This window comes from Vulpes vulpes, chromosome 7 (assembly GCF_048418805.1).
Source record: "Vulpes vulpes isolate BD-2025 chromosome 7, VulVul3, whole genome shotgun sequence".
Lineage (NCBI taxonomy): Eukaryota > Metazoa > Chordata > Mammalia > Carnivora > Canidae > Vulpes > Vulpes vulpes.
In genome coordinates this window covers 66,267,711-66,410,978 of record NC_132786.1, presented here as the reverse complement: position 1 = coordinate 66,410,978, position 143,268 = coordinate 66,267,711, and the positions used below count along the sequence as shown (strand labels likewise).

The 143,268-nt window shown below is 47.8% G+C and overlaps 2 protein-coding genes across 10 annotated transcripts; one reads left to right on the top strand and one right to left on the bottom strand.

The window, feature by feature from the left end:
* Positions 1-51,567: 51,567 nt before the first annotated feature.
* On the bottom strand, positions 51,568-56,690 carry JMJD4 (jumonji domain containing 4). 3 transcript variants are annotated; one of them, XM_072763995.1, is made up of 6 exons: positions 56,298-56,690; positions 55,974-56,139; positions 53,882-54,137; positions 53,445-53,621; positions 52,811-52,957; positions 51,568-51,987 (listed from the first exon to the last, which is right to left on the bottom strand). In XM_072763995.1, exons 1-6 carry the CDS (start codon positions 56,560-56,562, stop codon positions 51,685-51,687), a joined length of 1,314 nt encoding a protein of 437 aa, XP_072620096.1. In that variant the 5' UTR covers positions 56,563-56,690; the 3' UTR covers positions 51,568-51,684. The 3 variants fall into 3 exon arrangements, with proteins under 3 accessions (XP_072620096.1, XP_025843137.1, XP_025843139.1); XM_025987352.2 differs by having other exon boundaries at positions 53,445-53,712; positions 54,012-54,137; positions 56,298-56,661; XM_025987354.2 differs by lacking the exon at positions 53,882-54,137 and having other exon boundaries at positions 53,445-53,712; positions 56,298-56,661.
* SNAP47 (synaptosome associated protein 47) lies at positions 56,690-103,289 on the top strand. Of its 7 annotated transcripts, XR_012002621.1 has the most exons (8): positions 56,696-56,988; positions 63,526-64,062; positions 73,635-73,715; positions 85,097-85,587; positions 91,795-91,919; positions 98,190-99,371; positions 100,875-101,020; positions 102,341-103,289. XR_012002621.1 is itself a non-coding variant. In XM_072763996.1 (6 exons), exons 2-6 carry the CDS (start codon positions 63,578-63,580, stop codon positions 102,485-102,487), a joined length of 1,329 nt encoding a protein of 442 aa, XP_072620097.1. In that variant the 5' UTR covers positions 56,690-56,988; positions 63,526-63,577; the 3' UTR covers positions 102,488-103,289. The 7 variants fall into 7 exon arrangements, 2 of the variants coding, with proteins under 2 accessions (XP_072620097.1, XP_072620098.1); XR_012002624.1 differs by lacking the exon at positions 73,635-73,715; XR_012002623.1 differs by lacking the exon at positions 73,635-73,715 and having other exon boundaries at positions 99,671-101,020.
* Positions 103,290-143,268: the final 39,979 nt, after the last annotated feature.

The window sequence follows — 143,268 nt, the reverse complement described above, 5'->3', positions numbered from 1 at the left end:
TGGGGTCACACCTGAGCTGAAAATAGGCACCCAACCGCTAAGCTACCCAGGTGCCCCCAGTCTTCTTTTTCTTAGAGGCAAGTTGACAGCTTCCACCAAGAAACCCTTGTTTCTTGGAGTTATATACAGTGCATTTCCATTGGCCTCCACACCAACTGTTGACATAGAATCTAACTTCCTTATGTTAAAGTCATGTCAGAAGCTGCATGCAAGGAATGCTGGTTTCTCAGAGTGCAGTAGGCCGCATTTCCACTATCTTCCACAGGTACATTGATGTAAAGTCTAAGGAAGGGAGGAGACAACGTAGTGGAAAGCTACGTTCCAGGAACGATGGTTCCTTACAAGTCACTATATTGCAATTCCATGTGCCATCCATAACTGCAGAGCTAACTTTATCCTCATGTGGGAATAGGCTAGTGGCAAGTTGCTGGACTAGGACTGCTTGTGCTTCTGAATTCATTAGAGCATATTTCCATGCCAGTGCCTCACTTAGAATGAACTAGCTTCTAACTCCCATAGGTGAGAGGCCATTTGACAACTGCATTCAAGGAATGCTTCTTTCTGGGAGTTGAGCACAGGGCCTGTCCTTCGTTGCTCCATCCCTATTGTGAACATAGCTTCTAACTCCCTTATGTTAGAGGCTTTTCAGAAGCTGCCTGCAAGCAATACATGTTTCTTACTGAGTAGTAGGCCGCATTTCTTGTGAGCTTCCACCCTTGCTTTGGATCTGGCGGCAAGCCACAGACCGAGAATGCTTGGATCTGAGAGTTCAATAGAGAACCTTCCCAAAGCACCTCCTCAACTAGAGTGGAACTAGCTTCTATCTTCCATAGGTTTGAGGCTAGTTGAAAGCTGCGTTCAAGGAATGCTTCTTTCTGAATGTTGAGCACAGGGCCTCAGAGTTCCATACCTACTGCAGACATAGTTTCTAACTCTCCTATGTTAGAGGCTTTTCAAGAGCTGCCTGCAAGGAATGCTTGTGCAGTAGGCTTCACTTCCCATGAGCCTCCACTGGGGCTTTTGATCTAGATTTTAAGGAGGGTAGGTGAAAGGATAATTCAAAGCTGCTCTCCAAGAACACGGGTGGCTCACAGTGCACTATGTAGCATTTTCATGGGCCCTCCACTCCTGTGCAGCTAGTTTCCTCCTCCCAAGAGTGAGAGGCTACTCCCAAGCGGCAGGCCTAGAATGCTTGGGTCTCTAAATTCAGTACAGCACATTTCCATGGCGCCTCCTCACCTTGACTGGAGTTAGCTTCTGACTCCCCTAGGTGAGAGGCTAGTTGATAGCTGCTTTCATGCAATGCTACTTCTAAGTGGTAAGCACAGTGTCTTTACATTGTGTCACCACAACTAATGTTCAGAAAGTTTCTTAAACAGTATGTGTGAAAATAGTGGAAATCCCATACAAGAATGACTGATTCTCCGAGTTAAAGCAGATTCTTTCCATCGTGCCCCTTGTTAAGATGCTTCCTACATCCCTGATGTGAAAAGCTAGTTGAGGAGGTGGGCAAGATGGCGGAAGAGTAGGGTCCCCAAGTTACCTGTCCCCACCAACATACCTATATAACTTTCTAATCATCTTGAAAACCTACAAATTTGGCCTGAGATTTAAAGATAGAACAGCTGGAATGCTACAGTGAGAAGAGTTGGTGCTTCTATCAAGGTAGGAAAACAGAAAAAAAATAAAGAAATAAAAAAGCATCCAAAGGGGAGGGGGCCCCCGTGAGGAACTGGCTAAGGCCGCGCGGCAAGTGCCCCCAGCCAGGAAAGCCAAGTCCCTGAGAGCAGGAGCTTTACCAATATTCCCTGATGGAAAGGCGCTCGCAGGAAGCTCGTGATCCCAGGAGGGGCGGGGATGCACTCAGGCTCCCAGGAGCACTAACAGAGGAACTGCCTGCCAGGGAAGAGTGCACCACACACCGCCAGCGGAGCTCCCTAAAGTGATGCAGCGCATGCCCAGCAGGGCCTTGGGAACAGCTCCCATGGTGGCTCGGGCAGCCGCTCTGCAGGGAGGGGTCTGCGGGCCCCCAGGAGCACAATTCCAGCGTGCAGGTCCCAAAGCCCAGGGTGCTGGGGGACACAGCCCAAAAACCGGCACTCCCCCTGGGAGAGGCAGAGGCCGGGAGGACAGAGGAAAGCAAGGACGATCCTACTGCCCCCAGAGCATCCAGACCCCTGCAAACTGGGAACTGCAGTAGTTAGTGCAAGATATGACTCCAGAGCTGGAGAGCTGGCTGCTGCCACTGTTGATCCTACTCCTGGTGTCGCCTTGTACTTGGGACTGACAAGGGGCCTCACAGGAAAAACAGCTCACATTGAGCTCTGCACCTGGCAGAGGGATGGGGAGCTTCCCCAGATGAGCACATCTGGGAATCAGCACAGCAGACCCCTCCCCCAGAAAAGGAGCAAGAAGGACAGGGGAAAAGGAATTTATTGACAAAGAAGCATTGGAAAGTTCCAGGAGAACACGAGGGATACAGAGTATATAGAATCAGAGGATACTCCCCCTTGTTTTTTGTTTTGTTTGTTCCTCCCGCTTTTTTTATCTCTTTTTCTCCCTTTTCCAGTACAACTTGTTTTTGACCACTCTACACTGACCAAAATGACGAGAAGGAAAAACTCACCACAAGAGGAGGGGCAAGATGGCAGAAGAGTAGGGTCCCCAATTCACCTGTCCCCACCAAATTACCTGGATAACCTTCAAATCATCCTGAAAACCTACAAATTTGGCCTGAGATTTAAAGAGAGACCAGGTGGAATGCTACAGTGAGAAGAGTTCGTGCTTCGATCAAGGTAGGAAGACAGGAAAAAAGAAATAAAGAAACAACAGGCCTCCAAGGGGGAGGGACCATGCAAGGAGCCGGGCTAAGGCCGGGGCGAGTGTCCCCAGGACAGGAGAGCCCCGTCCCGGAGGAGCAGGAGCTGCACCAACCTTCCCGGGCGGAAAGGGGCCCTCAGGGAGCTGGAGCAGGACCCAGGAGGGCGGGGATGCCCTCGGGCTCCCTGGGACACTAACAGGCACCTGCGCCCCGGGAGAGTGCGCCGAGCTCCCTAAGGGCTGCAGCGCGCACGGCGGGACCCGGAGCAGCTCGGAGGGGCTCGGGCGGCGGCTCCGCGGAGGGGGCTGCGGGGGGAGGGCGAATCCAACAGCGCAGGCTCCGGAGCACAGGGCGCCGGGACACAGCTCAGGATCCGGCCTCCCCCCGGGACAGGCAGAGGCCGGGAGGGCCCAGGACAGCAAGGACGCTCCTGCCCCGAGCTGAGCAGATCAGCGACCCCGCCCCAGAGCCTCCAGGCCCTGCAGACCTACAGCTCTGTAGTTACTGTGAGAGCTGACTCCAGGGCTGCAGAGCTGGCCCCGCCACTGTGGTTGTTCCTCCCGGGGCCTCACGGGATAAACAACCCCCACTGAGCCCTGCAACAGGCAGGGGAAGAGCAGCTCCTCCAAGTGATAACATCTGAAAATCAGCACAACAGACCCCTCCCCCAGAGGACCAGCTAGACAGACAAGTTCCAGGGGAAGGCAAGGGACTTAAAGTATACAGAATCAGAAGATACTCTCCTGTGTTTTTATGTTTGTTTCTTTTTCTTTTTTTTTCTTTTTTTTTTTTTTTTTTTTTTTTGCTTTTTGATTTGTTTGCTTCCCCCAACCCCTTTTTTTCCTCTTTCTTTTTCTTTCTCTTTTTCTTCTCTATTCTTTCTTTTTTCTTCCTTTTCTCTTTTCTCTTTTTCTCTTTTCCTTCCTTCTTTCTCTCCTCTCTTTTTCTCCCTTTCCCAATACAACTTGCTTTTGGCCACTCTGCACTGAGCGAAATGACTAGAAGGAAAGCCTCACCTCAAAAGAAAGAATCAGAAACAGCCCTCTCTCCCCCAGAGTTACAAAATCTGGATTACAACCCAATTCAGAAGCACTATTATAAAGCTACTGGTGACTCTAGAAAAAAGCAAAAAGTACTCAAGAGACTTCATGACTGCATAATTTAGATCTCATCAGGCAGAAATTAAAAATCAATTGAATGAGATGCAATCCAAACTAGAAGTCCTAACGATGAGGGTTAACGAGGTGGAAGAAGGAGTGAGTGACATAGAAGACAAGTTGATGGTAAAGACGGAAACTGAGGAAAAAAGAGACAAACAAAAGACCATGAGGATAGATTAAGGGAAATAAACAACAGCCTAAGGAAAAAAAACCTTCATTTAATTGGGGTTCCCGAGGGCGCCGAAAGGGAAAGAGGGCCAGAATAGGTATTTGAACAAATCATAGCTGAACACTTTCCTAATCTGGGAAGGAAAACAGGCATTCAGATCCAAGAAATACAGAGATCCCCCAAAAAAATTAATAAAAACCATTCAACACCTCGACATTTAATAGTGAAGCTTGCAAATTCCAAAGATAAAGAGAAGATCTTTAAAGCAGCAAGAGAAAAGAAATCCCTGACTTTTATGGGGAAGAGTATTAGGGTAACAGCAGACCTCTCCACAGAGACCTGGCAGGCCAGAAAGGGCTGGCAGAGCATCACCTTAATTCCAAAACCAGAAAAACACCCCACCAAAAAGGAGAATTACAGACCAGTATCCCTGATGAACATGGATGTAAAAATTCTCAACAAGATACGAGCCAATAGGATCCAACAATACATTAAGAAAATTATTCACCATGACCAGGTAGGATTTATTCCTGACAAGGCTGGTTCAACACTCGTAAAACAATCAATGTGATTCATCATATCACCAAGAGAAAAACCAAAAACCATAAGATCCTCTCATTAGATGCAGAGAAAGCATTTGACAAAATACAGCATCCATTCCTGATCAAAACTCTTCAGAGTGTAGGGATAGAGGGAACATTCCTTGACATCTTAAAAGCCATCTACGAAAAGCCCACAGCAAATATCATTCTCAATGGGGAAGCACTGGGAGCCTTTCCCCTAAGATCAGGAACAAGACAGGGATGTCCACTCTCACCACTGCTATTCAACATAGTACTGGAAGTCCTCGCCTCAGCAATCAGACAACAAGAAGACATTAAAGGCATTCAAATTTGCAAAGAAGAAGTCAAACTCTCCTTCTTTGCCGATGACATGATACTCTACATAGAAAACCCAAAAGCCTCCACCCCAAGATTGCTAGAACTCATACAGCACTTTGGCAGTGTGGCAGGATACAAAATCAATGCCCAGAAATCAGTGGCATTTCTAGACACTAACAATGAGACTGAAGAAAGGGAAATTAAGGAGTCAATCCCATTTACAATTGCACCCAAAAGCATAAGATACCTAGGAATCAACGTAACCGAAGAGGGAAAGGATCTATACCCTAAAAACTACAGAACACTACTAAAAAAAATTGAGGAAGACACAAAGAGATGGAAAAATATTCCATGCTTATGGTTTGGAAGAATTAATATTGTGAAAATGTCAATGTTACCCAGTGCAATTTACGTTTAATGCAATCCCTATCAAAATAACATGGAATTTCTTCAGAGAGTTAGAACACATTATTTTAAGATTTGTGTGGAATCAGAAAAGACCCCGAATAGCCAGGGGAATTTTAAAAAAGAAAACCATATCTGGGGGCATCACAATGCCAGATTTCAGATTGTACTACAAAGCTGTGGTCATCAAGACAGTGTGGTACTGGCACAAAAACAGACCCATAGATCAATGGAACAGAATAGAGAACCCAGAAGTGGAGCCTCAACTTTATGGTCAACTAATACTCGATAAAGGAGGAAAGACTATCCATTGGGAGAAAGACAGTCTCTTCAATCAATGGTGCTGGGAAAATTGGACATCCACATGCAGAAGAATGAAACTAGACCACTCTCTTTCACCATACACACAGATAAACTCAAAATGGATGAAAGATCTAAATGTGAGACAAGAGTCCATCAAAATCCTAGAGGAGAAGACAGGCAACACCCTTTTTGAACTCGGCCACAGTAACTTTTTGCTAGATACATCCACGAAGGCAAAAGAAACAAAAGCAAAAATGAACTATTGGGACTTCATCAAGATAAGAAGCTTTTGCACAGCAAAGGATACAGTCAACAAAACTAGAAGACAACCTACTGAATGGGAGAAGATATTTGCAAATGACATATCAGATAAAGGGCTAGTTTCCAAGATCTATAAAGAACTTATTAAACTCAACAGCAAAGAAACAAACAATCCAATCATGAAATGGGCAAAAGACATGAAGAGAAATCTCACAGAGGAAGACATAGACATGGCCAACATGCACATGAGAAAATGCTCCACATCACTTGTCATCAGGGAAATACACATCCAAACCACAATGAGATACCACCTCACACCAGTGAGAATGGGGAAAATTAACAATGCAGGAAACCACAAATGTTGGAGAGGATGCGGAGAAAAGGGAACCCTCTTACACTGTTGGTGGGAATGTGAACTGGTGCAGCCACTCTGGAAAAGTGTGTGGAGGTTCCTCAAAGAGTTAAAAATAGACCTGCCCTACCACCCAGCAATTGCACTGTTGGGGATTTACCCCCAAAGATACAGATGCAATGAAACGCCAGGACACCTGCTCCCCGATGTTTCTAGCAACAATGTCCACAATAGCCAAACTGTGGAAGGAGCCTCAGTGTCCATCGAAAGATGAATGGATAAAGAAGATGTGGTTTATGTATACAATGGAATATTACTCAGCCATTAGAAATGACAAATACCCATCATTTGCTTCAATGTGGATGGAACTGGAGGGTATTATGCTGAGTGAAGTAAGTCATTCGGAGAAGGGCAAACATTATATGTTCTCATTCATTTGTGGAATATAAATAATAGTGAAAGGGAATAAAATGGAAGGGAGAAGTAATGTGTGGGAAATATCAGAAAGGGGGACAACATAAAGACTCGTAACTCTGGGAAACAAACTAGAGGTGTTGGAAGAGGAGGAGGGCGAGGGGTGGGGGTGAGTGGGTGATGGGCACTGAGTGGGGTCTTGCCGGGATGAGCACTGGGTGTTATTCTGTATGTTGGCAAACTGAACACCAATAAAAAATAAATTTGTTATTTAAAAAAATCTTTAAAAATTAAAAATTGAAAAATAATAAAAATAAAAATAAATAAGAAAGGACAAATACCCACCATTTGCTTCGACGTGGATGGAACTGGAGGGTATTATGCTGAGTGAAATTAATCAATCGGAGAAGAACAAAATTATATGGTCTCATTCATTTGGGGAATATAAAAAAATAGTGAAGGGAAATGAGAAAAAATAAGTGGGAAATGTCAGAAAGGGAGACAGAACATAAAGACTCCTAACTCTGGGAAACGAACTAGGGGTGGTGGAAGGGGAGGTGGGTGTGGGGTAGGCTGACTGGGTGTCAGGCACTGAGTTGGGCTCTTGACGGGATGAGTACTGGGTGTTATTCTGTATGTTGACAAATTGAACACCAATAAAAAATAAATTTATTATTTAAAAAAATAAAAATATACAAATATAAAAAAAATGAGTCTCTTGAGACAGTGAATAGATGTGTCTTGCTTTTTATCCAGTCTGAAACCCTACGTCTTTTGATGGGATCAAATACATTCCATTCACGTTCATAGTTACTATTTCAAGAGATATACTGGAGATCCCTGGGTGTCCCAGTGGTTTAGCGCCTGCCTTTGGCCTAGGTGTGATCCTGGAGTCCCTGGATCCAGTCCCACATCGGGCTCCCTGTCTGGAGCCTGCTTCTCCCTCCGCCCGTGTCTCTGCTTCTCTCCCTCTCTGTATCTTTCATGAACAAATAAATTAAAAAATTTTTTAAATGAAAGAGATGAATTTAGTGTCATTGTAATACCTATTCAGTCTCTGTTTTGTGGATTATTTCTTTGGGCTTTCTCTTTCTTTACAGGGCCCCCATTAACATTTCTTGCAGACCTGGTTTAGTGGTCACAGATTCTTTCAGTTTCTGCTTATCTTGGAAGCTCTTTATCTCTCCTATTATGAAAGAGAGCCTTGCTGGATAGAGTATTCTTAGCTGCATGTTTTTCTCATTTAGGACCCTGAATATATTGTGCTAGCACTTTCTGGCCTGCCAGGTCTCTTTGGAGAGGTCCACTGTTGATTTGGTATTTCTCCCCAGATAAGTTAGGTATCTCTTGTCTCTTGCTGCTTTAAGAATCTTCCCTTTATTTCTGGAATTTGCAACTTTCACTAATAAATGTCTAGGTGTTGAACTGTTTTTCTTGATTTGGGGGGAACCTCTCTATCTCCTGGATCTGAATCCCTGTTTTCCTCCCCAAATTAGGGAAGTTCTCAGCCACGATTTGTTCAAATATCTTTCCTGGCTGTCTGTCCCTTTTGGCATTTTCTGAGACCCCAATTATATGTAGATTCTTCCTTCTGGAGCTATTATTTATTACTCTTAACCTTTCCTCATTGTCTTTTAATTGTTTTTCTCTTTTTACACCAGCTTTCTTTTTTGCCATCAACTTGTCTCCTATGTCATTCACTCTTTCTTCCACCTCATTAACCCTCATCATTAGGACCTCCAGTTAGGATTGCATCTCATTTAATTGATTTTTAAGTTCGGCCCGATTAGATATAAATTCTGCATCATAAAGTCTCTTGAATCATTATTCTTGTCCAGAGCCACCAGGAGCTTTGTAATTGTGCTTTTGACCTGGCTTTCTGATGTCGAATTGTAATCCGTATCCTATAACTCTGTGGCAGAGAGTACTCTTTCTGATTCTTTATTTTGTGGTGAGTTCTTCCTTCTAGTCATTTTTCTCAGTTCAGAGTGGCTGTATGAGTGGGCTGAGTCAAGAATATCAACCATAACCTAAGTAAATTTCACACTAGATGATTCTGACGAGGTCAGAGACCAAAAATTGAAAACAAAATCAGAAAAAAAAATAAAACAAAAGGACCAATAAAGTGAAAAGCAAATTTTAAAACAAAGTAGTATAAAAGGCCAAGAATCCCAAGGAAGAATAGAATAGAAAAAAATGGAGAATAAAAAGGGGGGGGGGACTAGGAGATGGTGGTGGTGATGAAGTTGTAGTGAAGAGAGAATGTAATCTACCTGAGGGGTTCTAGAGGGTGATCATCTTGTTTCTGTGTATATTAAGTTCTTTATGTTAGACAACTCTTAATCCCAAATTTATATAAAACAGAAATACTTGTAGAAGGACCCAACATTGAACACCAAAACATAAATGAGATAAAAGAGGGGGGCAGAATGGGAAACAGCAATCTCACAGAATGATCCAGTATGGTATACCCTTTGTGCTGGGTGCATGCTGGTCATGATTTAGAAGGTATTAACTTCCACCATTGTAGAACAAAATGAAGCAGAGAAAACAAAAAACATAAAATAAAAAAATATGTATCTTGTATATCTCCCAATATTCAGATGAGTATGTTGAAGGGAATCTAAAAGTGGAAAATATATGTAGGACATGTAATTGTAGAAACAGGAAAGTCAAAATGGAAGAATCTTAAAAATGAAGAGGTGGTAAAATACTGTAGTTAAGGTGGGAAAAGAGAAAAAAATTGGAAATTTACAGTCTGATATAAAAATGAATTGTACTTCATTAGGTAAGAAGCTTTTGCACAGAAAAAGAAACAGTCAAAAAAACTAAAAGACAACCTACAGAATGAGAGAAGATATTTGCAAATGAACTATCAGATAAAGGACTAGTATCCAAGATCTATAAAGAATTTATTAAAATCAACAGCAAAGAGGCAGAGGCGGGGCAAGATGGAGGAAGAGTAGGGTCCCCAAGTCACCTGTCCCCACCAAATTACCTAGATAACCTTCAAATCATCCTGAAAATCTATGAATTCAGCCTGAGATTTAAAGAGACCAACTGGAATGCTGCAGTGAGAAGAGTTTGCGCTTCTATCAAGGTACGAAGACGGGGAAAAAGAAATAAAGACACAAAAGGCCTCCAAGGGGGAGGGGCCCCGCGAGGACCCAGGCGAAGGCCACGGCGAGTGTCCCCAGGACAGGAAAGCCCCATCCTGGAGAAGCATGGGTTTCACCAATCTTCCCGTGAGTTGGAGCAGGATCCCAGGAGGGGCGGGGATGCCCTCAGGTTCCCAGGGGCACTAACAAACACCTTCACCCCGGGGAGAGCCCGCAACACCCCGCAGCGGAGCTCCCTAAAGGGCTGCAACGCGAGCCTGGCTGGCCTCGGGAGCAGCTTGGAGGCGGCTTGGCAGCGGCTCAGCGCGGAAGGAGCTGCACAGCCCTGGGAGTTCTTCAGAGGCTCCATCAGAGGCTCTGTGCAGAAGGGGCTGCTTGGCCCTGGGAGCCGGAATCCAACAGCGAAAGCCCGGGAGCACACAGCACCAGGGACACAGCCCAGGATCCGGCACTCCCCCCGGGAAAGGCAGAAGCCAGGATAGCACAGGACAGCAAAGACACTCCTGCCCCAAGCTAAGCAGATCAGCGACCCCGCCCCAGGAACAACCAGGCCCCTGCAGACTGAGAGCTCCGTTGTTACTGCAGGAGCTGATTCCAGGGCTCCAGAGCTGGCCACCGCCACTGTTGTACTTCCTCTGGGGCCTCACAGGGTAAACAACCCCCACTGAGCCTCAGAGTGGCCTCACCGGATAAACAGCTTACACATCTTTCACTGAGCCCTGCATCAGGCAAGGGGCTGAGCAGCTCCCCCAAGTGCTAACACCTGAAAATCAGCCAAACAGGCCCCTCCCCCAAAAGACCAGCTAAAGGGACAGGGAAAAAAAATTATTGACCAAGCAGCACTGGAGATTTCCAGGGGAAGTCGAGGGATTTACACTATACAGAATCAGAGGATACTACCCATTATTTTTTGTTTTTTTTTTTACTTCTGTTTGCTTACCCTGCCCCTTTTTTCTTTTTTTCTCTTTATTTTCTTCTTTTTTTCTTTTTTCTTTTTTTTCTGTTTCTTTCCTTCTTTCTCCACTCTTTTTCTCCTTTACCCAATAGAACTTGTTTTTGGCCATCTGCACTGAGCAAAATGACTAGAAGGAAAACCTCACCTCAAAAGAATCAGAAACAGTCCTCTCTCCCACAGAGTTACAAAATCTGGATTACAATTCAATGTCAGAAAGCCAATTCAGAAGCACTATTAAAACGCTACTGGTGGCTCTAGAAAAAAGCATAAAGTACTCAAGAGACGTCATGACTGCAGAATTTAGATCTAATAAGGCAGAAATTGAAAATCAATTAAATGAGATGCAATTTAAACTACAGGTCCTAACGACAAGGGTTAATGAGGTAGAAAATGCGTGAGTGACATAGAAGACAAGTTGATGGCAAAGAGTGAAACTGAGGAAAAAAGAGACAAACAATTAAAAGCCCATGAGGATAGATTAAGGGAAATAAATGACAGCCTGAGGAAGGAAAACTTATGTTTAATTGGGGTTCCCAAGAGTGCCAAAAGGGACAGAGGTCCAGAATATGTATTGGAACAAATCATATCCAAAAACTTTCCTAATCAGGGAAGGGAAACAGGTATTCAGATCCAGGACAGAGAGCTCCCCCGCCCAAAATCAATAAAAACCGCTCAACAACTCAATATTTAATAGTTAAGCTTGCAAATTCCAAAGATAAAGAGAAGATCCTTAAAGCAGCAAGAGACGAGAAATCTCTAACTTTTATGGGGAGAAACATTAGGTTAACAGCAGACCTCTCCACATAGACCTGGCAGGCCAGAAAGGCTGGCAGGATATATTCAGGGTCCTAAATGAGAAGAACATGCAACCAAGAATACTTTATCCAGCAAGGCTCTCATTCAGAATGGAAGGAGAGATAAAGAGCTTCCAAGACAGGCAGGAACTGAAAGAATTGTGACCACCAAACCAGCTCTGCAAGATATTGAAGGGGGACTCTTATAATTCATCTTTAAGAGGAGTCCAATGGAGCAAACCACAAAAACAGGGACTGAATAGGTATCATGATGACACTAAACTCATATCTTTCAATAGTAACTCTGAGCATGAATGGGCTTAATGATCCCATCAACAGGCGCAGGGTTTCAGACTAGAAAAAAAAGCAGGACCCATCTATTTGCTGTCTACAAGTGACTCATTTTAGACAGAAGGACACCTACAGCCTGAAAATAAAAGGTTGGAGAACCATTTACCATTCAAAGGGTCCTCAAAAGAAAGCAGGGGTAGCCATCCTTATATCAGATAAACTAAAATTTACCCCGAAGACTGTAGTGAGAGATGAAGAGGGACACTATATCATACTTAAAGGATCTATACAACAAGAGGACTTAACAATCCTCAATAAATATGCCCCAAATGTGGGAGCTGCCAAATATATCAATTAATAACCAAAGTTAAGACATACTTAGATAATAATACACTTATCCTTGGTGACTTCCATCTACCGCTTTCTACACTCGATAGGTCTTCTAAGCACAACATCTCCAAAGAAACGAGAGCTTTAAATGATACACTGGACCAGATGGTTTTCACAGATGTATACAGAACTTTACATCCAAACTCAACTGAATACACATTCTTCTCAAGTGCACATGGAACTTTCTCCAGAATAGACCACATACTGGGTCACAAATCGGGTCTGAACCGAAACCAAATGAATGGGATCGTCCCCTACATATTCTCAGACCATAATGCCTTGAAATTAGAACTAAATCACAACAAGAAGTTTGGAAGGACTTCAAACACGTGGAGCTTAAGGACCATCCTGCTAAAGATGAAAGGGTCAACCAGGAAATTAAGGAAGAATTAAAAAGATTCATGGAAACTAATGAGAATGAAGGTACAACCATTCAAAATCTTTGGGATGCAGCAAAAGCAGTCCTGAGGGGGAAATACATCGCAATTCAAGCATCCATCCAAAAACTGGAAAGAACTCAAATACAAAAGCGAAACTTACACCTAAACGAGCTAGAGAAAAAAGAGCAAATAGATCCTACACCCAGCAGAAGAAGAGAGTTAATAAAGATTCGAGCAGAACTCAACGAAATCGAGACCAGAACTGTGGAAACAGATCAACAAAACCAGGAGTTGGTTCTTTGAAAGAATTAATAAGATAGATAAACCATTAGCCAGCCTTATGAAAAAGAAGAGAGAGAAGACTCAAATTAATAAAATCATGAATGAGAAAGGAGAGATCACACCCAACACCAAGGAAATAAAAACTATTTTAAAAACATATTATGAACAGCTATATGCCAATAAATTAGGCAATCTAGAAGAAATGAATGTATTTCTGGAAAGCCACAAACTACCAAAACTGGAACAGGAAGAAATAGAAAACCTGAACAGGCCAATAACCAGGGAGGAAATTGAAGCAGTCATCAAAAACCTCCCAAGACACAAAAGTCCAGGGCCAGATGGCTTCCCTGGGGAATTCTATCAAACGTTTAAAGAAGAAACCATACATATTCTACTAACGCTGTTCCAAAAGATAGAAAGAGATGGAGTATTTCCAAATTCGTTGTATGAGTACAGCATCACATTAATACCCAAACCAGACAAAGACCCCACCAAAAAGGAGAATTACAGACCAATATCCCTGATGAACATGGATGCAAAAATTCTCAACAAGATACTAGCCAATAGGATCCAACAGTACATTAAGAAAATTATTCACCATGACCAAGTAGGATTTATCCCCGGGACACAAGGCTGGTTCAACACTCGTAAAACAATCAATGTGATTCATCATATCACCAAGAGAAAAACCAAGAACCATATGATCCTCTCATTAGATACATAGAAAGCATTTGACAAAACACAGCATCCATTCCTGATCAGAGTGTAGGTATAGAGGGAACATTCCTCAACATCTTAAAAGCCATCTACGAAAAGCCCACAGCAAATATCATTCTCAATGGGGAAGCACTGGGAGCCTTTCCCCTAAGATCAGGAACAAGACAGGGATGTCCACACTCACCACTGCTATTCCACATAGTACTGGAAGTCCTAGCCTCAGCAATCAGACAACAAAAAGACATTAAAGGCATTCAAATTGGCAAAGAAGAAGTCAAACTCTCGCTCTTCACTGGTGACATGATACTCTACATAGAAAACCCAAAAGCCTCCACCCCAAGAATGCTAGGACTCATGCAGCAATTTGGTAGCGTGGTAGGATACAAAATCAATGCCCAGAAATCAGTGGCATTTCTAGACACTAACAATGAGACTGAAGAAACGGAAATTAAGGAGTCAATCCCATTTACAATTGCACCCAAAAGCATAAGATACCTAGGAATCAACGTAACCAAAGAGGGAAAGGATCTATACCCTAAAAACTATAGAACACCACTAAAAAAATTGAGGAAGACACAAACAGATGGAAAAATATTCCATGCTCATGGTTTGGACGAATTAATATTGTGAAAATGTCAATGTTACCCAGGGCAATTTACGTTTCATGCAATCCCTATCAAAATACCATGGACTTTCTTCAGAGAGTTAGGACAAATTATTTTAAGGTTTATGTGGAATCAGAAAAGACCCCGAATAGCCAGGGGAATTTTAAAAAAGAAAACCACATCTGGGGGCATCACAATGCCAGATTTCAGATTGTACTACAAAGCTGTGGTCATCAAGACAGTGTGATACTGGCACAAAAATAGACACATAGATCAATGGAACAGAATAGAGAACCCAGAATTTGACTCTGAACTCCGTGGTCAGCTAATATTTGATAAAGGAGGAAAGACTATCCATTGGGAGAAAGACAGTCTCTTCAATCAATGGTGCTGGGAAAATTGGACATCCACAAGCAGAAGAATGAAACTAGACCACTCTCTTTCACCATACACACAGATAAACTCAAAATGGATGAAAGATCTAAATGTGAGACAAGAGTCCATCAAAATCCTAGAGGAGAACACAGGCAACACCCTTTTTGAACTCAGCCACAGTAACTTCTTGCAAGAAGAAACAAAAGCAATAATGAACTATTGGGACTTCATCAAGATAAGAAGCTTTTGCACAGCAAAGGATACAGTCAACAAAACTAGAAGACAACCTACAGAATGGGAGAAGATATTTGCAAATGATGTATCAGATAAAGGGCTAGTTTCCAAGATCTATAAAGAACTTATTAAACTCAACAGCAAGGAAACAAACAATCCAATCATGAAATGGGCAAAAGACATGAAGAGAAATCTCACAGAGGAAGACATGGACATGGCCAACATGCACATGAGAAAATGCTCCGCATCACTTGCCATCAGGGAAATACAAATCAAAACCACAATGAGATACCACCTCACACCAGTGAGGATGGGGAAAATTAACAAGACAGGAAACCACAAATGTTGGAGAGGATGTGGAGAAAGGGGAACCCTCTTACACTGTTGGTGGGAATGTGAACTGGTGCAGCCACTCTGGAAAACTGTGTGGAGGTTCCTCAAAGAGTTAAAAATAGACCTGCCCTAGGACCCAGCAATTGCACGGCTGGGGATTTACCCCAAAGATACAGATGCAGTAAAACCCTGGGACACCTGCACCCCGATGTTTCTAGCAGCAATGTCCACAGTAGCCAAACTGTGGAAGGAGCCTCGGTGTCCATCGAAAGAGGAATGGATAAAGAAGATGGGGTTTATGTATACAATGGAATATTACTCAGCCATTAGAAACAACAAATACCCACCATTTGCTTCTACATGGATGGAACTGGAGTGTATTATGCTGAGTGAAAAAAGTCTTTCGGAGAAGGACAAACATTATTTGGTCTCATTCATCTGGGGAATATAAACAATAGTGAAAGGGAATAAAGGGGAAAGGAGAAAAAAATGATACATATAATTTAAACTTCCTGTTGTGAAAAGCTTTTCAGAGGGGCGTTCCAGGAAGGCCTATATCTCCTAGAGGTGGACAGCACCTTACATGACCCGTCCAAACTTACTAAGGAGCTGGGTTCAAAAACCACTCATTGAGAGTCCAGTGGATAGCTGACATTAAGATAAGCTTCTGCCTAGGGTCCAAGACAGCCAGTTTCATTGTATCTCAAGGCTAATGTGGCACTAGAACTTACCCCCCACCTGGGAGGGGCTAACTGAAAATTTCACTCAAGGAACGCTAGTTCCTTAGTGTTCAGGGAGTCACAGGGAATATGCACCTCCACACCAACTGAGGAGAGGTTGTGCTAACTCACACCAGTTACAGATTTGTGGTCAGCTACAGGCCAGGAAAGCTGCTTTCTCATTGAAGAGTACCTGGCCCCTGCCCTTGCCCCTCCCTCATGGAGGTTGGCCCTAGCTGCTAATCTCTCTCAGCTATGAGGGATGGCATGTTGAAAGATTCCCTCCAGAAGGGTCTGGTTCTCACACTGAAGCCCACAGCCTTGCCACTGCCCAGGCTTCTCTGTCTGCTGGGCTAGAGGTTCGACTTTCCTCAGAGAAGGCGCCAGTGGAGAGCTATAACTCTTTATCATGTTAGCATCACCAATTGGCCATGGGCTTTTAAGAGTTTCATTTCTGAGCGTCTCTCTCTCTGCCTTCTTTTCACCTGTGTGAATCCCTGATCCCACTTCACAGCGTCCACCCACCCTTGGATGGAAACTGTTCCCCGTGAATCCTACATCCTGTGCATTATGAAAGCTACTGATGAGATGCCCACAAGAGAGAAATCAAGCAAGTCATGTGACTCGGAAGGCTGGATGTCAAGTGGGTTGAAAGCATTGACTGAACATCAGAAACTTGAAAAGAAGAGTTTTCTTTCAAAGGAATTCTTCCTCAGTTGGCTAAACTATGTGCATTCCTGGTATTTCTTTCACCTGGAGGGCAACTGAGCAGAAGCCTGCTCAGCAAGAGAAAGGTCACAGGTGAAGACTTCACATTTGTTTTTCAAGAACACGTATTTCAGGGCATCTGGCTATGGCTCCATCGGTCAGAGGAGCATGTGCCTCCACACATGATCGGTGTGCCTCCTGAGTGCCAGCACCACATCAGATAGGTGTAGAAATGACCTTAACAAGCTAGACTGGTGGAGGATTAGGGACACTATGGCCCTCCGCTTTCATCTCTTCCGGGTCATTCAGGACTGATCCCAGGGAGTGGGATGGCTAGATCCTTCAGTAAGAGCCTGTGCAGCTTGCAAAGGCATCACCCCTATCCAGAGCGTTTCTTGAGACAGCAGCTGAGAGTGGGGCAGCACCCTGAAGGGAGGAAGGCCATGAAAGAGGTCAAATCCAAAGACGCTAGAAACGACAGCATCCCTGAGGTACCACCTTGACATCCACCCTCTCAGCGTCTGGGGCCTGACCCCAGGGATGACCTTTTTTAAAAAAAGATTTTATTTATTTATTTATTCATGAGAGACACAGAGAGAGAGGCAGAGAGAGAAGCAGGCTCCATGCAGGGAGCCTGATGCAGGACTCGATCCCAAGACTCCAGGATCATGCCCTGGGAAGGCAGGTGCTCAACCCCTGAGCCACCCAGGCGTCCCTGAGGAGGATGATCTTGATGTCACTCCTATGAAGATGGGGGTGGGGGGCAAGGAGCAGAGGAGTTTGTCCCTGACAAGCTTCACATGGCAGAGCCCTCCTGAGCAAACAAAGACCCCAAGGAGTGGCAAACCCTAAATGCTTGTCTATTGAGTTGAACAAGGAGAAGAGATATGGAAGGGCAACTCAACTATGTGGGGAGGCTAAAAGAACATAACGATTTTTTTTAATAACAAGATCTGTTTGTCCAGAATTCTCATTTTCATGCTCAATTTCCTGTCCTTGAAGATAAGAATGTCATTCACTCCCCTCCTGGCACTCCCCTCCAAGTCACCTTCCAGAGGCATGGGAGGGGGTGTGCTTCTTGGGAGGAAATGAGGAGAGTCAGCACACCCCCCCCAACACCTGCTGGAGGGAGGGGTGTGTTTTGTGTGTGTTTCTTTGCTGCTGCAGCTACTTTTTAAAAGTGTCTAACATTCAAAAAATTATTCTGGTTTCCTTTATATGCAAGTCTTATCTCAGATTTGACTTTTGAGAGGAGGAGGGAGGGTGGACCACATTTCCTTCGGCCATGGTGGAGAAGGATAAGATGGGTGCAGACCTGTACATATTTTATGTCATCAGGGTGAGCAGAGGATTCAGATTCAGCTCTTGTGGGATGGGATCTAATTTCTCCGTGAACAATCAGGCAAAATATCAAGCAAACAAAGGGCGAGTAAAGGTTAGAAGAACATGGACAAGATCAGCTATAGATTCTGGAGTCTCCAGAGCAATGATTGCATCAGAGTCATGTGAATGTCAAAGATTTCTGGGGACTATGTTTATGGGTGCCTTGGCATGTAGGTCCTCTTAAATTGACAGTACTACCATCCGGTCACTTTAGCATATTATCTCCAGCTCATGTGAGAAGTGTGGTCATGCAATTATAATATGGGCTTAATGGAGGATGGAATTGTGCCAGAGAAAGTGAGACAGCATCAAGTCATTGAGCCTAAGGCATGTCTAAGAGAGTGACTCTCTACAGTAGATTGAGGCAGAAGGAAGCCAGATGAATTATTGTTTTGTTGGTTGGGTATCTGTGGCAATGGGATGGGTGTGGGTGGCTCTTTGTTTTCTGGACGAGGTGAAAGAACTCTTCAAGTGGAAGTATTTGCACAAGGGGTCTGGCAGGAAGGGAGGGTGTGGGTCAGTCTATTCACCGAGAAAACAGGAAAATCTGGATTTTCTTTTTTTATTGGAGTTCAATTTGCCAACATATAGTATAACACCCAGTGTTCATCCCGTCAAGTGCCCCCCTCAGTGCCTGTCACCCCATCCCCCTGCCCACCTCCCCTTCCACTACCCCTTATTTGTTTCCCAGAGTTAGGAGTCTCTCATGTTCTGTCACCCTCTCTGATATTTCCCACTCATTATGCTGAGTGAAATAAGTCAGTCGGAGAAGGACAAACATTATATGGCTTCATTCATATGGGGAATATAAAAAATAGTGAAAGGCATTAAAGGGGAAAGGAGAGAAAATGAGTGGGAAAATCGGGCTTTTAAGTACTAGGCAATGGGAGGAGTTTAGGGTTGCTCTTCTCAGCAAATGGCAACTCAGCAGAAACAACAGAACATTCCCAGAATGAATTGAGTTGCAGGAGCCAGCTTGAGTTTGCCCCACCACCCTCAGTGCATGCATACATATAAACACAGACCCATATCTGGCCTACCATCCCCAAATCCATTGGAGGACTCAGGGGCCGGAGGGGATGGGGGTGATGGGTGGCTGAAGGGAGGTTCAGGGTGATCCATTCCAATGGACCTCATTCATTCATTCATTTCATTCAAATGCACAAGGCTTATCTTTGTGTATGGTGTAGTAGAATGGTCTAGTTTCGTTCTTCTGCACGTGGATGTCCAATTTTCCCAGCACCATTGATTGAAGAGCCTGTCTTTCTTCCAATGGATAGTCTTTCCTCCTTTATCAAATATTAGTTGACCATAAAGTTCAGAGTGAAATTCTGGGTTCTCTATTCTGTTCCATTGATCTATGGGTCTGTTTTTGTGCCAGTACCACACTGTCTTGATGACCACAGCTTTGTAGTACAACCTGAAATCTGGCATTGTGATGCCCCCAGCTCTGGCTTTCTTTTTCAATATTCCCCTGGCTATTCGGGGTCTTTTCTGATTCCACACAAATCTTAAGATGGTTTGTTCCAACTCTCTGAAGAAAGTCCATGCTATTTTGATAAGGATTGCATTAAACGTATAAATTGCCCTGGGTAACATTGACATGTTCACAATATTAATTCTTCCAATCCATGAACGTGGAATATTTTTCCATCTCTTTGTGTCTTCCTCAATTTCTTTCAGAAGTGTTTTGTAGTTGTTAGGGTATAGATCCTTTACCTCTTTGGTTAGGTTTATTCCTAGGTAGCTTATGCTTTGGGGCACAATTAAAAATGGGATTTACTCCTTAATTAAACTCAAAATGGATGAAAGATCTAAATGTGAGACAAGAATCCATAAAAATCCTAGAGGAGAACAAGGCAACGCCCTTTTTGAACTTGGCCACAGCAACTTCTTGCAAGATACATCTATGAGGGCAAGGGATTGTTGGGACTTAATCAAGATAAAATTCTTCTGCACAACAAAAGAAACAGTCCACAAAACTGAAAGAAAACCTACAGAATGGGAGAAGATATTTGCAAATGACCTATCAGATAAAGGGCTAGTATTCAAGATCTATAAAGAACTTATTAAACTCAACAGCAAAGAAACAAAGAATCCAATCCTGAAATGGGCAAAAGAAAAAAAGAAAAAAAAAAGAGGAAAAAAAAGAGAAGAAAAGAAAAAAGAAAGAAAAAAGTTGGGGGAAGCAAACACAAATCAAAAAAAAAGGGGGAGTATCCTCTGATTCTGTATACTGTAAATCCCTCCACTTCCCCTGGGACTTTCCAGTGTTGCTTGGTCAATAATTTGTTTTTCCCCTGTAGGTCTAGCTGTTCTTCTGGGGGAGGGGCCTGCTGTGCTGATTTTCAGGAGTTAGCACTTGTGGGAGCTGATCAGCCCCCTGCCTGGTGCAGGGCTCAATGAAAGATGTTTAAGCTGTTTATCAGGTGAGGCCACTGTGAGGCTCAGTGGGAGTTGTTTATCCTGTGAGGCTCCAGGAGGGAGGGGGTGTGGGGGTGACTGGGTGACGGGCACTGGGGGGGGGGCACTTGACTAGATGAGCACTGGGTGTTATTCTATGTTGGCAAACTGAACACCAATAAAAAACAAATTTATATAAAAAAAGAAATGGGCAAAAGACATGAAGAGAAATCTCACAGAGGAAGACATAGACATGGCCAACATGCACATGAGAAAATTCTCTGCATCACTGGCCATCAGGGAAATACAAATCAAAACCACAATGAGATACAACGTCACACCAGTGAAAATGGTGGAAAATTAACAAGACAGGAAACCACAAATGTTGGAGAGGATGCGGAGAAAGGGGAACCCTCCTGCACTGTTGGTGGGAATGTGAACTGGTGCAGCCACTCTGGAAAACTGTGTGGAGGTTCCTCAAAGAGTTAAAAATAGATCTGCCCTTCGACCCAGCAATTGCACTGCTGGGGATTTACCCCAAAGATACAGATGCAATGAAACGCCGGGACACCTGCACCCCGATGTTTCTAGCTGCAATGTCCACAATAGCCAAACTGTGGAAGGAGCCTCAGTGACCATCGAAAGATGAATGGATCAAGAAGATGTGGTTTATGTATACAATGGAATATTACTCTGCCTTTAGAAACGACAAATCCCCACCATTTGCTTCAACATGGATGGAACTGGAGGGTATTATGCTGAGTGAGATAAGTCAATCGGAGAAGGACAAACATTATATGTTCTCATTCATTTGGAGAATATAAAAAATAGTGAAAGGGAATAAAGGGGAAAGGAAAGAAAATGAGTGGGAAATATCAGAAAAGGAGACAGAACTTGAGAGACTCTTAACTCTGGGAAACGAACTAGGGGTGGTGGAAGGGGAGGTGGGTGGGGGGCTGGGGTGACTGGGTGACGGGCACTGAGGTTGGCACTTGTCGGGATGAGCACTGGATGTTATGCTATATGTTGGCAAATCGAACTCTAATAAAAAAATATACAAAAAATACCAAAGGCTGTCTGTTAAAGTCAGAGCCTGGGTCGTCTCTCCATTGGAAGGCTTTCTCCCCCAGCCCTGAGGCTGCAGCTTCCAAACTTCAGGGGAGGGGGGGAGGGGAAGGGATGGGAGAGGGATGGAATGGGAGGGGAGGGAGGAGGAGAGCAGGAAAGGGAAAGGGAAGGGGAAAGGATGTCTGAAGAACTCACATTGTCTGGGGGCAAAAGAGTCCCCTCCTGGTTTCCTGACCCAGGAAACCCCAATAAACCCTTTGGGAATCCTGGATGTGGAGGATGACATCTCACTCCAATGCCTTCCAGGGGTAGGTGTGCGTCTGGGAGGGTGTGGCATGGTGTGGCTTGCTGTGTCTGAGGGGGACTTAAACACATGATGGTGGTGTCTTTGGGTTGAAAGACCAAACACTGGCATGGAGTGATAAGGGAGAGGGACTACAGGAGGCCTGCCAGGGGACAGTTCTGACTCATCCACCCTTGGTGAGGGCCCAGCAAGCACACTCTTTCCTCTAAAGCAACGCCAACAGTTTACTGGTTCTCCATCGACCTGTTCCTCCCTCTTGCACCCACTTCCCAAGGTAAATCCTCAGTTTCATTTGACATAGTCACTGGCTGTTTCACAAGACACCTTCTGTCTTCTAAAAGGAGGAAGGAAGATGGACAAACATGAACAAGCCCAACAGATGGTACCTCCACATGGAGAGGTGGATGGTGGGGAGACCTCACCAGACAAATGGTGACTCTGAACCATGATCCCAGGGTTCTTGAAAAAATGAAATGGAAGGAGCACCTGGCCAGCTCAGTCAGAAGAGCACTCAACTCTGACCTCAGTGAGAAGAGCACTCAACTCTTGTCCCCAGTAAGGGTCGTGAGTTCAAGCCCTATATTGGGTCTAGAAATAATGAAAAATGAATGAATGAACTTTTAAAAAATTAAGTATGTATGGGGCACCTGGGTGCCTCAGCGGTTGAGTGTCTGCCTTCGGCTTGGGGCACCATCCCAGGGTCTTGGGATTGAGTCCCACGTCAGGTTCCCTGCAGGGAGCCTGCTTCTCCCTCTGCCCATGTCTCTGCGTCTATCTCTCTGTGTCTCTCATGAGTAAAGAAATAAAATTTTTAAATCATATAAAAATTTAAATTTAAAAAATGGAAAGATAATGTGGCAAGGAGGATGTGAATGTACCTAATACTGCTGAACTCTAGGCTTAGAAATAGCTAAAATGCTCCATTGTAGGTGATGTCTATTTTTAACCACAACTTAAAAACAAAACAAGACCCCTTTTCCTTGGCTCAGAGTAAGGGAGCTCCTGGGTCAGGTTGGAAGGGGTCCTGTCATCCGCAGTGTGCGAAACCAGGGTTCAGCAATCTGTAATATTTTCTTCCTCTCCAGGGAGACAGACGTGATCACTGATGTCATCCCTGTAGAAGCAAGGCAAGAAGGAAGAACTTCAACATTTCTTTTTTTTTCTTTTCTTTTTTTAATCTATAAATTTATTTTTTTATAAATTTATTTTTAATTGGTGTTCAATTTGCCAACATATAGAATAACACCCAGTGCTCATCCTGTCAAGTGCCCACTTCAGTGCCCGTCATCCAGTCACCCCCACCCCCACCCACCTCCCCTTCCACCACCCCTAGTTCGTTTCCCAGAGTTAGGAGTCTTTCATGTTCTGTCTCCCTTTCTGATATTTCCCACTCATTCTTCAGCATTTCGAAGTAACTTTTAGGGGCACCTCGGGGGCTAGGTCCCGTTAAGCATCTGACTCTTGCTTTCATGTGCCAGGAGGTGGCACTCTTGACTCACCTGGTCAGGCTGTGGGGAACTCTGGAAGAAAGGTATCAGGCCAAGATTTTCCAAGGGGCTTGATTGGCTCCAGAAAGTTGATCTGAGTTTCTTAAAGCTCTCTGATCCTATCTGAGTTTTGAACAAGAGTCACTAAAAACAGTCATCATTGTCCTTAACTCATTCGGTTCCATGTTGTTTCTTTTTGTTCTGTTTAAATATAGCTTTTTGTTAGTTCTGACAATTTCATACTTTAGTTTTATGATCTCAGGGTGACCAGAGACCAGTATTTGTCAAAAGCCCTTTTCGTGAATCTTCTTGAATCTGGACCATATTTTTGCAAGAGCATTAGAACAACACCTGTAAGTGACAGGGCAGTAAAAAAAATGGACGTGGTTAAAAACCCAATGAGAGTTCATTATAATGCAGTCGATAAGAAACGTTGATTATTGTTTGTAACACACAGTATTTTAACAATTCGAATGTCCAGTGATGACACTGTACCAGGACATGTTACAACTTTAGCAATTTCATTTAATTTTTGGAACAACAACAGCATTCACGCACCCAATATAACCAATATAACCTAACCCAATATAACCTAACCTAATATAATTTTTTGACAATGCTTCTCGTGGAACTTCACATAGCAGGTAAACTATGCTAATTAGTCAAGAAACTCTATTTAAGGTTTGAGTTTCTGGGAATCTATTGAAAATCGATTAACGAATGAATGAAAAAGCCACCAGCCAGCCAGCCAGCCAGCTAAACCAACCAACCAACATCTCAGAAGGTTTCAAGGCACATGCCTACAAAGGATCATGGATCCTTACAAAACTGAAAACTTCAGTATCTGTTTTGCCAAGGTAGCCCTAGAAGATTCTACAGGAGGTTATAGAGTTGTCACCAAAATATTACTCAGCCATTAGAAATGACAAATACCCACTATTTGCTTTGACGTGGATGGAACTGGAGGGTATTATGCTGAGTGAAATTAGTCAATCGGAAAAGGACAAACATTATATGTTCTCATTCATTTGGGGAATATAAAAAATAGTGAAAGGGAATAAAGGGAAAGGAGAGAAAATGAGTGAAAATATCAGTGAGGGTGACAAAACATGAGAGACACCTAACTCTGGGAAATGAACAAGGGGTAGTGGAGGGGGAAATGGGTGGGGGGTTGGGGTGACTGGGTGACGGGCACTGAGGAGGGCACTTGGCGGGATGAGCACTGGGTGTTATGCTATATGTTGGTAAATTGAACTCCAATAAAAAATTTTAAAAAACAAAATGTAGCTCCTTTAATATCGAGAAGTTTTCACTCTCTTACTTAGGTAAAGATTAGATAAAAACGAATATAAAAACCTTGTTGTTCCAGGCAGGTAAAGAAAAAAAGTCTTTTCTTCTCTGTTCACAATCTGTTATCAAGAGTAGACTAAGAATGCAAGAAAACTTTGGCGTTTTAACAGAGAGAAGAGGCAAATCTCAATGTTATACCAGTGTGCTTGTAAAACTCACTTCTTCCAGTCTCAGTCAGTCCTGACCATGCATATATAATTCCGTTTCAAAAAGTCTCCATCAGGGATGCGTGGCTTAGCGGTTAGGCGGCTGCCTTCAGCTCTGGTTGTGATCCCGGGATCCGGGATCAAGTCCCACCTGGGGCTCCTGCCAGGACCCTGCTTCTCCCTCTGCCTAGGTCTCTGCCTCTCTCTGTGTCTCTCATGAAGAATTTTTTTTTTAATCTTAAAAGAAAAAATAGGGACACCTGGTTGGCTCAGTGGTTGGGCCTCTGCCTTAGGCTCAGGGCTTGATCCCAGATTTCTGGGACCTAGTCCCACCTTGGGCTCCCTGCAAGGAGCCTGCTTCTCCCTCTGCCTATATCTCTGCCTTCTCTCTGTGTGTCTCATGAATAAATAAATTAAATCTAAAAAAAAAAAAATAGCCGGGCTCATTTCAGGACAAAATTATTTTCTTTTTCCTCAACAAAAATGTATTCTCATGCCTTGTACCTCTTCTACACGTCTCCTACCTTCTCACACAAGCAATTGTTTTCCATATTGTTTTCCAGCAGTCTCGATTCCATGTGGCAGACTTTTTGTATTTAATTGTACTTATTTACATTTTTTAGAGAGAGAGCACTTGTGTGAAGGGGGTAAGGGAGAAAGGGAGAGAGAGAGAATCTTTCTCTCTCTTTTTTTTTAAAGATTTTGTTTATTTACTCATGAGAGACAGAGAGAGAAAAAGCCAGAGACCTAGGCAGAAGCAGGCTCCCTGCAAGGAGCCGGATGCAGTAGTCGATCCCAAACCCCCTGATCATGCCCTGAGCCAAAGGCAGATGCTCAACAACTGAGCCACCCAGGCGTCCCCCATGTGGCACACTTTGAACCTCAGTCTCTGGTGAAAAGTGAAAAGTCAGTAGGAACGAATGGCGCACTGTCTATTGTCCCAGAATTCTTTACATTGGCAAATGTATGAACACATTTCATAGTTTTTAGAAACACTATGTGTGTGTGTGTGTGTGTGTGTGTGTGTGTGTGTGTGTTTATAATACAATTTTTAAGAAAGCATGAACCATGTTTACTAACACATCCAAGTATCTGCAGTTTCCTGAATAAGACAAAAGATAAAAAGGAAAAAAGGGTGGGGAGGAATGAAAACATAATGGAACAAAAAACCACCTTGCGTGTCTTAGTGATTCATGCTTTAGTATTTTACCTTATGTTGAAAAGACATAAGTATCCAATGAATTCAACCCAATTATCAATTAACCTAGCACGACTTCAAAGTTTCAGGTCACCAAAGATTTTGGAAGCTACTGTAAAGGTTTACCTATAAACCTGTTTTCAGGCAGCCCGGGTGGCTTAGAAGTTTAGCGCTGCCTTCAGCCCAGGGTGTGATCCTGAAGACCTGGGATCGAGTCCCACGTCTGGCTCCCTGCATGGAGCTTGCTTCTCCCTCTGCCTGCCTCTCTGTCTCTCATGTGAATAAAATGTTTTTAAAAAAATAAACCTTTTCTCTTTTATTTTACCTATTTTCTCTTAACAATGAAAAGTATACAAAACAGACAAAATCAACCATTTTAAGTAGTTTCTGTGGATAAATCACAACAGGTACAACTTAACTAATCCATTGAGTTAACAGCAAAGTTGAGTAGGGCCCTCCCTCAGGCCTGGACCCTCCAGCGTACCAGTCAGTCCGAGAGTTAACAAGGGTGTAAGTAGTTCTCATTTTCTTTTTTGTACCTGTTGTATAACAAGATAGCAAATGTGGTTTGCTGGTGATGGAAAGGTCTATTTCAATTACCACCATTCTAGGCTCACAAACTGTGATGGGAGTGCAGCACATCCTACCGCCCACCCCAAGGGCTTGTAAGGCAGACAGAACTGAAAATCAAGTGATTTTACAACTCGAGGGGGTGGGGGGAATGGGAGACAAAGCTGGTTATCTGTGTGATGTGTGACATTGATAGCTCCAAAGACACGTCTTTTTAAAATAAACCAACAACCTTGAATTGACTTGAAAGCCGGATATGTCGCCCCTGTGTCCACTAAAAAGTCAACTGATTTGTTCCCCACTCCCATTGTCAGGCTCTCATGAGAAAGTCTGAAGTGGGCAGTTTAAGTCCAGGGGAGCCCTCGGGCCCCATCCTGCCTGCTGATCTGCGAGGTACTCCAATGTGAACCTCAAAAGAAGGTGGCCCAATGGCCTGGGGTGATTTTTGCTCCTTGGTGGGGTTGGGGAGATGGGGAGGAGATGGCACTGGCGGCGCCTGGGATGGCAGAGAGGTTGACCACTCCAGCCAGGGGCATGGTGCAGGGGGAGAGGGAGGAGGATATGCCGAAGGAAGAGGGGGAGAAGCAGAGGTGGGGGCTGAGGTAGATTTAAAGTTTTGGGGTTTTTTTAAAGATTTATGTATTTGTTCATGAGAGACACAGAGAGAGGCAGAGACACAGGCAGAGGGAGAAGCAGGCTCGCCGCGGGGAGCCCAGTGCGGGACTTTAACCCAGGACCCCCGACATCACACCCTGAGCAGAAGGCAGATGCTCAGCCACTGAGCCACCCAGGGGTCCCTCTTCCCTTTTGTCTTATCCATCACTTTCTGCTCTTCCACCTCCACCTCCGCCTATTGCTTCATCTCAGTCTCCTGTCTTTTCCTCCTGTAATACAGGCTTCATCTGGGGTTGCCTTTCAACCCTCTGAAAGAAGTAGAGGAGCAGACAGTGGTTTGAACATCAGTTCTGCTGCTTGTGCTTGGGGAGGAGTGGATTTCAGATTTCTGGCATCTGCCTGGTCTGCTCTCCCCCTCTTCTGCATGATTTTGACTATTGGGAAGCAGTGGTTGAGTCAGGTGTGTAGAATTTTGGTCTATCCTTATGTCTCTGGACAACCTCTTGGGTCCTGTCCCAGGAGGCATCTTTCTGATGAGGTGACCTAGAAGTCCGAATGTAGGCAATTTCTTTTTTTCTTTTGTCTTTCTTAAAGATTTTTTTAATTTCTTTATTCATGAGAGACAAACAGAGAGAGAGAGAGAGAGTCAGAGACCTAGGCAGAGGGAGAAGCAGGCTCCATGCAAGGAGCCCGATGTAGGACTTGATCCTAGATCCCGGGATCACGCCTTGAGCTAAAGGCAGACGCTCAACCACTGAGCCACACAGGTGGAATTCAGACCAGGGAATTTCAGACCAGATCATAAGAACTTGTAAAACATTGGAGCTCGTCTTTAACTTTCTGAGCTGTACGGTGCTCAATTTTTACCCGCACCTGCCTTTCAACTCATGAGCTAGACAGTTCCTTTACAAACAGATTTTAGCAATAGCACCTGTATGTAGGCAGAGGAAACCTCTTCCACAGAGAACACATACACAGACATATAGACACGAACAAGATGCCAACAAACTCTATCCTTTGTATCAGTCCTGTTTGTGGAGAGGTCACGAAAGACCCGATGTTCCAATATCCCCCTTTTATGAAAACAGCTCCAGATGTCAGATAGCATGACCACGTCTACCGTGACCACGTGTTCTGATCAAATGAGAACAGGGCCAGTTTCCTGCAAAGATACCAAAAGCTGCAGAAACAAACCAAACAACCAAAGACCAGAGTATCTCCCCAAGGGAACCGAGCATCAGTTCCCCACCAAAAGTCAGGGCATTCGTGAGGGAACCATATGTCAGAGGCTAGTTGAAAGCTACATTCAAGGAATGCTTGTGTCTGAGAGTTAAGCACGGTGCATTTCCATTGCTTCCCCTCACCTACTGTTCAGATAGGTTCTTAATGAGTGAGAGGCTAGTGGAAATCGCAAACAAGGAAGAAACCATTCTCAGAGTTAAGAAAGGGCCTTTCCTTGCGCCTCCTGGTAAGATATTTCTTAGCTCCCCTATGAGAGAACCTAGTTGAAAGTTCTATTCAGAAAAAACTACTTTCTCAGACTTAAGTACAATTCACTTCTACTGCACCTGCGCCACCTACTGTCGAGAGGAGTCAGGCTCTGTTTAAATAGAGGCAAGTTGACAGGTGCCTTCAAGGAACCCTGTTATTTGGAGTTATGTACAGTGCATTTACATGTGCCTCCACGCTACCTGTTGACATAGATTCTAACTCCCTTATGTTAGAGCCTGCCTGCAAGGAACACTTGCTTCTCAGAGTGCAGGAGGCCGCATTTCCCGCGAGCCTCCACAGGTACAATTGATCTAGGTTCTAAGGCCAGGAGGTGAGAGGGTAGTACAGAGCTTCTCTCCAGGAACATGGGTTGCTCACAGTTCACTACATAGCATATCCATGGACCATCCACTCCTGTGCAGCTAACTTGTATCTGCCATGGATAGTGGCAAGCTGCAGGCCTGGAATGCTTGTGTCACACAGTTTAGCACAGCAGCTTTCCATGGCACCTTCTCACCTATAGTGGAGCTAGATTCTAACTCCCATAGGAGCGAGGCAAGTTGAAAGCTGCGTTCGAGCAGTGTTTCTTTCTGAGAGTTGAGCGCAGGGCCTGTCCCTCGCAGCCCCACACCTATTGTGGAATTAGCTTCTAACTCCCTTAAGTTAGAGGCTTGTCAGAATCTACCTGCAAGGAAAGCTTGTTTCTCAGAGTACAGTAGGCTGCATTTATTTTTTTTTATTGGAGTTCAATTTGCCAACATATAGCAAAACACCCAGTGTTCATCCCATCAAGTGCCCCCCTCAGTGCCCGTCATTCAGTCACCCCTACCCCCCACCCACCTCCCTTTCCACCACCCCCTTGTTCATTCCCCAGAGTTAGGAGTCTCTCATGTTCTCTCTCTAACCCTCTCTAATATTTCCCACTCATTTTTTCTCCTTTCCCATTTATTCCCTTTCACTATTTTTTATATTCCCCAAATGAATGAGACCATATAATGTCCTTCTGCGATTGACTTATTTCACTCAGCATAATACCCTCCAGTTCTATCCACGTTGAAGCAAATGGTGGGTATTTGTCGTTTCTAATGGCTGAGGAATATTCCATTGTATACATAGACCACATCTTCTTTATCTATTCGAATATCTTTCGATGGACACTGAGGCTCCTTCCACAGTTTGGCTATTGTGGACATTGCTGCTATAAACATCGGGGTGCAAGTGTCCCGGCATTTCACTGCATCTGTATCTTTGGGGTAAATCCCCAGCAGTGCAATTGCTGGGTCGGAGGGCAGGTCTATTTTTAACTCTTTGAGGAACCTCCACACAGTTTTCCAGAGTGGCTGCACCAGTTCACATTCCCACCAACAGTGCAGGAGGGTTCCCCTTCTTCGACATCCTTTCCAATATTTGTTGTTTTCTGCCTTGTTAATTTTCCCCATTCTCACTGGTGTGAGGTGGTATCTCCTTGTAGTTTTGATTTGTATTTCCCTGATGGCCAGTGATGCGGAGCATTTTCTCATGTGCTTGTTGGCCATGTCCATGTCTTCCTCTGTGAGATTTCTGTTCATGCCTTTTGCCCATTTCATGATTGGATTGTTTGTTTCTTTCCTGTTGAGTAGGCTGCATTTCCCGTGAGCCACCACATGTGGCTTTTGATTTGGGTTCTAAAGCCAGTAGGTGAGAGTGTAGTGAAAAACTGCTCCCCCAAAATGCTGCATGCTTACCATTCAGGACATAGGATTTCAATGGGCCCTCCACCCCTGTACAGCTAGGATGTTTCTCCCATGGGTAAGAGGCAAGTGGCAAGCTGCAAACCCATACGGATAGTGCCTCCAAGTTCAATACAATGCTTTCCAATGAACCTCCTCATCTAGAGTGGAGCTAGCTTCTAACTCCCATAGGAGTGAGACTAATTGAAAACTGACTTCAAGGTATACTTATTTCTGAGAGGGGTCTGTCTCTTGCAGCTCCACACCGTGTGTGGACTTAGCTTCTAAATTCCTTATGTTAGAAGCTTCTCAGAAGGAACGTAGGGAACGCTTGTTTCTCAGAGTGAGGTAGGCCACATTTCCATGAGCCACCACATGTACTTTTGATTTGGGTTCTAGGGTGGGTAGGTAACAGTCTGCAAAGTGGCTTCCAAGGAATACTGGGTGCTCACCGTTCACTACAAAGCATTTCCATGGGCCATCCACCCCTGCACAGTTAGTTTGTACCTCCCATGGGTGAGAGTAAAGTGGCAAGCTGCAGGCCCAGAAGGCCTGTGTCTCCAAGTTCAATACAGAGCTTACCATGGCACCTCCTCACCTAGGGTGCAGCTAGGTTCTAACTCCCATAGTGGTAAGGGAGCCCATTCCCTCTTCAAGCAATAAGTATTGCTTGAAGCATACTTATTTCTGGGAGTTGTGCAAGGACCTGTCACTCCTGACTCCACACTGCCTGTGGACTTAGCTAGGTAGGTGAGAGAGTAGTTGAAAGCTGCTCCCCCATAACTCTGGGGGCTCACTACTCAGTACATCGCATTTCCATGGGCCCTCTACCACAGTACAGCTACCTTGTACCTCATGTGTGAAAAGCCAGTGGCAAGATGCAGGCCTGGAAGACTGGTGACTCCGAGTTCAATACAGTATTTCCATGGCACCTCTACACTTAGGGTGGAGTTAGCTTTAACTCCCATAAGAACGAGGCTAGTTGAAAGCTTGGTTCATGACATATTTATTTCTGAGAATTGAGCACAGGGCTTGCCCCTTGTGGCTCCACACTGCCTGTGGCCTTAGCTTCTAACTCCCTTATGTTAGAGGCTTCTCAGAAGCTACCTGCATGGAACACTTAATTTCTCAGGTTCAGTAGGCCGCATTTCCTGTGATCCACCACATGAGCTTTTGATTTGGGTTCTAAGGCCAGTAGATGAGAGGGAAGTGCAAAGCTGACCCCCATAATGCTGGGTGCTCACTGTTAAATACACCGCATTTCCATGGGCCCTACATTCCTCTACAGCTAGCTTGTACATCCGGTGGGTGAGAGACAAGTAAAAAGCTGCAGGCCTGGAGGGCTTGTGTCTCTGAGTTCAATACAGCAATTTCCATGGCACCTCCTCACCTAGAGTGGTGTTTGCTTCTATCTCCCATAGGAGCGAGGCTAGCTAAAAGCTGGATTCATGACATATTTATTTCTGAGAGCTGAGCACAGGGCCTGTCCCTCGTGGTTCCACATTGCCAGTGGACTTAGCTTCTAACTACGTATCTTAGATGCTTATCAGAACCTGGGTGAGAGGAAAGTGGCAAGCTCCAGGCCCAAAGAAGTGTCTCCGAGTTCAATACAGGTCTTCCCTAGGGACTTCCTCACCCAGAGTGGAGTTAGCTGTGAACTCCCACAGGAGCGAGGCCAGTAGAGAGCTGGCTCATGACATAATTATTAATGAGATTGAAAAAAAATTATTAATGAGATTGAGCACAGAGCCTGTCACTCTCAGCTCCACACTGCCTGAGGAATTAGATTCTAAATCTCTTTATCTTAGATGCTTATCAGATGTTGGGTGAGAGGCAAGTGGCAAGCTAACGGCAAAGGAGACTTGTGTCTCCGAGTTCAAAACGCTTTCCTTTGCATCTCCTCGTGTAGAGTGGAGCTCAATCCTAACTCCCATAGAAGTGAGGCTAGTCTAGAAGTCAGTGGCATTACTATACACTAACAATGAGACTGAAGAAAGAGAAATTAAGGAGTCAATCCCATTTAAAATTGCACCCAAAAGCATAAGATGCCTAGGAATAGACCTAACCAAAGAGGTAAAGGATCTCTACCCTAAAAACTATAGAACACTTCTGAAAGAAATTGAGGAAGACACAAAGAGATGGAAAAATATTTCATGGTCATGGATTGGCAGAATTAATACTGTGAAAATGTCAATGTTACCCAGGGAAATTTACATGTTTAATGCAATCCCTATCAAAATACCATGGATGCTCCTCAGGGAGTTGTAAGAAATCATTTTAAGATTTGTGTGGAATCCAGGAGGCGGGGCAAGATGGCAGGAGAGTGGGGTCCCCAAGTCACCTGTCGGCACCAAATTACCTAGATAACCTTCAACTCATCCTGAAAATCTACGAATTCGGCCTGAGATTTGAAGAGAGACCAGCCGGAACGCTACAGTGAGAAGAGTTCGCGCTTCTATCAAGGTAGGAAGACGGGGAAAAAGAAATAAAGACACAAAAGGCCTCCAAGGGGGAGGGGCCCCGCGAGGAGCCGGGCTGAGGCCGGGGCGAGTGTCCCCAGGACAGGAGAGCCCCGTCCCGGAGGAGCAGGAGCTGCACCAACCTTCCCAGGAGGTGGAGCAGGACCCAGGAGGGCGGGGATGCCCTCGGGCTCCCTGGGACACTAACAGGCACCTGCCCCCGGGAGAGTGCGCCGAGCTCCCTAAGGGCTGCAGCGCGCACTGCGGGACCCGGAGCAGCTCAGAGGGGCTCGGGCGGCGGCTCCGCGGAGGGGGCTGCAGGCAGGAGCGCGAATCCAACAGCGCAGGCTCCGGAGCACAGGGCGCCGGGACACAGCCCAGGATCCGGCCTCCCCCAGGGACAGGCAGAGGCCGGGAGGGCCCAGGACAGCAAGGACACTCCTGCCTGGAACTGAGCAGATCAGCGGCCCTGCCCGGAGCCCCCAGGCCCTGCAGACGGAGAGCCCCGGAGCTACTGTGGGAGCTGACTCCAGGGCTGCAGAGCTGGCCCCGCCACTGGGGTTGTTCCTCCTGGGGCCTCGCGGGGTGAAGAACCCCCACTGAGCCCTGCACCAGGCAGGGGCAGAGCAGCTCCCCCAAGTGCTAACACCTGAAAATCAGCGCTGCAGGCCCCTCCCCCAGAAGGCCAGCGAGACGGACCAGTTCCAGAGGAAGTAAAGGGACTTACAGTATAAAGAATCAGAAGATACTCCCCCGTGTATTTTGTTTTTGTTTTTTTTTTCTTTTTGATTTCTGATTGCTTCCCCCACCCCCTTTTTTTCACCTTTCTTTCTTTTTCTTTCTCTTTTTCTTCTCTTTTTTTTTCTTCCGTTTTTCTTTTTTCTTTTTCTCTATTCTTTCCTTCTCTCTCTCTCTCTTTTTCTCCTTTTCCCAATACAACTTGTTTTTGGCCACTCTGCACTGAGCAAAATGACTAGAAGGAAAACCTCACCTCAAAAGAAAGAACCAGAAACAGTCCTCTCTCCCACAGAGTTACAAAATCTGGATTACAATTCAATGTCAGAAAGCCAATTCAGAAGCACTATTATAAAGCTACTGGTGGCTCTAGAAAAAAGCATAAAGAACTCAAGAGACTTCATGACTGCAGAATTTAGATCCAATCAGGCAGAAATTAAAAATCAATTGAATGAGATGCAATCCAAACTAGAAGTCCTAACGACGAGGGTTAACGAGGTGGAAGAACGAGTGAGTGACACAGAAGACAAGTTGATGGCAAAGAGGGAAACTGAGGAAAAAAGAGACAGACAATTAAAAGACCATGAAGATAGATTAAGGGAAATTAACGACAGCCTGAGGAAGAAAAACCTACATTTAATTGAAGTTCCCGAGGGCGCCAAAAGGGACAGAGGGCCAGAATATGCATTTGAACAAATCATAGCTGAAATCTTTCCTAATCTGGGAAGGGAAACAGGCATTCAGATCCAGGAAATAGAGAGATCCCCCCCCTAAAATCAATAAAAACCGTCCAACACCTCGACATCTAATAGTTAAGCTTGCAAATTCCAAAGATAAAGAGAAGATCCTTAAAGCAGCAAGAGACAAGAAATCCCTGACTTTTATGGGGAGGAATATTAGGGTAACAGCAGACCTCTCCACAGAGACCTGGCAGGCCAGAAAGGGCTGGCAGGATAAATTCAGGGTCCTAAATGAGAAGAACATGCAACCAAGAATATTTTATCCAGCAAGGCTCTCATTCAGAATAGGAGAGATAAAGAGCTTCCAAAAAAAAGGAAGAGGACCAAAAAAATCATTTACCTAAAAAAAAAAAATGTATTATAATTCTGTTTGTATGACTCTGACTTTCTGTGAAACGATAAATATTAAAATAGGGTGCTGGAAGTTCACAGCAGACTTTTGGGTTATTTTAGAGGATAACCCGTTTATTTTGTGGAGTTTACATGGTTTTATATGCATACTAATTGTAATAATAAACTATTATTAGAGACAGGCAGGAACTGAAAGAATATGTGACCTCCAAACCAGCTCTGCAAGAAATTTTAAGGGGGACTCTTAAAATTCCCCTTTAAGAAGAAGTTCAGTGGAACAATCCACAAAAACAAGGACTGAATAGATATCATGATGACACTAAAGTCATATCTCTCAATAGTAACTCTGAATGTGAACGGGCTTAATGACCCCATCAAAAGGCGCAGGGTTTCAGACTGGATAAAAAAGCAGGACTCATCTATTTGCTGTCTACAAGAGACTCATTTTAGACAGAAGGACACCTACAACCTGAAAATAAAAGGTTGGAGAACCATGTACCATTCTAATGGTCCTCAAAAGAAAGCAGGGGTAGCCATCTTTATATCAGATAAACTAAAATTTACCCCGAGGACTGTAGTGAGAGATGAAGAGGGACACTATATCATACGTAAAGGATCTATCCAACAAGAGGACTTAACAGTCCTCAATATATATGCCCCGAATGTGGGAGCTGCCAAATATTTAAACCAATTAATAACCAAAGTGAAGAAATACTTAGATAATAATACACTTATACTTGATGACTTCAATCTAGCTCTTTCTACCCTCGATAGGTCTTCTAAGCACAACATCTCCAAGGAAACGAGAGCTTTAAATGATACACTGGACCAGATGGATTTGACAGATATTTACAGAACTTTATATCCAAACTCAACTGAATACACATTCTTCTCAAGTGCACATGGAACTTTCTCCAGAATAGACCACATACTGGGTCACAAATCGGGTCTGAACCAAAACCAAAAGATTGGGACCGTCCCCTGCATATTCTCAGACCATAATGCCTTGGAATTAGAACTAAATCACAACAAGAAGTTTGGAAGGACCTCAAACACGTGGAGGTTAAGGACCATCCTGCTAAAAGATGAAAGGGTCAACCAGGAAATTAAGGAAGAATTAAAAAGTTCATGGAAACTAATGAGAATGAAGATACAACCGTTCAAAATCTTTGGGATGCAGCAAAAGCAGTCCTGAGGGGGAAATACATCGCAATTCAAGCATCCTTTCTCTGTATCTTTGTTTAATAAACTTGCATCCTTTCACTCACTCTCCATTGTCTAAGAGATTCATTCTTCGACTCCCTGAGACAAGAACCTAGCTCTCCCATATCACCGAGTCCACACACTGACTCTCGACCCATATTCTCTAGATACATCTCTTCCACTCCCCACTCCTTGAATCAGTAGCCTATTCTTTTACCTTTTGAAGTAAACATGTTTTTTCTGAATCTCAAAGCTAATCATTCCTGTAGGTAACCTGCTAGCTCTCTTAGTAAAAAGTGGAGGAGACAAAGCCTCGGTATCCGAGTCCGGTTTGAGTCCCAGTCCAAGTCTCAGTCCCCCTGTCCCCAATATTAAAATTCAGTGAGACTCCATGTCTTTCTTCCTATGGTCGCCTCTGACTATCCTGTCTCTGCAGCAAGTGGCACCCGAACAGGGACCTGCAATCAGAGTTCTGCATGGTGATACTCTGTAACTTGGGTCATGTGACAAGGCAGAGGACCTTGTTGAATGTTTTGGGCAGGGTAACAATGAGGCAGAATTGATCTAGTCTAACGCATTATGTTTCCCTTCTAAATTTTTGATTTAACAAGCTGGGGCACACATAGCCACTGAACATTTGCAGGAACTGGTCCAAGTTGCTAGCTCCAACTAGCATCTAGGGTCAGGAAGTTAGAAGCAATCTCAAAAGTATGTATAGGGCCAGTGGCCTACACTTAACTCTAAGAAACAAGTGTTACTAGATAAAGTCAGTGTCCCATACTTCACTCTGAGAAACAAGCATTTCTAGAATGGAGATCGTACCTCGCATGTAATGCAAGAATTTAGAAACTATCTTCTTACTTCCTTATATTTGATGCTAGTTGTGAACTGCATTCTAATAAAACTTGTTCCTCAGAGTTATGGGCCACTGGCCTTATGCTTTCACATACTTTTGAGATAGCTTCTAACTTCCTTACATTCAGTGCTAGTTGTAAGCTGTATTCTAGTAACACTCGTTTCCCAGAGTTCTGACCCAACCCAGCCCGAGAGCCTTGTCCTGAAACCCATGGGACTGATGACACATGAACTACACCACAAAGACCAGCCACCCACCAAGAAAGAAATGGTGCTAGTTCTGCTGGGGATTTACCCCAAAGATACAGATGCAATGAAACGCCCCGATGCGTGCACCCCGATGTTTCTAGCAGCAATGTCCACAGTAGCCAAACTGTGGAAGGAGCCTCGGTGACCATCGAAAGATGAATGGATAAAGAAGATGTGGTCTATGTATACAATGGAATATTACTCAGCCATTAGAAATGACTAATACCCACCATTTGCCTCAACGTGGATGGAATTGGAGGGTATTATGCTGAGTGAAATGAGTCAATCGGAGAAGGACAAACATTATATGATCTCATTCATTTGGGGAATATAAAAAATAGTGAAAGGGAATAAAGGTGAAAGGAGAAAAAATGTGTGGGAAATATCAGAAAGGGAGACAGAACATGGAATACTCCTAACTCTGGGAAACGAACTAGGGGTGGTGGATGAGGAGGTGGGCGGGGGATGGGGGTGACTGGGCACTGAGGTGGGCACTTGACGGGTTGAGCACTGGGTATTATTCTATATGTCAGCAAATTGAACACCAATAAAAAATAAATTTATAAAAAAAAAAGAAATGGTGCCAGTTTTGTGAGGGGCAGATAGTTAGAGCCCGAGAAATCTGAAGGACCTCTGAACCCTTCCCCAAATCCGGTGCCCCCCCTCCACCCACCAGCCATGCATCTGAGTCTCACACTAAGCCTTGCTTGCCCACAACTCAGGCCCCCACAGTTTGGCTATTGTGGACATTGCTGCTAGAAACATCGGGGTGCAGGTGACCTAGCATTTCATTGCATCTGTATCTTTGGGGTAAATCCCAAGCAGTGCAATTGATGGGTCATAGGGCAGATCTATTTTTAACTCTTTGAGGAACCTCCACACAGTTTTCCAGAGTGGCTGCACCAGTTCACATTCCCACCAACAGTGTAAGAGAGTTCCCTTTTCTCCGCATCCTCTCCAACATTTGTTGTTTCCTTCCTTGTTGATTTTCCCCATTCTCACTGATGTGGGGTGGTATCTCATTGTGGTTTTGATTTGTAGTTCCCTGATGCCCAGTGATGTGGAGCATTTCCTCATGTGCTTGTTGGCCATGTCTATGTCTTCTTCTGTGAGATTTCTCTTCATGTCTTTTGCCCATTTCATGATTGGATTGTTTGCTTCTTGGGTGTTGAGTTTAATAAGCTTTTTTGAGATCCTGGAAACTAGCCCTTCATCTGATACGTCATTTGCAAATATCTTCTCCCATTCTGTAGGTTGTCTTTTAATTTTGTTGACTGTTTCCTTTGCTGTGCAGAAGCTTCTTATCTTGATGAAGTCCCAATAATTCATTCTTGTTTTTGTTTCTTTTGCCTTCGTGGATGTACCTTGCAAGATGTTGCTGTGGCCAAGTTCAAAAACGGTGTTGCCTCTGTACTCCTCTAGTATTTTGATGGAATCTTGTCTCACATTTAGATCTTTCATCCATTTTGAGTTTATCTTTGCGTATGGTGTAAAAGAATGGTCTAGTTTCATTCTTCTGCATGTGGATGGACAACTTTCCCAGCACTATTTATTGAAGAGACTGTCTTTTTTCCAGTAGTCTTTCCTGCTTTGTCGAATATTAGTTGACCATAAAGTTGAGGGTCCACTTCTGGATTCTCTATTCTGTTCCATTGATCTATGTGTCTGTTTTGGTGCCCGTACCACACCGTCTTGATGACCACAGCTTTGTAGCACAACCTGAAATCTGGCATTGTGATGCCCCCAGCTATGGTTTTCTTTTTTAATATTCCCTAACTATACAGGGTCTTTTCTGATTCCATATAAATCTTTAGATGATTTGTTCCAACTCTCTGAAGAACGTCCATGGTATTTTGATAGGGATTGCATTAAACGAGTAAATTTCCCTGGGTAACATTGACATTTTCACAATATTAATTCTTCCAATACATGAGCATGGAATATTTTTCCATCTCTTTGTGTCTTCCTCAATTTCTTTCAGAAGTGTTCTGTAGTTTTTGGGTATAGATCCTTTACCTCTTTGGTTAGGTTTATTCCTAGGTATCTTATGCTTTTGGGTGCAATTGTAAATGGGATTGACTCCTTAATTTCTCTTTCTTTGGTCTCATTGTAAGTGTCTAGAAATGCCACTGACTTCTGGGCATTGATTTTGTATCCTGCCACACTGCCGAATTGCTATATGAGTTCTAGCAATCTTGGGGTGGAGTCTTTTGGGTTTTCTATGTACAGTATCATGTCATCTGTGAAGAGGGAGATTTTGACTTCTCCTTTGCCAATTTGTTTTTTTTCTCTGTTTTTTTTATTTTTTTATTTTATTTTTTTAAATAATAAATTTATTTTTTATTGGGGTTCAACTTGCCAACATACAGAATAACACCCAGTGCTCATCCTGTCAAGTGCCCACCTCAGTGCCTGGCACCCAGTCACCCCCACCCCCTGCCCTCCTCCCCTTCCACCACCCCTAGTTCATTTCCCAGAGTTCGGAGTCTTCCATGTTCTATCTCCCTTTCTGATATTTCTCACTTATTTTTTCTCCTTTCCCCTTTATTCCCTTTCACTATTATTTATATTCTCCAAATGAATGAGACCATATATTTGTCCTTCTCTGATTGACTTATTTCACTCAGCATAATACCCTCCAGTTCCATCCACATCAAAGCAAATGGTGGGTATTTGTCGTTTCTAATGGCTGAGTAATATTCCACTGTATACATAAACCACATCTTCTTGATCCATTCATCTTTCGATGGACACTGAGGCTCCTTCCACAGTTTGGCTATTATGGACATTGCTGCTAGAAACATCGGGGAGCAGGTGTCCCGGCCTTTCATTGCATCTGTATCTTTGCCAATTTGAATGCCTTTTGTTTCTTTTTGCTGCCTGATTGCTGAGGCTAGGACTTCTAGTACTATGTTGAATAGCAGTGGTGAGAGTGGACATATCTGTCTGGTTCCTGATCTTAGGGGAAAGGCTCCCAGTGTTTCCCCCATGGGCATGATATTTGTTGTGGGCTTTTCGTAGATGGCTTTTAAGATGCTAAGGAATGTTCTCTCTATCCCTACAGTCTGTAGAGTTTTGATCAGGAATGGATGCTGTGTTTTGTCAAATGCTATCTCTGCATCTATTGAGAGGATACTATGGTTATTGTTTTTTTCTCTTGCTGATATGATCAATCACATTGATTGCTTTAGGAGTGTTGAACTAGCCTTGCATCCTTGTGATAAATCCTATTGGTCATGGTAAATAATCTTCTTAATGTATTGTTGGATCCTATTGGCTAGTATCTTATTGAGAATTTTTGCACCCATGATCATCAGAGATATTGGTCTATAATTCTCCTTTTTGGTGGACCCATTTCTGGAAAAACACAAACTACCAAAACTGGAACAGGAAGAAATAGAAAACCTGAGCATACCAATAACCAGGGAGGAAATTAAAGCAGTCATCAAAAATCTCCCAAAACACAAAAGTCCAGGGCCAGATGGCTTCCCACGGGAATTCTATCAAACTTTTAAAGAGGAAACAATACCTTTCTACTAAAGCTGTTTGGAAAGATAAAAAGAGATGGAGTACTTCCAAACTCGTTCTATGAGGCCAGCATCACCTTAATTCCAAAACCCGGCATGAATCTTTTTAATTTTTCTCTAATATCCTGGTTGACCCAATCATTGTTTAGTAGGATGCTCTGTAACCTCCAAGTGTTTAGCCTCTTTCAAATTTCCTTCTGTGATTGAGTTCAAATTTCAAATCATTGTGGTCTGAGAATATGCAGGGAATGATCCCAATCTTTTGGCGTTGGTTGAGACCTGATTTGTGACCTCATATGTCATCTGTTCTGGAGAATGTTCCATGTGCTCTTGAGAATTATGTGTATTCTGTTTCTCTAGGATGGAATGTTTGTATATATCTCCGAAATCCCTCTGGTCCACCAGGTCATTCAAAGCCCTTATTTCCTTGTTGATCTTTTGCTTCGATCTGAGTGGAGTGTTGAAGTCTCCTACCCAGAGCAATATACACATTCAATGCAACTCCTATCAAAATACCATGGACATTTTTCACAGAGTTGGAATGACTGTCATCCCCCACAATATGATACATACCTCCTGGTTTCCAATCTGGGGCCAAGCCAAGAGCCCACATGGCACCTTTCTGAGAGTTACAGAAGGCCAGCCCAGCACCTCCTAGAAAATATTTCTAATAAAATACAAGTCTATCAGGACTACAGTGTGAAAAGTCCCCAAAGGTGTGCAGTGCATAGCCTAGATGGTAATAGTTAGCAATCCTAACAAGGGTTGACCCCCTCCCATCTCATTGTAACTTCCTCTGTGCCCTGCAGAACTCATGATCTGCCCTCAGGAAAAAAAAACCCTCAGGAGACAAACCTTTCATCTGAATGCTCCTTTCACCTTCTTGTTCAAATCTTGTCCAACCACAATGGAATGAAACTAGAAATCAGTCACAAGAAAAGGTGACATTCAAGAATATGTGGAGGTTTAACAACATGGTACTAAATAACCAATAGTCAAAGAAAAAATCAAAAGAAAATTTTAAACTATCTGAGACAAATGAAAAAGAGAACCTTCAAAAATTTATGGGATACAGCAGAAGTACTTCTCAGAAGGAAGTTCATAGAAATTCAGGCCTTCATCAATCCATGAGAAATCTCTTGAGTAAACAACCTAATTTTCCATGGCAAAGAAATAGAAAGAAATACAAGCAAAGGAGAACAGTACAGTAGAAATAATGAAATAACAAAAAGGAATGTGAAAATAAATCCAATGGAGACTAAAAAGACAATAGAAAAGATGAGTGAAAACAACAGCTGCTTTTTTTTTTTAGAAAGATAAACCAAACAAAAAAAAAAAAAGAAAGATAAACAAAATCAACAAACTTTAATCTAGACCAATGAAGAAAGAGAGAGGGCTCAAATGAATCAGAAAAGAAAGAGGAGCCATTACAACAAATACCACGAAGCTACAAAGGATCATTAAGAGACTACTATGGACAGTTATATGTCAACACATTGGATAACATAGAAGAAATGGTAAGTTCTGAACAGCAACATAGAAAGATTGAATCCTGAAGGAAAAGAAATCTGAAAAGACTGATTACTAGTAAATGATCTAATAATGAAAAATCTCCCAACAAAAAAGTGTCCAAGGCCAGACAATTTCATTGACGTGTTCAACCAGACAGTAAAAGGAGAATTAACACCAACCCTTCTCAAACTCTTTATAAAATAGGAGAGGAAGACAAACCTCCAAACTCATTTTATGAAGCTGGCATTACCCTACTACCAAAACAGGACAGGACACTACAAGAAAAGAAACTCATAGGCCAATATCCTTCATGAGCATAGATGCAGAAATACTCAACAAAATATCAGCAAACAGAATATGTCAAGAGAATCAAACAACATGATCAAGTAGGCTTTATTCCAGGGTTGCAAGGATGACTCAACATCTGCACATCAACCATTGGGACAAACCACCTTAATAAAATAAAAGATAAAAATCATTATGATTTTTACAATAGGTGCAGAAAGAACATTTGACAAGATTCAACATACACTCATCATACAAACCCAAAACAATCTGGGGTATACAGGGAATGTACCTCGCCACAACAAAGGCCATATATGAAAATCACACAGTTGATATCATATGCCAAGAATGAAACACTGAAAAGTCTTCCACTGGAGGTGGGCACTTGACGGGATGAGCGCTGGGTGTTATTCTATATGTTGACAAATTGAACACCAATAAAAAATAAATTTATTAAAAAAAAAAAAGAAAAGTCTTCCACTAAGATCAAGAACAAGACAAAGGGGCCTCCTGGGTGGCTCAGTCAGTCAAGCATCTGCCTTCAGCTCAGGTCATGATCCCAGGGTCCTGGGATCGAGCCCAGCATTGGGCCTCCTACACAGTGGCAAGTCTGCTTCTCCCTCTCCTCCCCATTCATGCTCCCTCTCACTATCTCTTTCTTTGTCTCTCAAGTAAATAAATAAATAATCTTTAAAAAAGAACAAGACAGGGCATCCCGGGTGGCTCAGCGGTTTAGCACCACCATCAGCCCACGGCATGATCCTGGAGACCCAGGATGGAGTTCCACATTGGGCTCCTTGCATGGAGCCTGCTTCTCCCTCTGCCTGTATCTCTGCCTCTCATTCTCTCTGTGTCTCTCATGAATAAATAAATAAAATCTTTAAAAAAAAAAAAAGAACAGGACAAAGATGCCCACCCTCACCACTTTAATTCAGCATAGTATTTAGGGGCGCCGGGGTGGTTCAGTGGTTAAGCACCTGCCTATGGCATTGATGTAATCCCAGGGTCCTGGGATCAAGTCCTGCATCAGGTTTCCTGCGAGGAGCCTGCTTCTACCTCTGCTTATGTCTCGGCCTTTCTCTGTGTCTCTCACAAATAAATAAATTTTTAAAAAATCTTAATTCAACATAATATTTAAAGTCCTAGCCAAAGCATTTAGACAAAGGAAGAAAGGAAGGAAGGAAGGAAGGAAGGAAGGAAGGAAGGAAGGAAGGAAGGAAGGAAGGAAGGAATGACATCCAAATAGGAAAAGAAAACTGTCACTATTTGCATATGACGTGATACTATATATAAAAAAAAAAACCTTAAAACGTCCACCAAAAAACTTAGAATTTATAAACAAATTCAGTAGAGCTGCAAGATACAAAGTCAATATATAGAGCCCTGTTGCATTTCTATATACTCATGACAAACTTTCACAAAGAGAAATTAAGGAAGCAATGCCATTTACAATTGCACCAAGAAAAAAAATCTAGGAATAAAACTAAGAGTGTGAAAGACCTGGTACACTGAAAACATGGTGGGGAAAAAAGGGAAATATTTGTGTATGTGGGGGGCGGTTGATAAGGTAAACATACATTATGCTCAATAACTGGAAGAGTTAATGTTAACATGGTCATAGTACCCAAAGCAACTGCAGATGTGATGAAAATATCTGAATTCCAATGGCATTATTCAAAGAAAGAGAAGTCAGCCCAAAAATTTGTATGGAATTGCAAAAGACTGCAAATAGCCAAAGCAATCTGGAAAAAGAAAGCTGGAGTCACCACACTACTGGATTTTAGGTTAGATTATAAAGCTGTAGGCATGGAAACAGTATGGTATAAAAACAGACACATGGGTCGATGGAACAGAATACAAAACTCAGAAACTAACCCACACATAAGTGGTCTTAACTTACAACACAGGAGCAGAAAATATACAAGGGGTAAGGACTGTCTCTTCAGTTAATCATACAGAGAAAACTGGAAACTAAATGCAGAAGAATGAAACTGGATCACTTTATTACACTGTACACAAAAATTGTAAATGAATGAACAACTTGGACATAAGAATCCATATACCTCTGAGAAGAAAACAGACAGCAAGTTTCTTGACATTGGTTTTGGTGAAGAGTCTTTTTTTCAAAAAATTTTTCATTTATTTATTCATGAGACACGAGAGAGAGACAGAGACATGGCAGAGGGAGAAGCAGGCTCCATGCAGGGAGCCCAACGTGGGACTCGATACCGGGTCTCCAGGATCAGGCCCTGGGCTGAAGGCGGCGTTAAACCACTGAACCACCCGGGCTGCCCCAAGTAAAGAATCTTTAGATCAGACATCAAAAGCAAAGGCAACAACAAAAAAATAAACAAGACCACATCAAACTACAATCTTCTGCACAGCAAAGGAAGCCATGAAAAAATTAAAAGACAACCTACCTAATGAGAGAGAATGACTGCAAATCGTATGTCTGAGAAGAGGCTAATATCCAAAACATACAAAACAGTCATATAAATCAAAACAAAACAAAACAAAAAAAACCTCTGTATAAAAAATGGACAGGGTGCCTGGGGGCTCAGCGATTAAGCATCTGCCTTTGGCTCAGGGAGTGACCCCGGGGTCCTGGGATCGAGTCCCACATCAGGCTCCCCACAGGGAGCCTGCTTCTTCCTTAGCCTGTGTCTGCTTCTTTCTCTGTGTCTGTCATGAATAAATAAATAAAATATTTTTAATGGACAGAATATGTGAATAGATACTTTCCAAAAATGGCATCCAGGAGGCTAATAGGCACATAAAAAGTTGTTCAACATCACTAATCATCATCAGGGAAATGTAGGTCAAAACCATAGTCAGGTATCACCTCACAACTGTTGGAATGGTAATCGTCACAGAGACACACAACAGGTGTGGTCAAGGATGTGTAGACAGGGAACCCTGGGCAATGTTGGTGGGAAGGTAAATGGGTGCAGCCACTGTGACAAATGATATGGAGGTTCTTGGAAAAAAATAAAATACAACTACAACATGACCCAATAATTCCTTTACTGAGTATTTGGAGAATACAGAAACACTACTTCAAAAAGATAGATACACTTGCAGGTTTCCTGCAGCATTATTCACAATAAGCAACTCATAGAAACATAGACCTTGAAGGCCTTATGCTAGGTAAATCAGATGCAAAGAGACAAATACCAGGTGATCCCATGTATATATCAAATGGGGGGAAAAATACTGAACCCATCGATACTGAGAACAGATTGGTAGTTGCCAGATTTGGGGATGAAGGGAAATGGGTGAAGGTCATCAAAGGTGCAATGTTTGAGTGATAAAATCCATAACTTATGGAATCTTCTGTGCAGCACGGAGACTAAAGCTAATTCTGTGTGTTGGGGTACAGCTTCCCCTGCTATTTGAAAGTGCAGTGTTCCTATGAAATATTTTGTAAGCAGACATGATCTAAATAAGCAATTACCATTAATTTATACAGAAAAATTAGTGAACATGCTAAGACCCCCCAAAAATTACTTCTCTTTGGCTTATTTTACTTTTTTTTAATTTAAATTCAATTTGCCAACATATAGTATAACACCCAGTGCTCATCCCATCATGTGCCCTCCTCAGTGCCCGTCACCCAGTTACCCCCAACCCCCTGCCCACCTCCCCTTCCACTACCCCTCTGTTTGCTTCCTAGAGTCTGGAGTCTCTCATGGTTTGTCACCCTCTCTAATTTTTCCCAGCCATTTTCTCTCCTTTCGCTTATAATGTCTTTCACTATTTCTTATATTCCACATATGAGTGAAATCATATGATTGTCCTTCTCCAATTGATTGACTTCACTCAGCATAATGCCCTCCAGTTTCATCCACATCAAAGCAAATAATGGGTATTCATCCTTTCTGATGGCTAATATTCCGTTGTATATATAGACCACATCTTCTTTATCCATTCATCTGTCGAAGGACATCATGGATCCTCCCATACTTTGGCTATTGTGGACACTGCTGCTATAAACACTAGGGTGCAGGTGTCTCGGCATTTCACTACATCTACATCTTTGGGGTAAATCTCCAGTAGTGCAATTGCTGGGTCATAGGGTAGCTCTATTTCTAAGTTCTTGAGGAACCTCCATACTATTTTCCAGAGTGGCTGCACCAGTTTGCATTATCTTCAACAGTTGAATGTATGTATGTGGCTATTTTTTAGGATCTTCTACATATAAGATCTTGTCATCTATAAATAGACAGTTTTACCTTCTGCTTTCCAATTTGGGTGGTTTTCTGTTTCTTGCCTACTTGCTCTGTCCAGACCTTCCAGTGAAATATTGAGTAGGAGTCATGAAAGTGTGTGTTTTTGCCTTGTTCCTGATCTTAGGGTGAAAGCTTTGTCTGCTGAGCATGATGCTACCTGTAGGTTTTTCATACATGTCCTCTATCATGTTGAGAACATTCCCTTTAATGTCTACTTTATTGAGTTCTCTTATCGTGAAAGAATGTTGGGTTTTATACAATACTTTTTCTGCAGCAGTGGAGATGATGGTGTGAATTTTTTTTCCCCTTCATTCTACTAATCTGGTATAGGTTGCTCTTCATAGGTGGAACCCTTTAATCTCTGGGATAAAACCCACTTCGTCATGATGTACAAATCTTTTAAGTTGCTGCTGGATTATGTCTGCTATTATTTATTGCGGGGGGGGGGTCTGCATGTACAGCATAGGGGATATTGGTCTGTAGTTTTCTTGTGAGGTCTTTAGTTTTGGTATGAGTGTGGTGTTAGCCTTGCAGAAATTAGAAGAGTTCCCTCCCCTTCTATTTGCTGGATGAGAAGAATTGGTGTTAATTTTTCTCTAAATGTTTAATAAGATTCAACTGTAGAATGTTCTGTAGTTTGTGTCCTTCTAGGAATTTGTGAAATTCATCTAGATTATCCGATTTAATTGTTCATAGTCTCTTATAATAAACTCTTTTACTTCTGTAGGGTTGGAAGTGTTGTTGTAACTTTGTTTCTGGTTTTGAGTCCTGTCTAAATTTCTCTTAGTCAATCTAGCTAAAAATTTGAGAATTTTTTTCATTTCTTCAGAAAAACAACTTTTGCTGATTTTCTTTACTGCTTTTCTGTTCTCAATTACATTACTCTCTGCTCTAACATTTTTTTTAATGTTTACTTTGCTTTTTTTCTAGCTCACAAAGTGAATCTTCTAACTGACCCCTGGCAATGCCAGCCTCAGGATCACTGTCTCTAGGTTATGGCTGACCAGGTAGCTGAACACTCACAGACTAGAGTGGCCCAGGTCACCACGACTCCGGTCTCATTGCTGAATCTCTTCTATGGCTGGGCATCTTCTACACCTGACCATCGAGAGGCCAGCCTGGAACCCTGTGAACCACCTGCTGCCCTAGGTAACTTCTGCTCTCTGGGAGTCTGAGGACTAGCTGACCCTGGCCAAGGAGCACCGCTAATGGGCATAGGGCCCTGCCTGCAACCAGGCATTCCCCTCACCCCTTTACAGGTATGGGTCACTGCCACTGCAGAGCACTCACTCTCACACACTGGGTCTGATTATTATAGTTCTCTCCTCATGTCTACAACATCTGCCCATGACCCTCCCAAGGGTCCTGGCTCTGCTTCCCACTGCTCCAGCCTTTCTCAGAGTAGATGGAATCTCAGGTTCCACCCTCAAGGCCAATGGTGAATGAGAGTCCTGCCCCCCCTTCCACACCCCACCACTCCCTGAGGGCAGGAGAGAACCCCTTCACATACCTCACTCTTTGCCAGGTGAGAGGGGCAGCTGAGTCCCACTCATATCCTCTGGTAATGCTGCAAATGCCAGGCACTAGGGGATTTGAGACCACAGGGGATGGGGTCAGTGGGAAGGGACAATATCAGAAGAGGTGAGAGGGTAATTGAATTTTTGTACAGCAGGTTAAAAATAAGTAATATTTATTTGGACAATGTTGGTCATAAATAGCAAAAGCCACACTTGAATACTCTTTCTACTATAGCTGGGAGTTGTGATTTTGTTCTTTCACTTCCCGCATTTAAATGAAACAGACTCCTCCTTCAATAGGAAGTCTTGCAGGGTCATTAGTCTTTTTTAGGTGAGAGAAGCAAGGGGGACCAGCCACATTTCTCTGGCTTCTCTGAGAAACACCCAGATCCCCCTTGCTTGGGGGACATGTCAGTATTGGGACCCCGGATGAGAGCAGAGATGGCCCCACAGAATCATGGCATTTAGAGATTGAAGGTCCTTTCACATGCAGGCAACCACTATAATTTGGGAGCCCTTAAAAATAGAGACTGCCAGGACCATTTTCCTATCCCAGGACAGTAGCTGCATTGCTACAATTTGGAGGAAGAGGGAACATACTCTCCTTCTCTTGCTGAGATTTCTTCTGACCACCAATTGAGAAATTATAGTTTTCAAGGTCCAACTCTGGAACTTTATCAGCCCCAAGTGGGGAAAATCATACAAAAACAAAAACGAAACAGGTGAGAATGCACAATGTGGAAAGGACAAGGCCAGAGGAAGGTTATCAGTGAATGGGCTAAGGGCAGGCAGGACTTTGCCTCTGCAAACCCTCCCCAAGGGCCCTTACCTAGATGTAAATCCTCCTGGGGTTCTTTCTCTGACCTCAGAATTCCTTTTCCCTGGCTGGCTTCTCATATAGGAGAAAGATTTGTGATGCAGAGTTTAGAGCTACAGCTGCATCCCATTCCATAAGCTTTCCTGCTTCCTGTACACAAGGACCTGCAGCATCCCTGCAATGCCTTGCACAACTGCTTACCACAGAGATGGCCCCCACCCCCACCCCCTGGGTCCACTATGGTCACTCCTCTCTGGCTGAGGCCTGATGCTATGTCTGGTTACATCATGGGGGTGAGGAGGCTGAAAGATGCGGCCTGACCGGAGATGGGTACCAGCTGAAGCGACGACCCTGGGGCAGCCCTGAGCTGACCAGAGTGCCCTCTCATGGCCTTTCCCAGGATGAGCTGAAGGGCTACATACACCAGGCCAGCGAGGGAACCACCAGTGTGCTCATCACATATTGCCAACATCATCCCCTGAATACGCAGCCTACAGAGTTAAGAGCTGGGCGAATGAGGGGTTAGGCCCTCCTGCCAATGGCTGCGAGTGTTACCGGAACACAGCACGGCTCACACCCACCAGGCTCAGTGACTGCAGGCTGTGGAATGCAGGTGCGTGTGCAATAGGTGGACATAAGATAGAGCAACATGGAGCAAGCACCCATGGAACCACACGTGGCAGTTCTTGGTGGCATAGTGGGCTGGATGGTATAGAAGGGACATGCGAGGAACACTGACAAATTGTGTGTGCAGCGGTCAGAGGCTTGCACAGTGAGTGTACAGCACCATCTAATGGCACACCACAAGTCAACAACCTGGTCCGCCAGGGTCCAGTGTGTAGTGTGCAGTGAGACATGGTCTGATGGCACAAAGTGGGCGTGCTCAAACCAAAAGCCTGAAAGTGAGCACAGGGGGGAGGCATGCTGGGGAACGGGGGACACACAGGCTTGGATTGTTGTATGTAAAAGGTCACTGGATGACAAACAATGGCCATGCAAACCATGCAGCTGACTGGAGAGTAGCATGAGCACCCACCTTTGAGTGACACACGGCGAGTGCAGAAGCGACTATATGGCAGTGGGACTGCCAGTGGTGGAGGCTGACGGGACAGAACATGTGAGCAAGGGGTGAACATGAGCCACACACAGGCACATGTCCAGACACAACTGTCTGGGGCAAGTGCAAAGAGCAGGGCGGCCTTGGGACTGTCCATGGCTGCTGTGCAAGGAGTGGTTGCTGGGTGTCGAGGCAGCATGGAGCAGAGCGGCACACCTGCCGAGTTCCAGCACGCGCTGGGAGTGACCGTCAGTCAGCTCTACACACCTGCTTGGCCAGGCCAGTGCTATGCCAGTCACTCAAATGCCAGTCTCCATGCAGCCGTGACCCCATCCTTCAGAGGTGGTTAGCTCTGAACTCCACACAGCTTGATAAAGCAGATTCCCCTCTACACTTTGGGTGGGCCTCATCCGATCAGTGGGGGGCCTTCGGGCAAGGGCAGAGGTCTCCCAAGGAAGCAATTCTGCTTCCAGACCACAACGCACAGATGCTGCCTGGGTTTCCAGGCTTTGGGCCAAGACCACGACATCCATTCTCCCCTGGGTCCTTAGCCTGCGGCCTGCCTCACAGATCTCACTCACCAGACCCCACTCTCTCACTCTAGATATATCTTGGGGGTACCATGTCTCTGAAGAGCCCTACTACTGTCACTGTTGAGTGGCACATGGGTGTGCGAGGAGTGGAAGCTGAATGCTGCAGGTAAGTATGCCCTTCAAAAACTGGACCAGAGTGCAATGGTGCCTTTTCTCCTAGCAGAGGAAGCTGGGTAGGGCCAATGTGTGCAGAGTGGTTTTGAACTTGCTGGTCACCTAACATGGCCAGTCCATGTGAAGGGTGGGAGGGGGCCTGCAGGGGGCCTTGAACACCTTGGGCAAGATCCTGGCCTTCGCTGGGTCCCCAGCCACAAGGGTGGACTCAGAGCCAGATTGACAAAGGCAGTACTGTCACACGCAAGAGGGAGATGGCATCCCTGGTGCCAGCAGACCCCAAGTGGCAACTGAAAATGACAGACCCATGATGCCCGGGGACCCGCCTGAGGGACGAGGTACGAAGCCTGGCCTGGTGCCCTGACCAAATAGACCTCTTTGGCTTAGGGCCCTGGGCAGGGGGCAAGGGGGCAGGGGAGGCACAGGCCAGTAGAGGGAAGACAGGCTCTACATAAATAGTGGTTCTTCTAGGATACAGACAGAGGCCCTGGTCTAGGGGTTGCTCTGGGCCCAAGTCTACACCCTACACGGAGGAGCTTGCTCCAGGGGAAGATGTAGGCAAGCACAGATGTGGTCCCACTGCAGAGTGGGCCCTGCCCGGCAGGCCAGCTGCCTCACCCCGCCATGGATGGGAAGCCTACTGGCTCGGATGCTGGCCTCTGCTCAGAGAAGGCTGGGGGCATCAACTATCCCAGCCACATGCCGCCCCCATTCCTGAGTCCCCAGCACACTCCAGGCCTCTGTGCTGCAAATCTCATTTGGCATTACCTTCCACCCCCCTCACTGGATCCAAGGCACTCTGGCTGAGCCTCATGAAGACAAGAAGCGGAATCTTCTGCACAGGCATCACAGTCCCAGGGATGCCAAAAGACAGGCAGGATAGTACTAGACCTTTAAGAGACGCTTGAGACAACAATGGTTCAGCAGGAAGGTGACATGTCCGAGCCCACACAGAAGCACTGAGCTTTATTTCTCGAAGTGACACTAGAACAGACTGCCTGCCTCCCAGGCTGGTGCCTCAGGGTCCCGCCTGATCCAGGCTGCATTCGCTAAAGAGAGGCGGTGGTGACCATGACCTCTTCCAGCTGCTGCAAGAGCTCCTCTGGCTGCAGAGAGAACATGCTAGTGTCCAGTCTCTGGAAGTCGGGGTGGGCCACCACAGATGCCAGCACCTCTGCAATCCGACTGACATCAAAAGCAGCCTGCTGGGGGCCCAGCCGAGTGTCCTGACTGTCCTCCACTTCACCATGGCCCATCCCTTTGGCCAAGAGGAGGAGCCTCCTTTCAGCGATGATCTTGAGGAAGTGGTAAAATTCTTCAAAATTGATCCCAGAGCAGGATCGCATGATGACCTGGCCAGAGGAGAGCAGAGCATGAGCAAGTATCTGCTGACTATGGGTAGGGCCCAGACTGCAAACCATCTTAAGAGTGGTCCATCCCACCTGCACCCCGATGTTTCTAGCAGCAATGTCCACAATAGCCAAACTGTGGAAGGAGCCTCGGTGTCCATCGAAAGATGAATGGATAAAGAAGATGTGGTCTATGTATACAATGGAATATTCCTCAGCCATTAGAAACGACAAATACCCACCATTTGCTTCGACGTGGATGGAACTGGAGGGTATTATGCTGAGTGAAGTAAGTCAACCGGAGAAGGACAAACATTATATGGTCTCATTCATTTGGGGAATATAAATAATAGTGAAAGGGAATATAAGAGAAGGGAGAAGAAATGTGTGGGAAATATCAGGAAGGGAGACAGAAAATAAAGACTCCTAACTCTGGGAAATGAACTAGGGGTGATGGAAGGGGGGGGGTGACTGGGCGGCGGGCACTGAGGGGGGCACTTGACGGGATGAGCACTGGGTGTTATTCTGTATGTTGGTAAATTGAACACCAATAAAAAATAAATTTATTATTAAAAAAATCTGATATAACCACAGTAAATGTACAAAACCAATAAATTAATGGTGATATAATAATAAAAAAAAAAAGAGTGGTCCATCCCTGATGGTGGGGACAGCCCTGGTCCTGCTGAGCTTCCCCCCACTCCCATTGCAGCCCTGATCCTGCTGAGCCTCCCCCTACCCCCCGCCCAAGCCCTGGTCCTGCTGAGCCTCCCCCTCTCCCCCCTCCTCCACTGCAGCTCTGGAGAGCCCCTCCAGGCTATCCTACCTGGCAGTGTTGGTGCCAGTCCGGCATCGTGTCCCTCCACTCACTGACCTCCTGCTGCACAGCACGGAGCTCTTGCTGCAGGAAGTGCCACATATTGGCCAAGTTACAACCGTTGACCCAGTTGTGGTTGATGGAAATAGTGTCATCCTGTAAAAGGTGGGGTATGGGTGTCCCCATAAGTCCATACCAGACCATGCCCACCACTGTCCAGAGGTCCTTCCGACTGTCTCCCAGTGGATGCTAGCATGAAGAGGGGGCTGGTGTCTCCTGAGTCCATAGCTGACCCAAAGCAGGGATCCCAGGGGGCTGGTAACTACCCACTGCTGCCCAGGAAGAAATATTGAAGGGAGTGGAAGAAACAGAGGCTGGGACGGGGGCCCTTGCCCATAGCCTGTCCGTCCCATACCCAGGCTCTCCTAGAGGGTAGCTTGTCTGCTGTGGGATCAGGAGGGGTGGGCCTGGCCCTCTCTCTGGAAAGGCATCTGAGATGTGCCAAGGGTGAGGAGGGCTGCCGGGCAGGCCAAGGGGCAGATGACACTCTGGGGTGGGGGTCAGACCAGTGGGGCCCCAAGGCATCTCCCTGACCTGTCTGGGCCACGCTGCAGTCACATGCAGTGGGGTGTGCCCACCCTACCAGGTTGTGGACTTGGTGGTGCCACCCGCTGGGCACAAAGACCATCTCGCCCGCCTCCTGCGTGACCTCCAGGGGTGGGCTGCAGTGCTCGCGCATGGGGTACAGCTGGCTGTCAAGGAGCGCAGGGGAGGTCACATCGTAGGGCAGGCCACCGTGGCAATCCCGCAGGGCTTCTTCCTGCCCCGGAGGGAAGAAGAACCACTTTTTCCTCCCACAAATGTTGACAGACCAGCTGAAGGAGCGGAAGATGTCGGCATGGAACGGTGACCTGTGTGAAACCTCCTGTTGGTGCCTCTTGGCTCAGAGGCGATCTGGTTCTTCAGCATAGGCTGGCCACAGACATGGGCCCCAGGGTCCTACCTCCCCCACTTGAGAACACAAGGGCTCTAAGCAGAGCCCCCAGGGGCAGTGAGTAAGGAGGCTGGGGACTGGAATACCTGGCAGCCTATTCCACGGACTGGGCATCTTAGAGAGGCTCTCCCGGAGTCGACGGGGTAGGGGAGGGTGTGGGGGAGAGGCAGGCAGGGACAAGGCACAGGAAGGAGGGTGGCAGCGCACAAATGGTACCAGGTGCCGGCAGGCCCCATGTAGATGAAGCGGTAGTCATCCACGTCCAGGGTGTCCCAGTACTCATTGAGCCAGTCAGATGAGAAGTACATGGGCAGGGTGAACACATCCTCTGCCAAGGAGTCCCTGGACGGAGTGACACAAGGCTCTGGCAGGAGTGCTCCCCTCCCCACACTTGTGCCCCCAACACACGGGAGAGCAAGTTTCAGAGCGAGTGAATGACCCTGAGTGCCTTCTGGAGCCGGTGCCTGCACTAAGGCTGAGGGGGGCCATCTCAGACCACAGCCACCACAGCCCATGACCCCACCTAAGCCCCACCCGAAGAATGAACCACAGTCATAAACACATGAGCCAGCTTTGCCGGTGCTGTGACGCAGCTTGGGTGACCCATGCAGGCAGCACCCCATAACCCAATTATTCCAGACCACTCTTGCAACATTCCCAGGATTTCAGCCTCTGGTTGAGCTGGGGCTTTAAGTGCCTCATCTGCATTTTGCTGTTTTCCAGAGCCTGCGGCCTCATCTATACTCTCACCCCGCCAGTGACCTCGAGTCTTATCAAGTGGATGCATGACCCGTGGCCCAGGCAGTACGGCCCATGTCCATCCATCGAGGTCCCTCTCCCCTACCCCTGAACTCCCCACTCCTCTGGTCCAAGAGCCTGATCCCCACAACCAAACCAATGGGCCTCCAGACACAGACACAGGAGCTCATCAGCCCAAGGGAGAGCATAGCTCTCCCAGTGACACGTTGGAACAGGCTCTGGAGTAGCTCACACATCCTCACGGCCAGAGGTCATGACAGGGGAGATCCCCAAAACACCATGCCTATCTCTCTGTTCCATGCCTTGGTCACACTTCTGTGACCTTATCCTTCAAAACTCCCAGAGCCACATCTGCCTGCCTGACTCAGCCTTCCTCTGCTGTGTATTCTAGGGTTTCCAGAGGAAAATACAGGATACTCAATCAAAACTGACCTTCAAATAAACAGTGGATAAGTTTCAAGGACAACCATGTCCCATGCAAAACCTAAAAGACAGTTACACACAAATACCCACTTCTTGCTTATTGGAAACCCAAAACCACCATGCAGGAGCATCTGGGACTAGGAGTCCTATGTGTGCTAGAATAGGAGTCCCTGAGGGCCAAGACCACTGTCCCTTGGCCAGCTCTCCATGCCAAACATGCAGCGTGGCAGGGAGCATCTGTGAGGTGCACTCTTGGATGGATCCAGAGAATCATAAGGAAGTGAACCCAGACTCCCTTTAGCATTCTGAGCCTTAGTTTCCACATCAGAAAAATAAATATTCAATTGTTGGCTCATTTATACAACACGAATTGAGCGTTTACTGTGTGTCCTGTGCCAGCTGGCTGGGGTGACCAGCACAGCCCTGGGTAGGGGAAAGGGCACAAAACCCAAGGACCCCCTCTGAGAGCAGGAATGCAGCCAATGGGTGGGGCTGCATGAGGGTGTGACATGTGTCCCAGAGCCCCCATCATGGGACCCCCTGGCGCGGGAGCAGGGTGAGCAGGTGGGGACCAAGCACAGAAGGAACGCTTCCTTAAAGTCAGTGAGTCACTGTTCACTGATGGAGAGTCTCCCCAGGCTAGGTACCGCCTTGCTGAAACAGTGGCTGAAAGAACCTGAGTATGCAAAGCAACGCTGTGCAGGGCTGGCGGCAGCCAGGGTGTGAGAACCGGCCTAAGCTGAGCGGACAAGCGCAGCACCCGACAAGAAGGGTGCCGCTGCCACCGCCAATCGGAGGCCTGGGGTGGCCAGCACAAGTCTGGCACACAGGCCGGGAGAGGGGGTCCCCTCGGCCCACCCGGGCTCCCAGCTGGGGGCCCTGCGATCAGAGAACTTCCCTGGACGCCGAAGGAGCCAGGACTGCACACCTCCCGGGGGGCAAGCTGGGCGCATCCAAGGCTCAGTGTGAGGTACAGAAGCAGCATCCGGCCTTTACCTGCACAGGTGCCAGTCCTTGAGGTAGAGGCAGCCGCGCGGAGAGGAGTAGCCCCCCTGGATGTAGTCCTTCCAATAGCTGATGTAGTCGCGGAGGAGCATCTGCTCCTTGGGGTTGGAGTTGTACTCCCGCAGCCCGCAGTTGGCCACGGGGACCACCACTTCTCCTGCCGCCAGGGGGAAGGCCAGAGGGTAAGGCCCACTGCCCGGGGAGGTCTGAACCCTACGGACGCACCCCCACCCTCACCCCGCCCCTCCCGAACTTCCCTGAGCGGCCGCGCACCGACGCCCCCCGCCCGCCAAGCATCCTCGGCTCCGCCCCTACCATACTTCCGGAGCAGGTGCTCGAAGTCGGGCTTCCCCGCGGCGGTCACCCAGTGCCTGCGGCTGCCCCAGCCCTCGGTGAACGCGCTGGAGAAGACGCACGGCACGTTGGGCAGCAGGTAGCGCTTGAAGAAGTCGGCGTAGGAGAAGGAGTCAGGCCTCTCGATGAAGTCCACGCGGCCCGGGGACGCGCCCACCCCGCCTGCTGGGCGCCCCCGGAGGCCTCGGAAGTGGCTCTCGGCGAACACGCGTGTCTCCCGGTCCATCCTGCGCGGGGCGGGCACGGCGAGGGCCCCGGCTTCCGGGAACCCGCGACCCAGCGAGGGGCCTGGGCCGGGACCCCGCCTCCCGGCTCCGCCCACCGGGCGGGGAAAGGAAGTACTTGCTAAAACTACTTCCGGAGTAGGCGCTAGTGCGGAGACCGGAAGCTCACAGCCGCGGGGCCAGCCGGAGCGAAAGCCGAGCGGCACAGGAGCTCGGATCCCGCGGTCGGCCCAGCGCGGCGGAGCAGAACCAAGACACCGCGGCCCCAGTTCCGGCCGGAGCAGGAATCCCGGCGCGGCGGGCCCTGGGCGCACGCGCACAGCAGCCCGCGGACCTCTTTCTGCTCAGGCGCGAGAGCCGACCGCAGCCTTCCGTCCGGCAGCGTCGGACCCGAGTCTCGCCGTCTTCGCACCTCTGCGGTGATTCAGGTCAGCGGCTCCCGGAGTCTGTGGCTGGGCCTGTGCCGGGTCCTCCCCTCCGGGCCGTCCCTTTTGTCCGTCCTGCCTGCCGCTGCTGCCTCGGGGAGAGCCCCTTCTGCTGCCAGCGCGCCCAGGCTGGGGGAGCTAGTGGGTCTGCGCGGGGCTGACAGCGGGGGCCCGGGGGGAGGGCAAAGGGCGGGGCTTGGGCGGGCTGCCGAGGCGGGGGTGGGCGGGGCGGGGAGGCGGGGGGGGGGCTGGAGGGGGAGCGGTGGGGCTGGAGGGGGAGCGGGGGTGCCGGTGTGGGGGGTGGGCGGGGCGGGGGGGCTGGAGAGGGGGCGGGGGGTGCCGGTGTGGGGGTGGGCGGGGCGGGGGGGCTGGAGAGGGGGCGGGGGGGTGCCGGTGTGGGGGTGGGCGGGGCGGGGGGGCTGGAGGGGGTGCCGGGGGGGGCTGGAGGGGCAGCGGGGGGGCTGGAGAGGGTGCGGGGGTGCCGGTGTGGGGGGTGGGCGGAGCGGGAGGGCTGGAGGGGGTGCGGGGGGGGGGGCTGGAGGGGCAGCGGGGGGGCTGGAGAGGGGGCGGGGGTGCCGGTGTGGGGGTGGGCGGGGCGGGGGGGCTGGAGAGGGGGCGGGGAGTGCCGGTGTGGGGGGGGGCGGGGCGGGGGGGCTGGAGGGGGTGCCGTAGGGGGGGCTGGAGGGGCAGCGGGGGGGCTGGAGAGGGTGCGGGGGTGCCGGTGTGGGGGGTGGGCGGGGCGGGGAGGCTGGAGGGGGGGCGGGGGGGGCCGGAGGGGGTGCAGAGGAGGTTTTGGGGGGCTTGGAGGCCAGAATACGGTGGAATACGGAGTATCTGAGGGGATGCTGGGGAGCCAGAGGGATGGTAAGGACCCAGAAGGGATGTGGGGGGACCCAAGGGGATGCTGGGGACTTGGAAGAAATGTTTGCGATCTAAGGAGATGATGAGTGGCTGGTGGGGAATAGAGGCCTGAAAGGCGAGTTTGGGGGAGCAAAGGTGAGGATCTGAGGCTGCACTCCAGCAGGATTGGAATTGGGGGGGCATGGGTGGGGGTGTCCAGCAAGGGTCTGAGCATGTAAGAGAAAGTGTCCTGGGAACACAACCTAACCCCGTTGGAAGGGAAGGAAAGAAGGCAGGCTGCTTACTGTGAGGGCTCTGCAGATGATAGGCACGTAGAGAGTGGGCAGGCCTTCACACATCTCACACCTGGTAAAGCACTCAGGTCCTTGAGGGAAAAGCAGATGCATGCACCTGTGTCATCTTGCACCTGGTGAGACATTCCTGACTCAGTTCTGTAGGAATGTGTTACAGCTCTGAGGTGGCAGTTGGTGACTGTGCCTTGTGAAATATGGATGTGGGCTTACATCATTCCTGAACAGAGGGACCCTCTGAGTGAAAGGGGGGCAGAGGACGCCCCTTTATTAGACGAGGAAGATACCACTGTGTTTACCTTTGCAGGTGTGATAAGGAATGCCTGGGGGTGTTGGGACTCTGAGCTTTGCAGGGCTTGAGTGGTTCTCTTGCCCCTGAATAACAGGGTGGACCACGAGTAGGGAGAGGCAGAGAGGAGGGAGGGACCAGGAGAATGAGTTTGGGAGCGTCTGACATCAGGGTGAAGAGGGTCCACGGTGGGAGCTGAGAATGCCAGACAGGGGGGCAGTGGAGCTGCAGGAAAGGCTGCTTCCCAGGCAGAATTCCTCAGGGACCAGCAGGTGCCCATCTAGGAGAACACGACAGCAGTGTGTGGGGAGAGTCCTCCCTAGATGGGAGGATACAGTTGTCCTCCCAGGCATTTGTGCATTCGTTCATCTTTTCCACTTCCTTCTCCCCCCATCATACACACCCCCTCCCGCCTATTTCTTATGTATGGAATCATGTATGTACGCTTTTGCTGTTTTTAATCTTTTTTTAAAAAAAATTGAGCCGATACTGTCCACATCTTACCGTGGATTGACTAGATCTTCCTTAATTATTGGGTTTCATTTGTGCTGAATGCAGATCACCAGGAGGCAGTTAGGAAGAGCTTGGGAAGCAGAGTGTTTATAACTGTCTGAAGATTTAGAAAATGTGGTTTAAAGTTTGCCTCTTGGGAGAAACACGGAATTCAGATAGGTGTCTCCTGGGAAGAATCCTGGATTCTGGCTCCTGAGGCTTGGTCTTTGAGACTAAGTTACCTCAGAAACAGGAGGCTTTGAGCCACCAGGTCCACTTGCTCCCCAGAATGGTGGAGGCAGCCAAGCCAGGGTAGGAAATGAGACCCCCGTGTTTCGTGCTGTGTCCACACGGTGGCCCTCTGGTGCTAGACGTGTCACCAGCACTGCACAGATGGGGCTGTGGCTCTCAAAGGCACCTGGAAAGCAGCCCTGGCATTGCCTGGGAACTATGAGAAATGCACATTTTCCGGGCCCCACTCGGACCTATGGAGGCAGAAGGGGGCTTGCACAGTCAGCCCTCAGCGGGAAGGAAGACTGCTCCTTCTCTCCAAGGAGTGAGGAGGTTGGTGTGTGTCATGTGACTCGGTCACAGTGTGGCCCTGAAACACCCCAGCAGCACACTGGCACCTCCCGGGTTGTAAGTGGGAGCTTCTGGGGAGCAGGAGATGGAGGTAATGGAAACCGTGGCTGCCGGCACCAGGAGACACTGCTGCCACTGTTCTGCCTCCAGACCTCCTTGTGTTCAGAAGTCCTTGGAACTTGTGTAAAATGTCGCTGGTTCTGTTACTTTAGAAACTGACTAAAAATAGGGTGTTTATTTGATGCTGAGTCTCACCCAGGGCACAGGCTGGTGCAAGCGCTAGGAGACATCCGTGTACAACAGTATGTGGTTCAAAATGCCGGATGCCGCACACTCCATCCACGTGCCGGTTCGTGTCTCCCCATGAGCATCCCTCAGAGTCCTGCACCAAGATCTTCCCATCCTACTTCAGCTCCATCCCCTAGTTCAGGCCCTAGGTCAGTGCAGGTCGATGTGGGTTCCAGGTTATAATAGGCAAGGACCGAACAAGGCCTCCAGGAATACACCATGGATCAAAGACCCAGGTCAGCACGCTTAAGGAAGAAAGCCATCCACGGTGAACACAGTCAGTGTTTCCGTGTGATGTCACTAGGTGGTTCAGTCAGTGCGTGTTTACCGGGTGCCCGTGGTGTGCTGGCATTGTGCCCAAGGCACCGTCCTCCTGATATTTGCCTTCTCCAGCATGTACACTGAGCCTGTCACCATGTAGGAACATGCCCAGGCTCCTGGAGGTTGTGGCAAGTGCTGCGTGGTCAGTGAAGGATCTGCTATGGGAGTGAGGGGAGCTTCCCTGGAGCTGGCCATGGGGGAGGGTGGGAGACCAGAGAAGGAGCCCGCTGTCTCCAGAAGGGCAGCTGTGTCGGACAGGGGTTAGAACACATGTGGGCATTGCATTTGGCCACCTGCAGGCCTGGGGAGGCCTGGGCAGAGCAGCATCAGTAAGCAGTGGGGAGCAGCCTGTCCGGGGATGGGAGGCCTGGTGGTGGGAGCCGCAGTGGGTGTCTCTTGGAGGAGCGGTAGCCAGAGAGGGCTGTGGCGGGGGGGGGAGGGTGGCGGCGCTGGTCTCTTCTAAGATGGAGACCTTAAAGCATCTGTACAAACTGATGAGAGGGTCAGGACAAGGAGGGCAAATGTGCGGCTGTGAATTCACTATTTTGTGAACAAGGATGGCCACACATAGCCCTCTGTCTCTGCGCTGTCCCTGGCCGCTTCCACTGTCCAGCAGCAGAGCTGCGCCCTGGCAGCAGGGCCCATATGCCCATAACACCTAAGATACCGTCTGGCCTTTGGAAAAATAGTGTGCCCTAGTGTCGGAAGAATGGAGAAGTTGATGTTGCTGGAAGGGGTTGTGATCAAGGGCACAGGACCAGGCGCGGCCTCGTACGCAGGGGGGCCCTGTTTCCCGCAGTGGGTAGTGGGGAACAGAGGGCAGGCAAGGGCAGGCAGGACATCTGGGGACAGGTGTGGCAGGTGAGTCTGCAGCTCAGGGAGAGGGAGGGTGTGGGAATGTTGTTCTTGCTTTGGCTCTCCACTTCATCCTTGTTTACTCCATCTGTTGAGGAAGACGCCATGGAAATGTGTGGGAGGTGGAGTGCTGTCCACAGCTTTCTCCTGTTGCTTTTTCCTGGAATCCATAGTGAGAAGTGTTTCATTTCTCCTCCTCTTTGAATCCTAGCGCATTTTAGAGCTGATGTTGTCCTTGCCTTTTCGGTTTTTAGTGGTGGGTAAACAGGCCCAGAGGGCGAAGTGACTTTCCACAATGGTAACATATGTGGTAGACTGGGGTCCTCGGACCCTGCTGTGCTCCAAAGTGCCCCCAGGGGCACAGACTCTTGGAGATAGGGACTCAGCCTCCATGCTGCAGCAGGCCCCCAACCACCCGATGCCCCAACTCTCTCTGCGGGTTGGAGACTTGTGTGGGGGTCAGGTGGCTGAATGGCAGGAGGCTCCCTTCAGCCGGGAAAACTGGGGTCAGGCCATCTTCAGGTGGTGGGGCCCAGGCGTCCAGCCTCCGACCTTGGTCTTGGACTGAGAAACACCCAAAACTGAATAGTCGTCCCTGGTTTTGACAGTCTGAATGACTGCCTGTGGCCTGGTGGCCCAATAGCACTGGCAGGTTTCATGCGAGGGACCTTGCAGGTCTGTGCTGTCAGAGGCCCCGGGCTGGCAGCACTCTGTAGTCTGGATTTGCTTCAATGTCAGGTGGGGGGAGAAGTCTGACCAAGACACGTTTGCTTTCCAGTTCCCTCTGTCCAGTGAGAGACATGGTCACAGCAGAAAGGCAGCCACACTGCCCCAGATGGTAGACTTGCACACCGTCCCAGCATGGCCAGAAGACTCCTGTGAGAGCCCACAGGTCATGCCCTGTAGGAAGGTGACTCGGTATTCCATTCCGAAGGTCTGGTGTGTGGGTTTGTGGACTCTTCGCAGAGGCCCCTAAGCTCACACTGTGAGCTGTGAGCTTGCCATCTACTAGGCGCATCGGTAGTGTTGCGATGCATTGCCGACTCTCTAGTCTCTTGGATTCTGTATAATGAAGAAGCTCCATACCATGCAAGCTCTTTTGTGTTTTGCCTAGCTTTTCTTGTTTGATGCCGTCACTAGAGGTCTCGGTCTTTAAAAGTATAACTCTGTGGACAAATTCATAGGGTTTCAGTAGATGCTGAGCTCCAGGAGCCAGGGATGATGTCAGAGTCAAGTCCTGCCTGCAAGCTGCCCCACGTGGCATGTGGGGCCTGGCACCTGTGGCCACGATTCAGAGACTCCCTGAGGCTCTGGCCATGCTGCAAAGGCCCACATTTCTCAGTATTGTAAAAGATAACATCAGCGATTCATTCTCTCATTTTTGTAAGTAGGTTGTGCCATAACGGCATGTATGCAGCAGGGGATGTGGGAGAGTGGAAGACAGGCCCCAGTATAGGTGGCCCTCTGCCCACATGTGAGGTGTACAAGGCATTTCCAAGCCTAGTTGTAGCCAATTCCACACCCTGTACTTGTGGTTTGACCTTGTACGAGGTCCTCTTCCTTTCCTAGCTTTGTTGGCTCATCTGGTGAGTGAGAGGGACAGACATAGTGTTCTATAACGATTGTCTTACTCCGTCATTCCTGGGTTTCCATATTTCGTTAACAAATGAAAACTGTAGGAATGCTTGGGTGGTTTAGCGGTTGAGCATCTGCCTTCAGCCCAGGGTGTGATCCCGGAGTCTCAGGATCGAGTCCCACATCAGGCTCCCTGCATGAAGCCTGCTTCTCCCTCTACCTCTCTCTGTGTCTCTCATGAATAAATAAATAAAATCTTTAAAAAAAGTGCAAACTAAAAAAAAAAAAAAGTGCAAACTAAAAAAAAAAAAAGTGCAAACTAAAAAAAAAAAAAAGTGCAAACTAGATGTGGATGGTATATGTTCACTATGTACAACTGTATAAAACTGTAGGTAGAGCTAGATAATTACATAGAACTTTATGGAATTCGTGGGCCATGCAAGAAGGGAAAAGCCTTTGTGTAGACTTTCCCTTCATTATTTCCTTTATGATAAAGATTTCAAGAGGAGAATGTTAGTGTAGGAATGTGTGAGGAGGGACTTCCAGGTAGTTCAACAGTTGGGCGTTGGGCGTCTGCCTTTGGCTCAGGCGTGATCTCCGAGTCCCAGGATCGAGTCCCATGTTGGGCTCTCTGCATGGAGCCTGCTTCTCCCTCTGCCTATGTCTCTGCCTCTTTCTCCCTGTGTCTCTCATGAATAAATAAATCTTAAAAAAAAAAAAAAAAAGGAATGTGTGAGGAGTGTGTATTGGTGAGATTGTCACAGCCAAAACAGTGTTCTTGTGAAGGATCCTGGGGTTGCAATGGCATCGGGCTGTGGGCCCTGGTTTGGGTGAGGTGGGCTTCCGTCCTGCATGTCTGGGTGGTGGGAGTCCCCAGTGTGCTCAGCAGCCCAAGCACAGCCTTGCCGCCACTGTCCTAGTAGGCCAGGCCAACTGTGCTGACGCTCATTAGACTCCCCCACCCACTAACTTGTCCCTCTCCTCCAGAGACGGAGTGGCCGTGACGCCGAGCCGTGGGGCAGACCACCCTGGGAGCCAGATGAGCAGAGAGATCTGCGTGCACTCTTGGCCTTGTTCCTACTACTTAGAACCAGAGAAGCGATGGGTTCCTGGAAAGCTTTCATTAACTTCTCGCTCCCTGAGATTTATGACTGATAAAACCGGGGAGACCTTGGTCAGCTTCCCGCTGTCTAGTGTGGTTGAGATAAAGAAGGAAGCTTCTCACTTTGTCTTCAGTTCCATCACCATCCTGGAGAACAGCGGCCTCAAGCACTGGTTCAGCTCCTTGCAGCCCAGTCGGAATGCAGTCTTCAGCATCATTGAGCATTTCTGGAGAGAGTTGCTGCTGTCTCCACCGGAGGCAGCGCTCCCCGTGACCAAGGGGAAGCAGCTGACAGGTCTGATGGCCTGTTCTCAGAAGCGCCTAGAAGAGACAGCCCGAGTCCTCCACCATCAGGGCGAACAGCTGGACAGCATCACCAGAGGCCTGGACAAGATGGAATCGGACCTGGACATGGCTGACAGGTACAGGGAGTGTCTCAGACATACGGGTCATGCTGTGCATGGTTACACCGATTAGGCGTTGGTGGGGGGCACACTGTGTGCCAGGTGCAGAGCTTCAGTTTTATGTGATTAAGGAAGATTACCTCATTTAATCATGTGGGGGAAATGGGCCCAGAGGCTGGTGATTTTTTCAGTGTCATGCATATTAAGTTTGTTATTTTGCGTGGCCATGTAGCCTCAAGGTTTGAGCTGACTCACTTTGGCTCCAGGAGCTGCCACTTTTGCTCCACACCAGCCACTCCCAATCTTCTACCTCGGAGACCCCCACTCTTTTGGGGGGAATTGGGGTTAGGGACCCCAAGGAGCTTTTGTTTTTGTGTATCATGTGTGCCAATGTTCCTGTATTTTTTGAAAACTAAGAAACTAAGAAAAGATTATTTGTTTGTCTAAGAAATGCAATGATGAACCCATGATCTAGTTATAGAAATAACTGTCAATGAAAAATAGCATTTATAAAGTAGATGTGTTAGTGGGAAGGTAGCACCTTTAAGATTTCTACACATCCCTTTACAGAAGGGCTTCATAGAAGACTGCCAAGTCCCCCTGCCTGTGTCTACAGTCTGCCTGCCATGTTATCCTATGTCCTGGGGCCTCTGGGCTCTCCATGTGCCCAAGGGAGAGAGCGCGTGAAAAGCCAGGCAGTACCATGGTGCTTAACCTAAGGAGGGGTGCTTGTGGTGGATGAAGTGGGAGGTCATGAGACCTCTGTGAGCTTTCCTCCTGGGAACACAGTTGGGCAGTTTCTGCCTTTTATGCCACCCTTGGGGTCCTGGGACCAAGTTGTGGGCAGGAGTGATGTGAGTCACTTCCACGCCTGGTCCCTGAAAGCCTGCCACCCAATCTCCAGTGTTGTCTTCCCCTCACCTGGAAGTGGCACACAGAGAATCCTCCCCTGGACTCGGGGGCCCGGGGCAAAGTACACAGACATGAGTTGGATGGAGTTTGGGTTGCCAGGCGGCATCCCAGAGCAGATCTGACCCCAGCCCTCCACAGAGGTTCTACATCAGCATTGAAATAACAGAAATTCAGGTTTCGGTAATGACGTTAATAAGAATTAAAGGAAGGGTACACAGTATCGGCTAGAGGACAGTGAATAAGCATTTTCACACACTGCTATTGGGAATGTCTGTTGGTGTAATCCTTTCGGAGAACAATCTGGCAAATTAGAAATGTTCTCTTAACAAAGAACAGGGGAAGATGAACCTGAGAATAGGAGAAAATGCTTATAACATCGCCCCTATTCCCACCAAGGGATTCACACCCAACCAGGTGAAGAACTCATATGACAAAATGGGAATAAGCCAATTCGACAGAAAAATGGGCAGTGGCTGTTGATTGGAGAGTAAGATAAGCGTCTGTCGGTGTCCCAGGCAGGTAGAAGTAGAAGGCTTTAGGTAATGTGCGGGGCCCCATGGCTGCATCCAAAGCTGCTGGCATCCGTCTTCCAAGCCAGTAGGGGTGGAGTGTGCACAGGGAGGCCAGGGCACATGCTCTTGTCTTGAAGCAAATGACGCAGGCCCATGACAGGGAGGCTGGCACCCCTGATAGATGAAACAACACTGACGGCCAGTCAGCGTGTGGGTCAGGACAAGAAGTCTCCTGTTGCTGTCATGGATGTGACTTGGCTCGGCCACTGGCAGGACCTAGCCAGGACAAGGATGTGCAGACCCTGTGACCAAACCCACTGTGTGGACGGGCTCTGATGGTCATGAACAGCTGTGGAGGCTGCTCCTCAAGGGGCTGGGCAGGTAAGTGGTCCCTACTGACTGTGATGCAGTACACGGATTTTGTCAGGCTGACTGCTTCATGTCACATCCACACAGACCCACCTGGATCCCCCCGAAAGCAACATGAATAAAACAAAATCAAGTGCGTACTACAGAGCACCACTTATAGGAGCTTTTAAATAGGCAAAGTAGCAGTATAGGAAAATGTAAGGAGCACCCAAGTGTGAAAGCCCAAGCTGGAGGGGTGTGCGCGGCCACCACGGACAGCTTCCGCAGACCAGCTGATGGACCCCTGAGGGGGGGATCTCCTGCTGGCACAGGTCCTCAAGTGGGTCCCTGTGAGCCTTTGGGTTTGTCTGTGACGTGAGGCTCTTCCCCTCAGTGGTCAACTGTGTTCCTTCTGGAACTCCCATTGTCTGGTTATCAGGCGTCCTGTACTGAGCTTCTCATAGCATTCTCATTTTTCTCTCTCCATGTATTTTTCTTGTTTCTAAGGTTTTAATCTTCCTGCTACCCTTCCATTTTTGTGATATTTTTGATTTCTAAGATTGATTTATTTTTTTTTTAATTTTTTATATTAAGATTGTATTTATTTATTCATGAGAGACACAAAAAGAGAGGCAGAGACACAGGCAGAGGGAGAAGCAGGCTCCATGCAGGGAGCCCAATGTGGGCCTCGACCCCAGGACTCCAGGATCAGGCCCTGGGCTGAAGGCAGGCGCTAAACCGCTGAGCCACCCAGGGATCCCCAAAGATTTTTTTTAATCTTCCTTTTAGTAGCAGCTATTGTTTCTCTCTGGGTTGCTGTCCTCTTACCTCTCAGAGTTTGCTGGAAAACCTCCTACAGGGAGGGCCAGGGGTGTACCTCCCATTTCCGTGCTCTCAGCTCACCACACCTGCTTCAGCAGAGCAGGAAGTGGTGGCCAGATGGTAGTGGGGCCCAGCAGCACGGGGTTCATGAGGTCGGCAATCTCACCAAGCTCTCCTTAAATGAACTTTGAGTCTGCTGGGTTGTGAGCCCCAACTTCATGCCAGCTTTTGGAGGTCCCTGATCTTTTTCCCCATAGGGGGTTTGCACTGCAGCCTGGCTTATTTCTTGGCTTGTGCCACTGCGGCCTTACAGCTTACTTTCTTGGTTTTGCAAAGTCTGCCTGGTTTCCAAGTTCTAAAATTTTGTTGCTCCTATCTCTTCTCTTTGTCCCCAGGGAAAATATGTGTTTACTTTACCATCTCTGATCGCGTGGTTTATACCACGAAGCACGTGTGTGTCTTTGTCATGGCTCCTGGCACAGAGTGCCTAAGGCCCTTGGGGTTTCCCCAAGTGAGGAGAGCAATGGAGGTGTCCTGGTGCTCATAAGGAGCCCCTGAGGGAGTGTGGAGGAGGTGACCTTGGGTGGCCCCTCAGGATGGAGGCAGGTGGCCAGGGGACCCAACCCTGGGAGCAGAGGGTTGGACACTTCAGTCCCCTCCCCTGCCCCGACCTCTGGGAGGGGAGAGGGGGTCAGTCACCAATGCCCAGTGATGTAATCAATCACACCTATGTCATGAGGCCCCATGAAAACCTGGGAGGATGGGCTTGGAGAGCTTGGGGCTTGTGAGCACATAGAGACTTGGAAAGAGTGACCTGCCCCGGGGCTGGCCCCAGATCACAGCCTTGGATAATAAGCTGATAACATGGGACGTTTCTCTGAGATCTGAGCCACTCAAGCAAGTTCAGAGACCCAAGGAGGAGCCGTGGGAGCCTCTGGTCTGTAGCCGGGGGGTCAGTGGGGGCAACCCCTGGACTTGCAGCTGGTGTCTCGAGGAAGAGGGGGAACCTGTGGTGTCTGGTGCCGTCCCCAGATGGGCAGGTGGTCAGGAGTGAGTGAAGGGCTTCCTGTAGGGATAAAACCACACACAATTGGAATTGGTCATTTTTAGCCAGTCTTCTGTTTTTCAAAACAGCATATCCTAGAGTATCTTTCTCAGTAGACCAATGTATACTTATTTGGAATAGTATCTGTGCTCAGTTCCTACTGCTATGTTTTGAGGATTAGCTCTGGGCTGTGTTCTCTTTAAGTTATTGCAGTTGTTCAGAGGAGCACTGGCGCCCTGCAGATGCAGCGGGTAAAATGCCGTCCTCACACTTGGGCAATGGCCCTGCACCCTAGTGGTTGGGAGCCTGGATGCAGGTCAGTGCGCACCTGCTTCCACCTGAGTGTGCTGAGCTGGGGCTCTGCCGCTTGCCGAGCTGTGAAGGAGCAGGAGCACAGCAAAGCCCTCCATGAACTGCAGGTCCCACCGTGTTCATCAGAGCTCACCATGAAACAGAAGTGGCAGGGTGCATGTTGGGTGTCTGCAGGGGTCATGGGGCTGGTGGCTCCAGACTCCGAGTTGGGTAAAACAGACATATGGCTTCATCTGTCCAATAGATCAAGCTTTGGCCAAGTGGTCTCTTTTGATTTACCATTTGGCTGCTTTCTATACCTGGATCCATGCTTTAATGGGAAATTAGGAAGAGTAATACAAGGCTGCTCTCATATTTGCTGTGACAACCCCCAAACCCCTGCTGTTTGCTTAGGGTTCCCACTGGGAAATGAGGGTAACTGCTAACTAACCTGAAGTATCGGAGCCATTAGTCTTACGTGTTGTGTTGCTTTTCCTGAGAATTTAAATGGTGACCCAGAGAAGCTCCCGTTGAATTGAAGAGAATCAGACCCTTCTACCCCCGATGGCTGCCCTACCACTTCCCTGTGGGGTCGGACACCTCAAGTGCCTAGGAGAGCCCGCTGTCTCAGAAGGGCCACCCCTTCACATCTCACTCCATCCTGGTGTCCTTGGGGCCAGCAGCACCTGATGGGGCTGGAAGCGTGGCCTCCCCTGACCCTCCCGCAGAGCCAGCACCTTCAGCCCCTGCTGCCATGGCTTCCATTCTCATGGCTGAGATCTGTTATTCTCCTCTTAGGATTCTTCCCCACCCCAACTCCTCCCCACCCCATCCCTCCCCTGCCTCCCGGCAGCCCAGCCAGTAACCAGGTCACAGCACTCCATCTGAAAACCTCTGTGCTCTCCCTCCCCACAGTCCCAGGTTGGAAACACAGGGTGTCCTCGGTGCTCTTCAGGAAGAGGAATCCTCCCTGTCTCCCCATACCTCCTCTCTGCTCTCCCTCCTCCTCCTCTCTCTCTCCCTCCTCTTCTCTCACCTTTCTCCTCTCTCTCCCCCCCTCCTCCACTCTCTCCCTCTTCTTTCTCTCTCCCTCCTCCTTTCTTTCTCCTCCTCTCTCCCTCTTCCTCTCACCTTCTACTCTTTATCTCCCTCCTCCTCTCTCCCTCCTCCTCTTTCTCCCACTCCTTCTCTCTCCCCCCTCTCTCCACACGTGTGTGTGCATGCGTGTCTTATATGTGCATGCTATGTATGTTTGCTGTATAGAGTATATGTCTCTGGAGGACCCTGATAAATATGGAATCTGGTACTAGGTCTAAAGGGTGTTTTCTGAACATATTCTATAGTTTCTGGGATTTCTAACCTGAATAGATTTAAAGGTGCTGCTGACTCTTATTTCCAGTGGCGTCATTACTGCATGGCCTTTGGCTCTAGACATGCCTGAATGCCACCATGGGACACCCTACTCACATACTTTAAAAGGTAAGGTTCTGAGTGACCATTTCTCTATAGTAACGAGACTTGCTCACTGCTCCTAACTCCCCTGCATGAAGTAGGAGAGGGAACGGATGAGTTCAGGGTGCCCCATAAATGTCTTAACCATTTCTGTCTCTACTCTGAAAGAAACCCTGAGCTCCTGTTTGCAGGGCCAGGATCTCTGAACATGAGATCTAGAGTGTCATCTTTGAGCGCATGGATCACATGCAGGAGGCATGCAGCCCTGTGGAAGTACCACATGATGCTCCCAGTTAACACAGACAGAAGTCTGCAGGACTTGTGTGGGAATAGCTATCACAGGAGGGGGTAGCAGGGAACAGGACTGAACAGGGGACAGGACCAAACGAATGGGAGAGATGCTGGATTTGGTACTACAGCACCTGGGGTCGGAGAGGGTTCTGGCCAGTGGGTGACATGCACACTGAAGGGTGGCCTACACTGCGTGAACTTTGGAATGGTAGCCTGGACTTACCACATTAGACGCACTCGCCCACCTGGTGTAGTCCAGAGGACACATTTTCCTCCAGGACTGTGAGAAATGCATTTGTGAAGGGCCCCAGTGTCCTTGAGGTTCTGGGTGGCTCCTTTCTTGTCTGTAGGCCAGAAGGGACGGTGGGTCTACAGCAGGGATAACAAGATTCTGAGGTGGCAGGGCCAGGTGGTGGCCCTTGGTCACTGAAGACAAGTGGGGATGGTCACCATCATGCACAAGAGCCAAAGCAGCGATCACAGTAGTCTGACTCCCAGAGACCTGTGGCATTTAAGCAGGATGGCTGTGCATTGGGGAGCAGGACTCAGTTTTTTTGAGACTACTGGATGCTGAAACTGCTGCTGATTGTAACATACCATTCAGAGTAGGGGCTTCTGGGGGGGGGGGGGGCGGTCAAGAGATCAGTGGAGTTTTAGCTCAGGTCTGCCTCACAGTGGGCCCAGTAGGCCCTGAACCCACTCCAGGGCTATTTTCCTGGTACTGGAGCACATAATTAGAATATACACACTCAGCAGCTAGCAGAACCCCACGCTGGTTCCCTGACCGGGGCAGCAAGGGCTATTCTGGTGGCAGAGGCCAAGTGGAAGCCTCCAGACTACCTAGAAGAGTAAACCATTCTTGGAGGGATTTAAGAGATCGGCACCCCATCAAGAACCTGAAGGGTGCATGAATAGTGAGCCCTAGTTCATCTCCATCAGCTCACTTATTCGACTTTGCAGAAAAAGACAGATCTTGGGGAAAAACAGTGGACTGTCCTAAACTTAACCATCTGGTACTTTAACTGTAATTGCTGTTCCAAATGCCTGAGCCAACCAACACCTTCTCTGGAGCCTGATAATGCCGCAGTTGGTCTGGCAAATGTTCTCTTTCTGTGCTGTTTGTCAGGACAGCTAAGTCAGATTACTTTCAGCCGCACATCTAGCAGGACGTCTGCGTCATCCCACATCAGAGATGTTTCAGCTCTCCAGCCCTGTGTCACAGTGTATGTCCCGGAGCCCTTGACTGGCTTTCACTGCACAGGATAGCGTGCTAGTCCATAACATGGCTTACACCATGCAGAATGGATCAAGTAAGAATTAGCAGCTACTCTAGATGCATTGGAAAGATGTTTGCATGTCAGAGGGTAGGAAAGAAACCTGACAAATTAGGGACTTCCCTTCTCATTGAGATTTCTGGGGATCCAGTGGAGTGAGCAGGGCTTGCTGAAATATCTCCTCTAGGTGAAGAAAGAGTTTTTGCACCTGGCTTTTCAGTTGGAGCACCTGAGTGGCTCAGTTAGTTAAGTGGCCGACTCTTGGTTTCAATGCAGGTCACCATCTCAGGGTCATGAGAATGAGCCCCATATTGGACTCCACACCCAGTGGGAAGTCTGCTTGAGATTCTCTCCCTTCTCCCTTCCCCCTCTGCCCCTCCACCCATCACGCATGCTTGCACACACAGGTGCACATGTGCTCTCTCTCTCTCTCTTTCTCAAATAAATAAAATCTAACAGAGAGAGAGAGAAAGACACAGTACCTAGTGAGCCCCTTAGCATTTTGGAAGCAACATACTCTTCATTTGGGTGTGATACTCCAGCCAGTTTACAAAGTGACTTGAAACCTTTGAGTGGGGCCCAGAACAAGAAGGCTCTGCAGCAGGTCCAGGTTGCCACTTGGGCCACATGATCCAATAGCACTCGAAGTGTCTGCAGTAGACAGGGGTGCCCTTTGGAGCCTTTGGCAGACCTTTGTAGGGAGTCACAGTGCATGCGTGTGGGATTTTGGAGCAAAGTCCTACCATCTTCTATGGATGACTGTTTTTGTTTGGTTGGTTGGTTGGTTGGTTTTGTTTTTGTTTTGTTTTGTTTTGTTTTGTTTTGTTTTGTTTTGTTTTGTTTTGTTTTTGAGAAACCGCTCTTGACCTGCTACTGGGCCTTTGTAGAGACTGAATGCTTGACCATGGACCACCAGTTATTATGCAATCTGAGCTTTTCTTCGTGAAGTGAATATTGTGTGACCCACCAAGCTATAAAGTGGGGCATGCACAGTGACACTCCATCATCAAATGACAGTGGGATATGGGAGATAAGGCTCAAGCAGGCTCTGAAAGCACAGGCTAGGTCACATGACAGGTCAGCTCAAATGCCATGGCCCCCACTCCTGCTGCACTGCATTCTCTGAGCCTGCCCCTATGGTGCATTTCCTACATGGGGAGTGCCCCCCATAGCCAGTTCTGAGGAGGAAGATAGTGGAGCCTGGTACAGATGGTTTTGTGCAATATGGAGGCATCACCCAGAAGTCCACAGTGGTGAAGGGAAATCCTTTCAGGGGGCAGAACTTCAAGCTATGCACCTGGAAAATCATTGTGTTGGGTGAGTAGTCTTGTGTACACAGTCTTCTGACCCACTCTCAGCCTCATGAGGATGGGTCTTAGGGCTGGAACACACAGTCTGTGCCAGCTTATCCCCTAGTAGGGAAATCACTTTCCCTGTTACAAGCTCAGCCAGTACTCTTTTGTCACACAAGCATACATGTCAGTGGCTCTCAGGCACACCCGCAGCTTTCCGTATTTCAGACTGTGGAGTGGGGGGGGGGCGTGCTTGAACTTGAACTGCAGCATTACAGGGATATGTATAAGCCAGTTGCCCTGTGTCGGCTGCCGGGGGACCTGCTGGCCATGAGAGACCACTGCCTAATATTGGAACTGATTTCGTTCTGTCTCTTCTCTACGTAAGTAAAGCTGGGTTAGGTATTACCCCATCCAGTGATTGACCACGTTGTGTTCTGTGGTAAATGCAGTACCAAGATGCTATGGGCAGAAGTGTTTACAGTCCTCTCCTAAGACTGGTGACCACTATGTGGTACTTTGCTCAGCCATTTCCTTGGAAGGAGGAATGGCCAGAGGTCAACTGCATACTGCTTGGCTGTGGCCAGTGGTTTGGCTGGATGTTTGGGGAATGGAGGAAACACAATTAGAAACTTCACGACAAGGAGGTCTAGGGTAGAAGTATGTGGATACACTTCTCTAGTGGGACAAGAGGCAAAGATGTAACCTGTGTGAATGCTCCACCAGTCTCTTCAGCAGAGGAGGACTGTGATAACCATGTGGATAAGATGACCTGTTCTCTGGGTACCAGTCAGCCTATTTCCCCAGCATCTCCTAACCCAATGGGCCCATGAGCAAAGTGGCCATGGTAACAGGGATGGAAGTTATGAGGGGGCTCAGCAATGTGGATTTCAACTCACCAAGGCCAGCCTGGCCACAGCCACTGCTGCACGCCTAATCTGGAGACCCCAGTGTTGAGTCTCCAGTATGGCTCCATTCTCCAGGCTGGTGAGCCAGCTCCTTGGGGGCTGCTTGATTACATTGGACCACTTATTGTGACTCTCCTGAATGTGACAGGTCACTTTTCTCTTCCTGCTTTCAAAACTCTTTTTTTGTCTTTGAGTTTCAACACTTTATAATGTATCTCAGTGTAGATCTTTTAAGTTTATCCTCCTGGGTGTTTGGTGAGCTTCTTGAATGTGTACGTTCATACCTTTCATCAGATTTGGGAAGTTTTCAGCCCAATGTTTCCTCGGATTACTTTTCTGCCCCTTTCTTGTCTATCTGGGATTCCTATAATACATTTGTGGATGCTTGATAGTGTCCCACAGATTGTTTAAGCTGTATTCATTTTTCTTTTTCTTTCTGTCAGACTGGGTAATTTCAAAGATATTACCTTCAAATTTGCTGATTCTCTGTTCTCCCTGCCCACATCTGCTGTTGAATCCCTCTGGTGAGTTTTTCATTTCAGTTATTGTATTTTTCAGCTCTAGAATTTGTTTGGTTTCTTTTCATAATTTCTGTCTTTTTACTGATATTCTTGTTTTGTTCAGACATTTTTTTTATTCCTTTCAGTTATTTGTTATAGTTTCCTTTAGCTCATTGAATATATTTAAGATTTTGGTGTAACATCTTTGACAAATAATCAAAATATTAGAGTTTCCTCAGAAATGGTAATGGGCCTTGTGAATGGCCATACTTCTTTCTTTGTATGTTTTGTAATTTTTTTTTTTGGAAACTATACATTCTGTTATGGTTGTGGTAACTCTGTTATGGACTATTTGTTTCCTTGATACTCATATACTGAAGTCACCCCTCATTGTGATGGTGTAAGGAAGCAGAGCCTTTAGGAGGTGATTAGGTTTAGATGAGGTCATGAGAGTGGAGCCCCCACAATGGGATAAGGGGAAGAGGCTAGAGACCTTTCTTTGCCATGTGAGGACATGGGAAGGCAGCCATCTCCAAGCCAGGGAGAGAGCTCTCCCACAAAACCACATCTGCTGGCACCCTAATATTAAGCTTCCCAGTCTCTATAACTGAGTAATCAGTCTGTTGCTCAGGCCATGCAGTTTGTTTTTTGTTTTTTTTTTAAGATTTTATTTATTCATGAGAGACAGAGAGAGTGGCAGAGACACAGGCAGAGGGAGAAGCAGGCTCTGTGCAGGGAGCCCGATGAAGGACGCAATCCCAGGACTCCGGGATCACAGCCTGAGCTGAAGGCAGACAATCAACCACTGAGCCACCCAGGTGCCCCAGTTTGTGGTATTTTTGTTATAGCAGCCCAAGCTGACTGATTGACTCTGGAAACCTAATTCTCCTACTCCTTGGGGATTGGTGGTCTTTGCTTATTGAGGATTGGGGCTGACCTTTGTGTCTTTTCCAAACTATTTTTGCAAACCATGTCTTCTTTGTTGTGTGTGATCATTGAAGTTTCTCTTGCCTTGTCTCTCCGTTCAGCTAGTGAACTGAAAAAAATCTTAGATATCTGGCTCCTGTCAAGGGAAAAGGAAATATGTTTTGTCTTTGAGTTCCCTCTGGCAGGAAAGCCGCTTCAGTTCATGATGTTTGAAACCTCTGTGTTGGCCTCTCCATGATAAAAAGCAGCAAAAGGGCCCCATAGAACTTCTAGAAAACAAATTTGTTTACATATATTAAAATTCTGATTGTATGCTTCCTACTTCTTGGTATTCTATATCTTTCTTTAAATGAAATGAAGACAAGTTGGTTTTGATGTCAGGAGTTTGCTGGAATCTAGTTGTTGAGGTAAGTAGTTTGGTTGTGTTTTCACTGGCATCTATGAGTATGGCCTCAGTGCTCAGATGTTGGAAAATGGCACTGTGGAATGACAGTTGACTCTTCACAGTTGAGCCTAATGTAGCTCAGCACTTTGACAATGTTTTCCGTTGTCTTCCTGCTGTATGCTATTGCTAAGTCGTGTAGGATTGTGGCTGTTTTTTCCTCCCTATCCTAGATATTCTGAAGTTTTATTCTGATGTGTCTTAGATTTTTTAAAATAGCCTTCTAATTTACATACCATATGATTTGCTCATTGTATGTGAACAATTCAGTGATTTTTCTTCAATTTACAGAGTTGTGTCGATATCACTATAGTCCAATTTAAGACATTTCTGTCACTCCCACAGGTTGCCTCAAGCCCTTTGGCAGTCATTCTCTTCTCACCCTGCCCAGGTCACCACTGATCTACTCTTTCTGTGTAGTCTTCTCTTTTTTAGGGAGTTAACATACATACCATGTTTTTTGGGGTTCATGCTTGTAGGATATAAGGATATACTTAAGAAGTACTTTGTTACTTCATATTTCTTCTTCTTCCTTCTTTCTTCTTTCTTTTGTTTTTAGGTAGGCTCCATGCCCAAAATGGGCTTGAATTCACAACCCTGAGATCAAAGAGTCACATGTTCTACTGACTGAATCAGCCAGGTGCCTTGTTGCTTTGTATTTCTGACTAATATTCTGTTGTATTATCTATTAATATATCACATTTTGTTTATCCATTACCGGTTTTGATGGATGTTTTGTTGTTTCTGTTTTGCTGCTATTATGAATAGTGCTGCTATGGACACTTGTGTACAAGTGTTCGTATGAACATTTGTTTTCATTTCCCTTGGGAGGGAAATTGCTGGGTCTCTAACATTTTGAGAAACTGACCAATTGTTTTCCAAAGTGGCTGCACCATTTTATGTCTCTGCCAGTATTGGGAAGGCTCCAGTTTCTCCACAACCTCATCAACACTTATTATCACCAGCCTTTTTTATTATAACTCTTCTAGTGGGTGCAAGGTGGCATCTCACTGGGGTATTGATTTTCATTTTCTTAATGATAATGAGCATCTTTTCATGTGCTTTTTTTCCATATGTTTTCAGATTATTTGAGTGTTTTTTTATGTTGTCGTGTTTTTATTATGGAGTTGGTAAGAATTCCTTATATATTCTGGATAGAAGTCTCTTTATGGTATATATGATTTGAAAGTATTTGCTCCCTTTCTGTGGATTGTTGTTTTACCTTTTTTTTTTTTTTTAAATTCATGGGAGACAGAGAGAGAGGCAGAGACACAGGCTGAGGGAAAAGCAGGCTCCATTCTGGAAGCCTGGCATGGGACTCCATCCCAGATCTCCAGGATCACACCCTGGACTGAAGGCGGCACTAAACCGCTGAGCCACCTGGGCTGCCCCTTTTTTGTTGTTGTTGTTTTTAAGATTTATTTATTTTAGTCTTGGGAGGGGGAGAGACAGAGGGAGAAAGAGAGAGAATCTCAAGCAGACCCCTGCTGAGCACAGAGCCTGATAGGAGGCTCAATCTCACAACCCTGAGATCATGACCTGAGCTGAAATCAAGAGTCAGATATTTAACTAACTATGCCACCCAGGTGCCTTCATTTTACTTTCTTGAAGGTATTTTTTGAAGCAGAGAACTTTAATTTTTTTTTCTCCAAGGAATCAAACACAATTTATTTTAAAACTAAATAGAACAGATTGAATAAAAGAAGTTTTGTCTTAAACTTTCCAAGTAGATATTTTCTTTTTTTTTTTTTTAAGATTTTACTTATTTATTCATGATAGACACAGGCCAAGGGAAAAGCAGGCTCTGTGTGGGGAGCCCTGTGTGGGACTCGATCCTAGGACCCCGGCATCAGGACCTGAGCCAAAGGCCACTGAGCCACCCAGGCATCCCCCAAATAGATATTTTCTCCTCAGGCTTCATGTTATCAACTTTAAGTCCTATCAGTGACCTTCATAATATTCACAAAGGATGTGCAGATTGTGTCATTTGGTTGAAGAGTTGAGTTTGGAAATAACAATCTTTACACTTTTTGTGCTTTAGCTTTTTTTTTTTTTTTAAGTAATATCTATGCCAAACATGGGATTTGAACTCAAGACCCCAGGATCAAGAGTTACATGCTCTGCAGACTGAGCCATCCAGGTGCCCCACTTTGTACTTTAGAACAGTTCTCAAAACATGTTATAATGCCCCCAGCTCATGACTGTTCAATTAATTTTTTCTTCTTAAAATAACTTACAGCAAGAGAATCATTTATACATATTCAGAAACAGAATTCATCCATTTTGTTCTGTGTTCATGGTGGGAAAAACTTGTCCAACCCAACAGATGTAGCAAAGTCTGTTTCCTATTTTGGCTTCTCTGTTTTAATGACCAGAGAAAATCCTTTGTTGTTATTTTTGGTTTCAACATGCTAGTACCAAATATCCTTTTCTTTTTCTTTTTTTTTTTTTTAAGATTGTATTCATTTATTCATAAGACACACACACACACACACAGAGAGAGAGAGAAAGAGAAAGAGAGGCAGACACACCGGCAGAGGGAGAAGCAGGCTGCATGCAGGGAGCACATGGGACTCGATCCCAGGACTCCAGGATCAAGCCCTGAGCGGAAGGCAGACGCTTTAACTGCTTAGCCCCCCAGGCATCTCAACATTGATCTTTTCCATTCAAAAAATCAGCATTTCAGAGCTTTGCAGTTTCCCACCTTCAGACACTGCCAAGGGGACTTCCCTCCCTGGAGCATACCATGGGACCAGGGCAGAAAACTGTGGCATTCTTGTGCCCAGGCTCTCTTCGTGGCTGCGTCCTCAGCTCCTCCTTGGGATGCTGGGACACCAGGGCCTGACTGCCTGCACCTCCTGTGCCTGTAGCCCTGCTCTGGCTGCCTGATGAGATCCACTGTATCTGTTTTTCTTTCGTCACTTGCCTTTGATGTCCTACATGATTCATTGCCTAGTCCAAAGTCACAGAGGTTTACTTTTTTTTAGCCTTTCTGTTTAGGTCTGTGATCCACTTGGAGTTCATAGCATGAGAAATGGGTCCAACTTCTTTTCTTTGTGTGTAGAGATCCAGTGGTCTCAGCAATATCTCACTGTTTATCCCATTGAATTGTCTTGTCATCCTTGTTGGAGACCAGTTGACCCTACATGTAAAGGTTTGTTTCTGGACTGAGTTCTATCAGTAATCCAGGTGTGTGACCTTATGGCAGTACCACACCATCTTTATTTCTGTAGCTTCATAGTAAGCTTTGCACTCAGGTAGTGGGAACTCCACCAACTTTATTCTTTTTCAAAATTGTTTTGGCTATTCTGGGTCCCTTGCATTTCTGTATGAATTTTAGGATCAACTAGCTAGTTTCTGCACAAGAGCTAGCTGGGATTTTGATAGAAATTGGATAGAATCTGGAGCAGTTTTGCCATCCTAGCAATGTAATTATTAGTGTATAAAAACACTTAAATCTGCTATTTTATTTTTTGTTACTTATTCCCTCTGTTCATTTCTTTTCTCCCCCCTGCCTCCTGTAGGTTATCTGAATATTATTTCAGATTGCATTGTGACTTACCTACACTGTTTTGAATGTTATCTCCTTACATAGATTCTTCATCTTATTGCTCTCAGTATTACATTATATATGCATAATTGGTCCCAGTGTGCTGGTGGTTGGCATTTTACCAGATTGAGGACTATGTAGAAACCTAACCTGTCTTTATGTCTTTATGTCGCTTTACCCTGCCTGATTCATAGAAAGGATGTATAAGCTAATTATCTCTTGACTTCATTTGCCTACTTGAGAACCACATCAGTGTTGTAATTTTCACTTCAAATGCCATACATATTTTAGCCAGCTCAAGAGAAAAAAAAAGTATATTTTATTTCCCTATATTTTTACTCTGTTTTTCTACCCTCCTTCCTGATGTTCCAGGATTCCTGCCCTCAGCGATTCCTTTCTGATTCATCCATTTCTTTGAGACATTCTTTTAGGGCAGACCTACTAGCAGCAGTTTCTTTGTGGGTTTTCTTCTTCTGAGAATAATTAAATTTCCTCTTTATTCTTGAAGAAAAGTTTCACTCAATATGGAATTTTGAAGTGACAGTTCTTTTCTTGGAGCACTGAAAACCATTGTGCCACTTCTTTCCAGCCTCCATGGTTTCTGACAAGCATGTTGTCATTGGAATTGGTTTCCTCCTGTAGGTGAGTCTCTCCTACTGCTGTCAAGATTTTTTGTCTATTTAACATCAGTTCACAGTAATTTTTTTGATTTTATGCTATGTGGGTCTAATGAGGTTTTATTTTTTTGAATCTATGGGCTTATATTTTTTTGCTTGATTTGGGAAATGGTCAGATTTGTTTGAGCTGTTTTCTGGCCCTACCCTCTCTCTCTCTCCTCCAGCTGGAGTACTGGTGATACGAATGTTCAGTTTTGGGTTTGTTGTCATTGTTTTTAGTATTTTTCTCTCTGTTGTTCACATGGGTAATTTCTATTCTTTGATCTTTAATTTCATGGATTCTTTTATCATCTCATGCAGCAGTTTATATCTACCCATTTTTTTATATCAGTTATTATATTTCTAAGTTCAAAAATTCCCAGGTACTTTATTGTTTCTCCTGTTTCTCTGCTAAGACTTTCTGGTTCTTAATCTATTTCCAGCATGTCCATAATAGCTTATGGAAATACTTTTATGACAGTGCTTTAGAATCTTTGTCTAGTAAGTCCATCGTTTCATCCTAGTTTTGGCATTTGCTTACGTTTTTAATTTCAGTAGAGATTTTCCTGGTTCTTGGCATTGTAAGTAATTCTTCATTGTATCTTGGACATTTTGGGTATTAAGACTCTGGATATTATTTTTCTGTTTTTGCAGAGCTTTCCCTGACATGGCATCCCAGGAGTAAGAAGCTGATTCCTCTTGGGGTGCCTGGGTGACTCCATCCATTAAGTGTCCAACTCTTGATCTTGGCTCAGGTTGTGATCACAGGCTTGTGAGATCAAGTCCCACATTCGGCTCCATGGTGAGTGTGGAGCCTGCTTGAGATTCTCTCCCTCCCTCCCCCACTGTCTGTCTTTCTCTCTTAAAAAAAAAAAAATGATTCCTCTTACTGCCATGTGAGGGTCAGAGCCCTCATTTCCCCATTTGGCCCTTGTTCATGCCTTGGGGTAGGTACAGACACCTGTTGCTGCTGGCTGGGAGTGGGATTTTTTTGCTTCCTCACCACCGTGCCCTAGCTGGGAGAATTAGGAAGGTCTTGTTACCATCCCCCTCTACAGACTGGTAAGGTTTCCCTTGTTGCCCCTGGCCTTTCATGTGGTGTTCTCTACCACCATCCCACTTAGGGGAAGGAACCCTAGTGCAACCAGGTAATGGTGGTTGTCGAGGTGGCTCAGGTACCTTTTCTGACACTGTTCCTGTTAGGGGAAGGCATCCATGCCCTTTTTTTTTGCATTGAAGTTTAGTTGACAATGTTCCATTAATTTCAGATGTATGTTGTAGTGATTTGGCAAGTTTATACTTAATGCTACGCTCACCACACATGTAACTCCCATCTGTCACCAGAGACACTAGTACAATACCATTGACCATATTCCCTATGCTGTGCCTTTCGTCCCTATGACTTATTCATTCCATAACTGGAAGCCGGTAATACCCCATCCCCTTCATCCATTTTGCCCCTTCCCCAGGCCCTATCCCCTTCAGCAGCCAACAGTTCTCTGTATTTACAGGTCTGTTTCTGCTTTTTTGTTTGTTTTATTTATTTGCTTATTCTACATATAAGTGAAGTCATGTAGTGTTTGTCTTTCTTATTTCACTCAGCATAATACACTCTAGCTCCATCCACATTGTTACAAATGGCAAGGTTTCGTTCTTTATTGTGACTAAGTAATATTTGTGTGTGTGTGTGTGTGAGAGAGAGAGAGAGAGAGCGCTTCATTATTCATTCATGTATGGAGACCCTTGGGTTGTTTGGCTACATAGTTTGGCTACAGTAAACATAGGGGTGCATATATCTTTATCGCTAGTGTTTTTATTTTCTTTAGGTAAATACCCAGTAGTGGAATTATTGGATCATATGGCAATTCTATTTTTAATTTTTGAGGACCCTCCATACTGTTTTCCAGAGTGCCTGCACCAGTTTGCCCACCAACAGTATAAGAGGGTTCCCCTTTCGACACATTCTCACCAACACCTGTTGTTTCCTGTTGTTAATCTTAGCCATTCTGACAGGTATGAGGTTATATCTTTTTTTTATATAATAAATTTATTTTTTATTGGTGTTTAATTTGCCAACATACAGAATAACACCCAGTGCTCATCCTGTCAAGTGTCCCCCTCAGTGCCCGTCACCCATTCACCCCCACCCCCCGCCCTCCTCCCCTTCCACCACCCCTAGTTCATTTCCCAGAGTTAGGAGTGTTGTGGTTTTGATTTGTATTTCCCTGATGGTGAGTGATGTTTAGATCTTTTCATGTCTCTTGGCCACATGGATGTCTTCTTTGGAAAAATGCCTATTCAGATCCTCTGCCCATTTTTTAATTCGATTGCTTGTTTGTTTTGGTGATTAATTGTATAAGTTCTTTATATATTTTGGATATTAATCCCTTATCAGATGTATCATTTGCAAATATCTTTTTCCATTCAGTAGGTTGGCTTTTTGTTTTGTCAGTGATGATTTCCTTTGCTGTGCATAAGCTTTTTTTTTTTTTAAGATTTTATGAGAGAGAGAGAGACAGAAACATAGACAGAGGGAGAAGCAGGCTCCGTGTGAGGAGCCCGATGTGGGACTCAGTCCAAGGACCCGAGGATCACGACCTGAGTCAAAGGCAGACGTTCAACTGCCGAGCCACCCAAGTGCCCGGTATAGAAGATTTTTATTTTGATATAGTCCCAACAGTTTGTTTTCACTTTTGTTTCCATTGCCTAAAGAGACAGTTCCGTATGTTACTAAGGCTAAAGTCCAGGCAATTACTATATACGTTTTCTTCTAGGAGCTTTATGGATTCAAGTCCCATATTTAAGCCATTAATCTATTTTGAGCTTATTTTTGTGTGTGGTGTAAGAAAAGGTCCTGTTTCATTCTTTTGCATGTGGCTGTCTAGTTTTACCAACACCATTGTTGAAAAGACTGTCCTTTCCCTTTTGTATATTCTTGCCTCTTTTGTCATAGATTGACCATGAAAGTGTGGGTGTGCTTCTGGGCTTTCAATTCTTTTCCTTTGATCTGTGTCTGTTTTTGTGCCAGTACTGTACTGTTTTGATAACTACAGCTTTGTAGTATATCCTGAAATCTGGGATTATGATACCTCCAGCTTTGTTCTTATTTCTCAAGATCACTTTGGCTAGTTGAGGTTTTTTGTGGTTCCATACAAATTTTATAATTACTTTTTCTAGCTCTGTGAAAAATGCATTTGGTATTTTGAAAGGGATTTCATTAAATCTGTAGATTGTGTTAGGTAGTATGGACATTTTAACAATATTAATCCTTCCAATCCATGAGCATAGTATTTATTTCCATATGTTTGTGTCATGTTTAGTTTATCAGTGTCTGATAGGTTTCAGAGTACAAGTGTTTCACTTCCTTGGTTAAATTTAACCCTAAGGTATTTATTATTTTTGGTACATTCATAAATGGGATTTTGCCAAATTTCTCTTGCTGCCACATTGTTATGAGTATTCATATTCTTTTTCCTTTTTTTACAATTTGATTTATTTATTTAACTGAGAGACAGCATGAGCACAAGCAGGGGGAAGCAGAGGGCAGAGGAAGAAGCAGACTCCCCACTGAGCAGAGAGCCAAGTGCAGGGCTTGATCCCAGGACCTTAGGATCATGTCCTAAGCCAAAAGCAGGCGCTTAACCAACTGAACCACCAGCTACCCTGTGTATTCATATTCTTAAACTACTTCTTGCTTCAGTTTTAGAAGGTTGGGTTTTTTAAATATGTTGTCTACTTACTGTTGTCCCAATCATTAGTGTAAAGCTGGGTATGATATTCCCTAGAAGCCTTTCGAGGGCTAAAGTATCTATGGTGAAGCCTCTGTTTTTATTCCTAATATTGATAATATGGATTTTCTTTGTTTTTTTTCTTGATCATTTCTTGTAAGGGTTTAATTATTTTAATTACTTTGAAGAGGGGCACCTGGGTGACTCAGTGATTGAGCATCTACCTTTGGCTCAGGGCATTATACTGGGGTCCTGGGATCAAGTCCCACATCGGGCTCCCCGCAGGGAGCCTGCTTCTCCCTTTACCTGTGTCTTGCTTCTCTCTGTGAGTCTCTCATGAATAAATAAAATCTTTTTTTTTTTTTTTTTTTTTTTTAAGATTTTACTTATTTATGCATGAGAGACACAGAGACACAGGAGAGGGAGAAGCAGGCTCCATGCAGGGAGCGCGACATGGGACTTGATCCCTGGTCTTCAGGACCAGGCCCTGGGCCAAAGGTGGCGCTAAACCGCTAAACCTCTGAGCCACCGAGGCTGCCCTCATGAATAAATAAAATCTTAAAAAAATAATAAAATTACTTCAAATAACCAACTTTTGGCTTTGTTCATTTTTTCTTTTTTCAATTTCATTGATTTCTGCTTTTGCTTCTTCTTTGGGTTTAATTTATAACTTTTTGCAACAGAAGCTTAAGTCACTTATTTTAAACCTAAGTAAAGTTTTCAAATGCGTGCGTTGAGAGCGATAAATTTTACTCATGACTGCTCCATTTGCATCCAGCCATTTCCTGCGTATTATTTGGTTTCATTCATTTCAGATATTTTCTGATTCCCTTTATTTAGAATTGTGCTTAATCTCCAAATATTTGAGGATTTTCTGCTAATCTTCTGTTATTAATTTCATTTCTTTGGGGACAGAGGGTACGCTCTATAGGATTTCAATACTTAAAATTTATTGAGATGTGTTATAGTCTTTTTCTTAATCTTCTGAGTACACTTTAAAAGGGTGTACATTCAGCAGTTGGGTGATGTTTCAATAAATATCGGTCAGGCTGAGTGGATTAAATAGTGTTTATATTCTTATTAATCATTTTTGTCTTCTTGTTGTGTTAATTATGGAGAGAAACATATTAAAATCTACAACTGTGATTATCTATTTCTCCTTTTAGTTTTGTTAATTTTTGCTTAATGAATTTTGAAATTTTGTTAGATATGTTTTAGAATTGTAATTTTTTTTCAAATTGACTCTATTACTATTATACATAGTCTGTCTTTATTCCTGATAACACCCCTTATCTTAGAGTTTACTTTTGGCACGATCTATCTTTTTTCCAATCCATTTGCTTTTGATGTGTCTGTGTCCTTATATTTCAGTGTCTCTTGTGAACAAGATATAGCTATAGTTTGTTGGTTTATGTCTTTAATCCAAGATGACAATATGCCTTTAAATTAGAGGAGTTAGTCTATTTATGTTTAGTATAATTACTAATATGGCTGAGTCTAACTCTACCATCTTGATATTTATTTTTTGTTTATACCATTTGGTCCTTGTTCCTTTACTTTTCCTTTCCTGCTTCCATTTTTTTCAGCACAAGGTAGATCTCTTGGTGTTATTTGCAGTTATTTTATAGTGTTGCCATCCACTGTGGTAGCCACTAGCCACATGTAGTTAAGTTTAAAATCAGTCCCTCATTATATCAGCCACACTCCAGGGACCCAGTAGCCACATGTGCTTGTTACCACATTGGACAGGACAGATTCCTACAGAAAGTTCCATCAGACAGCTCCCTGCAGACTGAGGTCAGGATTTCTTTTGAGTCAGAATTAGCTAGGGTCCAGGGTGAAAAGGGCAACATTTCTAGTCAGAAGATGTGTGTTTCTGTTGTGTGTTTACTGTTGATGGCTTTGTAGTCTGTAAGCCTAAGAGATCTGCTCTTAGCCTCAGTTTTCTTTTCTAAAACATGCAGGTAGTAATTCCTGCTCTTTGCTTCATGGAGTGCTTGTGGAAAAGAACACTATAAAATGGTTAGCTGCTTTATGAAGCCTAAGGCAGTTTTGAAGAAAATATTCAAACTCACTTGACTGTGTTTTGTTTGGTCTTTTAGGTTGCTGACGGAGCTGGAGTCCCCTTCTTGGTGGCCATTTAGTTCCAAGCTTTGGAAGATGCCAGCAGAAACAAACCCCAAGGAAAGCACCTCAATGGCTAGTCCCAAAGTTCTTGGAAAAGAAGGGGTAGTGGTCCGAATTCCTGCTGTTATCTCCCAGGGGAATGCATCTCATGTTAAAGCAGGAAGTCTCACCATCCTTGTGTCTGGGTTGGAAATCCATGACTCCTGTTCTTTGCTCATGCACAGATTCGAAAGAGAAGATATAGATGACATTAAGGTTCACACGCCTTATGAAATTAGCATCCGACAGCGGTTCATTGGGAGGCCAGACATAGCTTATCGCCTGATATCTGCCAAGATGTCAGAGGCTATCCCCATTTTGGAGGTGCAGTTCAGCAAGAAGATGGAGCTGTTAGAAGACGCCTTGACCCCCAGAAGTGCCAGATCGTCTTCCCCAATAGAGAAGGGCTGCTCAGTCTGGCAGGCGGGTAAGTGAGCATTGGCATTTGGAGTGTGCCTCCTTCTCCAAACTTGGAGTCAGAACGTAGCATGCCTGGGGTACACTGTTCACTTGTGTCACTTGGAGCAGCTGCTGATTCCTCTGCAGCAGTGACTGTCCATGTGTTTGTGAATGAAAACAACGTAGTACTTGCCATCTCAGAGTGTGTAAATCCCAGAGCTCAGGTTTATCACCCACTGAGTGCTATGTGGGTTTCCCCGGAGGGCAGGAGGGCTTGATGGCCCTTTCAGATCAGAGGCAGGCTCCAAGTTAGGCATTTCCCCCTTTCCTCTGTGTGACCCGCCTGCCCTGGTAGGCATCCAGTCCCTCCACCCCTGACCTCAGCCTCAATCAGGGTCATCTCAGCCTGCCTTCTGGGTACCTGTTTAAGAAATCAGAATCTCTGAGAACTGCAGCATAGTTTCTGTAGGTTTGCAGGCCTCCCCTAGTGGGGAGTGTGTGGCATTGGGCGTGGCCCTGGAGGTTGAGAGAGTCCCAGGTCCAAGCCCCAGCCTTGCCTGGGGCAGCCTGGGGTCATCTGACTTATCAGTTTGCCATCCAGATGGTGTCAGGTAGCATCTCGCTGGTGCCTTTATTTTCATGTCTATCATTGATTGTGATGTGGAACATCTGACGCTCCTTATTTGCTTTCTGGCTTCACACATTTTTCTCTGTGTATTGTGTGGCTTTTTTTTTGTTGTTGTTGTTTTCTACTGTGCTGTTTATTTTTTGTGATTTGTAGGAGCTCCTCACATGTAGGTTTGCATCCCTTCTTGGCTCTAGAGGCTACCAGTACCTCTGCCAGACTGTCATTCTCCGTTACAAAAATCCTTAATTTTGCTATGGTCTAATCTAGCATGTTTCCCATTAAGTTTGTTTTAGAGCCCAGCTAAAGAAATCCCAAAGTGATAAAATACCATATTTCCTAATGCTAGCATTATAGGTGACCTATGTCTGCATTATAATGATTTTTCTAACAGCCTAGTAGTTTCTTCTTATTAACTTTGATTGCTGGACATCTGTTACAGTTAGAGAAGTGTTTGTTACGGTTCTGGTTTCTTTTTGCTCTGAAGTGATTGATTTCAGCACTAATATGTAACCTGTTTCCCTAACACATGAACATTTGTAAATGGCTTCAAGTTTCAAAAGAAATATACCTGAAGATAGATCTGGTCCCATAAGCACCAAAATGTAAAAACTTCATTTAAAAACTTATTTCCTTAGCATTTCCAGATTTTTCTTTGGCCCCTCTCTCAAGGCAGGACTGAGAAGGGTGGGCAATGCCACAAGCCTAAGACTCTGAGCAGGTCAGGCCGTTGGCCACCCCTTGCCCCCACACTGCTGTTTTCCTGTGGGAGGAAGAGACTCAGGGCCGCTGGGTCCCAATGCAGAGTGCCTCCAGCCACTGCTTCTGCTGCTGCTGAACCAGAACTCCCTGCGCCAGGCGTAGTGCCAGGCACCCACAGTCCCTGTTCTCATGGAGCTCCGCCTGGTGGTTTCAGAGAAGGGACATGGCACAGAATGTCCCGTGTAGGGGGCAGCTGTGAGCACACGTGGCACAGAGTGTGGCACTGTGCAGGGGAGAAGAGGCTTGCTGGGCCCTGACCCCACGTGTCCAGGTGCAGACAGGGCTGGAGGGGAAAAGGAGGTGCATGCCAGGGCCTCTGCGGCCGTCGTCTGGCTGCAGGAAGCTAGGTGAGTACAGACTCCGCAGGGCCCGCCCTCAGGAAGGGTACAGGCCAAGGCTGCTGACCACAGGCCGAATGTCTTCTTCCTCAGGGAAGCCACAGACAGTTTCCCTCACCTAAAGTCAGCTGGGGCTGGGCCTCCACCACCTCTGCAGACACCTTCCCAGCAACACCTAGATTCGGGGTGGCTCGCATGACGGGGTGTGTGGCCTCGCCTGTCACAGTCAGGGACTGTGTGTGTGGAATGAGTGGAACCACAACCAGTGGGTTTTCATCCTGCACTCAGCCCACTTCAGCCTCTGGATGGGTTCCCGCAGGAGGTCAGCGTCTGCACGGAGCAAGAGGGGCCATCCTCCCGTGGTGAGGCCACCCCATCCCAAGGAGTTTATGCAGAGGGGAGCTGGGGAAGAGGCCAGCATGTGGGCTTGTGAGCAGCACCATGTCTGGCTTGCTGGGACCTCTGCAGGAGGCCTGGGCAGCCCTCTCTGTCGCCTCTGATGGTGTTTGCCAGCACCTGTGTTTTCACTGTCCCAGGGTGGAAAGTACAGAAGCAGTGGAGGTGGAAACCATGACTTGACATGTCAGAAATGTACTCCTCTTCTCCAGGAGCAGTGTTGGTAGAACGTGTGACCAGCAGGTGGCAGCGTCACCACAGCACCCATGTTTGCCTGGAGTCCCTGTCTGGAAGAACTTTCCAGACACCTCCACAGTCATGTGAAGTGCCGGTGGCCCAGCCAGCAGCCAGCCACAGCAGTCTCCTGGGCTTCAGGGGTGGGGAATGACACAGGGGGCTGCTTCTACCCTGGGGCGAGGCCATGCAGAGTCCATGTGTGTTCACACAGCATCTTTAAAGGACTCTTTACGTCCTGGAGTATTTCAGACATGAGGACGAGCTAGGAGGCTGGTACAGACCCCGATATTCGCCTGCCTTGCCATTCTCCTCGTCACAGCTCACACGCATGTGTGCATACAGCATCACTCTGTGAAGTCTCAGTTCTGTCCAGGTTCTCTCGCACTCACTGTCCAGAACCCCATCTGGAACCCTCGTGCTGGGGGGCGTCTCCCTGGGCCCCCTGGCCCTGACGGTCTTGACGGCCTGTAGGAGTGCTGCCGAGGTTTCCTAGCATGTCTCCCAGTTGTGCTTCACCCGTGTTTTCTCAGGGTCCTGGGGTAATGGGTTCAGGAAGATGACTTCAGAGCATAGCCCACGCGTGGCCTATTATGTTTTTGGTACTTATTTTTGTCTCTGTTGTTTGCTGACTGCCATATTCTGAGAGAAGCCTTCTCTGGCCACCTGATTAAGAGACCTCCAGTTACCTGCCCTACACTTGCCCTCGGCACTGCTGCCCTCTGGTTGGCTGTTGTGCTTTCACACTGGGGCATGTGCTCTGTCCTCACCAGACACAAGTTGTCTCTTCATGACCACGTCTCCAGCACCCAGAAGAGGCCCAGGCATCCAGGGGCACACGTCTGTGAGACAGTAATACATGTCTGGGGCACTGATATCCAGTGCAGGACTACTCATTGAAGACTTGGGCTTCAGGCAGTGGAGTTCAGTGCCAGGACGTGGCACCACACTGACCACAGGCAGCCCCCCCCCCCCGCATGGTCACTAGGACACAGGCACCACACCGACCACTAGCAGACCTCCATTGGGTACTTAGAAATGGGCACCCCTTGACCCCAGCCGACCCCCTGGGAGCTGTGTGGCTCTCACACACTTGATCTCTTTCCAGGAGCCCCAGGTCCACGCTGTGCACTGTGTAGGTCTGAACATTTGCCAGTAAGTGACTTTGGCTGTAGGCAGTTGGGATTGCTTACTCGCTCTCCGTTTCAGCTCTCTGCTGTGTGAAGGGCGTCGGCATTTTGTGATGTTTGTAGGGCTTCCCACCCCAGTTGTGTATGCTTCTGGGGCTGTCCCTGTGTAGAGTAGGTGTTTCCTTCCCTGTGTCACTGATGAGGCTTTTGGGTCCCAGGGACAAGGAGGAAAATCTGCCCGTGGCCAGATGGGCTCAGAGGGGTTCTTCTGTTCCTGGGGCAGGGCCGGTGGTTCTTGCTCTGAATCCCCAGTGAGGCCAGGATCTGAGGCCAGGGTCTGCGTCTGTACGTCAGGGGGCTGGAGTCCGCAGCTGCCCATACCAGCCCAGCTGTCGTTCCTGGAAAGTGAAATCATCCCTAAGTTCCCTTGAAGCTGGAACAATTTGTGCTGATTTTGTTTAACTGTGGTAAGTAATGACTTTAGAGGCAGAACCATTGTATACTGAAGTAAATTCTTTTTCGAAGATATTTCAAGGCATTGAAGTAACTGAGCCAGTGGGTCAAGGCTCAACCAGAGCACCCAGAGTGCCGAGCTCTGTGCTAGGCGTATCCTGCTGACCCTGCAACATGTCATAACCGACACCCCTGACTTAGTGTGTTCCGTAATGAGAAATTCGCTATTTTGGCTTTTGTTTAACATTTAAAAAATGTCAGCATGTCCCTCCAGAACATAGGGGTATTGGAATGGAAACCAGAGCAGTGCTGAAGGAGCACAAGCGTGGGCGCTGGCGTCAGAGAAGCTGTGGGGTGCAACACGTTGATACCAAAGCTGTGCAAGCTAAATGATGCCAGGACATGTGAGCTGCTGCTGATGGAATGGCAGAGTGGAGGACATCTGTGTATGTATGTGATGTATTCGGGGGGGCGGTGCAGAGTGGGCAGAGCCAGTTGGCTGGGGACAGCGTGCCAGGGTGGCCAGAACAGGAGTCCACGAGACAGTGGAGTGGAGTGGACACCAAGGAAGGAGGAGGTTCTGGGCTGAGTGAGGAGACCACTGTTTGTCATCACATCAGCACCAATGACTTGCTAACGTGTGCATGGATTGGCCTGTAAGACTAATAATAGCTGGTGGCACATGTTTGCTATTCCTGCCGTCATACCTTCCAGCTAGCTCTGACGGCTTCTACTGCAGGCGGAACTTTTGCGGTACTTTTCCTTATGTAACGTTTTAGTTGTGACACTTTAGATCATGTAAGGCCAAACAGTTGCATGCTGTGGAAAGTTCCTTACTAATTAAATCCCTTAGAAGCTGGAATAGGATGGGACTTTGGAGATTTTAGAACACAGGTTGTGAGATCAGTTTGATTGGTTGCAATCAGCTTTTATTGCTTTTGAAGAATGAACGAGAAAAGCAGACATCTGTGTGCGTGGTATACAGTAAGGGCTTTGGTAAGACAGGTAGGCCTCCTGGATGCAGCTGCAGGTGTGGCGGGTCTCCATGGGGTGCAGTCCTCACAGGCGCTCTGCGTGGGTGCCCGCCCACTGCTTCCTGAATGCTCTCCTCTGCAGGACCTTGAGAAGCCTCTCTCGTCCCCACAGCAGCCTGCGTTTATCCTGGGTGAGGCCACGCTCCCTTTGCTTAGCCAGGCACCCCTTGGGGAGTATCACTTCGTAAGGATTACTTCGAGGACTGAGAAGAGAGGGTATTTCTGTATGTGTTGGAGGTGGCTGGTCTGTGCCCCAGAAGGAGGGGCTTGTGCAGTTGGTATATGCTGGGGATGGCTAGCTGGGCCCCTTCCCTTCCTGACAGTGCATTCATCAGGCTGCTCTGCTCAAAGGAGCCTCTGCTCACCGCCTCCAGGGTCCCCACGTCCAGGATCCTGTCGGCCCTTCTGTGCCTCCTGTTCCACAGAAGCAGAGACGCGTTCCGAGGAGTTGGTGCTGGCATCCAAACAGCGGATTCTCATCCAAATGCTGTCTGCTTTCCAGCATCCTGATACATGAACGTGACCATGCTGTGTATCCGAGGGCCCTTGTAATATGGGGAAGAACAGGCAGTAGACCTAACTGATGCCCTTCCCTGGACCCTGTGGTGCCAGGGTTTGGTGGATGTCAGCTCTCTAAATAAAGGACGGTGGCATGCAGTGGGGGGCATGCAGGGCCTCTTGAGTATCACTGCATCTCCAGGCTGCCCTTCTGCTCTTCCAGGAGCCTGCCCAGGTGCGGGTGCTGGGAACACCCCTGAGCAGGGCCCAGCCACATTTAGCACTCTGACTCACCCCCCCACCCCCACCCCAAAGTGGCCACACCACCAGCTTTGCTTGGCCGAGCCAGCCGGCCATTTCCTGTGCTCTGGGGAGCCGCAGCGCTCTGTGGGCTGACGAGATGGTGCCGCAGTTTCCAGGACCATGTTTTATGTGCGTTTCACCAGGTTCCGCAAGTGGCCTGTTGGATACTCTCCATGTGTAGCCCTTTCCTGAGAGACCAAATACACAGCCAGACCTGGGACATTGTCAGTGGTGCACTCTCTAACCAGAGCCGGGTAAGGAGGCAGCTTGGGTCAGGGTCCCAGTGAGCCCAGGCAGCCCCCAGCCCAGCTCCACACAGCAGAGCTCAGGAAGATGGACCCACCACAGCTGCCAGCCCAGAGAGCTGATGGTCTTAAACATCACTCCCTGTGAGGTTCTGAATGTTCGTGCGTTGTTCGCACCTCCTAAAAGATGTCACTGCTGTTTGACTTTCCATTCCAGCGTCTGGACTGATGGACCGTGCCATGCCCCACGAGCCCTGCTCAGGGAGCCAGGAGGGCCCGTCACTTCAGCTGCAGAGGAGCGAGCCGCTCATCTCTGAGGGGGACGCCCAGGAACTGAGACAGGTAATGTGCACTCCCGGCACCACGTGGTCCCTGCATGTGACATGCTTCTTCTGCCTGCCCATAGCTCCTCTCTGGGTGATGCTGGCCTCTCTTCTGCAGGGGCCTGTCACTGTGCCCCCCAGCTCTGTCTGTTCCTGTAGCTGGAGAAAGGAAAGAGCGGTGCCCATTCTGAGTCCCTGTGTTCCGTGGCACACAGACACTCCGTGCGCACAGCCCCCCTGCTGGCTGCTCTGCCTGTTGTACATGTACATGTGCAAGTATACATGTGGGCTGTGTGTGTGCAGGATATGCAGGTTCATGTGGGCTTTCTGTGCATATACATGTGTGCATATGTGTGGTACATGTACTCGTGTGTACATGTGTGTGCTGTCCGTGTGGTGCCCTGTATGTGTTTTATGTATTGTGCATGAGATGTACATGTACTGTGTATGTGCTATGAGACCCATCTGTGTGTTGTGACTTATAAGTGCATTTTATGTACATGTGTGCTCTGTGTACATGTACTGTGTGTTCATGTGTACTATGATACCATCCATGTATACACGTGTGTGCTATTGGTGTGCTTATCTATGTCTTCATGTGTGCGTGTATTCTGCATGTATCTGTGTCTGCTGGTGTGTGAATGTACTGGGTGTCCCAGTGTGTGCATGTACTATGTGTATGTATGTTGTATGTGCCATGTGTGCATGTTTTTCTCTCTGTGTGTGTGTTGTGTCTATGTGCCATGTGTGCATGTACTGTGTGTGTTTATGTGTGTGTGCCGTGTGTGTACTGTGTTTGTCTGAACATGTCTGTGTGCAGATCCTGTGCATGTTTGTGTGCTGTGTATGCATGTGTCTCTGCATGCCTGCATCTGTGTCTTGTGCATGTGTGTGCTGTGTGTACATGTCTGTGCATCTGTGTGCACGTCCTATGTGTTTGTGTGCGGTGTTTGCATGTCTGCATTTCTGTGTGTGCCTGTCCTGTGCATGTGTCTGTGTGCTGTGTGTGCATGTCTGTGTGTGTGCATGTCTGCATGTGCACATCCTGTGCATGTGTCTGTGTGTGCGTGTGTCTGTGTGTGTCTGTACATGTCACCATGTGCATGACTCCACAGGTGCACATACAACTGAGAGTACTCACTCATCCCAATTGCTCTCAAGGGCTTGACACCAGATTCTTGCCACTTTTTGTCCAGGAAGTAGAAATTTAAACAACATTTGCTAGAAATACTTTTAAATTGTCTTCCTGTGTTATTGCTGGACAGTACAGTGTTTTTTCCTTTTCCTTTTTGAGTAGTTTTGAAGCAGATACCGAGTGTCACCTTGTCCATCAGCATCTCAGTGCACTTCTTTAGAACATAAAAGCTGTTAAAAGCCCTCACGCTGTGCTGCACTAGCCTTGGTTTGTCAGAATCCAAGGTCTCATTCAGGGAGATGTGCTTGTTGGTTTGTGAGAGAGAGAGTGAGTGTGTGTGTGTGTTCAGCTCACAACCATATGAGGCCTGTTCCAGCTGCTCAGCAAAGCGCCTCTCACTACACAGCTTCCCTCTGTCCTTTCCGTTAGCTTCACAGTCTTTTTGTAGCAAAAACTCAGTTGTTTCTCTGTGGAGATTTTGGTTTGCTTCTTCCTGACTCAGTTTCCCTGGTTCATAGCTCGAAGTTTAGTCATATCCAGGCTCTGGTTTAAAGAGGTTGTGTCATCCCTGGCACCACACACTTCCACCAGGGCACATAGGAAGACCATTTGTCTTTCAAACCTGTTTTTAAAGAAAAAGGCTTACTGACATGTCAGCCTAGGCATAGCCTCCTTTAAACTTGGCCATTTCCTTTCTGGAAAAAAAGTGCTCATCTTTGCTATGGGATATTTTAAATATGCATGATTTGTCACTCTTTCCCTGGGTCTAACTTAGTCACTTTGAGTAATGACCACGGAAATGCTGCTTTCTAGCTGTGACCAGCAAATGCTGCAGGTTACTGACTGAGGTTTTTGATGCACACATTGACTCCAGAATATGGCTTCAGGACTTGAGAAACCCCCATCCCATAAGGAAACACTCCCATTCTCTTGTGAATGGATGCGAGCCCACACACCTCAGGCTGCTGGCATCTGAGACCCTTCTCCCACCCTCGTGTGAAGCTGTCCTGCCACTGTGTCAAGACCAAGACAGGCACACAGCTTTTTGATGGGAAATGTAGGAATTTTATGTTAATTCTGGTGATGGCCATGTAGTGTGAGAAGGCCCTTCCAGTTTCACACCAGCAGCCTCTGCCCTAGAAGCCAAGAAGGTAGAGGTCATGATGAAGATGCCAGCAGCCGGGAATGGAATGAGCTTCCTCACCCACCTTCCACGTGAGACCATGTCTGTGGGGTTGGTCCTGAGCATCATCAGCGGCTTAGTGAGCCCTGTGGTGTCCGTGCTAGGAACAGCAGCTGCTGTGCTGAGTCAGGACTTTGGCCACAGGGTGGGGACGTGGTGACCCCTGAGTGCTGAGACTGGGGAGAGCCGCTGCGGAAGAGCAGGGCTTCACACCAGCCACCGGTCCTCCTCCCTGCAGGCACCCTGGGTCCACCAGAGAACGTTTTCTGGAGGTAAAACACATGTTTCCTATTTAGAGAAGTCTTAGCTGCGTAGCTGAAGCCCCAGCATAAGTAGGAATGAGGTAAATTTCTGGGGAAAACAGAAATGCGAGAAGCACTCCTCCCGTTCAGCTGTGGTTTCTGTGGCAGATGCGATTACCGTCCTTACGTGGAAATGGGTCTCGGTGACTTAGCCCGCAGTGGATGCTGAGAGATGCGGCTGGTGTGGTTTCCCCAGGACAGAAGGGTTCTGCACCCTATGCCAACTACCACCGCACGTGGGCCCCGGAGCAGCCCTCACTGTGGCGTCCACTGTCCATGGGGAGGGCCTGTGGTGGCAGCAGCCAGGCCAGGAAGCAGATTCACTGGGATAGGTTTGGCAGAGCGCCCTGAACCGTGGCTCCCATCTGAGGTGCTGACCTCTCCTCGCTCGAGCTGCTGCTTGTTTGTTACCAGATCTGTGTCCACTGCCTGGTCCATGCAGTTTGAGGTTCCGTCAGTCACCCTGCTCCCCAGACTGTCCATCCTGACCTTTCCCCCCTCTCCCCACCCAAGACCAGGATGAATAGTGAGCACTGCCAAGGGGCTCCCCTTAGGGGCTGCTGACCTTTTCCATAGTGGGGGTGTGGCGTGCGGACTGGGATGCAGGTCATGGTTCCCACAGTGGGGGTGCCCCGTGTGGGCTGGGGTGCAGGTCACATTTCCCACAGCAGGGGGGTGCAGCATGTGGACTGGGGCGCAGGTCACGGTTCCCACAGTGGGGGTGCCCCGTGTGGACTGGGGTGCAGGTCACGGTTCCCACAGTGGGGGTACCCCGTGTGGACAGGGGTGCAGGTCACGGTTCCCACAGTGGGGGTGCCCCGTGTGGACTGGGGCGCAGGTCACGGTTCCCACAGTGGGGGTGCCCCGTGTGGACAGGGGCGCAGGTCACGGTTCCCACAGTGGGAGTGCCCCGTGTGGACTGGGGCGCAGGTCACGGTTCCCACAGTGGGAGTGCCCCGTGTGGACTGGGGCGCAGGTCACGGTTCCCACAGTGGGGGTACCCCGTGTGGACTGGGGCGCAGGTCACGGTTCCCACAGTGGGGGTGCCCCGTGTGGACTGGGGCGCAGGTCACGGTTCCCACAGTGGGGGTGCCCCGTGTGGACTGGGGCGCAGGTCACGGTTCCCACAGTGGGGGTGCCCCGTGTGGATTGGGGTGCAGGTCACGGTTCCCACAGTGGGGGTGCCCCGTGTGGACTGGGGCGCAGGTCACGGTTCCCACAGCAGGGCGTGCAGAGTGTGGACTGGGACACAGGTCAAGGTTCCCACAGCGGGGGGGTTATATGCTATTGTTTTCCTGGCCTGATACCAGTGCAAACACTGGCCATCACTGGCCATCACTTAGGCCCAGTTGGGCATCTGTTACTTTGTAAATTATTAACAAAACTTCCAGAATACATCAAGCCTATGTCATCTGTTAAACCACCAGAAGGGACTTGGTACCAGGAAGGAGGTGCTGAGTAACTTCTCACATCCATGGCAGGTGACATTTCGGGGAGCAAACGTCTATCGGGGGACCTGCCCTAGCTGGGCAGTCTGGTCCTGGCGCTGGTGCGGCCCTGCTCTTGGCCCCACAGTCCCGGGTGGGCTGCACGCTTGCCCTGGCCCTGGCCTCCGCCTCTGGACAGCAAGGGCTCTGGGCAGCAGGGACCCTAGAACCCTCCACCTGCTGCACAAATGAGCACAGTGACAGGAAAGCTGACTCACAGGAGAATGTCATGCCCCACCTTATGTATTATCCATGGGTTTTCTGTACACTCCGCTGGTGAACTGCATCACTGGCAAACATAACCTGCCACTGTGGACCCCCTCCCCAGCCTCTCTGTGGCTTCACGTGCCCTTCGTGCTCTCCTCTGGGATCCTAGACAGCCCATTGCGCTCTCACACATTGGCTGTGGCCCCAGTCAAGAGCTGGCCCATGCTGTCTGTGGCAGTGGTGGCTCAGGTGGGGCTGGCAGGGCCCCTCACCCACACTCAGAAAGGACAGACCTGAGCGGTACAGATGCTCCGCTGTCTCGGAAACATGAACAGGGTGGGAATGCCGGATAAGGAACCCAGGGGTCTTGTCCATTGACAGGATTCCAGACGTGCCAGCATCTGGGTGAGCATCTCCCAGGGCAGCTGCTGTGCTGTGCAGACAGAGGAGCACCAGGGCCAGGGGCAGACGCTTTCCCGTCTTCTCAGTCAGCCTAGACGTGCCCCTGCCGTGTTAGGGGGTTTGGTCATTTATTACTGAGTTGCCAGGCTGTTTTTTATTGTAGGGAATGTATATGGTGTAAACGTTGCCATCTCGCCCACTCTCAGTGTGTAGTTCAGTGGCACTGATCATGCGCAGAGTGCCCTGCGGTGCCACTGCCTCCAGACAGTCCCCTGCAGCACCAGCCCCGTGCTGGCCCCTCCAGTCCTTGCTCTGTCATGTGTGTGTCCTTCCATGCTGGCCCCCCTCACTTTGCACTGTGTTTTCAGAGCTCATCTGTGTTTCCTTTTCACAGCTGAATGGATGGCCGACAGTTGTGTGTCCGTTCATCTGTGCCTGCAGTACGTGGTGCTGCTCTGAACATTCACACAAGAATCTGTGTGGGTCTGTGTCTGCTCCTTGGGGGCATATACTAGCTAGGCGTGCAATTGCTCGGTCACGGGATAATTCTAGGTGTAGATTTTTGATGAGCTGCCAAACTCTTTTCCATAATGGCCATACCATTTTATGTTCCTGACGGCACGGATGTGGGGAAGTGAGTCCTCTAGCTTCATTCTTCTTTTTCAGGATTGCTCTGGCTCTTCAGGGCTCCATGCAATTCTGTATGGATTTGAGCATCCGTTTTTCTGTTTCTGGGGGAATAAAAGGCTGCTGGAAATTTGATACTGCGTTGAATGTGTAGGTAACTTAGGGGCGTCTTGTTGTCCTGCCATCCAGGAGCACAGCACATCCCTCATTATTTAGGTTGTCTTTAATTTCTTTCAATGCGATGTGTGGGTTTTAGGCCTTTACCTCTATTTGCTTGTGTTCTGGGCTGAGCCCTATTTGGATCCCATAGTGACCTGATAGTGGGCTGGTTTCCAGGGTTCCCCTACAGCACTGTGGGTCCTCACGTGCATGTACCCTGACTGGACCTTGAGTTAGAGAGGCCACTGGAGGCTGATCAGCCAACTGTGAGTGAGGGCTCTCAGGGTCTCACAGTTAGGCTGCAGATCTTGAGGTGGGGACTGTGGTGGGTGCCTCCCTAGAAAAGAATCCTGTGCTGCTATCCACAGATAGCCCTTGGGGCCTCAAGGAATGCAGCAGAAGGGACAGGGTGGGACGTGGGGGTGGTCTGTATGTGCTGAATGTGACAGATTGTAGCCTAGAATGTTCTTTACAGCCTCCAGAGCTTTGGCTGTGCTGGAAGCCAATTTTTCCCTCTTTACCTTCTCTATAGCATATTAATGGCCCCAACTGGAAGAACTATTTGGAGTTGCAGACAGCTTGATTTATCCCAGCTCTGTTCTTAAATGGTTGCTAATTTCTCACTGCAAGAAAATTCACAGTTTTTCAGTGAGTCAGCTTAATAACAAGATCAGGGCAGACAGTCTAGCTAATACTAACCTCACTTTAGGTGCTTCGTATCAATACAGTAATACTTGGAATCCTGGAGCTTTATCATGAAGAACAACCAAACATTCTTTTCTTTCAGACCCTACATGAGGCCACCAGTACATAAAAGATGTTTTGGACACATCAAGACCCATGCTTCCGTGCACCACCACTCCCCTGCTGCCATTATGCAGTGATTCCACAAGGCTGGACGCCCTGGGGGTCCTGGTGGCACAGCTCGCAGCAGAGCTGGGCCTCCGACTCCCTGCTTCCCACATCATGATGGTTGGTGTGAGGTGCATACATGGAGATGCATCTGCTTTGGTCAGCGGACCTCCTCTGCTGGATGAGCTGTTTTTCCGTTTTTATAAACAAGGTGGAAACATGTCCATCTCCGCTCGTATCTGTGCTGCTGTCCCAAGATCTGTGGTGCCAGGAGGTAGAAGCTGTCAGGGCATGTGGCCAGAGCAGAGGAGAACGTAGTGATGTCTGCTGTGTCCTGGGGAGCACGTGGTGCCTCCTACTTCCAGCCCGGGTCACTGACACACCCGCACCTTGCCCGTGGAGAACGGAGCTTGCTGTGCAGACACAGTTGAGCACCTCTGCCCCTCTGGGCTGCAGATCGCTGAGTTCTCCAGACCATGCCGGCACACATTTGTGTCTCACCTGTGCCTGTGTATTTCTTTGGAGTTTATAAAAGTCACTTTCTCCTCAGCTCAGTTGGACAGTTTCTGTGTCAGGTGGACGTGCTTGCAGAGATGGCTGGTCACCGGGCTGACTTACTGGCATGGCAGGGGCTTGAGGCAGAGCCCAGGGACAGCCAGCTGATAGTTCAGAGGCTGGCGGCATGACACACCGATGACTAGACAGCTTGTCATCCTGGGCCGCAGAAGTAACAACTGTGTGAAGGTCTGGCCAGACTTCCTGTTCCCCATTCTTTCCACCCCGTGTTATATGGAATGCACATGATGGCATTTAATTTCTCTCATTCATTCCTTAAAGAGAAAAACACTGGACCAGGACTTGAGGTTCCTAGTTTGAAGACTTGCTCGGTGATTTTCTTTGCAGACTTGGTAGCTACACAGATCACACGTGTTTTTGTAGTATTCATTTCAAGTGCAGTTTTGGCGGGTCAGCCGGGCTCTCCACAGGCCACAGAGGAGGGGTCTCGGTGAGACATTTTCAGAACCAGACAGTTCAACAGGAACGAGCCCGTGTTTACACAATAGACTCCATAAAATGCTCAACTTGCACAGGCACATCAGTTGGTCTTGCTCACGAAGTAAGTTGTGTGTCTGTTATCTCTGCATAGGAGGCACAGACTCCTCCCTCTGCTGCTGCCTTGATAGGGAGGGGAGATGCCCACACAGGGGCTGGCATGGGGGACGGTGCTCAGGGGGAGGGTGTGGAGATGTGCTGTGAGGATACCACTCAGCAGCTTGCTAGAACTTCACGTAATAGAAGACCATATCTCGTTAATAATTCGTTATATTGATTCTATGTTGAAATGATAATATTTTTATTGAATTGAGTTAAACAGGATGCGTTGTTCAAATTAATAACACTTACCATTTTTTATAGGGCACCTGAATGGCTCAGTTGGAGGAGCCTGTGACTCTTGATCTTGGTGTCGTGAATTCAAGCCACATATCAGGATGTAGAGATTACTTAAATTAAAAAATGCTTACTGTTTTTACTGTTGAAAATGTGAGCATTAAAAAGTTTAAAGTCCAGGTGTGGCCCTCCTTATGTGGGGCCTTTGCCATAGCTTCTCAGAGCTCCAAGAGCAGGCCTGGGCTGGTGCCCTCCCCTCATGGCTGTTTGAATGGCTTGCTGATCCCTGGCAAGGGCCCTTTTGCCTTTCTAAGGAATGTGTGGAGTTCCTGTCAGTGTCACTGGTGCTGTGACACCTGTCGTCCACGAGCTCATCACACCAGGGCCACACAGTGCACACTGACTGCAGAGCCTGGGGCCTTGCACATGCCTCTCAGCCCCGTGTGTGCAACAGTTAGTGTGAGGGTTCACAGAGACATTCCATGCCCTCATTTGGGATGACTGTGGATGAGAAACCAGGAAACAGCTGTGTGGATATGCACTTCTACCCCCAGTGTCATGTCCCCAGGCCAGCGTATGGGTATGGGTATTCACACAGGTGCCACAGCATCACCAGCGGTGCTTGTCATCTAGGCTCAGGACAGGTTTTACTTTCTTCTCTGGCCCCATGTCCTGATTTTCTATCTGTGGTGTGAGTCTTGGAACAGGACAGGACAGTGGATGCCCCGCTCTGAAGGAAGTAGCTGTTGCCTTGTGGTGAGGCTGCACCCGGCCATCCACACAGCTGTGGTGGTGACTGCTCATAGTTCAGAGCCGGGTGGTTCTGAAGGACACTACATGGTTGACAAGGACATAGAGGTGGTGGACAGCGCATGTGGCCTCATTGCCCAGCACAAGGCAGGGGGGTGGAAGTACCACTCATGAGTGTGAAGTCAGGTATAACCAAGCATGTGGCCAACGCCAGTCTCCTCAGGGCCATAATGTGAATGTACCTGCTGGAGCAACCTCATTAGAACACTGAAAGTACAGGCCAACTGGGAGGGGTCATTGAGCAGAGAAGACGGAGTGCGAGGACCTGCCTCACACGGTGGTGATGGTGAGCAGCGACTGTTTATTATGCTGTTTGGGCCTCAGCCATATGAGGTCATAGGAACGCGATGGAAAAGACCTCCTGTATTAGGTCATCTAGCCCGTCCCTCAGAGCCGACTGACCCCACAGTATACTTTCCAGAGCTCCGTCCAGTTTTTCCAGTGACTCAGCGGCTCCCAGAGGGTGCAAAAGGCTGGTGTCTGAGCCTGCGACCTTGGGTCAGGATTTGTTCCTCCGCGCCTAGACGGAGCTCCCAGGGATGATGCTTGTGTGCAGAGATATGTGGGGTAAGTCCTGCCTCTGTCAGGAGTGCCTGTGACTGCAGATGGCCCTAGCGCTCCTCACCACCAGGTCCCTCCTGCAGCGGAGCCCTTCCAGGACTTGGCGGGGGCGCCTCACATCCCACTTTATAGTTTTCACAGCTTGTTCACATTTGTGAGCTCATTGCAGCCTCACCATTCCTGAGGAAGGAGTTGATCTTACTAAACTCCAAGCCACCTCCCTGCCTCCTCCATTCCATTCCTCCTGTATCCGATGAAGCAGCTCTCTCACGTGGTGGGCAGCACAGCGTCACTTTGTGTGAATGCACAGGGAGTGTCACGCCTTCCCCTGGGGTGCTGTGTGGTCTCCATGATGACAGTAGGTCTCAGGCTGCAGTGTCCCTGGCTGTGCCTGCGACAGTGATCTCTGAGTGCGGCGTGGTGTGGTGCCAGTAAAGTTAGATCTGGGGCCCTTCTCATGCTCACCCAGTCTGCCCACACTGACATCCGTCCCTAAGGGACAGAGGACTTTGACATGGGGAACAGGCCCCCGGGCTCCTCTGATGATTCATGTTCTGCAGTTCCTTTGTCCTGACCTAACCAGTGATCTGAAACTTTCCCTAAAAGAGGTATTAACATTTATTGCAAGTAGTTGGTCATTAAGATCTCTCTTAAAATCATTCCTTTTTGTTGTTACCTTGAGGATACTAAATTTTTTAATGCAGGCTCACCATGCATGTAGTTAAAGCACATTTCTCAATGCAAGTGGCCTCAATAGGATTGCAGTAAAGTGGCTGCTCTTACCAGGGTATGAGACGTTTCGACATGTGACATGAGTCCCAGAGATGTTGGCCTCCCAGAGCCCTGGGGCCTATGCTTCCAGGCCAGCCCACCTCTTTTTGCAGGGGCCCCAGGGGCTGTGCTTTGAGGCTGCTCCAGGCCTCGGGCTATTTGTATGTATCTGTGAAATGTTTCAAACAGGAAGAAAGGGATTTGGCTTACGTGGGCGCATACAGGTAATAGAGACAGTGGTTGGTCAGAGCCGGAGCCTGGTTGTGCCCTGAGCCAGCCCTCCCCTGCTCTGTGGCTGGAACAGCAGTGCCCCGGGGCATCGTCAGGAGGGAGGGGGCTGGAGCTGGCCAGAGGGCAGGCTCCGCAGCCCTGGGGGTCAGTGCTGGTCAGCAGCAGAGCTGAGACCCAAACCCGGGATTGGAGGGCAGAGGGTTTGTCATCCCCACTGACTCACAGAATTTCCTAAGTAGTGCAAAAGTGATGGAAAGAAATAGTGTCTATTTTTGAGAGCTTAAGAGAAGGCAGCCCCTCCTGCCATGTATGCTGCTCTTGCAGATCCTGAGGAAGCTGAAGAGTCTCGCACTGGACACTGAGACGGAGCTGGAGAGGCAGGATGACGTCCTGGATGGCATCACCGCAGCCATTGACCGGACCACCTTAACCATTGACAAGCATAACCAACGTACAAAAAAACTGACCTAGGACTGGAAAGCAGAGAGGTGACTGGTTCTGATGACAGTGGCTTCCCTGAAGACTTTGTCCTCAACACTTGCATGCTTCCTACATAAAAATCTGGGAAGTCGTCCCAGGGGCCAGTTAGTAGTTGCAGGCCCTGTGCCAGGAGCTGTGGGCTTGCCTCAGGGTGCAGGGCTGCTGTGATGTGATTCCTTCCTGCCATAATACAGGCAGGGAAGGGGGAGCTCCAGGAGAGGGAGGTCTGCCTGCAGATCCAACAAGTCCCCCCAAGCCCCTGCCCTGGGCTTGGTGGTGGCCCTGCTCCCCCCACTCCCGCCAGGCCCCAGCTCCCTGCTCCCCTACTCCCCCCAGGCCCCAGCTCCCTGCTCCCCTGTTCCCCTCAGGTCCCAGTTCCCTGCTCCCCCCAGGCCTCGGCTCCCCCTTCCTACTGGAGCCTTTCAGAGGGTCCACAGTAACAGGAAGGCTCTTACCCACACGGCTGGCTGCACCCAGTGGCTGCTTTGCATGGCCAGCATCCCCACTAGCTGAATTTTCATTCTTTCTCTGTTCTTGCTAGGTGTAAAAGGGCAATTTAAAACTCTGTGAAAGAAATGTGCTGATTTTTGAATCTGCCTCCCCTCTGTGGGCTGCTCTGCATGGGCTCCTCTCATGTCACTTCGTTCCATTCTTCTCTGGAAGACGGGCCTATGTCTTTTGGTTGTACTGTGACCTCCAGTACTTCTGTAGGTCTTTCTGTGAACACCTGGAATATTCTTGTCCAGTTTGTAGCCAAGTGTGAAAATAATACATATTGCACCTATTTTTAAAAGTGTTGATTTTTTTTTTCTTTAACTGCTCTATTTCTATCCAGAAACAAAAGAGAACTCATGGTTTAGAATGTATTTTGAAGATGTGCAGTCTTGCTGCTTTTTGCTTAGTTTTGGGTGTCTTAGTGAAAGGGCCCCTCAGGGAAGGATGAGGCCAAAGTGGAGAAGTGGGTGACCCCTTCCCCTATCACAGCCAAACAGGCCACCTGCAGTCTGCTTTGCAGTAGCATCCAGGAGGGCTGTGCACAGAGGTGCTTTTAGGCCTTGACAAAGTGTCCCTTTCAGACTGCACGGCAGGCCCCGTGCTGACGTTCTGGGTCCTGGACGGTTTGAAGAGTGAATGGGCAGGCACAGTGCTAGTTTTCTAGGGCTGCTAATGAAATACCATAAATGAGGGTCTCGGGACACCAAGCTCTGTCCCCTCCCAGGTCTGGAGGCCAGGAGTCTGCAGTCAAGGTGTCGTGGCCGTGCTCTCCACCTGGAGGGCCCCCAGGCATTCTGAGCTCGTGGCCATGTCTCCCCAGTCTCTGCCTCTGTCACTACACGGTCATCTCAAATCTCCTTTTCTCATAAGGACATCTGGCTCGCCCTGAGCCAGGATCAGCCTTTGCATCGTGTGACAATTTCCACTAAGGTCTCATTTCTGAGGTTTGGTGTGGGTGTGAATTTTGGAGTGCTGTGACTTCTGGAAGCTGACTTGTTCGAGAAGACACAGGAAGGGGCACCTGGATGGCCCAGTGGTTGAGCACCTGCCTTTGGCTCAGGTCATGATCCCGGGGTTCCAGGATCAAGTCCCGTATTCCCCCCAGCCTGCTTGTCCCTCTGCCTGTGTCTCTGCCTGTCTTCGTGTCTCTCATGAGTAAATAAATAAAATCTTTAAAATCTTTAAAAAATATTTAAAATCTTTAGAATCTTTTAAAAAAAAAAAAAAAGACACAAGAAGTAGCACTTCCAGAAAGTATCCTTCACAGGGGTCTTCTAATTCTTCACTTCTTGGTGAATTCTGTTCCTAGTCTCTAGCTGCATTTTTTGGTCTGTACTTCCCAACCTCCACTGCACCTGTCCCATCAAGGTTTCTGACTGATGCTGGTGTGTGAGTGGTTGCTCCTGACTTTTCCTGGCAGGATGAGGATGGAGCTTTCAGAGCTCACAGCCACTCCAGAGGTCTGAGCCCCATGCAGTTCTTCTGCTCATGCTCAGTGCTGAAGAGGGCAGGGAGGGCACAGCAGATGTGTAGATGTGTCAACAAGCACAGTCACTGAGAGGTTATGTACTGCCCAGAGGTGTTGGCTGGATGGCATCCTATGGAGTGAGGAAGAATGCTGGAGGAAAGGCAGCCCGTGCCCTGGGCCCAGGGCAAGTGCAGGTGGGCAGGCTGTGTTCCCAGAAGCTGCCACTTGTCACAGCAGCCCAGGAGGAGTGACATTCCCAGACATGGAGCATATGGTTCTGAGTGACAGCTGTGCTCTGGGCTCACACCAGGGACTCAGAAAATGCACACACGTGTGCCTACCCACATGTACGTGCATGCGTGCGTGTACACACACTGACCCCAGGCTCCTCAAAGTCTCTATGGGAAACGTGCTTCTCAAGTATTTCTAAGGAGCCGGCAAAGCGAGGGCCGCAGACCCATTGTCTTTCTCTCCACATCTCTGTGTGGAGAGCCCTGAGCAGCCAAGGGGAAATCAAACGTGCCCCACCCTTGATGCTGTTGTGAATCCCCAAGGGTGCTGATGCCTTTCTGATCCCCCGAGGGCCCTGATGTCACCCCCCTCCTGCTCCCTACCCCAGGTGCTCTAACTCTACCCCCCACTGCTCCCCACCCCAGGTGCTCTAACTGTATCTCTTACTACTCTTCCCTTTTGTGTATTCACTCCTCCTCCTCCTCGTACTACTCCCTAGTGTGGGTGGATGGGCTCTGCCTCTGCATTTTGGACTCTTGTAGAGAATGTAACTGGGACTGCACACTGAGTTGCTCCTGAAAGGGAAGTAGGTGAGTAGTCAGGCTAGTGACCTCTCCTGTGCTCCTCAGGTGGCCCCAGCAGTGGTGGGATGGCTGGAGCCTGGTTCTTCAGCATCAGGTGAGTAGATTATCTGGACAGTGTCAGGGGCCCTGTTCTGCAACTGTTGTCAGTAGCAGCTGGCTGTTTGAAGGCAGCCTGTGGCATCTCCTCCTTCCTGTTTCAGTTTCCTAACATGGGCCTTGACCTCTGACATTGCCGTTCAGTCCATGTGGGGGCTGAGGTCACCATGTGCTTTATTCCTGCCCCTAAATCTGTTTGCTCTTCACTGATGGCGTTGGATTATGTTAGTCTGTTGTCACCATGTGAGGTATTTGAGCTTCCTAAAACACAAAATGTCTCGAATTCAGTTTTACTCAACATAACTGGACAAAATGCAAGAATCTTAGAGCAGCACAAATCAGCATTGTGCTGACATGATACTGCTGCTTTTCAATCAGGACAAAACAATCCTGAGGTTAATTGGTTTGTTTCGGGTAGGGGCGGGCAGACTTCTATAAAAGGCCCAGAATTCACTACTTCATGTTTTGAACCATATGATGTCTGTTGCAACATCTGAGGTGTGCTGTTTACAAGACCACAGCCTGGACTTGATGTCTTCAGATAAAGTTGCCTGTGACATTTGTCATTTATTTCATGTATCAGGAAATGTTTTTCTTGTTTTTTGTTAATTTTATTTATTCATGAGAGACACACAGGTAGAGACACAGGCAGAGGGAGAAGCAGGCTCCATGCAGGGGGCCTGACATGGGACTGAATCCCGGGACCCCAGGATAACACCCTGAGCCAAAGGCAGATGCTCAACCGCTGAGCCACCCAGGCATCCCTGTTTTTCTTGTTTTGATTTTATTCTTTGAACTAATTGAATTTTAGACACGTTCTATGCATGCAAGCTGTAGGACAGGCGGTGTGTGTTCCTTAGGAGGGTATACCTGGCCTTCTGTCCAGGAGGCCAACAGCACGGCAGTACAGCAGGTGACTGCAGCTGAGTCCAGGGTCGTCACCAGGAGGCCCACATCCCATCCCCAGGTTCACAGATGCAGTAATGGCACATAGTCTCCTCCCAGAGCTAGGAGAGGGGAGGAGGGTGACTGATGATGGTTTCTACAAATGATTTTTTCTGCAGGCTCCAAATTATCATGGATGGAAATTTTAGGAGAGGAAAATACAAACATGCTTGAGACATTTTCAGACACCACAGAAACACTTGACTGTGCAGTCAGTGAGGGTTGGGGCTTTGGGTTGGGTTGGGTTTGGAGTTTGATAAAATGCTCTCTTGGAGGCAGCTCTGCAGGTTAGGGCATCAACCCTGGCGCAAGACTACCAGCCTCACCTGTGAGGACCCCCTCCATTCTCACTGCTGCCAGTGTAATTATTAGCTATAGGTTGGAGTAAAACTTGAAAGACACACAAATTGTAGTCAGTTTTCACATTTGCAACTGATTTCCACATCCACGTAATATTTCAGACTTTTGGCACCCATCTGGAAACTTGGAACAGCAGTCAGCCTGTCGAGGAGGTAATTTCCCTGATTCATTTTGAAAGTGAAAAGCCACAGGGTTGGAGGCAAGGGTGGTCCTGCTTCCCAGAAGGGCCCTCAGGCTCCTCCCTGGGTTTCCTCAGCAGGGAAGGTACTGACTTGCAGATCCAGGGGCTCCTCCCAGCCCTGGAGAGCTAGGCAGGGGCCACGCTCTCAGTTATCAGGAGTGGAGGGCTGTGGTACAGGGAAGGGAGCCCCTGTACCTTCCTGCTGCAGGAGCCGGGGGTGATGAGCGTGGAGACTGCTCTGTCAGCCTGGCCTGTGTATCTGGGGCTCCTGCAGGTGTGGACAGGTATGTCCTCAAAGCATGGTTGGCGTCCCATCACGTACAACTGCAGGCAGCGGGACCTCAGAGAAGCTCTGGCACCTTCCCCCACCAGGTTCCTCAGGGTCCTTCAGATTTTGCTCAGCATCTCCTGTCCCCACCTCCGCCTTTCCCTTTCACCCTAGGGAGAGAAGTATGAGCCGAAGGACAGGTGAGTTGCTTTCCTCAGCTGACCCTTCTGCTTGGAAGGTGGGAAAGTTACAGAAGGGGCATCTTTCCTAAAGGGAGCAAAGGCCTTGTGTCCATCATCTCGTTGTAGGATGCAGAAACCCAGCTGGATGTGGGGGACAGTCAGGGCCTCACAGGCTTTCCTGAAAGTGCTCCAACAGCCCAACACCACTGTCCCAGGCTGCTCCCCCACCCGCCGCCAGTGGCTGTTCCCCCTTGCCTGGCCATGCAGCTGGTGCAGGAGGTCGGTGAGGCTGACCCTTGTTCAGAAGCACTGGGGCACTTGCCCTGGGAGGGGTGGGGGCAGGCAGAAGGGCACGCCTACCACTCGGCGTCCCTCACATGAAGAGCTGTCATTACAAACCCCAAGAGAAGAGCATCAGTTACAGGCTCCAAAAGGACAAGGTGTGCATTGCAGCTCCTATCAGAAATTCCCCACCTCTGCAGTCCAGCCAATGAGAAACCATTACTGTCCTGAATTGCCCTTCTCTTATCCCTGAATACACCCATTTTTGCTCACAAAGTAACAATTTTATTTTTAAAGTTAAGGGAAAGCAAGGAATGTGCAGCCTCATGACGTCCCTTGGATGTCACTCTTGGGACCTCAGGCTGTGTTTTCCAATGGATGTGATATGCTGGTTCCAGATGTGGCAATAGCTCTGAGAGGTGCTGCTGGGGAATGAGATGATGGGGACGGGTAGAAGGCCTAAGCCCCAGCAGCATCTCCAAGTGCTGAGTGAGTGCTTCATCTACTAATCGAACACATCTGGCCACTTGTGTGGCATTGCTCCAAGGGCTCACAGAGCAACCCCACAATGGCACCGATGCCACTGGCAGGTATCACGCGCTCTGCACGTGAGATTCCAAGTGACCAGCAGGAGCCAGCCTGCAAGGAGGACTGTGTGGAAAGAAGGGAAGGAGTCTCAGGTCCCAAACTGGGGCCTGGACGAGCAAAGGCTGCTCAGGGTCCAGATCCAAAACCACCCATTTATGCCCCATCTCATAGTAAAATGGTATCCTGGAGTCTGAGGCTGGCTGCTAAACCCAGACGACCTTTCTCCCCAAGTGGCTTGACCTCACAGCACATGGCCCTGACAAAGGATGTCACAGAGGGAACTGGAGAAATTGCTGGGGGAGTGGAACAAGATACCCTGGGTAGCAACAGTATCATCCCTCCAGACAAACCCAAATTGGGAGGTGCCCGAACCTGCAGCCGCACTTTCTTTGTGTGCTGGCAGGAGTGTTTAGGTCATGAGAAGGGAGATCATTGCATATTGTCCAAGCGCACTCTGACCTCTGGGTTTGGAAGAGTAAGTGCTCTGCCCTCGTGAATTCACACCCTGACCCTAGATGCCCACAGTTCAAGACCTGCTGCCATGAACATGCTCAGCCCTCCCTCATTACACTGCCCAGAATAGTAATGTTACCCACTTCCTAACACATCCTATGAGGCCAGCATTATCCTAATACAAATCCAGCAAAGACATTACAAAGGAACCACAGACAAATATCTCTCATGAGCATAGATGCAAAAATATTCAACAAAATGTTAGCAAATCAAATCCAACAATCCATAAAAGTAATTATACACCCTGAGCCAGTGTTGTGCAAGGCTGGTTCACCATCCAAAAGTCAATTAATACAATCTATCACAACAGACTAAAGAAAAATTGTATGATCATATTAATAAATATAAAGTATTTGACAAATTCTAACATGCAGTCATGATTAAAAAGTAAAGAAAAAAAAGAAAGAAAAGAAAAAGAAGAAAGAAAGAGAAAGAAAAAAACCTTCCAGCAAAATAGGAATGGGGGAAATTTTGTCAACTTCATAAAGAACATCTATAAAGCATCTATGTCTTCCTCTGTGAGACTTCTGTTCATGTCTTTTGCCCATTTCATGATTGGATTGTTTGTTTCTTTGCTGTTGAGTTTAATAAATTCTTTATAGATCTTGGAAACTAGCCCTTTATCTGATACGTCATTTGCAAGTATCTGCTCCCATTCTGTAGGTTGTCTATGAGTTTTGTTGACTGTATCCTTTGCTGTGCAAAAGCTTCTTATCTTGATGACGTCCCAATAGCTCATTTTTGCTTTTGTTTCTTTTGCCTTCGTTGATGTATCTTGCAAGAAGTTATGTGGCTGAGTTCAAAAAGGGTGTTGCTTTGTTCTCCTCTAGGATTTTGATAGAATCTTGTCTCACATTTAGATCTTTCATTCATTTTGAGTTTGTCTCTGTGTATGGTGTAAGAGAGTGGTCTAGTTTCATTCTTCTGCATGTGGCTGTCCAATTTTCCCAGCACCATTTATTGAAGAGACTGCCTTTTTTTCCAGTGGATAGTCTTTCCTGCTTTGTTGAATATTAGTTGACCATAAAGTTGAGGGTCCACTTCTGGATTCTCTATTCTGTTCCATTGATCTATGTGTCTGTTTTTGTGCCAGTACCACACTGTCTTGATGACCACAGCTTTGTAGTACAACCTGAAATCTGGCAGAGGAAGACATGGACATGGCCAACAAGCACATGAGAAAATGCTCCGTATCACTTGCCATCAGGGAAATATAAATCAAAACCACAATGAGATACCATCTCACACCAGTGAGAATGGGGAAAATTGACAAGACCAGAAACAACAAATGTTGGAGAGGATGTGGAGAAAGGGGAACCCTCCTGCACTGTTGGTGGGAATGTGAACTGGTGCAGCCACTCTGGAAAACTGTGTGGAGGTTCCTCAAGGAGTTAAAAATAGACCTGCCCTACGACCCAGCAATTGCACTGCTGGGGAATTAGATACAGATGCAGTGAAACGCTGGGACACCTGCACCCCAATGTTTATATTGCAGCAATGTCCACAATAGCCAAACTGTGGAAGGAGCCTCGGTGTCCATCGAAAGATGAATGGATAAAGAAGATGTGGTCTATGTATACAATGGAATATTCCTCAGCCATTAGAAATGACAAATACCCACCATTTGCTTCAACGTTGATGGAACTGGAGGGTATTATGCTGAGTGAAGTAAGTCAATTGGAGAAGGACAAACATTATATGTTCTCATTCATTTGGGGAATATAAAAATTAGTGAAAGAGAGTAAAGGGAAACGAGAGAGAATGAGTGAAAATATCAGTGAGGGTGACAAAACATAAGAGACTCCTAACTCTAGGAAAGGAACAAGGGGTAGTGGAAAGGGAGGTGGGTGGGAGGTGGGGGTGACTGGGTGATGGGCACTGAGCGAGGGCACTTAGTGGGATGAGCATTGGGTGTTATGCTAAATGTTGGCAAATTGAACTCCAGTAAAAAAAAATTTTTAATTAAAATAAAACTAAAAAAACTGAAAATATAAACTCAATTTCTGCCAAAAATAAACAACAAAATAAAACGTCTATGGCTCACATCATATTTACTGGTGAGAAATAAGAAAATTTCCTGCTCAGATCGTGAACGAAGCAAAGTGTTCCCTCTCACCACTCCTTTTTTTTAAATAATAAATTTATTTTTTATTGGTGTTCAATTTGCCAACATACAGAATAACACCCAGTGCTCATCCCATCAAGTGCCCCCCTCGGTGCCCGCCACCCAGTCACCCCCACCCCCTGCCCTCCTCCCCTTCCACCACCCCTAGCTCATTTCCCAGAGTTAGGAGTCTTTATGTTCTGTCTCCCTTCCTGATATTTCCCACACATTTCTTCTCCCTTCCCTTATATTCCCTTTCACTATTATTTATATTCCACAAATGAATGAGAACAAGAAATGTTTGTCCTTCTCCAATTGATTTACTTCACTCGGCATGATACCCGACAGTTCCATCCACTTTGAAGCAAATGGTGGGTATTTGTCTTTTCTAATGGCTGAGGAATATTCCATTGTATACACAGACCACATCTTCTTGATCCATTCATCTTTCGATGGACACCGAGGCTCCTTCCACAGTTTGGCTATTGTGGACATTGCTGCTAGAAACATCGGGGTGCAGGTGTCTCGGCGTTTCACTGCATCTGAATCTTTGGGGTAAATCCCCAGCAGTGCAATTGCTGGGTCATAGGGCAGGTCTATTTTTAACTCTTTGAGGAACCTCCACACAGTTTTCTAGAGTGGCTGCACCAGTTCACATTCCCACCAACAGTGCAAGGGAGTTCCTTCACCAGTCCTTTTCAATGTCGTACTAGAATTCCCAGCTAACGAGATGAGATAGGAAAAGTATATTGATTGGAACAGGGAGGAAACTGCAGATAGGAAGACTCAATAGTGTCAAGATATCAGCATTTACAAACCTGTTCTGTAGATCAGTGCATTCCCAATTAAAATCCCTGCAAATTATCCTGCGGATGTCAACAAGCTTATTATAAAGTGTATTTTCAGGAGCAGAGGACTCAGAATAGGCACTTCAGTGTTGGTCAAGAACAGAGAATTGACACTACCTGCCCTCAAGACTCACTATAAAGGTACCGTCATCAAGGCAGGATGGTATCCGTGAAAGAACAGAGCACAGATATAGACCCCCAGACATAAAGCCGACAGATCTTGGGCAAAACAGCAAAGGCAATACAATGAACCAGTCTTTTCAGCCAGTGGTACTGGGCATCCATATTCAGGAAAAAAAAATCTAGGCTGATACCTTATATCCTTCACAAAAATTAACTCAAAATAGATTATGGGCCCAAATGTAAAACATACAATAATAACAACGTCCCAGGAGACAACATGTGGGGAACCCAGATGGCCTTGGGTATGGTGAGGCCTTTTATTTTTTTTTTAATTTTTATTTATTATGATAGTCACACACAGAGAGAGAGAGAGAGAGGCAAAGACAGAGGGAGAGGGAGCAGCAGGCTCCATGCCCTGGGAGCCCGACGTGGGATTTGATCCCGGGTCTCCAGGATCGCGCCCTGGGCCAAAGGCAGGTGCTAAACCACTGCGCCACCCAGGGTTCCCTGGTGAGGCCTTTTAGCCCGTGAAAGAGAATGGATAAGCTGGACTTCTTTACAGTGCAAGTCTTCTGCTCTGGGAAAAACTGTCAAGGCAGAAAGTGTTTGCAAAAGGTATACCTGATAAAGGACTGTTATCCAAAGGACTGAATGAATATATGAGATGTGGGCCGTCCACACAATGGAACAAACGGGCTCCCGCACCACGAAGAGCCGCGGGTGAACCTGAAGCGTGGGTTACTGGGTGAAAGTTGCCCATCCCAGCAGGCACACACCCTGTGATTCCAAGTGTGGGGCATTCTGGAGAAGGCGGGGCTGTGGACACAGGAGACAGGTCCTCTCTGTGGGCGCCTGGGGGGAAGGCAGGGAGGACTCGGGGAGCACTGAGGAGCTTCGGGACAGTGAAACCATCACTGCGTTTTGCCACTGGAATGTGGGTATATCTGAACTCATAGATGCCAGCACCAAGACTGCACCCCTATGTATGCCGCAGACTTTGGGTGACCATGCTATGTCAGAATAGGCTCTTCTGTGTGCATGGATGCACGCCTCCAATGTGAGATTTGGACGGCAGGACAGCCTATGCTCATCTGGGGTCAGGCGTATATGGGAACTCTGTCCCTTCCACTCGATCCTGCTATGAACCTAAACTGCTCTAAGAAAGAGAGTTGGAGGGAGGACAGGAGGGTCTGATCCCAAGATATACCAAAGTCCAGTCGGTTTCGAGGCCTGACTGCACTCCTCTGTGATCCAAGCCTTTGCTCTCTGCTCTTGGGGTCACTCTGTCTTCTCTTGAAGGGAAGAGCATGTCCAAAGCCTGTTTTCTGCCTGAAATTTTGGAAGTCCAACGGCCCTGTTTCCCTGGGTCCCTTTCGGTCTAAGCGGGCAGTACTTCTGCTCATATGACGTTCTCCAAGACCTCGCGGGCCACACTGTCAGAGGGTCCTGCGCTCCGCAGCCTCTGCGCTGGCTTCCGCAGAGAGGCCCAGGCACCTGCAAGCCAAGGGCTGGCTCTGTCCAGGGCATGCTCTGCCAGCCGTGGATCTTTGCAACTTAGCAGGCTGAAACCTTCCCAAACCATCAGGAGCTGCTCCGGGCATCTTCCATTCACCTCCATGTGGCCGGCCACACACCAGGCAAGGCCTACCACCCTTGACTCACAGGTTCTGCTCTTGACACAGTCCCGCTGAGCTCTCTGCTGTTGTCCCAAGTGTCCCCCATCTCTGAGAGCCTGTCGAACTGCCTGTTTCTGCCAAAGGACTGTTCAAGGCAGCTGGGACTTTTTTCTCTCATGTGTCAAAATTGTCAAACCATTCTCCCAATTCCAAAGCCACTTGCACAGTTTTAGGTACTGTTAAGGTGGCCCCCCACGTCCTGGTAACAGGATCTGCTAGTTTCCTGTGGCTGCCATAACAAAGCAGCATAAACAGGGTGGCTTGAACCAAAAGGAATGCTTTCCCCCGGCTCTGGAGGCCAAGATCTGCAGCCAGGTTGTTGGCCGGACTGCATCACTGGGGCACATCCAGGCACATCCAGGTTGCTGTCAGAATCGGGCTGCTTGCCAAGGTCCCACTTTCATTTTTGGCTGCCAGCTAGGCTGCTCTGAGCTCCTGGAGGTCGCCTGCACCCCTCACCCCATGGTCCCCTCCGTCTGTGCCAGCAGCCAGATCTTCCCATGCTGGGAATTTCAAACTCCCCTTCTGTGACCAGCAACAGAATGGTCTGCTTATAAAGGACCTCATGTGGTGAGATCAGGCCCACTCAGATGCTGCCCTGCCTGAAGGTCCCTGGATCTGGGACCCCAAATCCATCTGTAGAATCCTGTCACAGCGCCGTCCGATTGGTGTTGGATTGAGTTACTGGGAGCAGCTGTGTGCACAACAGAGCAGAGATGCTGGGGGCATCTCGGGATCTGCTCCTGTTTCCAGGAGAGCTGCGGTCCAGCTCTCAGTCCCCATGTACCCAAAGGGAGTGGACACCTCGCCCCTCAGCGACCATTCCTCGCCACGTGAGGAAGTCAGTCCTCACCTCTGAACGTGCATTTCTGCATCTAGATTATGCAGATCCTGAAGAACCCATGTCCCAAGCAGACAGAGCCCCTGGCCGGGGCCCCTTAGTGCTGCAGCCCTGGTGAGATCCCCTGCCCCTATGTGTCTGAGGAGGCTGCAGCCGCACGATGAAGGCCGTGCTGGGGGAAGAAGCCCAGCAGCTAAGGGGACCGGGTCCTCTGCCATCGCAGCAGGAACCCTCTCCTGTCTGTCCGGGCAGCCTGACTGTAGGCTGACAGCCCCACCAGAACCTGCAGCAGGCCAGCGAGGTACAGCCGCAGGTCTGCACTGGGTGGTGGGAGACACCAGCCCCATCCATGGAATCGTGCCAATGCGTTCCACATGTTTGGCACATTTTCAGTTGGATGGTTTCTTTCGTGGCAGGTGGTGTTTACAGCAGTGCAGCCAGGAGGAGGCTGCTGTGGGCCTTGGACATCCAGTGCACATGGCAGTGAGTTGGGTCCAAGAGGGTGCATCACCATTTGCCACCATTCGTGGACATGGCAGTGGGAGGAGGGGAGGCAGGAAGAGAGAGAGGCCCCCGGGGCCAGGGCTCCCAGAGCTCACTCTACCCACCCACCCCCGGGTCCCTTAGCCCCATAGATGAATGGCACCCTGTAATGCAGGCCACAGTGCCCAACAAAGACCAAGTCCTGAGCGCCCCTGCCTGGGCTCCCATGGGCAGGAATGGGCAAGTGGCGTGGGTGAGGCCCAGGCAGGTCCAGAGGTGACCCCTGGGGCGCCAACTAGGGTCTAAGTGCGCCAGCAAAACCCCCGTGCAGCCAGAGTCCTCCCTCCCCTGGAGGGCGCCAGCCTGGCACACAGTCAGTCCAAGCCCTGCTTAGGGCTCCGGCAGCATGAGGCCTGGCTCCCGAGGGCTGTGCCCCTGGGAGAACTTTGTCCTGCCCAAAGCCTCGAAGCCCCCAGGTTAGGTGCGCCTCCGAGCCGGGGGACAGGAGCAGGACCCGGAGAATCCCAAGCCTGGAGTGGGGTCCCAGGGAGAGGAGGGGTGGTCCTGCCCAGTCCCCTTCCTGGAAAGAAGAGGCCGTGAGGGGACAGGCACAGCCTTGGAGAGGATGTAGCTGCCCCGGAAGGCTCCGCACTGGGTGCTCGTCCCCAAGCAGCCCCTTGTGTGAGGAGGCGGCTGGCGCTCACGCAGCTGACGTCGCTGTGTGCTGCTCACAATGGAATCGCAGCTCTCACCAGAAGCAGATGTCTACCTCCAGAGGCCATCCCGGAGAGCGAACAGCCTGAGCAAATAAACCACTCTGCAGTTCAGAGGAAAGCATGCCTGTCAGCATCGGCTTGCTGTGATTTTCAAAGGAGAAGTTTCCAAAACAAAAATCTCTGCTTAGATTTGGAAATGATACCTCCTTCAAGCTTGATTCTTTCCTCATGTTCAGAGTCTGATAAAAACTCATGCTCATGCGCCCTGCTATGTGTCTGGGGCTGAAAGGATCGAGATCTGTGCTGGGGAAGCGACTGGCTTGTTCACTGGCGGAGCGCACACCCTGCGTGTGGCACGCCTCGACCCTGCCCTAGCGCCCTGGGAAGGTGTGGGGGCAGCAGACGGCCACAGTGGGAAGGGAGAGGCATGGGCTGAGTGGCGGGTGGACCCAGGTGCACAGAGGGTGTCCACAGAGGTACACGGGGGATGGCGTGGGTGGTGCAGAGCTCCGGGGACATCTCACAGCAACCAGAACCCAGCCTGTGTGGAAGGCGGGGAAGGGCTGGGTGCTGAGCTGTGTATCCGTGTGGGGAGATCTTCAGTAAGCATCATGGGGGGAGCAAAAGACCAACCCCCTCTGGGCTCCAAGCCCTGTGCAGTGCCCTGGAGATAGAAACGCGGTGACCCAGAGGTGCCTGCGCACACTGGAGAGCCCTCCAGACAAGCACGTGTGCACACAGCCTGTCTACAGCCCAGGTGGGCATCGGCTGACCACTGTCAGCTGCTGGCTCCTGTGGAGGGTCCCATCTCTGACCAGACCTACGGCCTCCTCAGACCCTGACCTGCACTGCGTGGGCCTCACGCACCAGTATTTGCATAGGAGCCTAACCAGGAGCCCTGCCCAGGTCTGGCCTCTTTCCCTCAACTCCAGAGCTGGGTTTGGTCGGGGACACAGGCCTGGTGTTGTCTGTGGGTGCAGTGCAGACAGCAGCGTGGGTGGGAAAGGGAGAGGCCAGTGGGAGAGCGTTCCACTCCAGGGCCCATCAGGCTCCCACAGGGCTGCTGCTGGTGGTGTTCCCAGTCCTAGGTGGAGACATGTCACAGGACAAGTGGTACGCGTGCATGGTGTTCGTGTGAATGTGTGTGTGCTATGTATGCATGTGTGTGTATGCATGGGTTTGGGGTATATGTGTGTTCTCATGAGTGTGTACACGCTATGCACATGGGTGGGGGGGTGAGAGTGCGCACAGGCGTGTGCATCAGAGTCCATGTGCGGCATGTCTGGGTGGCATGCCCAAGCCGTGGAGCAACCATTCCCTGGCTGCCCACTGATAGCTGTTTAGGATTTGAGTGTGGTCAGACCGCGACCTCCCGGCAGCCAGCTGTGCTGCTGGCCGCAGGTGCTGGTGGGCCCTGGCTCCCCACCTCCACCCTCTGGACGCCCCTGGCGGTGCAGGCTCCTGAGGCCATCCTCTGAGACTCCACAGCAGCAGACCAGTCAGACCGTTTCAGCACGGGAGCAACTGCAAATCCCCGGCCACCCCCAGCGTGAGCCGCAGGCCCGGCGGCCAGTACCCATGGGAGGCCTGCAATCTGGGCCAAGCGCAGCCGGTGGAGGCAGGGCCTGCCGAGGTGAAGAAGCGGAGCACGCGCCACTGTGCCTTCCAAGTGGCTCAGACCCTCCCCTGTGATTCTCCAACAAGAGCACAGTCACCCTTGGGAGGAGCATCCCGAGCTCAGTTCCCATGGCCTCCATTGGGAGAGGGCCTGCACACTCACGAGGCTGCCTAGAGGGCCAGCCCAGCAGGGCATGAGCCCCCGTGACGCATCACCCAGGGAAATTCAGGGTGGGAAGGGCTGGGGACACCAGGCCAGCCATGGGACATGACCCTCTGACGTACCAGGGACCCAGACCCCTACAGTACCCCCAAGGGACTTCTTCTGGACGGACAGGGGCTGTGGCCAGCAGGAGTTCATGTTCACCAGCACTGCCCCCCCGGGCTTCCTGTCTGTGCCCCCACATGGGCAGCATGCCACCACAGTCCGGGCCGGCCAGGTCATCGGACAATAGGAAGAAGGGGCAGATGGCAGTGTGCCATCTGGCTGCCTGGCACAGGCTCCAGATGGGGCCCTCTCCAGCCCCCGGCCCTGGGGACAGCAGGACCCTCGTGGCCTCCACCCTTGGCCCCCCTACTCCCCAAGGGCTGCTGCTTCATTCCTGCAGCAGGGTCCCCGCTGCTGCCACAGCCACAGGAAGGCTTTGGGCCAGCAACCCCAAGGACAGGAGGCTGCTGTCTGCACCAGATGGGGGCATGCAGGTTGCAGTGGGTTTGCAAAGAAGAGACGCCCCTGGTTTAATCTGCCTCCCTGACAGACAGAAGGGAAGCTAAATCCAGAGCGAGAATGGCCTGAGGCTGCCCGGGGCCACCGGGTGGGAGCCAGAACACAGCGTGGCCTCTGAACAGACCCTGCACATAGAACCACGCTGCCCAGGAGGCAGGCACTTTTCCCAGACGCTGTCCCCGGGTTCCCAGGTCCTCGCTGAAAGGCGCGCCCAACGAGCTGCAACAGGCTTCTGAAAATTGGAATTAAAATGCAGAAAAATTCACAAATACAGAATCTGCGACTGGTGAGGATCCATCCTAATAAATGCATGTACCAATCAACTAATTAACCTTCTTTCCAAAAGGACGGTGCTGGCTTAACATAAAAACAGGTCTACCGAACACCTAAAGTTGGAAGAACATTGAGGGAACTCCAAGGGTCCCTCAGAGGAGGAGGAGGCCAGGGAGTCACGCAGAGGCACCTGGAGAGGCTGAGGCAGGGATCCACACGGCGCATAACTGTGCGCACGTGTCATGTCTCTGGATGGCCTGGACGAGCTGAGGACAGGCTTTTTCCACACAAGGTTGTCGGGTCCTTCCCAGAAGTGTGGACAGTGCCAGTGCCACTGAGTGGCTGCAGCCCTGGAACCAGCCCGCTACTTCTGGGACCCACAAATGCTGGAGCTCCATGTCTACAGTTTTGAGATGGCTCCAGGTGCACTGGAACCTCCCAGCTGACTTGTAGTATTTATAATTAAAAATGAAAGCAGCTCTGTGGAGCATTGCAACACAAGTTTTCCTTTCTCTGGAGTTTCTGGGTGAGTTTGATTAAAATGTGTCTTGATATTGCAAGGCGAGCTGAAGAGCTGAAATCCTGAATTTTCCGTATGACCAACGAGCTAAGTCCCCCGTTTGTGTAAAGGCTACAGTTTAAACACACAGCAGTAAGCGTCTCCTTATGCAGACTGACTTGACATCCAGCTTGGAAGCCAGGTCTCTCTGGGATTGTTCTGCAGTTTTATGGGATTGATGGATAGGTCTCCAATTCCACATGGATTTTTGCAGAATAACAGCAGACCCACTGTCAGCATGGTTCTCCCTGGGGCCCCGAGGGTGGAGCATCCCCGCCATAGCTGTCTGCTTTGGTTGGCATTCCTAAAACTAGGTTAGTCAGCCTTCTTTGCGAGAGGGAGGAAGGGGTAAATTCATGTTGGGAAGTAGTCTTCTTCTCTGGTTACATTTGTTTTAAGTAGGCTCCACACCCAGAAAGGAGCCCAACCTGGAGCTTGAACACATGGCCCTGAGATCAAGACCTGAGCTGAGACCCAGGGTCTGATGCCTAACCGACTGATCCAGGCAGGTGTCCTCTCATTACTTTTTAATCTACAAAAGGTGACAGAGGTTGTTTTCAGGTGAAACTGTGACTTTCAGACAGAGAGTGAGTCCAGAAGTCCACCTACTGAGAGCCGTGTCTGCCCTGGGCCACCGGTCTCCACAGGCTTGCTAGTCCATGTCCTGTCTTCCCAGAAGGTCAGATGAATTCGTAGCATCATGCAGCATTTCTGTATATTCTGCATTTTGCCACACAAACCCCTTTCCCACGGGGCTGGGCCCGAGGAAAGGTCATGTCCCAATCTCCTCTGGCAGCCACTACATGGAAGCATGCCTTCCGTCACATGGGCCCCTGGGACATGCGCCAACCCACTAAAACCAGTGTGAACGAGTTGCCCTAGGATTTCCCCATCTCCCACTGGCTCAGATGTAATTATGCAGTAATTTATTCGTGTGTGTGTGTGTATGTGCACACAGAGGCATGCAGACCTATGCAGAAACACAGAGACATGTGGAAACATGCAGAAAGCATGCACACACAGTATTTGCTCAATGCTTGCAAATGCACCTTGTTCCAATTTTTTTTAAAAGAGCTCTAAAGAATTCATAAAACATCTCTGAAAATTTATAAGAAAGCAAATCAGAGAAAAGGATGGTGACATCAGATGGGGGTAGAAATAAAAGCGAACAGAAAATACACTGATAATCATATAAACAGCAGCTGTGCTCCAAGCCGCTCACTGTGTGCCTGGGCTGAGGAAGGTAGGATGACTCCACATTTCACAGGTGGGGAGCCACAGGCTCAGGCTCCTGTCTGGCATCTTTGGACAGCATCACCATGCGAAGCGCGGGACCCCTTGAGCCAGGTTTATGAGTGGTGGTGCCTCTAGGTGACAGATGGGGCTGCTCTCTGGAGGCGTCTGTGGGTGTGCTCTGCCCCTACAGCCTGTGATTGTCAGCTCTTGTACCCCAGATGAACACTGTGGCTTTGGCATTTATAAGGACCAACGCTGGGCCATGGCAGGTGGGGGAGGGGGGAAGGCTTTGTTTTGGAATAAATGTTGTTTAGGGATCAGAGAGAGTTCTTTGAGAAGGGGTGGAGAGTTTGTGTTTGGACACCCCCTGTATCACCATCTTGGCCCTTTGCTGGGACGTAAGAAGGGTTGGCAGCCAAGAGATGGTCACAGCTGTGTGGACATGTGGTCGCAAGCATTTCCCTGCCTAGCCAGGCTCTTTCCAGCCTGACCACCTGGTCCGTGAAGGGGAAGCCTTGTGAGTGAGTGTGTTGTTCCAGTCAGGCCAGCCTCTGAACTCACACTGTGGGAGGGGAACCACAGCTGGGACCCCAGACCAGGACAAGTGCAGGTGCTTGACCAGCAGATACCACCTGGCAGCCTGGAAAAGCTGAAGAAGAAGGGAAGAAAAACTCAAGTGAAAACCTCACCCACTGACCAGGATGCTCATGGGACAGGTGCATGATCAGGATCCTTTCACAGTCTTCATAGAACTCACATCATCTGAGGTTTTTACATCCTTGTCTTCCTCACCTGGCAAGTGGAATGCAAAACCTATAAGCTCCAGAACTTTATCCATACTTGATGAGTGCCCTGGAGAATCTGCCTCAGGTATGCATACAGCCTCACCGGACAAGGTGAGATGGAGCATCCGGGGAGGTGGAGCAGCCCCAGGGAGGTGGAACAGTTAGTGAGAAGGAGGCCTGGGAGAGAAGGCCAGGGCTTGCCGATGGTCATCCCCAGAAAGGTGCAGCTCCCTCTCTGAGCTTTGGCATGCTGTCATGGAGTCCCAGCCACAGCCCCCCGGGACAGCTGGAAGGACCCTCAGCTGTGCCCCTTGGTTGTGTCTGTGTAGCCTGTCCAAACACGCAGTCTCCTCCACAGGGACAGGAGCAGGTCCTTCAAACCTTTTCCATCCCCTGTTCAGTGGGCCCCGAAGCCTAATCTAGCTGATTAGGGTCCCTGCTGCCAGGGTGCAACTCTGCCGTTGGACAGTAGAAGAGCCAGGGACGGCGCAGAGGAAGAGGACTATGTGTCGCCATCCTCGTTCACAAAACAGTGAATTCACAGCCGCACACTTGCCCTCCCTGTCCTTGGGCGGGGTGGGCGGGGGGGGTGGCTAAGACAGCGAAATTCACAAAACATGAAATCGACAGTTTTTACGTGAACAGCAAAGTGAGACTTGGTGCATCCACAGTGCTGTGGCATCATCATGTCTAACCCTGAATGAAACCGGCAACCTGCCTGCAGGCTCTGGCCCCTCCCCTCAACCCATCCACATGGCCTTCCATGCCTGTGGTCTATCACCGGCAGCGTTTCCGGGAGAGTAGTGGCTTCGGCTGGTGACAGCACTGTCCCTGCAGATGCCGAGTGCTGATCTGTGGGCACTTTAGTGGACCGTTTTCCACCGTGTGGCCCGTGGACAGGTTGCTGTGCACGCAGGTGTGCACGTGCCTGTTCAGCTCTGTTGGGGCCGAGGGTCTCCATTCCACCTGTAATTGCACAGCTAGCTCATGGGTACTGGCCCTGGATCCCCCATGGCTGCAGCGCCACAAGCTCCTCTGGTCAGTGGGCGGGGGCCTTTCCACATCTTCCCCACCACGTTTTCTTCCTGCCGCCAAAGCAGGTGCAAAGGTCTCTGCTTCCATCCCTAACAGATGACCCTCCGAGCGTCCTCCTGGGTGCTCGCTGGCTGTTTGTGTCTGTGAATGTCTGTCAAAGCCCTTTGCCCTTTTTTTTTTTAAGATTTTATTTATTTATTTAGGAGAGACCATAAGAGAGAGGCAGAGACACAGGCAGGGGGAAAAGCAGACTCTCCGTGTGGAGCCCGATGTGGGACTCATCCCAGGACCCCGGGGTCACGCCCTAATTGGAAGGCAGACACTCAACCCCTCAGCCACCCAGGCATCCCCCATTGCCCATTTTTTTGTATATATTTTTTATATAAATTTATTTTTTATTGGTGTTCAATTTGCCAACATATAGAATAACACCCAGTGCTCATCCGATCAAGTGCCCCCCTCAGTGCCAGTCACCCAGTCACCCCCACCCCCCGCCCACCTCCCCTTTCACCACCCCTAGTTCGTTTCCCAGAGTTAGGAGTCTCTCATGTTTTGTCACCCTCTCTGATATGTCCCACTCATTCTCTCTCCTTTCCCCTTTAATCCCTTTCACTATTTTTTATATTCCCGGATGAGTAAAACCATATGATGATTGTCCTTCTCCGATTAACTTCGGAGCATAATACCCTCCAGTTCCATCCACGTTGAAGCAAATGGTGCATATTTGTCCTTTCTAATGGCTGAGTAATATTCCATTGTATACATAGACCACATCTTCTTTATCCATTCATCTTTTGATGGACAAAAAGACCCCTTCCACCATTTGGCTATTGTACACATTGCTGCTATAAACATAGGGGTGTAGGTGTCCCGGCGTTTCACTGCATCTCCATCTGTATCTTTGGGGTAAATACTCAGCAGTGCAATTGCTGGGTCATATGGGAGTTCTACTTTTAACTCTTTGAGGAACCTCCACACAGTTTCCAGAGTGGCTGCACCAGTTCACATTCCCACCAACAGTGCAAGAGGGTTCCCTTTTCTCCGCATCCTCTCCAACATTTGTGGTTTCCTGCCATGTTAATTTTCCCCATTCTCACTGGTGTGAGGTGGGATCTCATTGTGGTTTGGATTTGTATTTCTCTGAGGGCAAGTGATGCAGAGCATTTTCTCATGTGCTTGTTGGCCATGTCTATGTCTTCCTCTGTGAGGTTTCTCTTCACGTCTTTTGCCCATTTCACGATTGGATTGCTTGTTTCTTTGCTGTTGAGTTTAATAAGTTCTTTATAGGTCTTGGAAACTAGCCCTTTATCTGATACATCATTTGCAAATATCTTCTCCCATTCTGTAGGTTGTCTTTGAGTTTTGTTGACTGTTTCCTTTGCTGTGCAGAAGCTTCTTATCTTGATGAAGTCCAAATAGTTAATTTTTGCTTTTGTTTCCCTTGCCTTCATAGGTGTATCATGCAAGAAGTTGCCATGGTCAAGTTCAAAAAGGGTGTTGCTTTGTTCTCCTCTAGGATTTTGATGGAAACTTGTCTCACATTTGGATCTTTCATCCATTTTGAGTTTCCCTTTGTCTATGCTGTAAGAGAAGGGTCCAGTCTCATTCTTCTGCACGTGTCTGTCCAATTTTCCCGGCACCATTTATTGAAGAGACTGTCCTTTTTCCAGTTGATAGTCTGTCCTGCTTTATTGAATATTAGTTAACCATAAATTCAGGGCCCATTTCTGGGTTCTCTATTCTGTTCCATTGATCTATATGATAGATAAACCATTAGCCAGCCTTATTAAACACAAAAGGGAAAAGACTCAAATGAATAAAATCATGAATGAAAGAGAAAAGATCAAAAACCAATACCAAGGATATACAAACGATTTTAAAAACTTATTATGAGCCAATAAATTAGGAAATCTAGAAGAAATGGAAACATTTCTGGAGAACCACAAACTACCAAAAATGGAACAGGAAGAGATAGAAAACCTGAACAGGCTGATAACAAGGGAGGAAATGGAAGCAGCCATCCAAAACCTCCCAAGACACAAAAGTCCAGGGCCAGATGGTTGCCCAGGAGAATTCTATCAAATGTTTAAAGAAGAAACCATACCTATTCTACTAAAGCTGTTCCAAAAGATAAAAAGGGACGGAATACTTCCAAACTCATTTTATGTGGCCAGCATCACCTTAATTCCAAAACCAGACAAAGACTCTACCAAAAAAGAGAATTATAGACCAATATCCCTGAATGAATACAAATGCAATATTCTCAACAAGATATTAGCCAATAGGATACAACAATATGTTAAGAAGATTATTCACCGTGACCAAATGGGATTTCTGGGATGCAAGGCTGGTTCAACACTCATAAAACAATCAACATGGTAGATCATATCAACAAGAGAAAAAACAAGAACCGTATGATCCTCGCAATAGATGCTGAGAAAGCATTTGACAAAATACAGCATCCATTCCTGATCAAAATTCTTCAGAGTGTACGGATAGAGGGAACATTCCTCAGCATCTTAAAAGCCATCTACGAAAAGCCCACAGCAAATATCATTCTCAATGGGGAAACACTGGGAGCCTTTCCCCTAAGATCAGGAACAAGACAGGGATGTCCGCTCTCACCACTGCTATTCAACATAGTACTGGAAGTCCTCGCCTCAGCAATCAGACAAGAAAAAGAAACAAAAGGCATTCAAATTGGCAAAGAAGAAGTCAAACTCTCCCTCTTCGCCAATGACATGATACTCTACATAGAACACCCAAAAGACTCCCCTGCAAGATTTCTAGAACTCATACAGCAATTCGGCAGTGTGGCAGGATACAAAGTCAATGCCCAGAAATCAGTGACATTTCTATACACTAACAATGAGACCAAAGAAAGAGAAATTAAGGAGTCAATCCCATTTACAATTGCACCCAAAAGCATAAGATACCTAGGAATAAACCTAACCAAAGAGGTAAAGGATCTATACCCTAAAAACTACAGAACACTTCTGAAAGAAATTGAGGAAGACACAAAGAGATGGAAAAATATTCCATGCTCATGGATTGGCAGAATTAATATTGTGAAAATGTCAATGTTACCCAGGGCAATTTACACACTTAATGCAATCCCTATCAAAATACCACAGACTTTCTGCAGAGAGTTGGAACAAATCATCTTAGGATTTGTGTGGAATCAGAAAAGACTCTGAATAGCCAGGGGAATTTTAAAAAAGAGAACCATAGCTGGGGGCATCACAATGCCAGATTTCAGGTTGTACTACAAAGCTGTGGTCATCACGACAGTGTGGTACTGGCACAAAAACAGACACATAGATCAATGGAACAGAATAGAGAACCCAGAAGTGGACCCTCAAGTTTATGGTCAACTAATATTTGACAAAGCAGGAAAGACTATCCACTGGAATAAAAGACAGTCTCTTCAATTAATGATGCTGGGAAAATTGGACATCCACATGCAGAAGAATGAAACTAGAGCACTCTCTTGCACCATACACAAAGATAAACTCAAAATGGATGAAAGATCTAAATGTGAGACAAGAATCCATCAAAATCCTATAGGAGAACACAGGCAACACCCTTTTTGATTGTGGCCACAGCAACTTCTTACAAGATACATCCATGAAGGCAAGAGAAACAAAAGAAAACATGAACTATTGGGACTTCATCAAGATAAGAAGCTTTTGCACAGCAAAGGAAACAGTCAACAAAACTAAAAGACAACCTACAGAATGGGAGAAGATATTTGCAAATGACGTATCAGATAAAGGGCTAGTATCCGAGATCTATAAAGAACTTATTAAACTCAACAGCAAAGAAACAAACAATCCAATCATGAAATGGGCAAAAGACATGAACAGAAATCTCACAGAGGAAGACATAGACATGGCCAACATGCACATGAGAAAATGCTCCGCATCACTTGCCATCAGGGAAATACAAATCAAAACCACAATGAGATACCACCTCACATCAGTGAGAATGGGGAAAATTAACAAGGCAGGAAACCACAAATGTTGGAGAGGATGCGGAGAAAGGGGAACCCTCTTACACTGTTGGTGGGAATGTGAACTGGTGCAGCCACTCTAGAAAACTCTGTGGAGGTGCCTCAAAGATTTAAAAATAGACCTGCCCTCCGACCCAGCAATTGCACTGTTGGGGATTTACCCCAAAGATACAGATGCAATCAAACACCGGGACACCTGCACCCCGATGTTTCTAGCAGCAATGTCCACAATAGCCAAATGGTGGAAGGAACCTCGGTGTCCATCGAAAGATGAATGGATCAAGACGATGTGGTCTATGTATACAATGGAATATTCCTCAGCCATTAGAAACGACAAATCCCCACCACTTGCTTCGACATGCATGGAACTGGAGGGTATTATGCTGAGTGAAATAAGTCAATCGGAGAAGGACAAACATTATATGTTCTCATTCATTTGGGGAATATAAATAATAGTGAAAGGGAATAGAAGGGAAGGGAGAAGAAATGGGTAGGAAATATCAGAAATGGAGACAGAACATAAAGACTCCTAACTCTGGGAAACGAACTAGGGGTGGTGGAAGGGAGGAGGTGACTGGGTGGCGGGCACTGAGGGGGGCACTTGACGGGATGAGCACTGGGTGTTATTCTGTATGTTGGTAAATTGAACACCAATAAAAAATAAATTTATTATAAAAAAATAAAAATAAATAAAAAAGAAAAAAGGGGGGAAAAGGAATTAGAAAAGATCCCAAATAGCCAGGGGAATATTGAAAAAGAAAACCAGATACGGGGGCATCGCAGTTCCAGTTTTCAAGTTGAACTACAAAGCTGTGATCATTAAGAGTGTGATCCTGGCCTTTGCCCATTTTTAACTGAGCTGTTTGTGTTTGTTGCTGGTCTGCAGGAGATATTTGTATATTCTCCAGACTGGGTTCCTCACGTTTATGATCTGCAAACACTTTCTTCCGTCCTGGATGCTCTCCAGGCATGGATGTCATCACTTCCTTGATGATCTCTTCTGAGGAACTGAACTTTCGTTTTTGATGAAATGGCCCATTTTTCTCTTATCACTTCTGCTTTTGGCGCCACATCCAAGAATCCATCGACAAATCCCAGTCATAAAGATCGGCCCCTTCATCTTCCTCTCAGAGTTTTATGGTTTAAGTCTCTGATCCATTTTGGTTCATTTAGGGGATTAATTTGACACAGTGTATTGGCACCATTTGTTGGTGAGACTGATCCTTCACCCTGAAAGTTCTAGATGCCTGGGTGTGCCCTGCCGTGCAGCCCCACCTGGCTGGTCCCAGCGGTGCATTTCTTTTTTTTTTTTTTCAAAGGAAAAAGGTTTAATATACAGATTGAAGATTCACATCATGATAAAGGATATAAAGTTGAATACCTTCTTGCAATAAAAGTTCAAGTTTTGCATCTTTTCCTACTTATAATCTTTTTTTCCTGTGCTTTTCTATTGCTTTCACCCCACCTCTTCCTGTCTGTTTACATGGATTCTCTCCCTCTCCCCAGTAGTTTGGAAAGCCTACTCCTACAGAAGCTAAAATGATTAACACTAATTTTAATACACCCTTTAACTTCACCAACATCTAAGAAGCATCTGTAAAGTTCCTTTCCCCTTCTCCCCAAAGTATACTGTTCACGATCCATCCTCCTGGGTAGGATTGTGGCATTTTATTTTTGTTTTCCTTTTTGACTTTTGCTGTGAGAGGAAGGTAATATATATATATGTACTGTGTGTACAGGTTTATTATACTCATCCTAGATGGCTAAAGTATATCCTCCAGTAATTCTTTCAAAGAGGGTGTGCAAGAAACAAACTTTGTGAACTCTTCAGTATCAAAAAATGTCTTCATTTTACCTTCAAAATCAAATGCCAATTTGGCTGGGTATAGGATTCTAGGTGTAAAGCCTTTTGCCTGCAGAATTTGTATTATATTGCTCCACTGACTTCTAGCATCTAGAGTGTCCAATGATAAATCTGCAGTCAATCTGATTCTCATTCCTCTGTATGTTATTTCTCTCTTTCTGGAAGCCTTTAGGATTTTTTCTTTGTCACTAGAATTCCCAAATTTCACCAAGATGTGTCTAGGAGTGAGTCTCTTCTCATCAATCTTACTAGGTATTCGATAAGCACTGACAACCGCAGGACTTGAATCCTTTAGCTCTGGAAAGTTTTCTTCAATGATTTCGTTAATTATTTCTTCTGCTCCATTCTCTTTATTATCTTTTTCTGGAATTCCTATCAAACGGATGTTGGAACTTCTCGATCTATCCTCTATGTCTCTTGACCTTTCTTTATTTATTATCTGTTTGGCCATTTGCATTGTAGCCTTAGAGAATTCTTCAATACGATCTTCTAGGCTGTCCATTCTCTCCTCAAGTATATTTATTCTGCTATTCAGAACATCTATAGAACTTATTTCTAAGATCTCTGGAAGAGATTTTTTAATATTGGCAACCTCCTCCTGTAGCTCTCTAAAGCTGGTATTTACATTTCTTCTGAAGTTTTCTTCTGTTTCTTGTATTAAGTCTGTTTCTTTAGACGTTTGTGCAACTGTTTGTAGGGTTTTGTGTCACTCTTTCTCAGTTTTCCTTAAAAGTTTGGTGATCCCTGATGAAGTACTCAAATTTGTACTTAAATGCCTTTTCTGCTTATCAGGACTTAGCTCTAGTGATGTTGAGGGAGAGGCCAAACGCAAGGTACGACAGACTGTCCCAATTCCTTGGTTTCTGGGCATAGCTGCTTCTTCTTTATTCTGGGCTTTTTGTACCATCTGGTATTTCAACAATTTTTTCTTCTCAAAGTCCCGAGCCAAATAATCACAGGCAATTTCTTTAAGTCCAACTGAGGCCTCTTTTTTCTCAATCTGGGAGGCAGTCTTTATATTTTCTACTTCAGAGTCCTCTCCTTCCTCCCAAGATAAGACTACTTCCATTTCCCACTCTGAACCTTCTTCCTCCTCCGGCTCAGAATCTTCTACCTCTTCAATTAAAACAATCTCCAAGTCATTACTGTTTTTTTCCTCAACTCCATATTTTGTATTTACCACAGAATGACACTGAAATGTTGAATCTGGTTTCTTATAGGATACTGAAGCCTCCTCTTCTCCTTCCTCCTCCAGCCCCAAAACCTCATTATTTTCCACCTCTTCTTCCAACTCAGAAGTGTCTTCCTCCTCCTCTAGCCCTGAAGTCTCTTCTTCCTCTTCCTCCAGGCCCGAAGCCTCTTCTTCCTCATCCAACTCTGAAGCCTCTTCTCCCTCCTCTTCCAGCTCTGAAGAGTCTTCTTCTGGCATCTCTAAATTCTTCACCTCCCCTGGCTCAGCAACCTTTACTTCTTTAACAAAGAGAAAGCTCAAGCCATCACTGACTTCCCCCTCAGCTCCATCCTTTGAATCTAATCGAGTTTTTTCCACTTTTTCTTGAATTCCGTAACTTCTTCCTTTCTTTATCTTTTCATTTTGTGGGAGTACATCTTTCAGTAATTTGTTCATAAATGGTTTTTGGCTAATAAAATTGCTGAGACTTTGCATATCTGAAAAGGTCCTTACTTCACCATCACACTTAAATGTTAACTTAACTTGGCACAGAACTTTAGGTTCAAAATCATTTTCCCTCAGAATGTTGAAGACATTACTCCATTGCTTACTAACGTCCAGTGTTGCTGATGAAAAGTCTGCTGCCAACCTAAGTACTGCTCCTTCATCTTCTCTGGAGGCTTTTAGAGTTTTCTCTTTATTCTCTAAATTCTGAGGGATTTTTTCCTCTCTTTTTTCTTTGACCTGTTCATCTTCTCCAATCTCTTGGTTCTCTTGTGTTACTTCTATAAGGATGCTACAATCTTCATAAGTGTTGTCTAAATTGCCTATGGCTTCCTCCACACTTTCCAGGACTTTGTCATTTTGTGATTGATCATGGGACAATTCCTTGCCTTGGTCCACACTGTAGTCCTCAGGTTTGTCTAATTTGCTACTCAGTTCACTTATTTCTTTTCTTTTAGAAGCCACATTTTCAGTATCTTCAACTATGTCAGAGTTTGCTCCTTCTATTTTCTCTACCGAACATGGTTTTTGTGTGGTTGAGCCTTTTATTTGTTGCCACTCCTTTTTGGTACTGGAGTTGTTTTTATTTTTCACTTCAGGTATTTTACTTTCTACTCCTAAAATTTCCATTAGGTCATTTTTAAAGGATTCTCTTATCTCTTCAACCATTAACTCCAGGCTTTCCATCAAGCCTTTAAACTTCATCAGCATAACTGCTGACACATCTTTGCCTTTTAAATCTAATACTTGAGCCATCTCCTGGTCTTCTAGCAACTGAATGCTTTCCCTATGGGTGCTACATTCCTGTTTCTTTGCAAGTCTAACAACTTCTGACTCTGCAATGGACATTGTGGATATGTTGTTTTATTTTCCTGAAGAGTAACTTTTGTTCTTGCAGGTCTGCTAGACTTTCCCAAACTCAAAAATCTTTATAATATATATATCATCTGCTTACCCAGCGAAGAAGGATCACTTGGAAGAAAGTTCTCTGCAGAACAGGACTTGGTCTTCTGCACAGCAGTCCCAGTGTCTGCAGAAGGGATCCAGCCTGCGGACGCACCGGCACGCCAAGGGAGCCAGCGGTGCATTTCCATGACGCTGTTCCCTTGGGTGTCTGGGTCCAAGGCCCATTCAGCCTTACTTCTCATGCCCTGTCCCTGCTTGGGCCTCAGTCTCCCTATTTGCAGGACGGGGTCTTCGCAGAACCCGCACTAGTGTTGAGTGCTGCATCTGTCTCCTCCTGCCCTCCACACACCTCCACACAGCTGACCTTCCCTGAGGGGCTGGGCCTGAGTCCCTGCTGCATGCCCACAGCCCAGAGCCCGGGTGCCCCACCACTCATGCTTGGGTGCCTCTGCAGGAGTGCGGTTGCACCAAGACCCTGGAGCTAAGGGGCAGCCCCAGCTCCGGGCATGCAGCACTTGACAGTGACCTCGTGTGTGCACATGGGGAGGCCCAGCTTTGACAGCCTGCACCCTGGGTACGGATCCCACTCACCCGCTTCTGTGGTGTGACCTGGGCCAGCTGCCTGTGCAGTGGTGGGTGACCTGCCTTGAGAGCCTGAGCCCCGTCTTTCCGGCTCCCCGCTCCGGCCCAAGACCCCAGAGACCCCCAGAGAGCTGGAGCCAGAGTGAGTTGGTGCCGATTAGACTGGGCCGGCATCTGTTGAGTGGGGTGGTGTGTGTGCAACAGTCCTGCCCTCCGCATGGGGCAGGGCTCTGGGAGCTCACCTGAGGGACCAGTTGCTGCACAGAAGAGGCTCAAATGACTGGACCCTGATGGCAGGCCACCCACGGACCAGAGAGGGGACATTGTGGAGGGGGCCGCAGCTCAAATCCAGGAAAGGAAAGAGATGGCTCATGTGGTGCGGGAAGGCACAGCGTGTGTAGTCATGAGTGCTTGGGAGTGTCGCCCCAGGTGTGCAAGTGCCCAGGCACATGTGTGCCTGCATGTGTGAACGTCCCATATGGACCGTGCCCTGTGAACAGACACAGAGGTGGGCACCTGGGGAGGGGTGGGTGTTTGGACAGAATCCCTGGGCAGTGGTGACCCTCAGCAAGGAGTCGAGAAGTAGCAGGACCTGCAAGCAAGACACGTTGCCTGCCAGGCTCCCGGCGCTATGCGGTCACAGAAGCCCAGGGGGTGCTGGGCCCCAGGGTGGTCAGCGCCAGGCAGGGTCCCTGCCTCTACTGCCTCAGTCCCCCCTCCAATTGTGGGAGCCCCGGGACCTGTTCCAGCGGCCAGGCGGTGCCACCCCAACCAGCCCACCAGGGCAGGAAGCCCCAGGGCATACTCCTCAGGGCAGGAGCAGAATAAGGAGGGGACCCTGTTGTGTGTCTGGGCCTGGAGCAGAAGCTCAGCACCCCATCACCTGGCTGCCCTTTGCCCACCAGGCCCCACAAGAGGACCCGGGGTGAGGAGCCAGGCCAGGCCCCTGAGGGCGGGGGCACAAGCTGCCTCTCCTGTTCTAGAGATTGAAGCCTCGGGGATCGGCCAGGCCTCTGCCTCCAGGGGGGACACAACTGTGTCAGCCTTGCCTCCTGAGGGTCAGACCAGGGGTGAGACCAGGGCCTGAGCGCTCCTCACCCATCCGACCTACCGCCAGGAGGAGCACTCAGGGCATGCTCCCCCACCACACACACTCAACTCACACACACTCAGCTCACACACACAGCTATCACACAGCTCACACACAACTCACACATTCAGCTCACACACTCAATGCACACACATGCACACACAGCTAATACACAGCTCACGCATACACAGCTCACACACACAGCTCTTGCATGCACATCTCACACACACACAGCTCATGCATGCACAACTCACACACACACAGCTGACACACACACACACACACACAGCTCACACACTCAGCTCACAGCACACACAGCTCTCACACACAGTTCTCATACACACAGCTAACACAAATACACAGCTCACACACCTATAGCTCACACAGCTCACACATACAGCACACACAGAGCTCACACACAGCTCTCACACACACCCCAAAGCATCAGTCCTCTGTTCCTTAACTGTTGTCTAATACCAAGGAGCCCACAGTGTGACATGTGGAGGACACAGCAACCCTTGGGGTGAGTGGCTTCCTGGTCAAGAGACTGGGCTCCAGGGCTTGGCCAGGCCAGGGTCAGACAGGAGTCAAACTGGCCAAGTCGGGGCTGGAGAGAGACAGGGCTGGTGGAGATATGGCCCTAGCACTCAGGGTTGGCCCACATAAGCAGGGTGAGCTGCTAGGGATCTTGGAGCAGCTTCTGCCTTTCCTTCTCACTGGGTGGGTCCTTGAAGGACTAGGGGTGGGGACCTTCTCTCATCCTGGGAACCCCAGCCTTCATGGGGACCCTCTCCTGGCCCAGCAGCTTGGAAGCCAGGCCATGCAACAGAGTCTCTGCAAACAGTTCTCCTGATGGAACGGCCACCTCCAACCTCTTAGTCCCAGAGCCCCTGTCTGCCTTCAAGAGCCACTTGAGAGTGAGGTCCTAGAGGGGCTGAGGAGGCAGGAGGAGCTGCTGGACTGCTCCCAGGGCTGGAATGTGGGATGAGCCATGAGGGATTGGGTTTCCTTATTTGCCTGAAAGCTCACTTAGCTGGGGGAGCAAGTCTTGCTCTAATGGGAACCAGCTGTGGGAGGGGGAGGCTATATCTGAAAGAATAGGCCACCTACTCCCTGCTCATACCACCTCCCAGGGCAGACCCCATGAGCCCCTCCCTTTACAGCTGGGGAAACTGAGGCCCAGGGCAGTCCTGTGTCCAGGGGCCTCCAGCAGGCTGAGCTGGCCCTGGGTCTGCAGGCCTCCCCTAAGGCACATGTGTTTCTCCTCGCCCCAGGTCACACAGGGACACAGCTCTCAGGCCATCAGCACAGGGTCGGTCGGAGAAGGAGAGCAGGTGTGGTGTGGGCAGGACCAGGGCATCCAGGGGCCCGATCCCACCCCACCCAGCTCCTGCTGCTGCTTACCAGCTATGCATCAGTCAGCTTCTGGTGCATGACAAAGCTCCCCTGACCTGGTGGCTGAACTACAAGTAAGTCTCATTCCTCATGACTCTGGGTGCTGCATGAGTACTGGGGTGGCCTCACAAGCTGTCTGCAGGCCTGGGTGCTGGGTCCGAGGAAGCAGCAGCTGCAGGCACATCCCCTGTAGCTGAGCCTCCTGCAAAGGGCTGGGATGGGGGAACCCTAAGGTGACAGGCACGGGGGACTGCCAAGGCTGGAGGGGTGCTGGAGGCTTGGGAGGGGGATTCAAGCAGGAGACAGGGGAGGGGGAAGGATCAGATCAAGTGCAGGCATGAGGCACAGGGATAACCATGCACTGAGCCTGCACTCAGGACCCCAGGGTCTGTGCTGACACCCTAGGACCGGGTGGGCCAGGCACCCCTTCCTGGTCTCCGAGCTGTGGCCTGTCTTGTCCATAATGGGCCCCCCAGGGAAGAACTGGTACGGGGGGCCAGAGCAAGGTCCAGGCTGTGGGTGGACGGGGTCTCCATGGCAAGGAGATACTGCAGTGTTGTATAGGAGGGGATGTGGGGGTGACGGAGTAGGTCAGTGGGGACGGTTCTGGGGGGATCAGGTGGATGTGGGGGTGATGCAGCAGGTCAGGGGGACAGCCCCGGAGGGGACAAGAGGATGTGGGGGTGACAGAGCAGGTCAGAGGGGACAGCTCCGGTGGGGACAGGAGGACATGGGAATGATGGAGCAGGTCAGAAGGGACAGCCCTGGGGGGGGCAGGAGTATGTGGGGGTGAAGGGCAGGTCATGGGGGCCAGCCCCGGGGTGGGAACAGGAGGACATGGGGGTGACGGAGCAGGTCAGGAGGCACAGCCCGGGGGAGACAGGAGGATGTGGGGGTGACGAAGCAGGTCAGGGGGACAGTCCCGGGGGGACAGGAGGACGTGGGAGTGACTGAGACAGTCACTTATGTAGGGAGGGTCCTACTGAGTAGTCTGCAGGGTCCACACAGAAGCCCCGGGTGGTGCACACGAGGTCTGGGACCACGCTGGACACGCAGGGACAGGCCCAGCTACCAGGCAGTGTTGCTGGAGCACAGAGGGACACGATGTCGCAGGAGCAGGCTCCCCAGGGCTGGGTCAGGGCTGACCTCGGGCAGGAGCTGGATTAGCAGAACATTCCTGGGATGCTGCCCCCTTCCTGGGCGGCCGCTGGCTGACCCCGCTCCTTCTCACACTGTCCAGGGAACACTGACCCCAGGGCTCAGGGAAGTGGAGGACAGGAGCTCCCAGCAGGGCCGGGACAGCCTCTGTCACATGTGGCCCCAGGGGAGAGTGGGGGCTAACCGCTCCCTACGCAGCTGGAGGATGTCCTGGGTGAACTCGGGCCTTTCTGGACCCCTCTCACAGCCCCCTTCCCACGCCCTCCCTGCCCCACTTCCAGGATGGAGGGGAATGCTCCCAGGAGAGGGGGGAAATTCGGTCAGCCCCCCCCCCACCAGCACGCACTTCCCACCAGAGAATGGGCGTCATGTCCCCAAGTTCAAAGGGTACATCTCCCCCTGCAGCTTCTGGCTCCCCTGTCTTTGGGTGCAGGGCTCAGCTGTATGCGGCCTCCACCCAGGAATCCTCCTCCAGCCCCTGCTATTGACCCAAGGTCCCACGAGGTGGTGGGAGCAGCGTTGATTCAGTGGAACACCCGGGGGCCAGGTCTGTGCACACTGGGCTCCTGGCTGACCCGCACGCGGCCCTCCTGGGTCTCGGGCTACAGCTTCCATTTGAGGAGAAAGTTCCTTAGCTGTCCAGGGATCAGCACTCAGACTTCCAGCCTCCATAGCCTGCCCACAGCTGGCCCAGGAATCAGACATTACCGTGTCCCCTGCAGTACGATGACTTAGAGGATGACAGGCTTGAAGCACAGGGCTGTGCAGAGAGCAAGGTAGGGCACAGGGTCATATCTTGCAGAGCATCTGGGTTCCGCCAGTGTCCCTGTCCCCAGCTCAGGGCTTAGTTGCAAAGATAAAGCACCCACTGAGACAGTTGAGTCCCCCACAGAAGATGTGCAGGTTCATGGCCAGAACATGAGGACAGCAGAGAGCAGGCCTGGGGAGTGGGGCGCTCAGTCACTGGCAACCAAACAAAAGCTCTTCCCACCACTAGGTCTGTCCTAATCTTCCTGTTCCCAGGCCTGTCCTAGATCTCCCTGTGCCCAGGCCTGTTCTAGATCTCCCCACGCCCAGACCTGTCCTAGATCTCCCCGTGCCCAGGCCTGTCCTAGATCTCCCCGTGCCCAGGCCTGTCCTAGATGTCTCTCTCCCCCCATTCCTCCTCTAGATCTCCCTGTCTTCCCAGGCCTGTCATAGATACTCCTGCCTTCCCCTGCCTGGTCCACAATGCCCCGCGAATTGCATGGCCCCGGCTCTCTTGGTGCAATGTTCTGTTCTATAGATGAGACACAGGAGGGGGCTGTCCCATTTCAGCCACCTATCTTCTTAGAGTGGTGGGTTTGACAGGACACAGCTCATGGTGGGTAGAGAGTGGTCAGCGGCCCCTCATCATGTATGACAGACCCCTGCACAGACAGCTGTGGACCTCAGACAGATGGGTTGTCTCCTTACTGTGTGGTACGAGCTGAGGGTTCCTTTGGATTTAAAGGCTGTATGATTCTTTCAGACCCCTTGGTTCTGAGACTTGAGGCTGGTTTCTGTCCCCAGATCTGTCCTCCAGGGTTTGCTATTCTTTGAGCTCCTCAGCTCTGTGCTCAGACTTCATGGAGTCTGTGGACACCCCAGGAGGGGAGGCTCTCTGATAGGAGCTGGTGGTGGTGTGGAGAGGGTGTTCCCCAGTCATATTAGGAGATTGTGGCCAATTCTCTGGAGGCTACAGACAGAAGGCTACACGCACCTCATTTCTGGAAGCCCTTTACAGTGACATGCCATGGTGAAGATGCAGCATCATGGTAGGGCTTGTCCCTTTCTGGGCCAGCTGTAGACCACCTGCCTATTTCATCCACAAGGCGAGTTATGCTGCTTGGGCTGTGCAGAGAGCAAGGGAGGCGAGCTGGGCTGTGGGCTGGGGAGGGGAGCCCAGGCTCAGGATTCTGGGGTCAGGCTGCACATTGATCCTGCTCAGGGAGCAGCAAGGGCACTTTCTGAAGATCCCAGAATATCGTTTGCTGGGCTTCATCAAAATTAGGGACTTTTGTGCATCAAACAGCACTATCACAAGAGAGGGAGGGCAGCCCACAGAATAGGAGAAAATCTTTGTAAGTCACATATCTCACTAGGGATTGATACCCAGAATATAATAAAACTTTAAAGCACAACAACAAAATGCAAACAACCTGATTCAAACCCCGACAAAGGACCTGGACAAACATTTCTCCAAAGAAGACACACAGAGGGCCAAAAGGAATACAGGAAGATGCTCGCCATCGCTCAGAGGCGGAAATGCAGATCAGAACCACAGTGGGAGACAGCTCGCACCCCCTAGATGTCTTCTCTGAAAAATAAAACCAGAAACTGACCAGTGTCAGCAGGATTGCAGGGAAACTGGAGCCCTGGGTGTCACTGGGGGAGATGGCTCCCCAAAACATTCAGTTTGGGCTTTTCGTGTGGCCCAGTGATTCTACTTCTAGGAATATATCCAGTGGGCTTGAAAGCAGGCAAACAAACGTATTTTTGTACACTCGTTTGTTGCAGCACCACCCACCGTAGCTGAAGTGTGGCCACACTCGAGTGAATGAGCGCACGGCCGCGGATACACACAACACAGTGCCATCCAGCCTTGACAGGAGGAGATCCTGGTGCTCGGAAACCCCACGCTACACGAAATAAGCCAGACACAAAAGGACAAACGCTGTGTCATCCCACTTACATAACTATTGTACCAGAAAGAGCCTAATGTACCAGAAAAGAGTAGAACAGGTTGCCAGTGGCTGGGGAGGGGTGGCAGGAGCTAGTTAATGGGCATGCACTTTCTCTGTAGGATGATGGAAAAGTTCTTGACACGGGTGGTGGTGACAGTTGCACAGCCCTCGATGCCATACACTTAAAATTGGCTAAAATGACACATCTTGGGTATATTTTACCACAATGTGCATTTTACCACTAGGCATATGACGACACAGTTCACTGAGACATTATCAGCAGCAGTGGAATATATATTTATGCAGATATATAACCGTGTATCAGGCAATAAATGGCGGTAGAACAGACAATGGCACATTGAACATTACAGAGGGCAAGAGGCAGCAAAGCATCATTTGCCATCTCTAATAGCATTTCGATTCCACATTCTTTATAAAGATTTCATGATTTCTTTTGTTACTGGTACCACCTTTTTAATAATAAGGGTTTTCTGATTTTATAGGATTACTTTAAATTCTTGAAATTAAGCACAAGTTTCTATATAATCCAGGTTAATCTCCCTCCCCTTTTAGCAATCAGCTTATGTCTTTATGATCCACAGAGGGAATAAGACCCAAAATCAGAATAAAAACTGCTTATTTTATATATTTTATGCACACATGTAGGTAAAATGAGAGATGTTTTTTGCTCTGAATTTAACCAAATATTCTTTTAATCCCACAAATAGTACGAGCCTAAACCAATGCCACTTTATGAACTTTAAATATTTTGCAAATTTAAAAATATCCTCTGTTCACTTTTTTACTTTGTTTTCTAATATAAGCATTTTAAAACGACATTTGGGTTTTTTTTTTTTAAGTTTTTGCTTTGAAAAGATTATAGACTTGCAAGAAGCTACAAACTGCAAAATAGAGAGTGCCATATACCTTTGGTCCTTAAGCTTTCACCTTTAAAAACCCACATGTGGGAAGGAAGGGGCAAGATGGTGGAAGAGTAGGGTCCCCAAGTCACCTGTCCCCAGCAAATTACCTAGATAACCTTCAAATCATCCTGAAAATCTACGAATTTGGCCTGAGATTTAAAGAGAGAACAGCTGAAACGCTACAGTGAGAAGAGTTCGTGCTTCTATCAAGGTAGGAAGACGGGGAAAAAGAAATAAAGACACAAAAGGCCTCCAAGGGGGAGGGGCCCCGCGAGGAGCCGGGCTGAGGCCGGGGCGAGTGTCCCCAGGACAGGAGAGCCCCGACCCGGAGGAGCAGGAGCTGCACCAACCTTCCCGGGAGGAAAGGGGCCCGCAGGGAGGTGGAGCAGGACCCAGGAGGGCGGGGATGCCCTCGGGCTCCTGGGGACACTAACAGGCACCTGCGCCCCGGGGACCAGCAGAGGCCGGGAGGGCCCAGGACAGCAAGGTCACTCCTGCCCCGAGCTGAGCAGATCAGCGGCCCCGCCCCGGAGCCTCCAGGCCCTGCAGACAGAGAGCCCCAGAGTTACTGCAGGGGCTGAATCCAGGGCTCCAGAGCTGCCACCGCCACTGCGGTTGTTCCTCCTGGGGCCTCACGGGTTAAACACCCCCCACTGAGCCCTGCACCAGGCTGGGGGCAGAGCAGCTCCCCCAAGTGCTAACACCTGAGAATCAGCACAGCAGGCCCCTCCACCAGAAGACCAGCAAGACGGACAAGTTCCAGGGGAAGTCAAAGGACTTAAAGTATAAAGAATCAGAAGATACTCCCCCGTGGTTTTTTGTTTTGTTTTGTTTTGTTTTGTTTGCTTTTAGATTTGTTTGCTTCCCCCACCCTTTTTTTCTTTTTTTTCTTCTCTTTTTTTCTTTTCTTCCTTTTTTCTTTTTTCTTTTCCTCTTTTCTTTCCTTCTTTCTCTCCTCTCTTTTTCTCCTTTTCCCAATACAACTTGTTTTTGGCCACTCTGCACTGAGCAAAATGACTAGAAGGAAAACCTCACCTCAAAAGAAAGAATCAGAAACAGTGCTCTCTCCCACAGAGTTACAAAACCTGGAGTACAATTCAATATCAGAAAGCCAATTCAGAAGCACTATTGTACAGCTACTGGTGGCTCTAGAAAAAAGCAAAAAGGACTCAAGAGACTTCATGATTGCAGAATTTAGATCTAATCAGGCAGAAATTAAAAATCAATTGAATTAGATGCAAACCAAACTAGAAGTCCTAACGACGAGGGTTAACGAGGTGGAAGAACGAGTGAGTGACACAGAAGACAAGTTGATGGCAAAGAGGGAAACTGAGGAAAAAAGAGACAAACAACTAAAAGACCATGAGAATAGATTAAGGGAAATAAACGACAGCCTGAGGAAGAAAAACCTATGTTTAATTGGGGTTCCCGAGGGCGCGGAAAGGGACAGAGGGCCAGCATATGTATTTGAACAAATCCTAGCTGAAAACTTTCCTAATCTGGGAAGGGAAACAGGCATTCAGATCCAGGAAATAGAGAGATCCCCCCTAAAATCAATAAAAACCGTTCAACACCTTGAAGTTTAATAGTTAAGCTTGCAAATTCCAAAGATAAAGAGAAGATCCTTAAAGCACCAAGAGGCAAGAAATCCCTGACTTTTATGAAGAGGAGTATTAGGGTAACAGCAGACCTCGCCACAGAGACCTGGCAGGCCAGAGGGCTGGCAGGATATATTCAGGGTCCTAAATGAGAAGAACATGCAACCAAGAATACTTTATCCAGCAAGGCTCTCAGTCAGAATGGAAGGAGAGATAAAGAGATTCCAAGATACGCAGAAACCAAATGAATATGTGACCTCCAAACCAGCTCTGCAAGAAATTTTAAGGGGGACTCTTAAAATTCCCCTTTAAGAAGAAGTCCAGTGGAACAATCTACAAAAACAAGGACTGAATAGATATCATGATGACACTAAACTCATATCTTTCAATAGTAACTCTGAACGGGAACGGGCTTAATGACCCCATCAACAGGCGCAGGTTTTCAGACTGGATAAAAAAGCAGGACCCATCTATTTGCTGTCTACAAGAGACTCATTTTAGACAGAAGGGCACCTACATCCTGAAAACAAAAGGTTGTAGAACCATTTACCATTCAAATGGTCCTCAAAAGAAAGCAGGGGGAGCCATCCTTATATCAGATACACTAAAATTTACCCTGAAGACTGTAGTGAGAGATGAAGAGGGACACTATATCATACTTAAAGGATCTATCCAACAAGAGGACTTAACAATCCTCAATATATATGCCCCGAATGTGGGAGCTGACAAATATATCAATCGATAACCAATGTTAAGACATACTTAGATAATAATACACTTACACTTGGTGACTTCAATCTAGCGCTTTCTACACTCGATAGGTCTTCTAAACACAACATCTCCAAAGAAACGAAAGCTTTAAATGATACACTGGACCAGATGGATTTCACAGATATCTACAGAACTTTACATCCAAACTGAACTGAATACACATTCTTCTCAAGTGCACATGGAACTTTCTCCAGAATAGACCACATACTGGGTCACAAATCAGGTCTGAACTGATACCAAATGATTGGGATCGTCCCCTGCATATTCTCAGACCATAATGCCTTGGAATTAGAACTAAATCACAACAAGAAGTTTGGAAGGACCTCAAACACGTGGAGGTTAAGGACCATGCTGCTAAAAGATGAAAGGATCAACCAGGAAATTAAGGAAGAATTAAAAAGATTCATGGAAACTAAGGAGAATGAAGATACAACCATTCAAAATCTTTGGGATGCAGCAAAATCAGTCCTGAGGGGGAAATACACCGCAATACAAGCATCCATTCAAAAACTGGAAAGAACTTAAATACAAAAGCTAACCTTACACCTAAAGGAGCTAGAGAAAAAAACAGAAGATAGATCCTACACCCAGTAGAAGAAGAGAGTTAATAAAGATTCGAGCAGAACTCAAAGAAATCGAGACCAGAAGAGCTGTGGAACATATCAACAGAACCAGGAGTTGGTTCTTTGAAAGAATTAATAAGATGAATAAACCATTAGCCAGCCTTATTAACAAAAAGAGAGAGAAGACTCAAATTAATAAAATCATGAATGAGAAAGGAGAGATCACTACCAACACCAAGGAAATACAAACGATTTTAAAATATTATGAACAGCTATAATCCAATAAATTAGGCAATCTAGAAGAAATGGACGTATTTCTGGAAAGCCACAAACTACCAAAACTGGAACAGGAAGAAATAGAAAACCTGAACAGGCCAATAACCAGGGAGGAAATTGAAGCAGTCATCAAAAACCTCCCAAGACACAAAAGTCCAGGGCCAGATGGCGTCCCAGGGGAATTCTATCAAACGTTTAAAGAAGAAACCATACCTATTCTACTAAAGCTGTTTGGAAAGATAGAAAGAGATAGAGTACTTCCAAACTCGTTCTATGAGGCCGGCATCACCTTAATTCCAAAACCAGAAACACCCCACCAAAAAGGAGAATTATAGACCAATATCCCTGATGAACATGGATGCAAAAATTCTCAACAAGATACTAGCCAATAGGATCCAACAATACATTAAGAAGATTATTCTCCATGACCAAGTAGGATTTATCCCGGGGGGATCCCTGGGTGGCGCAGCTGTTTGGCGCCTGCCTTTGGCCCAGGGCGCGATCCTGGAGACCTGGGATCGAATCCCACATCGGGCTCCCGGTGCATGGAGCCTGATTCTCCCTCTGCCTGTGTCTCTGCCTCTCTCTCTCTCTGTGACTATCATAAATAATAAAAAAATAAATAAAAATAAAATATCCCGGGACACAAGGCTGGTTCAACACTCGTAAAACAATCAGTGATTCATCATATCAGCAAGAGAAAAAACAAGAACCATAGGATCCTCTCAATAGATGCAGTGGAAGGATTTGACAAAATACAGCATCCATTCCTGATCAAAACTCTTCAGAGCGTAGGGATAGAGGGAACATTCCTCAACATCTTAAAAGCCATCTACGAAAAGCCCACAGCAAATATCATTCTCAACGGGGAAGCACTGGGAGCCTTTCCCCTAAGATCAGGAACAAGACAGGGATGTCCACTCTCAACACTGCTATTCAACATACTACTGAAGTCCTAGCCTCAGAAATCAGACAACAAAAAGACATTAAAGGCATTCAAATTGGCAAAGATGAAGTCAAACTCTCCCTCTTCGCCAATGACATGATACTCTACATAGAAAACCCAAAAGCCTCCACCCCAAGATTGCTAGAACTCATACAGCAGTTTGGCAGTGTGGCAGGATACAAAATCAATGCCCAGAAGTCAGTGGCATTTCTATACACTAACAATGAGACTGAAGAGAAATTAAGGAATCAATCCCATTTACAATTGCACCCAAAAGCATAAGATACCTAGGAATAAACCTAACCAAAGAGGTAAAGGATCTATTCCCTAAAAACTATAGAACACTTCTGAAAGAAATTGAGGAAGATAAAAGAGATGGAAAAATATTCCATGCTCATTGATTGGCAGAATTAATATTGTGAAAACGTCAATGTTACCCAGGGCAATTTACACGCTTAATGCAATCCCTATCAAAATACCATGGACCTTCTTCAGAGAGTTAGAACAAATTATTTTAAGATTTGTTTGGAATCAGAAAAGACCCCGAATAGACAGGGGAATTTTAAAAAAGAGAACCATGGCTGGAGGCATCACAATGCCAGATTTTAGGCATTGACCACAAAGCTGTGGTCATCAAGACAGTGTGTTACTGGCACAAAAACAGACACATAGATAAATGGAACAGAATATAAAATCCAGAAGTGGACCCTCACCTTTATGGTCAACTAATATTCGATAAAGGAGGAAAGACTATCCACTGGAAGAAAGACAGTCTCTTCAATAAATGGTGCTGGGAAAATTGGACATCCACATGCAGAAGAATGAAAGTAGACCACCCTGTTGCACCGTACACAAAGATAAACTCAAAATGGATGAAAGATCTAAATGTGAGACAAGAATCCATCAAAATCCTAGAGGAGAAGACAGGCAACACCCTTTTTGAACTTGGCCACAATAACTTCTTGCAAGATACATCCACGAAGGCAAAAGAAACAAAATCAAAAATGAGCTATTGGGACGTCATCAAGATAAGAAGCTTTTGCACAGCAAAGGATACAGTCAACAAAACTCAAAGACAACCTACAGAATGGG

Bases quoted from the DNA above. Each gene is read 5' to 3' on its own strand.
- JMJD4 (XM_072763995.1), bottom strand. From the start codon at position 56,562: ATGGACCGGGAGACACGCGTGTTCGCCGAGAGCCACTTCCGAGGCCTC. The intron at 52,958-53,444 runs GTAGGGTGGGCA...CACCTTTTACAG, and splicing joins ACCACCAAGTCCACAACCTG to GATGACACTATTTCCATCAA. The intron at 51,988-52,810 runs GTAGGATAGCCT...TCCTCTGGCCAG, and splicing joins ACTGGCACCAACACTGCCAG to GTCATCATGCGATCCTGCTC.
- SNAP47 (XM_072763996.1), top strand. From the start codon at position 63,578: ATGAGCAGAGAGATCTGCGTGCACTCTTGGCCTTGTTCCTACTACTTA. The intron at 73,716-85,096 runs GTGAGTTTTTCA...TTGGTCTTTTAG, and splicing joins TCTGCTGTTGAATCCCTCTG to GTTGCTGACGGAGCTGGAGT. The intron at 85,588-91,794 runs GTAAGTGAGCAT...TTTCCATTCCAG, and splicing joins CTGCTCAGTCTGGCAGGCGG to CGTCTGGACTGATGGACCGT.